Below are 144,179 nucleotides of genomic sequence, written 5' to 3'. Positions count from 1 at the left end.
ACATTTCAGAACAAGCAAGGTGGAGATTAATTCAACCCATTAAAGGAAAATGTGTGGCAACTTAATTTATTGCTTCAAAATTACCATGAGTCCATCAGTACCATAATAATAAAACAACCAAAGGAATACATTTTTAAAAATACAGTGTACTGTAGCAGCCCGCCCATGGAGATGCGGACTGGCCCACAAAATGGCCTACCAATGCGGCAACCTCTTGGACCTGGGGAGGTGACACTAGCCGTTGTCCCAGGTGACCTCCCGAAAGGTGGGAAGATGGGGATCCCTGACAGGAATGCCGGCCAATCCCAGGCTGGTGCTCCAATGATGCAGGGCCCTGATGTGAGCACCTGTGGCCCAATCATGTGCGACAGCCAGAGCAATAAACCAGTCTCGTTTCCAAGGCTCTGGTGTGCATGTCGTTTGTCTCCACACTCACATAGCAAGAACGCGACAGTGCATTAACAACACTGAATAAGCCAGAAACTTAGAGGTAGGGCAGGGCAAACACCTAAAAGTCATTTGTATTGCAAATTAAATTTAACACAGAAAACAGGATATGGATAAAAGGGTTTAGGAAAACAAACTACACACAAAAACAACTCTCAATAAAAGTAGGTTAAATTCCCCAGAGAAAAAAATGTACAAGAGGTTAGCTGTGTATAAATTATGTGCAGGGAATATTTACAGTGATAAATTCACTGGTGTTGAGTGAAAATAGAATGATTCTTCTTCACTCATTCATCTCCACTCTGGATGGAAATTGCATTGACATTATACTCGCACCATGAATAAAACCAGAAATGCAAAAAATACTCCAATGAGAGGTCAATGCAAAGGAACATTTAACTATGTTCCCCTTTCCACAGATGCTGCCTGACCTGCCATGCGTTCCCATCTATTCATCCATTTATTTCACATTGCGAGCATCCGATGACTGAAGCCATTTTTATTTTGAATTTTCATGTTGGGGGAAAAGACAAACACAATGTTAAAGGGACACATAAACATAGATAGAGATCTGACAGAGATAAGGGCTTTGTATTGTAGATAAACTACTGCCTTCATGTGAATCAAGGTGAGGCAAATCATGATTGATCAGGAAGAAAAGTTTCATTTCAGTGCCTATTTAAGATTCATTTTTGTTAAGGCTTTCTTTGGAAAATGGATGAGATTTAGTGCTAATTTTCAGTTAAGTAATGAAACAAAATAAAAAAATCAAGTATTGAAGGGAAATTGATTTGTGCAAGTGGGATTTCTCTATGATTCAGGTTAAAGAACCGAAGAACATAAAATCATTAAAAAGGGTGTGTTGTGTAGTAAATTCAGAAAGACAGTGCCAATCTGAGTACAGGAATTTGTGGTACAAGTATGAACAGAAAGCATGATCTTGTTTGCACATGCAGTCAGGCATAAAAAAATGTAACACATTTTTAATATACAGTAAGGCACAGGGAGCAATTAATATCACGTGACTAAAATGAGATGCGCAGGATACAAATCCCAAATGTGTCCGAAAGGTAAGGAAATACATCTCTTACAAAAGCAGATAAGGCTGAAATCCACAGAAAACCATTATTCGTGCCTCATTTCTCAAGAATGGTTGATAATCTTTTAGGGAAGAGCTGGATGATGGATTAAAACAAGGTGAAGCATAAAATTCCATCTAATTTATTGGGGTGGCACATTAGAATTATCGGATGAACAAGAATCCATTATGTCACTCTGGGTAAAAGCACCCCACAACCAAGACGAACTTGTTTGTTGAATCATGATAAATAATCTCTGTTTTGAACAGCAGTAATTTGGAATTTATGCAAAATCTTTGGGTGGTAAAATGTTCCATGGCACGTCACAGATGCAGCCATGACATTTCACTCTTAAATATAATTTGACTTAGTCAAATAGATGCTTGGGCAAAGGATGAAAAACAACTTCAAAGAGGGCAACTTCATAGAGCACATTAAGAAAGAGCATGAGATCTCGGGAGGAAAATTCAGAATTAAGTATAATGGATAACTCGATGTCAGTGCGAGAATGACAGATCAGAAAGCATTCCTTTAATGCAAATACATGTTTCTTGCATGAAGGAAAATCAAAACTCTACACAATGTTCAAGATGTATTCACAGAAAGGCTTGCTTTTTTTTCCAATTGAATGTTAACTGCATTTTCTTTAAAAAATCTTGCACCAAGATACAGTAAAAAACTTGGTTTTGCATGCTATCCAGACAAGTCAACCACTTTCTAGTACAACACGTAATGCAGAGTAAAAGCAAAAGAGTGGAGGATAGTGTTATAATAAAACAAAAGCACAATGAAAGTATTAAAAGAGATCATTTATATGGAGCGAGGTTGCTTTACTCCTAAGATCAATTCCCTTTATTAAAAAAATGCACTTTCCTAATTGCTTGATGAACCTGCTTATTATATTTCTGTGATTCACTACCAAGAACAGCTGAACACTCAGTCCCTCTACCTTTAGCAAATGTTGATATTTCCCTCCCCCCACCCCCCACCCCAGACTGAACTGAATCATTTTAGATTTTGCCACATTGTGTTACACCTGCTATGTTATTGACCACAAAATTATCCTGTCCTTTACATCTTTCTTGCATCCTCTTTAAGCCTTGTTTTCCATTTAGCTTCACATCATCATCAAATTTGGAAATGTGCACTTCCTTACTTAGTCCGGACCAAGTGCTGATCCATGTGACACCCTACTTGCTCCTGGCTGCCAGCTTGTAAACAATATGTTTATTCCTCCTGAATTCTATTGTGACAGAGTATTTAGAGGTGGTTTGGGAGAAATTGTTAGAGCAGCTTCCACACACACATTTTAAAATCAGAATATTTGCAGGACTTTTGCAGAATGCTTTTTGCAGGAGGCAACAAAATATCAACAGCAGCTTGCCTGGGAGAGCATGTGATCTTTGCAGGCAGAGGAGAAGAGTTTTGCTCTCAGAGAAGGAGGGTGTGAAACAGAGAGGAGAGAGACAGAAATCAGTTCAAGAAGGACAAGCTGGCAAACTTTGGAAGGATGCCTGGTCAAAGGAGAAGACTGGTGGTGTGAAAAGTGACCTGAAAGAAAGAGGATCATCTGGAGAACCCTGAAGGGGGAAAGTTTCGTCGACCAGACTGATTGAGAAGGAATCAGTTGCGGATGTCCTGGAAAAGGAATCTCTCTCTGAAAACCAGCAAGAACCCTCCTTAGTGGTAACCATTTGCCTGTTAAGCACCAAAGACTGGAGAACTTTGTTAATGCTAACTTCTGTTCACAGAACAAGAATTGCCTGCAACCAGTGAGATTGGACTGTGATCCAAAGAACTTTTCTAATCTTGAATATACATTACACACACCTGTGCTTAGTATTAGAGGGGGGATTAAGTAGTTAGGTAGGTTAAGTAAAAAGTTAAAGTTAAATTCTTTTTTCTTGTACAAATATAATTAAAAACTACTTTTGTTTAAGTAATCCTGTGTGTAGTGCATATCTATTGTTGCTGGTTTTTGGGGTCCTCTGGACCTTGTAACACTATCCATAAGCCAATGTTCAGTCCATATTAATACATTAACACCAACCAACCCATGCTTCGGTGCCACCTTATCAAATGTCTTTTTAATTTAAATCAATTGGATCCAATTGAACATTTATAATATTCAGCTGGTGAGAAACTAAATACAAATGATATGTTAAGTAACATTTCCTTTTCACAGATCCATGTCAACGGTATCCAATTTTATTCTGATTCTTTTAACTGTGTATGTCCTAACAAGATAAACTTTCCTTCCAGTATATTTATTTTATATTATATCTTTATGCATATATGCGATTATTACGTGCTGTGTGTATGTGTGTACACGGTGGTCTGGAGAAACACTGATTTGCCTAGTTGTACAATACACAGTACAACTCAGATTATCCGAAATCCTCATTTATCCAAAAATTTTGGATAAAGGAGGACATCTGCAACAAATCAGAAATCCTCTTATCGGGGGCGTGGCAAGATGGCGAAAGGAATAGACATGCCTTCCAGTCCTCTCCCGACTCTTTGGTGTTGTTTTGTCTTTAAATGCCTGTTAAAATCTTTTCAAGGTTAGATATAGTTAGAACTGTTAAACTAGTTTCCAATGGTACAATTGTTGAAAAAAAGCAAGAAAAAATGGCAACAGATTGTCAAGAAATTACATTTTCCGAAGATATCAGAGCCTACCTGTTTACAAGAAGCCAGGACTCAGCATGGAATGGATCCAGGAGGAGAAGCACAGAAATCAGCAGCGGAGCTCCATTCTCTGCCGGTAGGGCTCTTTAAAAATGGCACCCGGCAGCCCTTAGAACAAAGGGCTAGCCAGGTGCGTGCATTTCAGTCAATGCCCGCTATGAGCGCTGTCACAGAGCCTTTGACAGCTGAAACAGCCGGGAAGCTGCCAGCTGAAGGCTTGCAGTTAAAGGGACGTCCACTGACTGATGTAGCGGTGGCGCTGAGAAGTGCACCACCTGAAATGAAGATTCCTATAGACCTCGATGCGTCAGAGATGCTTGACAGAATATGGCTTGGGGATAACCCTCGCCATCAACCTCCAAATATTACTGGGGAGGTTATGGCAGGGGTTTCTACACAAAGTCACACTGCAAGAAAAGCAGTTAAATTAAGGGAGGGAATATAAGACCTTTTGGCTATTCAGAAACAATTGGACCCTACTGTGTCTGAATCTACTTCAGTGGATAAGTTTCTTAAGAGTTTTGAATCTAAGTTAACTGCTATATTGAAAGAATTTGTCAAAGCTTTAGATCAACGATACTAAACTTAATACCTTGGTGGATATTAATACTCAACAGATGGCTGATTATGGAGCTTTTAAGCTTATAATGAGTGAAAGACTTGATTTTTGTGACCAAGGTTTAGTTGAGGTACAAGATCAATTACAAGGTGTCAATAAAACAATTGAAATTTTACAAATTCAGAATAAAAAATTTAATGAAAAAGGTTGATTATTTGGAGAATCAATCCAGATGGAATAACATAAAAATTATTGGTTTACCAGAAGATATGGAAGGATCAGATCCAAGAAAATTCTTTACTGAGTGGATTCCACAATTATAAGGACAAGATAAGTTCCCAGAAGGCTTAATACGGGAACGTGCACATAGAGCTTTGAGAAGAAAGCCTTCTTTTGGACAAAAGCCATGACCTGTTTTGGTTCGTTGTTTAAATTATTATGATAGAGAGACAATTTTGCGTGTGGCCATAAGAAGTGCACAACAAAGAAGATCTTCTTTGATTGTTCAGAATAATCGTGTTTTTTTTTTAAATCCGGATTTGAGTCAAGAAGTTGTGTCTCAACGACGTGAATTTAATTCTGTGAAAGAAGTGTTGTGGAAAAAAGGTTATAAAGCAACATTTAGATATCCTGCGGTACTGAAGATTTTTCAAGATGGTCACCAATCAAAATTTTTTGATGATCCTAAGGAAGCTATGGATTTTGCTCAATCATTACCAATTATACAATTTCAGGAAAGACGTAGTCCTCCACGGTCTCCAAAGAGAGTGGAGATACAAGATGGGAATCGAATTCCAAGGAGAAATGGAAATAATGGTGGTCGAAATGATAAAGTTGATTAAAAAATACTAAAAAGAAATTTTTTTTTCTCTTTTTGAGAAAATTTTAAATAATGATGATAGTTTATGTGAAACGTGAGTTGGGAGAGGGTGCTGGGTGGGCACTATTTTCCAGAAGTCATCAGCTACGTGTGAGTTATCTCACACCGGATATTGTGTGGGAGTTACCACAATGAGCGGTTGACCCAGGAGGAGGTAGCAGTTGCCTCCTGCCTGGTATTTTTTTCTTATTAATTTTTGGATTGAGGAGTGAAGGTTTTTTTTTATTATTTTTAGAATTTTTTAATATATTTTTTTTGTAGTTTTAGGAGGGGATAAGGGGAGGGGGTGTTTTTTTTCTTTCTCTCTTTTTTTTCCCTTTTTTTCTCCTTTTTTTGTGTGTTCTTTTAAGTAATGTTTAAATTTAAATTTGTTTTTTTTAAATACTTACGGTTTTAATAATTTTATTAAGTATAAGAAAGTATTTTCTTGTTTAAAAAATTAAAAGTTGAGGTGGGTTTTTTTGTAAAGTTTATTTAGTAGATAAGATATGAAATTTAAATCCAAATGGGATGGATAAGCTTTTTATTTTTTATTTAACTTCAAGGTGAAAGGAGTGGTAATTCTGGTGTAAATTATTTTATTATCTTAGTTACAGAACTAAGGGAATAATGGTGAAAGTTATAAATTGAATTGTACAATTCTTAATAAGGCTTGAACTTTGTTTGTTGTTCATGCTCCATTTGTTGAAGATATAGTTTTTGTTGTAGATGTGTTTTTATTATTTGGATATGTGAATTTTAAAGTAATGATTGGGGATATTTAAATGTGGTATTGGGGCTTTTATTGGATAAGTATTCAAGACCAAAAGGGAAAAATGGTGGAAGAGTACTAAAATTGAATTGTACTATGCTTAATGAGGTTTGGATTTTGTTTTCAGATGGTGGTTTATGTGACTAATATGATGATAGATGTGAAGTTAGTTGATATTTGGTGAAGGTTTATTTTTATAGAGAAAGTTTTTTTTTATCTTTTTTTCTCATGCTACAATTCTTTTTTAAGAATTGATTATTGTTTAATGTTTTTGGTTTTTTTGTAAGTGTTTTTTTTTCTGTTACATATATTACTAATCTTATTAATCCTTCACTCTTTATTGTGGGGGGGAGAAGGAGGGGGGTTGGATTAATTTGAGTTGGTTTATTAATGTTGTGTAATAATTATTGGGGAGTATAGTTTGTTTAGATTACTGATGTTGAATTGAAATTTCATTATTTCATTTTTAAATTTTTTTTAATGTAATCTTATATCTTATTCATGAAATAAAATCTTAAATGAAGTTTAAAAAAAAAGAAATCCTCTTATCCAAATATTTTTCAGAGCCAAACTGACCTCACAGGTTGAAAAAAAAAATTCACCTGACATGAAATTCGAATGACAATTGTCCCTGTTTCAGGTAACTCCCTCCCTTCTCTCTTTTCATTTCTTCTTTACCCTCCCCTATTGAGTTTTCTATCCAACTCTCCCCCTCAAACTGTTGCCACTGTCTCAAGGAGTCAGAAGAATCCCTTGTCCTGGTGTCATCAGGGAGAGAGGCCTCCTGGCAGGAGCGTGAACCTCGGGCTCAGTGGCATTCCCTCCCTTTCCCCACAGCAGAGCTCCCCGATGTCAACTACAAACCCTCCCCTCAGCCTACTACCGCAGCACTTACCAGACTCCCTGGTGTGCATGTGAGGCAGGCCTAGAAGGGGAGGATTCGGAGTCAGGACTCTAGCATCAGGGTCAGGAGATCCAGTGACCGGGGAGACAGAAGCCCACTGACTCGCCAGTGAGTTTTCCACAGACCGGGAAGCAGCCCAGGGATCAGCGGCTGCAGTGTGTACGTTTCGGGGATTGGCTGCGGTTGGGAGGTCACAGTGATCAGTGGCGGCCAGCATTTTTTTTTTTGAGAGAATTAATTATTTTAATGGTTAAAATGCCTTCCCTTGTTGTTTGTTATTGTTTAAATGCTGTTACAAGTGATTTGCTCTTGCTACTGGGCTGTTTTTAAAAAATGACTGGTTCTCCAAAAGATAAAAATGTTTATCCAACATAAACCCAGTCCTGACGATTTCAGATAATTGGAGTTGTACTGTATAACTATAAATAACTCTTCAGCAATGTACTTTTCCATGATAACCCATGAGGATTTTCTAGATCCATATAAAGCACAAAAAAAATCAACCATTAAATCAGTACTTGGATGTCTTAGTATCAACGCTGAGCAGCAAAAATAAATCTGGCTGATATTTTTTATAGGAATGTGCTTGAAAAGTTGAGTAATATTAACCAGAGAAATGTAACTGGATTACCAAATGTTCAATGTTCTGGGTCCCTGGTCTGTGTTCCAGTGAGTTAAGTCAGAACAAAAAGGCAATGATACATGACCTGCAGAACTTATCTTTCATTATGCTAGTATTTATTTTCACTGCATTTCCTCTCCCATTCATCCACATTATATAATATGCCCATTGAGTGGGAGCCAATGACAGTTGCTCATGAGCATGCTTGGCAGGCCATTAGGAGATGCAAGAAAGCAGCCCAGCAAAACTCCCTTTGCTCCAAAAACATTTAAAGGTTGCTTCCACTGCCCCTGAGGAAGTCTCTGACTTTCAGAGAGAGAGGGAAAAAAAGAAATAGCCTCATTTTGCCAATCTTGACCAAAAGAACAGATGAGGAAAGGTTTGGTCAGAAGATTGGCATGAAATAGCAAAGAAGGGGAAGAATAGAAATTGAGGAAGGAAGTGAGAGATCTTAGGACCTCTACATTTTTTTAAAATCACATACAACTTCTTTCAAGTCCTTTTCAGAACTACTAAATGGCTTCAGAGCCAATAAATAAGCATTGAGAGTGGATTAATTGTCATAGATGAAGGTATACTAAGTTAATTAGGAATGACACAAGATCAGAACTGTAGGAACACAAAGATCTCGAAGAGCTGCTGGCTGGGTTGGTGGTGGGGGGGTGGGGTGGGGTGTCCAGTGCTATTAGGTCATCAGTGATTTAAACACAAGAGATACATTCTGCAGGTCATGTATCATTACCATTTTCTTCTGACTTCTGAACTTAACTCACTGTAACACAGTTCAGTGGCACAGAACAGTGAACATTTGGTAGTCCAGTTACAAGTTAAAATTGTTGGGTAGTATTAGTTTGACAAGTATTGTGGGGCAAGTTCAGATCAGTGTGTAGCCTCGCCAGACCCCTCAGACCTTGACCTCCCTGTACTGCTTCTGTTCTAACTTTCCTCAGTCCTGATGAAGACTTTTGGGTCCACTTTTTTTTTGTTGCCTACTGATGCTGTTTGACCCGCTGAGTTCCTCCAGCAGATTGTGTTTGGCTTCAGATCCCACCATCGGAATCTCCTGGTCATGGGAATGTTGGATTTGCTCCATATTCAGATGGGATGAACATATTCCAGAGGATGCAAGCTGATAGTTTAACGAGTAAGTCCACTTCCCCCAATCAAATCCAGCACGTTTCATTGAGTAACCATTTGACAGTATGGTTTTAAGTCTGTGATTTCTCCATTCACTAAACCAAAGGGGTGTATGGCTTATGAAACTTGGGGTTTCTCAGATTGCAGTTGGAGAAGGCCAGAAATTCAAAGAGGCGTCTCATTAAGCAAGTTGTTCCCTACCTTCACAACCACTAGTGATTATGACAAATGGTGCGTTAGTCAAAGAGGCAACCTCGCGGAGACGAGAATAGCAATACTTCATGCAGTCAGAATTGCTACAGTATGCCTCCTGCCACTCTTTCCTTCAAACAATCAAACACAAGGGGAGGGAAGATTGAAAAACAACTACAGTTTACATTCATATAGAAATGAGAGAATCTTCATGGTATGAAATTATTTTTGCCTGATAACAAGAAAAAAATGGACAAAGGCTTAAATATAATTTTTTACAAGAGGAAAAGAGCATTGAAGACAAAAGGTGGAAAAATATAGAGCCTTACCAGAGTTTCTCCGATGGTCAGCCAATATTTCCAACATAAAACAATAGTAGAAAATACCAGAAACATTCAGTAGGTCAGGCAGCATCTGTGGATGAAAAAAATAGAGTTAACATTTGAGGGAAAGACCCAATTGGGGATTGAGTTCAAGAGTCGAAGGCGTCATGTTGCAACTCTACAAACCTCTGATGAGACCACACTTGGAATATTATGTTACGGAGAGAAGGCAGGGACTGGGTACTGAACTTTAAGATCAGCCATGATCTCATTGAATGGCGGAGCAGGCTCGAAGGGCCGAATGACCTACTCCTGCTCCTTTCTTCTATGTTTCTATGTTTCAGTTCTGGTCACCTCATTACAGAGCTGTGGAGAGGGTGCAGAGGAGATTTACCAGGATGTTGCCTACATTGGAAAATAAGTCTTAACAGAGAAAATAAGGTTAACAGAGCTGGGTCTTTTCTCTTTGGAGCATAGATGGATAGGAGGTGACTTAACAGAGATCTGCAAGATTCTGAGAGGCATAGATAAGGTGGACAGCCAGTGTCTTTTTCCCAGGTTGCAATATCAAAAATCAGAGGACATCTGTACAGTGCGATGGGAGGGAAGTTTAAGAGAGACATTAAGGGCAAATCTTTTACATAGAGAGTTGTGGATGCCCGAAATACCTTGCCAAAGGTGGTGGTGGAGGCTGAAACATTAGGGGCATTTAAGAGACTCTTAGACAGACACAAGGATGAAAGAATATTTGTGGGTGATGAAGTAGGATGTAGGATTTTTTGATTGGAATATATATAGGTTGGCACATCGAGGGCCAAAGGGCCTGTGCTGTGCTGTAAAGTTCTATGTTCTATCAGGGCAAAGGAAAACAAAAAACAAATTAGTTTTATATTGCAAAAAAGGGTTAGGAATGGACCGAGGCCAAGAGAGTAGCAATGGAGATAAGATGATGATAAAGACATCTTGTTGACAGATTAGCAGAGGTTATTAAAGAGAAATAATGTGGGAAAAAAATGGAATCTAAAAGCTGTGAAATGAGGGTAATTAAAAAGAACAGAAATCTGCAAAATATGGAATTGCAGCAATTAACCAGCAAATTAGATGACATCAATGGAGGGAGAAAGGTGAAATGCATATGGATGACCCACAGCAAAATCTGTCAGTTTTGATGCAAACAGAGAACACAAATTTTCCTAAGTTGATGAATTTGGAAAATGTTTGCTCATCTAATGGGGATTTTTCCTGGGGTGACAACAGAAATACCAGAGAACAGCTGATTATGGTGAACGGAGGAGGGGTTGTCAGAGATTTGTATTTCTTTTTAGTTTACAGAGTGCCTGATATGCATTGTCAGGAGTGGTGGTGGAGGCTGGTACAATGGGGACATTTAAAAGACTTGCAGCCAAATGGATATAAATAAAAATTGAGGATCATGGACGTGAGGTAGGAAAAGTTTAGATCAGGGGTATCCGAACTGTGGCTCACGCATCATATGTAGCTCTTTGACAAGAATATGCAGCTGTCAGAGCTATTTTGGCTATACAGGTAGTCCTTGACTTACAACCGTAATTGGGACTGAGAAATCAGTCGCATCTCGGAATAGATGCAAGTTGGAATTTTGCTCGATGCATGGAGTACTGAAGTCTTAAAGCAAACTTTTTAAAACAAATCTTTTTTTTCATCGTGGATTTCTGTTGTATTTGACAAACTATAATATGGATGGACGCAGGGCATGTAAGAGCCAAAATGTGTGTACTTATCTTGTAGTCGGCAACCTGGGGTCCATAGGCTGGGTGCAGCCATCTTGATTCCTGTCTGCATGCGCATGCATGGTGGGTTCGGGTATTGGAGTTCAGTTGGCACATGCATGAGAGTTGAGCACCCTGACGATAATTGAAATTGTGCCCTTAACTCATGCATGCGCCAGCTGAACTCAAATATTGAGCCCACTGCGCATGTGCCAACCGAAGGCTCAAGCATGCAGACAGAATCAAGATGACTGCACCCAGCCTATGGATGGCGACTAACAAGGTAAGTACACCTATTTTGGCTCTTACTTGCCCTGTATCCCTGTGATAATTTGTCAAATACAACATCAAGTACATAAATTTTATATTTTTTAAAAAATGTGGTCTTATGTGTAGATGGATGCAAGTCGAGTAGGTCGTAAGTCAGGGAGTACCTGTCTAGTGTTAGTGGGCATGGCTTGTCATCACATAATTGTGACACATGTGGCTGTGTTGCAGACAATGGGATTTGCAGAGTCCAAGTGTGATCCAGACCATTCCATTCCAGGCCTGTCCATTCGAGCTCCCAACACCCTGACCATCTGCCCTCCAGTGCTCCTAACACCCCAGCCGCCCATCCATCTGAGCTCCCGACGCCCCAGCTACCCACCCATCCAAGCTCCTGACACCCCGGCCACCCAGCCATCAAAATTCCAATGCTTCAGCCATCCGTCGGTCCATTAAAATTCACAACACCCCAGCTGCCTGCCCACTAAAGCTCCTGACATCCTGACCGCAGACTCTCGCCTGGGCCATGGCCACCCGACCACCCATCAGAGCTCCCGATGTCTCACATGTGGACTTACCCTGCTAATTGCCCATCCAAGATCCTGATGCCTCAAATGACTCAGGCACTTACAGTGGTCAAAAGTTGAATGTAATAATTGACCCCCTAAATTTTACTCTCAAAATTGTTCCACAAAATTCGACTATTACATGAGTACATGTTGTGTACATTTTGACTGTTGAAACCAATGCAAATTAGTAGTTTAAAAACTACATGAATGAATATTATTACACATATATATTCCTTAATTCTTTTTGTAACAAAATGTTAATAAGAGTAAAATGTGTAGGTAATGTTTTTTCATGTCTTGCGGGTCTCAAACATCTGAAGTTTATTGTATGTGGCTCTTACCTTAGATAGGTTTGGCCACCCCTGGTATGGATTGTGGCGGAGTACATTGGGGGCAAAGGTCCTGTACTGTGTTGTCATGCTCCATGACTCAGAGAAGGTGGAGGAGTCAAGAAAGGTGGAGCTGGGTGTCATTTCCATCATGTTGGCTCATCAACTCTAGATGGAACTGAGAAGTACTGTCTGGTGAAATAGAAAAGCAGCAAAGGTTTATTGTTGGAAGCCATAGAAAGTTTGAGAACTGTAGGGAATCAATTGCTGGTTGTTCACTTCATAAATAGAAATGGAATAAATCAAGTGCATACCACTCAAGTGAAGGATGCTGGAGGAGGAAGGTGCAGTGAAAACCTCCTGACAGATTTTTGCACCCATTCTACATTTAAAAAATTGGGGGGAAATATGTCACAGAGAGGACCAATTTTGCGGATGCAATGGGCAAGCACCAAATGAAATTTGAGATTAGTTCTAAAATTAATTTCTTAATCACCAAGGCAGTGGAAGTGTTCCACCACCACCACAGTAGACCATTGCAATTCCCCCTCAAGGGATTAACAGTGGTCTCATCAGTGAAGCGGTCAGCCCATAAATACCCCCTCTGGGCCCACTTCATCCTATACCAGTGGAGGTACAGCTCTCACTGACAGAAGGTCCCCTTTATATAGCCAGGTTCCAAAGAATATTTTTAGGCCAGAGAGACGGGGCCCAGACTGATTTCTACCACAGGAATCATTTCTGCCTTAGCCTGTTTGGTCAAGAAGTGTCATTGATGTAACATGAAGGGAAGGTCCGTAGCTAAATAAAACAGTGGCAGTAATTTATAATGATTAATACATGTTATATGCAGTTAATGAAAGCAAACTTGAAGAAAGAAATCATGGCTCATTTGCAGGAAAGCTCAAATGGTTTTCTGTTCAATTGACTTGCATTTTCATGTACTTTTGGGGCACCCAAGAAAAAGTATGTTAATTAGCTTTCCATTTTTTTCATCTCACATGGATCAGATTTATAGCTCAATGTGTGCAAAGCTTTGTTACTCACATGACAAATTACATCCAAAGGGTAAAGAGGTGAAGTTGTCTTCAACTGTTTTATCCAAGTCAAACAATAAAGTAAATCTCTGCACAACAGTTATTTCTGATTAAATAAATGGTATTGTCTTCAAGGGAATTTTGATCAATGAAATTTAGCTGCAATAAAAACATCAGTACAGAGATTTTTTAAAAATAAATCAAAAAGGTGACGTCCTTTTGGTGCTCAATTTCCCCTAATGAGAATGGATTTAACTCCCCTCTCTTCTTTTACTGCTTATTGATTAAACATTCAGCTCCCTGCTGTAACCTTTCATTGGTCCTTTTTTTCAAAAATGCATTCAGGTGGATCTTTATTTTGTTCAGTTGCATAAAGTGGGTGTTAGTGATCCAGGTTCCCATCTTCCATCTCAATGCAGAAACCCATGGAATTAAAAATCTGAAGAAATTAACTAGCTGTACCTTCAATCAGAAGAAATAGTGCAGTGACACTATGCTATTGGTTTGTGTCGCTTCTCTCTCACTTCAAGTTCATTTTGTATCATTCTATCCAGTTAGCAAATGTCTTTTCATCCCTGTACGCAAGGTGGCCTGGAAATCATTTGTACTGGGAAAGGTTTATTAAACTTATGGATCATTACTTAGGGGCCTGAATCTGTAAAATGTGAAAAATTAAAAGGCCCAGGTCATCAATGGATTATAGAAACAGGCTGAACACAAAGAGCTGGTCTCAGCCATGCTGGCCACTGCTACTCACATTTAACTGCATTAGGCCCTCATCCCTCAACTTCAATCCAATCCAGGTACCTGTCAAAACACCCATTTAAATGATGTAATCATAATTGCCTCCTCTGGCAGCTTGCTCTAAACAACAGAGTTGGTTGCACGTTTAGTGTAGCGATTAGCACACTGATATTCCAGCATCAAAGCTGTTTTTAATGAGTTTGTATGATCTCCCTGTGTCTGTGTGGGATTCCTCTAGGTGCTCCGATTTCCTCCCACCCTTCCAAAACATGCAGGGATTGTAGGATAATTGGCAAATTTAGCGGTCATGGGCCAAAAAAGCCCATAACTATGCTGTATATCTAAATTAAAATATCCACCCTTAATCTCCTACATTTCAATGAGAATAAAACCAGCTGATCCAATCTCTCCTTGTAACGATAACCTTGTATTTCAGTGAATCTCTTCCGCACTCTCTTTTCCAAATAAATCCTTCTTGTATTTTTGTGTGTTGTGTTTTACACAATTTTCTTAGTAAGATGGGCTGGGAGTCTATTCTTGAAAGAGTACAACCTGACCTTATATAGGTTTATAAAATCATGAGGGGCTACAATCAGGGGCTACAATTCAAGAACTAAAGAGCATAGACTTAAGGTGAGTGTGGAGAGATGTAAAAGAGATCAGGTGAGGAACATTTTTCACTCACAGGGTGGTCCATAACTGGAAAGAGGCATCAGCAGAAACTGTAGAAATGGGTAGAATAACAGCATTCGAAAGATATTTGGACAGATTCATGGATAGAAGGTGCTCAGAAAGCCTATAGACCAAATGCAGGCAACGACGAGATGAGCTGAAAGGCCTGAGCTGTATTTATGGATATTCATCAAATATTGGCAGGTTAATTATCTGCATTATTTCTTTTATGCCAACTTGATCAACATGGACCAGATGAGCCGAAAGGCCTGAGCTATATTTATGGATGTTCATCAAATATTGGCAGGTTAATTATCTGCATTATTTCTTTTATCCGACAGGTTGATCACACGTGACAAATGAAGACAAACTGAAATACATGGCCAAATCATTGCAGTCAACTAAAATAAAAGGATCAGTTCAATTGCAAAACATATGAAAGACTCTGCATCTTGGCTAATCTACAATGTCACAAGTCATTTGCACATCCAAGATATCGGGTCTATTTCCAAACTTCCCTTCATCCAGAAAGGAAAGCCTTCAACAAGAGAATAAATGACCTGGAAATCTGAAGAGGAAAACAAATAATATTTATTCATGCAGAGGTTGTGGGAGCACAGAATTCCTTGACAGAGGGAATAGTTGGCGCATAAAAGCTTCAAGTTGATAATTATCGTCCAGTGGCACTGATCAAGGAATTTTTGCCCTGGTCAAGGAACACATCATATTGTACCTTCTCACAACAGTGGACCAATTCCAGTTTGCCTACCATCCAAACCAGTCCACAATCCATTCCATCCTGATCCACCCTACAGAATCAGGCTTCATACAGCAGGCTGTTCAATGACTTCAGCTCAACACTCAACATGATCATACCTCAGAGGGTGGTGGATAAACTGCTCTCACTGGGACTCAACATCATTTTCTGCAACTGGATCGTCGACTTCTTGACAGAGAGATCACAGTCAGTCCAGGTTGGTAGCAAAATGTCAAGTCCCATCACACTGAGCACTGGGCACCTCAGTTCATGCCGCTTGCTCATGACAGCACTCACAGATTCAGTTCAAGCAGAATCATCGAGTTTACTATGATGAACTAGTACTTGGCCTCATCAGCAATAATGAGAATGATCTTTCAGAGAGGAGGTCAAAAGGCTCGAAAATGTTGCGAGAATAACAATCTGAGACTCAACATGGACAAGATAAAGGAGATGTTATGGGGTTTAGGAGGACAAAGGTTGACCATTCTCCTTGACACATCAACAGTTCCATTGTGGAGAGTACCAAGTCCCTTGGTGTGCATATAAAGAATGCCCTATTCTGGACCCACAACTGATTATTAATCAGGAAGGTGCAGCAGTGTCCTCACTTCCTAAGGAGGTTGAGGAGGCCAAGACTATTGGTTCCCACATTTGAGAGTGTCCTGTCTGGCTGTATCATTGCACAGTATGCTAGTTACAAAGCATCAGACCAGAAATCAATACAGAGGATCATCAAAACAGCCAAAAAGATCACAGGGGTCCCCTTTCCTCCATTGATGATATTTACTGAGAGAGTTGTTTAAATGGGGCTCAAAAAATTAGAGGGCCTTTTCCATCCACCACACAGTTTCTTTAACACACTACCATCAAGATGGAGGTACAGATACATTTAAATCAAGCTGGGAAATAACTTCTCATAGGCTGTGAGATTACAGAACTATATGCTGTAACTGAGGAAATCATCCCAAAATCTTTATATAGCTATTTTAAATGAATTCTTTATGTATAAATGTGATTATTATGTGCTGTATTGTCTGTGTGTGTGTGTGCACTACAGTCCAGAGAAATACTGTTTGCTTTTGTTGTATATGTACAATCTGATGATAATAAACTTGAACTTGAGCTTATCAGTAACTGAAACCCTTGTATGTAACTGAACCTCAGGTTCCTGTTCTCAGAGCTCCCCTCCAGGCTTCCACTCACCATAATCTTAAACTCTTCCAAAGATCTACAGCCTCTGAGCTCATCTGCTTCATGTCCCGCACATCCTTGATCCACCAGCAATCGGAGTTTTTCATGTTTAAATTGCCTCTCGTCATCTCTGCTTGCCCTCCAAAAGCTCTGCAATCATCCAACTCTGGACATTTGACAATCCTTCACTCCCCTCTTTCTCCCCCTTTATATACACACACATACATATATACCCACACAGTATATATGCCATAATCAATATATTTTCTCCATAAAGCAAAAATGATTCCAATCTATGAAATTTGAGTTAGCTATTCATTTTAAATCACTATTTGCAAGTTTTGCCCCAAATGGTAAAATTGTTTTTCAATGACACTTCAATTTCATGAAAAACTTAATTCACTGACAAAGACTTATTAACAAAGATTTGTTAATAAAGATAAAAGATTTATTAACAAAGCCTCAGATGATCGCACAATCAACCTATATGACCTGGAAGATCCAATGATATGGTACATCCATACTTCATAAATATCTGAGAATGTTTCATGAAATTAATGGAAATTTGACTTCACAATAATAAAAAATAGACTTACTCAATTGGAATCTAAAGGGTAGAACCTTGTGTGAAGTGGGCAGCGTGGGCATAAGACATTTCAAGAGAAATAGCTGCTGGAAAACTGGTAATTCTCATTTTAGTTGATGACTTGGATTCTAATACTAAATGCAAATTAGTGAGACCTGCAAATGATGCCAAGCTGAGTAGAGGAAGCATAGCAAACTCTAAGAGACCCCTGTTTGAAAGTTAGGACTCCCCCAGGTATTCAGCTCATGCTCAGTGGGACAAACAGTTCCAAAATCTCTCCAAATCACTTTGTCACTTTCAGTGTTTACTTGTATCGAATCGTCCAGAACATTTCAAAGCCATATTTTACAGGTTGGATATAAACTTTTCTTGAACAAAGAATGCTGAAGAATAAATTTTCTAACAGAGCACATAACTTTGGTACTGAAAATAAATCAGATTTATTAAAATGTAGCAAATAAACAGAATGCAAAATATTTAATTGATCTTAATTAATGTGAAAATTTTTAATTGAAGACTCTTTAGCTCCAAAAGCTAATAACCATGCAGCATTTTTCTCATTCTCTCAATCAGCTATCATAACTCAACGCTTTCATTGCAATCAAAGGTTTCCTGCAAAATCTTAAGGAGTCAGCTTCTAAAACAATGAGCCAGCAAAAATTTAACTGCAGCAGATAGGTTCTGTAGGTTACCTGCTCCCCATCTTATGGGTGAAGTTTGATCAGATTGGGGATATGAACCCCAACTGTTTTGCACTCCATTTTATATTAGTCAGTAGAAATGTTGAGGGAATGGTGAGTGAAATTGTCTGCTGTATGCTACTGCAGAAATTTACATTAAGATCAAACCACTCAAAAAGCAGTGTTCCAATGGCATTTCTTAAACTCTAGCCCAGTGGTTTTCAAATTTGTTTTCTTGCCACTCATCTACCACCTTAAGCAATCTCTTACTAATTACAGAGCACTGATAGCATAGGGATTACTTCAGGTGGTAGGTGAGTGGCAAAAAAAAGTTTGAAAACCACTGCTCGAGCCAAAGCCAGCCACAAATAAAATTTTCTCAAATTTTTCTTACTTTTATACAGACTAGTTTGAAGACAAGGCTGGCAACTTGCAATAAGTGATTTTATTTTTATTATGAAAATACATTTAGAAAAAGAGAAATGTTTGCCTCTGTGGATAAGTCTCCTAGAAAGGCAATTTCCTGGTGATGTTTGCAAATGCCAGCTGGATCTAATGTTGCAATAATCAAATTAAAAGTGACTAACTGCATCATCTATAAATCTGCATTATGTGAATTATCTTTCACATCATATCTATATCCTGTGCTTGATCCTTCTCTCCATTGACTCATGCATTTTAAGATTAAAAATATAACTTTATATATATATATATATATATATATATATATATATCTATATCTATATATAGATATAGATATAGATATAGATATATATATATAGATATATATATGTAAAAAGTTATTGCATTAGAATAGTTTTTAAGGATATAAATATTGCCTATGTAAACATTTCACCATCACAGCTTCTAGATAATATAATCAAATGCTTCAGATTGTCCCTATCTGTATCCTGGGCTCCAGTGACTGGAATCTTCTTCCATTCCTCCTGTTAAACAAGGGAGTCCCTAGAAAGACATTACTGTGCAAATATTCACTCCTTGTACCTCCTATAATGTAAGGTAACAGCACACTTTTTTTAAGATGAAGTCCTCAAAAAGTTTCCAAAATAATCGCAGCTTGAGGGTGGTAAAGGCCCAATAAAGAACCTTCTGGTTCACTTCTACCTTCATCAACAAGTAAATAGCTAAAGTTAATTTAAGTGTCACTTAATTTCCTCTGCGAGGATATGCTTAGGTGCAGTCAGATGGTTACCATGAAGAGAGGGCATTAGGTCAAGCATTATCCACCAAAATCCCATGCAGCATCCTTTTTGTGCATGAACAAACAATTTAAGTGGCTTTTTAACAATCCCCCAGGTAGCCATTCCTTGCACAAGTTGTACATAAAGATGGCATCTTAGCTGAACTCACATTTTAGCTTCGCAACCAATCTTGGCTACCCTGCAGGATCTTTGGCACCTTTTCACCACCTCTAAAATATACTGCTTCTATTACACAAAACTAAAATATAAGGCAAAAAATACATATTTACTGCTACTTTGTGATTCCTTCCAAATTAAAAGTTACCATACTTATGAACCTACTGATCAATTTGCTGCCAATCCAAGATTTCTTTTCTCTTTGCCTGATCGGAAACACATTCACATTAAAACAAATGTTTATGGCAATGTGTAAATGACCCGTTGGGACAATTTTGAAAAGAGCCCTTTAATTTATTTTTGAGCAGCATGGCTCCCATTTCTTAAATATTTGGCCTTTAAAGATGACAATGTTTGGCATTTAAAATATTATAAGTTAGGAGCCAACTAATCCTTAATTTTGCAAGCAATTGTTTTTGATTAATTGTTCATTTGTACTCATAATTAGAGATACAAAGTATATTTAAGAAGAGTTTTTTTAAGACGATCCTTAAATGTATCCATATGATATGATCAGGAAGATATTTGCATTCAGATATTCACGTTCAATGTAGCTGAAATATATTGTTGGTTCCAAGGCTTCAAGCATTGTACAGTTGTGTTTCCATGGAGCCAGTGCATATTGTTCTATTTTCTTCAGAGGTGTGCCTGTGTCAGGTTATTCAATGTGCTGCTGGTCTTTGATCTGTAGACCAGGTCAGCATCCCTTGTTTAAAAAAAAATTAGTTGTTAGTAACATTTTTAACTATGTGTGCAATACATTTAAGCTCCAAAATGTTCCAAATTCCCTTCGCAATCATTAAATCATTTTAATCTCGAAGAAGGTGAACTGTTTGCTCACCTTATGAGACCTTTAATTGCAGTTTGAAGCAAGAGCTTGGCATCTTTTACGAAAAATAAATTGTTGCAGTCAGTTAATCCTTTATAGCCTGCTGTTTCAAGTTCTTTATTGTAGACAGTTGGGCGCCCCAGTACAGTTAAGATCAGAGGTGCTGATAACCTTGGTCATGATTTACGGCAACATGGGGTTGCAATCACTTAATGAGGAAAGCTAGAGTGTCAACATGTTTATTAAATGCAGGAGCACCTCCAGGAGGTTCCATTTGAGTTTAGTTATTCAAAATGATTTTATTTTTAATAAATTCCTTTTGCGGAAATGTTTTGCATTTTAACTTCAACATCATTTGTTTCACAGGTTTGCTTTGACATTCACTCTGAATTGCTCTACAACCTCCTGATGCTGTTATGGAAAATTCAGTGTTCGAAGTCAACTCCCAAAATAAATACTTGCACCTCTTAATTCTTACTTTAAGTTAAACAAGTCAAGAATAACTCTAGAGTTCAAGTAAATTTAAAACCAACATGAGTACAACTTCCTTTCATCTACATATTCCACTGCTTACATTATGAAGATGGCAAAATCCCACTGAAGTAGTCTTTGTATCCTGTACAAACACGAGATAACCAATAATAGACAGCAACGTTAACTACCATGCACACAAATCTTGCAAAATTTCAATTTGAAGTTGCTTTGAACTTTGTTAAATCAATGTCCTTTACCTTTGCCCTCTGTTTACCATTAATTTAACATCAAGCAGTATTTTGTGAAGTGTTTCTACTGCTTTAACTCTGCAAGCTGTGAATATACGAGGAAATGATTAAGAATGATGAAGAGAAACGTTCTGGTGGATGGGAAAGTGAAATATTAAAAGCCGACAGCAAACATTCTGCAAACTTAAAAATGTGGCTCAGAAAATGGCTTTGCATCTGGTGCCGCTGACATGAAAACTCATCAGCTTGAAGCACAAACTCTCCAGCTCAGTTCACAGAAGGAAAAGCAGTCAATTTTCCTGTTCCTGTGATCCCTGTTTGAATGTGCAAGAGGAGAGTCTGGCTGTGAGAGTAGCAGGATTAGCTGTTGGCCATCCTACCTATATTTAGGTAATAGCTTCTCAGCTAAAGAGAGGGTGGGGTGTTATGCCCTAACCTGCTTTCAAAGATGCTTGAGGGGGAAGGAAATGAACAATGATGTAAAATGGATATGGAAATCAAACTGTTTATTTCTATTTGTCTAGGGGTAGACTTATAAGTAAAATATTAATTGTATATTTAAGTTGATTGAATTGTTTTTAATGTATTTAACTGTTTAATTTTTTCCAATTGTTTCTACTTAATTGTCTAATGCAATCAAAAGTTTTAATTATGTTGAATGTAAGGAAAGTTAGGAGTTTTCATTACCTTTCAATCTCAAAATCTCTTTCATAAATGTATTCCACAATGTTCTGTTTTACAGGTCTGCTACTAATTCAGAGGAAAAATTTCTCCTCATCACAGATCTACATGCTTTTCCCTTTAGACTGAATCTGTGACCCCTCTTTCTCCAACCTCCTCCTCCTCCTCCCTATCCTTCAGCCAATGGAAACATCCATCTTGCATCCAGAGTGCTGAGGCCTATTAAAATTCTATATGCTTCAAATAGATCTCCTTCCTAAATTCTGATGAATATGGAACATTTCAACCCCCCATTTCTCCTTATACAATGGTCCCATCATCCCAGAAAACCTGTGTGGCGTTCCTTCTATTGTAAGGAGGTAAAGTCACAAATTCTACAGGTGTTGTCTCACCAAGGTCCTGAATAATTGAAGTAAGACCTCCTTGGTCCTATACTCAATGCATCTTGGAATGAGGGCCTAATGCATACAATTTTCCTCCTTGCTGAACCAGGATTAAAAACAGAAAATGCAAAAAAAAACTTAATAGGTCAGGAAACCATTAATGTTTCTGCTCTAAGACCCTTAATCAGAACTGAGAAAGAAATGAGTTCATGTAGCAGGAAAGGTGAGACAAAGAGAATTTATCTGATCAGGTGAAATAAGGTGGCAGGTAACAGGCAGTTTAACTTCTTTGTCTGAATGCTTCCAGACCTGAAATGTCAAGTGTTCCTCTTACCATAGCCTGCTGCCTGACTTGCTGAGTTTTCAAGCATTTTCTATTGTTAGAAAGGACCCCAAAACCCATCAGCAATAGACATTCACCAAGACAATTGGCTTTCAAAACAAAAGTTATTTTTAATCAACTTCAAAAATGAAAATAGAATCAAACTTTAACTTAACTCTATACTTATACGATACTCTATACTAACCCAAATTACCCCCTTCTAATTCTAAGCGCACGTGTGTGTGTGTGTGTGTGTGTGTGTGTGTGTGTGTGTGTGTGTGTGTGTGTGTGTGTGTGTGTGTGTGTGTGTGTGTGTGTGTGGATTTAAGAAAAGTTCTTTGGTTCACTGTTCAATCTCACTTTTCCTTCTTCCAAGTTCTCTGATTGCAGGCAATCACCATACTGTGCACAAAATTTAACATGTATAAAGTTCACCAGGCTTGGTGCTTGAAAGGTAAATGTTTACCACTCAGGAAGGTTCCTGTAGTGTTTGCAGAGAGGGATATTTGTTGCTCCAGGATTTCCACAACTGAGGTACCACCACTAGTCACCTCGGGGTCTCGCTGATGAAACTTGCCCCATCAGGGTCTTCCAGATGGTAACCTCTTTCTTCAAGCTACCACAGAGTTCCATTCCTTCCTCTATTTCAAGAGAAACATCAGACAGATAGCACTTCCAGCCATCAACTGCTCTGAAACTTGCTTTCATCAGTTTCAAACAGTTTTTCCTGGATTGCACTTTTCAGTTACTTGTCAGTATCCCACACAGTGACTGACTGACTGAGCTGTTAACTCAACTCCCTCTCTCTCTTTTCCAACTGAAACTCCAAAGAGAGCATGTGACTCATGTCTTGCAAAACCCCCACCTTCTCCAGCAAACAACAGGAGTTCTTCCTTCTTCTCAAGTTGTTATCTTAGGTAAACAATCCAGGAGTGACCTTTCTGTGCACCCTTGAAAAGAGCTTCCACTAGCCATTGTGTCTCCAGTTCCAAACACTGGTCGTTCATTTTATGACGTTAGTTCAATGAACACTTACTTGTGAAAGGTGCTTACATTCTCCAGAGATCTTCAGTATTTCTTCAGTCTTTCAAATAAGATCTGTTTTAAAATGTGTGAATGTAAATGACAAAAATCTTATAAATTCTCCCCAAATATTAATATTGTTACACTATTGATTTTTAAATTCTCCAGCATCTGCAGACTTTTTTTTAAAACTTTAATTATGGACGAGGATAGGTCTTGTTCTTCACTTGAGATTCTTAATTGAAGAAAGGGCAATTTTGAGGGAATGAGAAAGGATTTAAAAAGCATGGATTGGACAAGGTTATTTTCTGTCCTGGATGTGCTCAGTAAGTGGAAGGCCTTTAAAGGTGAAATGTTGAGAATACAGAGTTTGTATGTTTCTGTAAGGTTAAAGACAAAGTTGAAAGGCATTAGGAACCTTGGTTTTTGAGGGTTATTGGGGATCTGGAAGAAGAGAGAAGCGTATAGCAGGTATAGGCACAAGGTCCAAATTAGACACTTAAGGAGTATTAAAAATGCAGGACAACATCAAAAGGGCTAAAAGAAGACATGAGGTTGCTTTGACAGACAAGGTGAAGTAAAGTCCTCAGGACCTTTCCAGGTATATTAAGAGCAAAAGGATAATAAGGGACAAAACTGGTCCTCTTGAAAATCAGAAGTTGTCAGCTATGTCTGGAACCAGAAGAGATGGGGGAAATCTTAATTTTTTTTTTGCAACTGTATTTACTCTTGAAACTGACTCAGAATCTAGGGAAATGAGGCAAACAAGCAGAGAGGTCATGGAATATATATAGATTAAAGAGGAAGAGGTGCTTGCTGTCTTAAAGAAAATAAAGGTTGATAAATCCCCAGGACCTGACAAGGTATTCCTTTGGACTTGGTGGGGGGGGGGGGGGGGGTTAGTGTGGCGATTGCCAGACCCCTGGCAGATATATTTAAAATGTCCTTAGACACAGGTGAGGTGCCTAAGGATTGGAAGGAAGCTGTAATGTTCTGTTGTTTAAAAACGCTGCAGTATTTGGCAACATCCTGGTAAATCTTCTCGGCACTCTTTCTTCATATCTTTCCTGTAATTAGGTGACCAAAATTGCACACAATAATCCATACTTAGCCACACTAATGTCTTACACGTACAACTTTACCATAACATCCCAACTCCTATATTCAGTACTTGGATTTCAATGTGCGAAAACTCTCTTTATGATCCTATCCACCTGTGGCATCACTTGTCAGATTTTGGATAATCTGTGACTGATTAGGAATAGACAGCATGGCTTTGTGTGTGGTAGGTCATGCTGAACAAATCTTAGAGTATTTCGAGAAAATTATCAGGAAATTTGACGAAGGAAAGACTGTGCATGTGTTGACATGGATTTTCAGTAAGACCTTTGACAAGGTCCTACATGAAAGGTTAAACATGGAGGTTCAATTGCTCGCTATTCACGTTGAGGTAGGAAACTGGATCTTACATTGGCTTTATGGGAGAAGCCAGAGAGTGGTAGAGGATGAGTGCCTCTCTGACTAGAGGCCTGAAACTAGTGGTGTGCCTTACGTACTGGTGCTGGATCCATTGTTAATTGTCATCTATATTAATGATCTTGATGATTGCACGGTAATTTGGATCACCAAGTTTGCTGATGACACAAAGACTGGAGTGTAGTAGAGTGCAAGGAAGGCTTTCACGACTTGGAGAGAAATGGACCAGCTAGAAAAATGGGCTACAAAATGGCAGATGGAATTTAATTCAGACAAATGTGAAGTGTTGCATTTCAGAAGAACAAAGCAAAATACGACACACACAGTAAAATGGTAGGACACCGAGGAGTGCAGTAGAACAGAAGGATCTGGGTATTCAGATAGATGATTCTCTGAAAGTGGCTTCACAGGTGGATAGGGTCATAAAGAGCTTTTCACACATAAATCAGAGTATTGAATATAGGAGTTGGGATGTTATGGTAAAGTTGTACGTGTAAGACATTGGTGTAGCTAAATATGAATTCTTGTGTGCAGTTTTGGTCACCTAATTATAGGAAAGATATGAAGAAAGAGTGCCGAGAAGATTTACCAGGATGTTGCCAAGACTTGAGGAACTGAGTTATAGGGAAAGGTTAAACAGGCCCTCATTTTATTCCCTGGAGCATAGAAGAATGAGAGGAGATTTGATGAAGGTATATAAAATTATGAAGGGTATAGATAGAATAAATGCAATGGGCTTTTTCTACCGAGATGCAACTCGAGCTCATGGGTAAGAGTGAAAAAGGAGCAATTTAGCGTGAACACAGAGTGAGTAGTGGGAGTGTGGAGTGAAGTGCCAACTGAGGGGGTGCATGCAGTGTTAATTGTAACATATAAGAAAAATTTGGATAGGTCCATGCTTGGGAGGGGTATTGAGGGATATGCAGCTCAGTGCAGACAAGAAGTGCCGAAGGACTTGTCTCCCATGCTGTAATGATCTATGGTTCTATTGTTCCATGGTTGATTTGCTTCACTTGTATATTTACTCTGGTAACAAATCAAAATGTCCCAATCCATCACCATTTAAATTATAATCTGCCTTTCTGTTATTCCTACAAAAGTGGATAGCACCACATTCATCCATGTTCCTATCATATTTTACCCACTCGTCAAGTGTGTCCAACTCACTTGGCAGCCTCTTTGCATGTTCCTTACAATCTCACCCAGTTTTGTCATTGGCAAACATGGAAATATTTCACCAAAATCATTCATAAGTATTGATAATTATGGGCCCTTAGCACTGACGCCAGCAGATTCCTACCAGCCACTGCTTGCCACTCCAAATAAATCCCATTTTAGTCCTGTTCACTCCATCTACCTGGCAACCAATTTCTAATCCATACAACCATAGAACATCACAGCACAGAAAAAGACCCTTCAGTTCTTCTAATCTATGTTGACTATTATTCAGCCCTAATCCCAATGACCAACACCTTCCATGCCCCTTTTATCCATGTACCAGTCCAATTTTTTCTTAAATCAGAAAACCGAGTCCATATTCACTATTTCAGCTGGCAACTCTTTTCACATTCCCACTACTCTGTGTGAAGAAGCTTTCCCCAACATTCCCTTTAAACTTTTTCCCTTTCACCTAACTTCCATAGAAAGAGCCTCTATTCCAGCCAGTCACCCCCAAATTTTGCATTTTTAACCTTCCCGTTCAAGAGGTTTGTGTACATTTTATCAAAAGCCTTCTTTAAAACTTAAATACATAGCTGCTAGAGATGACAACTGTCTGACTATGGAGCAACAACTGAGCATCTGGAGGGTTAGGCAGCTCAAAAGGGATGGTCAACATGTCAGGTCAGGACGTCGCATTGGGGCAGAGTAACGGGGAGAGGGAGACAGTGAAAGTAGTGGAGGTGGAGAGAGGAAGCAGAATCTTGCAAACAATAGATGATGGATCGACAGAAACAGATGAGGAACAGAAGGAGGAAGGTAGCCAGAGGTCAGAGGTGGGGTGGGTTTGGGTTTGGTGGGAATGTGGAAAACACAAAGGCCCTTATCCATTTTATCAAATGCATCCATAAACAATAACTCAATTGTTCTGTCAAATATAATTGTCCTTTCATTAAGCCTATGTTGATCTTGTTTAATCTGTGATATTTCCTGAGTATCCTGTTATTAAATCAGCTATCTGATTATATGTCCCATACTTGTGATGTTAGGTTAATCACTCCGTAGTTTCTTGATTTTGGTCTCCCTCCTTTCTAAATATAATTGACTTACATTTGACCTTTAACTGCCTATATCCTGCTCTGATCTCTTACCTGTTAGCTGGTATTCGTCCCCCTGCCCTGACCTCCCTCCTCTCCCAACCTTTTTATTCATTTGCCTGCATGCTTTTGGCTCATAATTTGATGAAAGGCTCAGGCCCAAAATACTAGTTACCCTTTACTCCCTGTAGACGCTACGTGATCTGTTGTGCCTGAATAAAAACCTGGCCTGCTTTTTGCTCACACCTTTAAAGAAGGCGTCAGGCCGGAAACATTGGTTATATGTCTTTACCTCCGATAAGCGCTTTGAAACCTGCTGAGTTTCTCCGGCATTTGTGTGCATTGCACTGCAATCATAGTGTCTGCAGACTTCCCTGTTTAACAAAATTGCTGGACTCTCAAAGGATTGATCATTGCAAACATTTTTGCCTTTCTCTTTCGAGGCGAGGCCCTGATGCAGTTGAATACGTTTGCAAGTGACCTGTTGTTCCAGTAGAAGATCTACAGAAGAAGGAGGCCACAACTGAGCAGGGGGAGAAAGCAATTTAACGGAAGACGGGGAAACGAGGTTTAATATCCAAAGGATCCGAGTGTACTGTCGTTTAAAAAATAACATTGGTTCTTGCTCAGGGCCAAATCCAGGAATCTATCAAATAAAACTGAACCATTAAAATAACATGTTACCAAAGTAAGTAGGAGGGCACAATTTTGAACAACATTTGGATGTTAAGGTGCCAAGAGAATGGTGTCACAGATCAGGAATGTGGTAATTATTGTATATCCTGCCACAAGCACTGGACATGAATCATGTCTCGTTTAGTTAGAAAATTGAGGAATTTAAGGCACTAATGAATTAGTCTGGAAAAACAGACATAGCTGAAAGTGCAAAGGAGAATAGTGGTAACACTGTAAGTGTCATTTTGAGGAGGGTCACAGGAGACTTATTTCTTGATGGGCATAATTCAGACTGTGACAAGCAAGCAAACATCTTGAATCCTAAGCCGTTGGATCAGCTACATGCAGTAACCGTGTATTAATTTCCATAGCCCTTTGAGTGCCCACACGTAAAAGTAGGATCCTTGCCATGCTGGGAGCTCTTAATGTGGCAGCTCTTCATGGGAAATCCTCAAGGAGGAGACCAGAATGTGAGGCAGATTGGAGGTGGCTATCATGCTCTGAGAAGTGGCGAGGATCTCCCCACTTTGGCCATCTCAAGGAAAGAAGGCTTATCTCTAACATCTCATGCAAAAGCAATGGGACCGTTGCGGAAGATTCCATGGTCTTCAGCTGCAAATTCCTCAGTCAGGAGCTTAGGTGAGATTGGGCATTTCTATTGATATTCAAAGTGTCTATCAGATCACCTTCACCTGTCCACTGCAAAAACAGGGACCTCACAGCGGCAAGCCATTTCAATTCTACACTCCATTCCCACACTGACATGGTTCATCCATGGCCTCATGCACTGCCAAACTAAGGCTATCTGTAAATTGGAGGAGCAACACCTAATATTCTGTCTGGGCACTCCCCAACCAGATGGCATTAGCATCAATCAGTTTCTGTTTGGACCCTCCCCTGTCTCTTTTCCCCCAGCTCCCCCCTCTTCACTCTCCATTCAGAAAGTTAACCCTTCCCTTTTCACTTGTCTCTCTGCCCTCCCACCCACATTCACCCATGACCTCCAGTCTGTTGGCCTGTGCACCTCTTCCCTCCACTCCTCCCCACACCTTTTGATGCAGGTGCCTGTCTGCTTTTCTCCCCCCTCATACCTTGACAAAAGGCACAGGCCAAAAACATTGGTTATATCCCTTTACTTCCTACAGATGCTGCATAACCTGCTGAGTTTCTCCAGTGGTTTTGTGCATTGCATTACAACCACAGTGTCTGCAAATGTTCCTTTTTAACTGTCCATCATTATCTTGTTGAAGCTGATTCGCCTTCATGTGTTTCAGACATGTGTTTGCGGCAGTGTCATCAAACATGATAGTAATCAGATGCACAGTGTGCCCGAACACAGGGAACCACATATCGCCTCTCATTGTGCATGTGGGCTGGTTCAAAAATGCTGAATGGATTTTCTAATCCACATTTTACATTCAATTAATTATTTTATAAGTAAATAAATCTTCCATTCAATGTGCAATGGAATCTTTAAACTTTGTCAATATATGCTATTTTTATTACCTATAGATTTGCTGTTGTCATCTCAATGGCAATGGGATAAGAAAGGGGTATGACTAAGAACACAGCCTGATAAGGTAGAAGACCATGAGTATTTGTCTATCATCATGTTTTTCTCTTACATTCTAATGCATGTGAATCATTTTACAATCTGATACTGAGATTCACTACCCATTCTCTTAATGTGAGAATAAATTGTAAATCCATGTCCCATTCACTCCTACCAATGGGAAGAATGAAGTGTCCCCATGGCAGAGGTGCATGGCAAGGGTGCCATCCAAGATGGGAGCTACTCCCTGAAGTGTACAATGGCAAGGGTGTCATCTGAGATGGGAACTACTTCCACGAAGAGTCCCATGGCAGGCATGCAGGGCAAGGGTGTTGTCTGAGATGGGAGCTATGCCCATAAAGTGTCCCATGGCAGGGATGCGGGTCAAAGTGCCGTTCAATGTGACAGCTACTCCCATGGTGTTCCATGGCAGAGATGCAGGACAAGGTAGCATCCAAGATGGTAGCTCCTCCTGTTTGGTGAAATGCTTAAGAAAATCGATTAAATGGGTGTATGATTTAAAGTAAGATAGCTATGAAAATAACAGCCTAATTCCATCTCCTAAAATTCCAACAGCCCACCCAAGCAGAAAGCAAATCTCAATTTTTTTTCCTATCTGCCGAAACAAAAAAAGGAATTTTCAAATAAACCTTAATGTTACAACACCAGCATAAACTTTACATTAGTCAAGAGCAATATCACCAGGCAAAAGCAGAGAAGGCCATTGAATGAAAATTCCAAATAGAAAGAGCTAAAAAGAGTAAATTTTAATATTCTCGAACACAACATATTTTATGAATTGAAAGCAGCTTCAAATAAAATGTAAACAAAATGTCCGAATAATGAAGGAAAACAAGATCCAGCAGAGGTTGTGCATCTGTTGATGTATGCTTTTTAAATAGACACCTTACAAATAGGTTGATTGAAGAAATGTTCCTTTGATTGCATCTGTTTGAGTCAAAATATATAACAATTTGCAACAACCTTGTTTCATTTTTCAAAGAATCCTTTGCAGTCTCCATTACAAAGGGTCACAAAAGGTTTGCCCAGCAGGACTCGAGTGCCTGCAGGTCTTACTATCTGCTCTAGCAATGACGAGATCCAAACAAGCCTGTCTCTGGCACTCTCCCATTCTTCCTTTGCTACTTATGTCAAAGATTCTTTAAATGCCCGACTGGAAATGGAAAGAAGTGAATCACTGCCACTGAATGACGTGAAAATAATCCTTTCTATCATGTTGCCAATAAGATCCTTCCTACCACATCATTCAATGTGCTGAGTTCAGCCACAGCACAGTGATGCGTGCCATGGTTAGCATGAGCATAAACCAGCTTTTGCCAAATATAGTTCAGCCAGGAAATTGCAAAGTACAGGAAAAGATCAATGGCAATCGGCAGAAGTTCATAGGGCCAGTCCACTAAATCGTCCACTGTTAACATTGAAGTGAATATTCGACAAATGGAGAAATTCAAACTTGCCAATTTTCTGCTTTTTTTTTAATCACCTTGAGGAAAAAACAATGACTGGTCTTTCATAAATTAATGCAGCATTTTCATATCCAAATGTATTATGCATCTTATCTCACTATCTTGAACAAAGTTAACGACAATCAATTTATCACTTCAAGGTACCTCTGTATAATTATATCTTTCAGCCCAGTAATGTCAAATATAAGCTGATTTACAATGGTCACTGAACTACATAAATTGTATTTTAATTTTTAAAAAACACACACACACACACATCACTCTTGTGGAATGCAGCTCTTTTAAATAGGTGGATCTCATTTTTCTTTTCTGAATGATTGTTTCCAAATTCACCAAAAAAATAAATTGATCTGATTGTTGACTTATAGGACTAGATGCTACAATCCCTGATACTTCAGTACAATATTGGTTAGATTGATCCACCCTCATCGAGTTAGTATGGTCGGTTGCCTCAATTACAATAATGGAGGATGACCACTAGGGAATATTATCTAGGATCAGACACATCTTAAATTGCATTCCCTGGTATCATTGGGTGTTTTAGCCTTTTAAACACAAGACCTCTCTTCCAAGGCAGGCCCACTACAAGCTGATCAGACCTGGGTGTGTGTCCCATACCTTAGTGGTCATTTAGAGCCTTTAAGGCCAGAGCCAGTGACTGCTTGTTTCACCTGAGTCAGAGAGAAATTTAAATGCCATTCTGAGGGCCTGCCATGTGATTCCCACTTCCGTCAGAAGCTTGGTCATGGACTTGGCAACAAATTCTCTAAAACGGACTTCACCCTCACTTTCCAGCCTCACTCTTCCGTGGCAAGATTAGTACAATGTAGTGTCTCCTGTTCTTGCGGCTCATCCATGGTACCCTCCCAAGAAACCCTCAGCTCAATAATGAAGACAATCTGCTGAGAGTTGGACCTGAATACCCGATCTGGTCTCAGATTGCTGTTGGCAATATCCAGTGGAAAGATGCGTCGCTGGCCGAGGTTTACCAGCAATTTCCAGTTTCTGCCTATGTTTAGTCGGCCTATGTCTCGGAGTGAAGAAGAGTGGGTCCTGTGACTTTTTCCCTCCTGACTCAAAGGTATTAGGCATGGTGTCTGGGGTCTGGGTGTATGACGGCAGGGCATTTGAAGTTCTTTTTTCTTCAAGTTTGACTGATGGACATGATTGTGTCACCAGGTATATTGGTTTTGGGTGACGGTGACATTGCACCCAACCAAAATTTGCTTGATGGTACAGTAGCAGGAACTATGCAGAGGGGACATGCAGGGTCATTTCCCAACCATGGAGTTAAGTTTGCAGGAGAGGGCAGGACATCATATGTGGCTCCAATGATAAAGCCTGTTCTATTTGCCACTTTATTCCACAGGTCTATCCAGATGACCAGTGCTCTCCCATCTTATCCATGGTTCTTGTTTTGATTGAGCTACAGCTTTGGCAAACCTAGTTGCTCCTTGTCAGTGCACTTCCTCCCCTGCCAGTTGCTGACCTTCAGATGGACTAGCTTTCTTTGTTTCTAAGCCCCCTCTACCTTGTGCACATAGCCCATTGTATCCCGATGTCAGAGGGCCGAAATTGCTTCAGGCGGCATCTATTTTCTGCTTGTTGATAAGGCTGGGGCATCACCTCTTGTGCACAGATCCCACAGCCTCACCTGTATTCCTCCACAAGGCTAGATAATGGCAACGGCAGGATTGCATCCCCATAAAGGCCTAATCTGGTAATACATCTGGGCAGTCCGAGTCACTTCCTCATTTGTGAGCTTATCATTCTCTCCATTTTTTTCAATGTTTGATAGAGATCCTTCATATATTGTTAATAGCCACATAAGTCGTGGTAGCAGGCCGAACTGGACACACCACACCTTTAGTTTCCCTGGGAGAGCAGTGTTGTTAATTTGCTCAAGGCAGTCAAGTATATCCTACCTGTCTTGTTCAACCTACGCAATGTCCTATGGTTTGCATTATACCAACATCCGAGATTTTTGATTGGTTTCTCCAAGATGGTTGGTATTGGTTCTTCATCAATACAAAACCTTTCATCTGCAAGCCTGCCCTTGACAATGGAAATACTGTGAGATTTGCTTGGTTTGATTTCCATTCATGCCCATTTCATGCCACTATGAAGCTTATTGAGGAGATGCTTAGTACAGCCTTTGTTGTTGTAAATGTCGCATGTCGTCCATGCTCTAATTGGTGATCCCCTCCTACTACCCAGCATGATGAGCTCCATTGTCATGGTGAAAGCAAGGGGAAAGATAGTCCAACCTGCCATTATGCTTATTTCCAGGTGCTGCCAAAGAGTGATGAATTCCTATGTTGTAATGGAGAACTGGATATCCTGAAAATACACTGGGATGAGTTGCATGATGGTCTCTGGAGCCTTGAAGAAGTTGATGGCTGTCCAGAGCATCTTATGAGGCACTGATCCAAAGGCATTGGCTAGATCTAAAAATACTACATGCAAGTCTTTGTTTTCCCTCTTGACTGTTTGTATCGGCTGCCAGATGATGACTGTGTGTTCTAAGCATCCCCAAGATCCCCATTCTCCTGCCTTCTACACAAATGTATCACAAACTTGTTGTTCACCAGGTGCGTAGTGAGTCATTGAGCCACAACACTGAAGACAGTCTTTCTTTCCACATTCAGACCACTGATCTATTGGAAATGACTGATGGCTGAGGAGTTCTTTTCTTTAGGAATTGATATCCCTTCTGCTCTCTGCCATGCCTTTGGTATGATTCCTTTCTCCCATGCCACTCTCATCAGGTTCCAAAGGAACTTCAGGACACCAGAAGTGTTCTTATAGAGCAGGGCCAGGCAACATTTTTTCCCCCATGCCATAAGTGCTCTGTGATTGGTGAGGGATTGCTTAAGGTGGGATGTGAGTGGGAAAGGAAGGTTGAGAACCACTGCTCTAGAGCCAATAGTTACTGAAATACTTTGCTTGAGAAAAATTGTCATTGGCCCATTTCCTTTGGAGTTATGAAACTGTGCACATAACAAGTCAATTAGATACGATTAAAACAGTGGTTTTCAAACTTTTTTTCTTTCCACTCACATACCACTTGACGCAATCCCTTATTAATCACAGAGTTCTTATGGCATAGGGATAACTTAAGGTGGAATGGGAGTTTAAAAAAAGGTTGCCCACTCCTGTTAAAGAGTATAGACCCTCTATGAAATTCCATTAGGCCCTAGGGCTGATGCTGTTCTCACCCACTGAACTGAGCTCTTTACCTCTTTCCACGCAAGAGCTTACATATTTTATTTAGAAACTAATACTTCATTATTTTTCTTTCTTGATTAATACAAATCTTTATGTAATCAAAAACATAAATACACACAAATGCCACTACCTGTAGAAAGAAAGAAAAATGAAAGGTGAAAACCATTAGTTTATATTTGCTATTATAGGGACAATATTTTCATGAACTAGAACTTAATCAACACCTACAAATACATTCCTAGAGAAAGTAAACATGAGAAATCTATAATTTAATTTGCAAAGAGACACCGGGCTTTGCACCAACGTTACATTCTCAAGATTACTGACTCATTTATAGACTTCATTTATGGAGTTACAGTCATCCAAATCTGATTTGATTTAAAATTTTCACTTACGAAATCATTAAGCCCATCGGCTTTCTTTGAGACAATTGGACTAAGCTTCAGAAGGAAGAAAATGGGTGGTTGCCACAGCAAATTTCCTCCAAACATGTTGACGTGCCAGGAATATTAGGACTGCGAGAAGCAGATGATATTAAAATAATAAAATGCAACAAAAAAATGGAAAGGGAAAAAATTAGAAATAAATAATTACAAGATAGTAAATATAAAGGTGTGAGGAAGTTTAACTCTTCCAACAACCTAAATATTTGAAATTATGCTTTTCATAAATAACAGTGTGACACATATGTCCTAATATATGATGGCAAGATGGTATCCAAGCAACTTAAATACACCTCATCAGAAGTCCTATAGGAAGCAACTTTCACCTCAGCAGAATTTTGCCAAGTGTGTTTTTATAAGATGTACATCAATCAGATGCAGTTGGATGTGTATCAAGACTCAAATCTTAAACTATCCCCTAAAAGCATCAACAGATTTTAGCTGTGATATTGAGCTATGGAAAACTCTATGGATCTATGCTAAATATTCATTGCCAATATGCAGTCAGAAATAGCACTGTGGAAAAAAAAATGTTCTCTGAACATTTTGTTCAGTCACAGAGCATGCTTACATATCATTTGACCCATGATGTACTCGCTGACTAATGAGGGCCCTTTTGTAATTAATTCCATCTTCCAGCACAGCCCATAGCCTTCAGCACCTTGGCAATTCTAAAGCTTGTCTGAATGCCTCTTCAATGCTGTCAGTGACTCTACTTTCGCCACTCACTCAGACAATGTGTTCCAGCTACTCACCAATCTCTGATCCCTCAAAATCTCTTACCACTTCCCCTAAATCAATGACCCTTATAGCTTTATCAAGTTCTGACCAACCGGGGGGTGGAGGGAATGGGGGGTGGGGGGGGGAAAGAAATGGGCAAGGCAAGTGAGTGAGTACATTGCATAATGTCAGCATGGTTACAAAGGAGGGAATACCCACATCAGTGCTGTTATGATGCCTGATGCATTGGATAAGACAACTAAGGTTTATTTCCTCTTCCATTTATAGATAGCCTAGCCTAGCCAAGCAGAGGAGATTAACCCTAGACACAACCTCCCATTATCTCAATCATCTGCCCCTCTACCTTCACCAGTCTCTCCCCTTAAACAAAATGCTCCAGTCCAGATGAATCTCCTCTGCACCCTCTCCAGCACTATTGCATCTTTCCTCTTGTGTTTTCAGTGAAACATTTAAAAGAACTTTGGAAAGTTTCATGGATAGGAAAGGTTTAGTGGAAGAAGGGCCAATGGAACAAGCTCAGGAAGGTACCATGATTGGCAAGGCAGTTGGGTCAAAATTCTTGATTCAGTGCAATATAACTATGAGTTTGTAAGTGTGGTTTCCAGAATTGCAAGCTCTAGTCAGCTGAGGCCTGACCAAAGTTTTATAAAGTTGGAACATCATCTCCTTTCTCTTGTATTCAATGCCCAAACTCATGAAGATCAGCATTCCATATCATTTCTTCAATATATTATCTGCTTGCTCGAAGATCTGGACTTGTACACCTCGATCTCCCTATTTCTCATTGCTCCCTTTTACCTTACCATTTACAGTATGTATGCTGGAGACATTGGTACTCCCATTAATAAACTCATTAATTATCCATGAAGAGAATGAAGATGGGCAAAAGTGGTTGTTTAACTGAGCAATTAGAGGCAAAGAGCCAAATGATAAACCCTCCTGAGATTTATCCAGATAGCCTGGCATATAATGAATATTTTCAACTACTTATCAGCCCAGGCCTAAATATTGCCCAGCTCAGGTTTCCCAAAGGTCCACTTCTTGTTTTTCATTCTTGCTTGGACTGAGTGCCAAAGTTCACTGTATTTTCCCATTGCCTGCAATGAGGCATGGAAACGAGAGTTATCCATGTATACTAGAGTATACATCCCTTTGGAAAATTGAGATATTAGGTATCCTTGTAATGGTATTGACCATGTTTGAAGGGTACTGATGGGTCTGCCTTTTCTAGATGGGAATACCCTGCACCATTTGTATCATGGGAAATGGAGATACTTGGCGGGGGCAGTGGGCAGGGTATATTGGGTTGCTAATCACTAGGCCAAGGACAGAAATAGACAAGGAAATGCTGACAAATCCAGAACCAGATGTTTCTTCATGTACGCATCAGCTGAAGATCTCATGCGCATTGCCAACAGTGAGCACTGATGGTTAGCAGCTCAACATGCTCTTTGCAGGAACATAGAATTAAAACATTGTATTTCGTACAACAATGTACTTATTGAGTGACAGAACTTGTCGTATCTTTTGAAATCAAATAAAACAAATTCTTCCGCTTCCTATCTCTGCTCAAATCCAAAGGTCATGCCATGAATTAAAACAAAATGACATCTTAAAACAGATCAACCTACTCACACTAAATAAGAACAATATCACTCACTGGTACTTGGTGACACAGGTGGGTTGAGTATCACGAGTTTCCAAATTCTGTAAACGTACTTGCGTGAAAATTATATCCATCAACACCTGGCATAACACCTGCTGAAACCTGACATTTAAAGTTCCACTTGAATCTCAGTAATGCCAACCACCTCCATCTCTCATATCCATGTATTTTCCTGAAACTTAATCATTAAGGAAGCCCCACTCTGAACAGCTCATTGCTTTTCTATTCTGATGTACGCGCGTTTTGAAAAGGGAAGCTTTTTCCCCTGATGCAACTTCATCTGTATCCTATTGTTGATCAGAAGATTAAAGTTCACACTCATTTTAAAGTTAGTCCAGTTTGCCCATTGTCTCCTCTCATCAGTTACTGCTATTTCCACCCAAAGTCTCCATTTTATGACATTCGGGCAAGAATTACAACTCCCTCCAGTTGTGCAATAAGTGACAACTTCAATAGAGACCATTGCAGAAACTCATTGGGTTGACCAAACAGTCGTTCTTCATGAATTTCTATTCATTCTTTCAGTTCATCTAATTAGTTGCTGTTTTTATTTTCATGAGCTTTGGAAAGGGTCAGAAATATCTGTAAATGCACATGATGCTCAATATTTCATAGGTTGCCCATACTGTTTTTTTCTGTATATTCCTCCCTTCCTGCATTTAAAACCACTCACTAGCATCCTTGGGGAGTGTATGGTCACTATTGACCAAAAGCTCAGCAAGACTAGCTACATAATACCCAGCAGGTCAGAGGATGGGTGTATTAAGGAAAATGTTTCAATACTTGACATCCCAAACACTTGTGTTAGTCAGGAGCCTGATGCCTGGATGAGTGCAACTCTGAGCAACACACAAGGGGCTCAACACCATCCAGGACAAAGTAGCCGACTTGACTCCATCCACCAGACAAAAGATTCATCATCTTCTGATTTTAAGGACCAAAGAGCAACAAAATTTGGCAGGATACTTGTTTGAATTTGCTAGTCCACTGAAAATAAATGAGGGAACAACTTAGAAGCTGATTTGGCAGCTCAGAGAGTTAGTCGAATTTTAAGATCATTGTCCAAATTAAATAATTGGACAAGGTTTTGTTTTTCATGTGATAAAATAATTATGACTTAGGATCTACTAAGTCAGCAATAATTTTAGCTTCAGTAATATTCACTCGTCAGACATATCTCCAACATTAATTTGTTCCCCAACCTTGCTCCAAATTCTTTTCACTGCACAGGTTTTCAGTAAATATGGAATTCAGATGGAGTTCTGGATTTTTCTCATATTTAATTACATAGCCAATACCCATCCCCACCTAATTACATAGCCAATACCCATCCCTAACTAATTACATAGCCAATACCCATCCCCACCTAATTACATAGCCAATACCCATCCCCACCTAATTACATAGCCAATACCCATCCCCACCTAATTACATAGCCAATACCCATCCCCACCTAATTACATAAGCAATACCCATCCCCACCTAATTACATAGCCAATACCCTTCCCTAACTAATTACATAGCCAATACCCATCCCCACCTAATTACATAGGCAATACCCATCCCCACCTAATTACATAGGCAATACCCATCCCCACCTAATTACATAGGCAATACCCATCCTCAACTAATTACATAGCCAATACCCATCCTCAACTAATTACATAGCCAATACCCATCCCCACCTAATTACATAGCCAATACCCATCCCCACCTAATTACATAGCCAATATCCATCCCCACCTAATTACATAGCCAATACCCATCCCCACCTAATTACATAGCCAATATACATCCCCACCTAATTACATAGCCAATACCCATCCCCACCTAATTACATATCCAATACCCATCCCCACCTAATTACATAGGCAATACCCATCCCCACCTAATTACATAGACAATACCCATCCCTAACTAATTATTTTGTTCATATTGCTACAAACCCTTCAACAAAGCTCGACAGCAAGGACCAAGATCATCAAGTGCTTTGTGTATATACAGTATATTGGAGAATATATGCAAATATAATATTGAACTTAAACTTTCACCGTCATTCCATGTGACTTGTGGGAAAGAAGTCATGTTCAGAAGTAAATATCTGAACTGGAGTAAACACAAAAAACCTGCAGACACCATAAAGAAGCAAAAGCTCTAAGCTGGGAAAACCCAGCAGGTACATGACCAACGTTTCGTGCTTGAGCCCTTCATTGAGCTACATATCTTGAAGGGCTCAAGCCCAAAATGTTGGTTCTATATCTATCTTTGCTATATAAAGTACACTGTTTGACATGCTGAGTTTTTGCAGCACTGTGTTTTTTCTGTAAATATCTGAAATGACAGGTACAGATGAAGCAATATGCTAACAAAATAAAAAGGCAAGGATAATTGTTCAGAGTTCGTGTGCTTATGCCACAGAGGTAGCGAATTATATTGTTATTATTTAACAAACTGGTAGTCCAAGATTTGTAGACAGTCACTGTTTGTTTACAGTAGCAATCACATTTTATTTTCTCTGACAAATCCTTGCAATATATTCTAATAGCAACCATTGTCAATAGCAACAAAAAAACAAAACAGTGACCTCTGTTGTTGGGAAATTATGATACTGATACTGTATCACATCAAGCATTGTTTATTGGCAATGCTAACAAGGCCACAGGTTATACACTGCCCACAAAAATATGAAGCTTTTCCGAGAAAAGCTCGCATTACAATGGAGCAAAATTATTCCTGTGGAATTGCAAAAGAGCAAGTCAGCATGGATAAAAAAGGAGGGGAAACTGGATGCCAGATTTTCCAGAGTGAAAGTATTTTGCACAAAATATTCCAGATGAAGGCTTGAACTCACACCAAAGCTGAGAATTCGAGTATTGCTTTGGGCAATGTAAGAGTTTCATCCTTCTGTCCAGACTTTAGAATAGCTCCTGTTCAGATGACAATTACAGGACCCTATTTAAAAGAAATGAGTTGGTTCTAGTGTTATGGATGACTGATATTATTAGAAATACACCATATAACCCCTTACAGCACAGAACAGGCCAGTTCGGCCCTACTAGTCCATGCCGTAACAAATCCCCACCCTCCTAGTCCCACTGACCAGCACCCGGTCCATACCCCTCCAGTCCTCTCTTCTCCATGTAACGGTCCAGTCTATCCTTAAATGTAACCAATGATCCCGCCTCGACCACGTCTACCGGAAGCTCATTCCACATCCCCACCACCCTTTGTGTAAAGAAATTTTCCCTCATGTTCCCCTTATAATTTTCCCCCTTCAATCTTAAACCATGTCCTCTAGTTTGAATCTCCCCCACTCTTAATTGAAAAAGCCTATCCACATTTACTCTGTCTGTCCCTTTTAAAATCTTAAACACCTCTATCAAGTCCCCCCTCAATCTTCTACGCTCCAGAGAAAAAAGCACTAGTCTGCACAACCTTTCCCTGTAACTCAAACCTTGAAATCCTGTCAACATTCTTGTGAAGCTTCTTTGTACTCTCTCTATTTTGTTTATATCTTTCCTATAATTTGGTGACCAAAACGGTACACAGTACTCCAAATTTGGCCTCACCAATGCCTTGTACAATTTCATCATAACCTCCCTACTCTTGAATTCAATACTCCGATTTATGAAGGCCAACATTCCAAATGCCTTCTTCACCACACCATCTACCTGAGTATCAGCCTTGAGGGTACTATTTACCATCACTCCTAAATCCCTTTGTTGCTCTGCACATCTCAATAGCCTACCATTTAGTGCATATGACCTATTTAGATTTGCAATTTGATAAATAACTATTTGATAAATAACCTAACAGCACTGGGGAGAAATGCAACTAAGCCAAAATGTCTTCTGTACCTCCCACATAGAGCAATCATTGGATCTTTGAGGCATTTGTGAGCACCATGTTGATGTACCACACAAATGTTACTAGCTCCATTTTAGTTACTCATCAACATTGCTTTTAACAATAAAATGGTAGTCATGTGCTTTCATGGAACTTTCATTTGGTTGACAGATCTTTTGGAAACTGGCCAACTCAATGAGTCAATAGAGTCAATGGCAGTCGAGAACAATGTTATGTGTAGGGACAATATAATGACCATTTTTTCATGATTTATCGCAGGCTGTCTTTTATGTCATTGCAAAAATCTTTTAGCATGAAGTAAATTGCACAAAACAAACATGCTTATGTACACCAAACTAAATTCTACAGGGTCATTGGTTTCTAATTTTTGAATGCTCATTTTCAAACCTGTGAGGTAAGTTTTGAACTGCTGAGTGCTGGAAACTCTGGGACACATGAAAATCAACTGAAGGGACTGACATCAAACATCATCCTCAGTTAGCTGCCCTGCATTATTAACCTCCAAAGACTGAAAGAGAAACTTCACAGAAGAGGGACAAAACTGGGCATTAAAACAGGCAAAACGGTTCAAGTTGCAGTTAGCACAACTAGGTTCGAATCCAGTGCTGTCCATTAAGAGTTTGTATGTACTCGTGTTCTCATGGATTTCCTCTGGGTGCTCCAGTTTTCACTCATATTGAAAAAGACATATGGGGTCAGTAGGTTAATTGCTCACATGGATGCATTCTGGCAACATGGGTGCATGGGGCAGAAGGGCCTGTTACTGTGCTTGATCTCTGAGTTAAAATGAGAAAAAAAAGGGAAGCACTGGAAATGGTGAACATTGAGAGAGAAGACATATTCGGTTCTCTTGCATTGTCCAAAGTAGATATGTTGCCAGAACTGGGGGTGGAGTGAGGGGGAATATATCCCAGTCAACAGAAGAAATACCACAGGTCCAAATATCGTTTTAAATATACTTTGCCTATTAGATGTTGTGTTGAAGGACTAGGGGGTGGCTAATGTGATCCATTTGTTTAATAAAGAAGAATAAGGGAAAAACTAAGTAAATGAAGCCTGGAGAGCATAAACACTTGTGATGGATAAATAGTTGGAGGAAAATTCTGAGGATTGACAATTAGAGAGACAGTGGGTGTAAGTTTGTTAAGGCGTGGTCATGCCTGGCTAACTTCATTGACATTTTTGAGGACATAGCAGGAAGGATTGAAATAGTGGCACCTAAGATTTGGTTTTTATACATTGATTTTGGCAAAAGGTCCAGGCAAATTGACCTAAAAAGTGAAAGCCCATGGAATCAAAGGGAAAATGACAAATTTAATCTAAAATTGACTACATCAAGTGCCATAGTTGAATGCTATGCCTTGCTTTTGAGGTGTACAAATGATGTAGTGGCCACAATTAAGAAGTTTTCCGAAGATACCAATACTTCAGTGTTGCTAATAGTAGGCTGCAGGAAGACATTAATGGTCTTGGCCCACGACCAGGAAGATGACCAACAGAAATCGATTTGGAGAAGATGCATTTGGGTAAGGGAGAAAAGCAATTACACATAAATGGTAGAACACCAGTAAGTGTCAATAGAGTGAGATGTTCACGGCTCCTTAAGAAAGCAAGGGTGATGTGTGTGAAGGCTGATGAAATACTTAAGTTTATTGGCCAGGGTTTAAAACACAACAGCATGGAAATTATGTTTGAATGGAATTAAAATACAAGTTAATCTTCCTATCCTACACCATAGAGCAGCATCCTACAGGAACGACAAAACAGCACAAAAGAGAGTGGAAGGATGTTGCCTGGCCTGGAAAATTATAGTTTTATTTTATTTTATATTGTTTAACCTTATGAAATAGGAGGCTGTTCAGACTGTTAAGTCTATGCAAGCTCTCAGATCGTTATTATCTTATTTTACTGCAAACTATTCTCTCACAGATGCCCATCAACCACTCTCAGATTCTCAGCCACACATCAATTCTTAGGGTCATTTATAGTAGCAAATTAACCTGCCAACAAATCTTTTTTTTTGTTTGGAGAAATATGGTGCAAGCTTTCGAGGGATTTGAAAGCAATGAGTATTTTATATCATATTACGAGAAGCTATTAAGGCAAATTTCTTGCCATTGTTTTAACAATGCATTTAAAACATTGTTTTGAGAGTGAGTAGGGAAATTTTTAAAAAAACCTCACAGAACAATGGTAGTTACAAAACTCTCACATATTTAGACTTTAATTTGTATGATTAAAAGTAATCGACAATCTACAGCTTAGTTGATGACAGTGAAGCAGCAAATGAATTATCCAAACAATCCTGGTTTGCTTCCATAAATCTATAATTGGCCTCATCAGTCTCTTCATAGGCAGACTTTCAATTCAAACTTTGTGCATCTAAATGATCAGACTTTTGAGAAAGCATTTCAGATTTATTTGGGCACAATGCAAAGGAAATGTGCAACTGTAGACTTTTTGTACGTTCAAAAAAAAAAACAGATGGTCAATTAATCCTCAAATGTTAGGGAAAAGGAAATTAAGAATTGTAATGCCCTCCACTTACTAATACCCCACCCTCCCAATATTTCTGGTCATATTTTGCACCAGTGCCAAAAATATTTGTTAAATTACATTAAAGATAGGCTGTAATGACCAAGACCACATAATTCCTTCGTGGAGTAGTCCCTTCTCAGCCAGCATTCATGCCTACTTATGCTACAGAGGGCCTCTGGAAAATATCTTTGCACTGCTATTTCTTTAATGTTCCCAGGCTGTTGAACCAGTGGCATCCTCCAAATTCTGTACTTAATGAGCAGAAGCAGGGTTAGATGAAAGGACACCTGCTCACATTGCTGCATGGTGTCGACTGGACAAGGGTGACAAGAATGTGGAGCAAAGAACAGGACAGGAATGACAAATCTTTCCACCAAGTGCATTTATGCCAAGATCTTACACATCCAGAAGGTTGATTCTGCCAGCCAGTTGATGCCACACTTCATTCATTCAAAGACTTTTCCCTTGCCATTCTTGTGTCCTGTAAAGTTGATTCTATCTCCTTAGCCCATTATGAGGCAAAGAATTTTCATGTCATCTGTCATCAGTCTTAGTTTCAAACAGGCATCAATCATACTGGTGCCCAAGAAGAGTGTGGTAACCTGCCTTAATGACTACCGACCAGCAGCACTTACATCAACATCTACCTGGCCAAACACCAAGCCCTGGAACATCTGGACAGCAAATATGCATTCATCAGGCTGCTCTTTATTAACTACATTTCGACGTTTAACACCATCATCCCCTCAAAATTGATCAGCAAACTCCAAGACCTGGGAGTAAACACCCCACTGTGTAATTGGTTCATGGATTTCCTCACCTCCAGACCACAAGAACAATCTCTATCAGTTCCAGAGCACCACAGGGATGTGTTCTTAGACCCCTGCTCTACTCACTTTACACCTACGACTGTGTGGCTCGGTATGACAATAACACCATCAACAAATTTGCTGACGATACCACGACAATGGGTTGTATAAAGGAAGGGGATGAGTCTGCATAGAGGATGGAGATTGAAAACTTGGCTGAATGGTTCACCAACAACAACATTGTATTCAGTGTCACCAAAACTAAGGAGCTGATTGTTGACTTCAGGAAAGGAAAGCCAGAGGTGTACAATCGAGTGATTATTTGGGGATCAGAGGTGGAGAGGGTGAGCACATTTATGTTCTTGGGAGTCATCATCTCAGAGGATCTTTCCTGGACCCAACACACCAATGGCATCATGAAGAAAGCACGTCACCACCTCTACTTCCTCAGGACTTTGCGGAGGTTTGGTATGACACCAGAAACTTTGGCAAATTTCTACAGAGGTGTGGTGGAAAGTGTGCTGACCGGCTGTATCATGGACTGCTATGGGGACACCAACACCCCTGAGGGTAAAGCCCTCCAAAAGGTAGTGAACACAGCCCAGAACATTACAGGCAAAACCCTCCCCACTATTGAGTACATCTACAGGGAACACTGCCATCAGAAAGCAGCAGCAATCATCAAATACCCACACCACCCAGCAAACTCTCTGTTCTTGCTGCCATCATCAGGAAAGAGGAATAGGTACCACAAGACGCAGACAACCAGGTTCAGGAACAGCTACAACACCCCCCCCCCCACCCCCACCACCCCCCACTCCCCAACCATCAGACTCTTCAATGACAAACTCAATCAGAGACTAATTTAAGGACTCTTATTGTCCAGTTTTTTTATTTGTATACATGTAAACACTGTTTACTGTTATTTTTGGCACTACGAATTAGTGGTAATTCTGCCATGCCAGAAGGAAAAAGGAAAGTCAGGGTTGTATGTGATGTCATGTAGATACTCTAACAATAAATCTGAATCTGAACTGATTGGCTCCCTGCCTCCCAGCATGAGGGTCACTTCCAGCCATTTCTATAATGTCCCCCAACAACCGTGCATTGGATGAAGCAGAATAAAAGAACCATAGAATACTACAGCACAGAAAACAGGCCATTTGGCCCTTCTTGTCTGTGTCAAAACATTATTAAGCTAGTCCAATTGACCTGTTCCCAGTCTATAACCTCCAGACATCTCCCATCATGTATCTATCCAATTTATTCTTAAGAGTGAGTCCACATTTACATCAAATGGCAGCTCGTTCCACATTCCCACCAGTCTGAGTGAAGTATTTCCCCCTAATGTTCCCCCTAAACCTTTCCCCTTTCACCCTAAAGCCATTTCCACTCGTATTTATCTAAGTATAAAGTGCCTATTCACATTTACTCTGTCTATACCCCTCATAATGTTATAAACACACCAATGGCATCATGAAGAAAGCACGTCAGCACCTCTACTTCCCCTTCATTCTTCTACGCTCTGAGCAATAAAGTCCTAACTTGTTTAATCTTACTCTGTACCTCAATTCCTGAAGACCTGGCAACATCCTAGTAAATCTTCTCTGCATTCTTTCAATCTTACTGATATCCTTCCTGTAGTTAGGCAACCAGAACTACACACAATACTCTAAATTTGGCCTCACCAATGTTTTATACAACCTCACCATAACATCCCAACTCCTGTACTCAATACTTTGATTTATGAAGGCCAAGATGCCAAAAGCTTTCTTTACAAACCTATCTACCTGTGTCACCACTTTCAGGGAATTATGCATCTGTATTCCCAGATCCCCTTGTTCCTCCACATTCCTCAGTGCCCTACCATTTACTGTGTATGTCCTACCGTGGTTTGTCCTTCCAAATTGCAACACCTCACATTTGTCTACATTAAATTCCATCCACTATTTACTGGCCCATTTTTCCATCAAGTCCAGATCGCTCTGCAAGCTTTGAAATCCTTCCTCGCTTTCCACAACACGTCCAATCTTAGTGTCATCAGCAAACTTACTGATACAATTTATTACATTATCATCCAGATCATTGATGATAGACAACAAACAACAATGGTCCCAACACCGACCCCTGAGGGACACCACAAGTCACAAGCCTCCAGTCTGAGAAGCAATCATCTACTACCTCTCCCTGTCTTCTCCCATTCAGCCAATTTAGAATCAGGTTTACAACCTCTCCGAGGATACCTAATGCCTGAACCTTCCTGACTAATCTTCCATGTGGGGTCTTGTCAAAGGCCTTACTAAAGTCCATGTTTACAACATCCACAGTCTTTCCTTCATCTATTTTTTTGGTAACTTCCTCAAAAAACTAAGATTAGTTAAACACGACCTACCACTCACAAACTAATGCGAACTATTTTTAATCAGTCCTTGGCTGTCCAAATACTTGTATATCTGATCTCTCAGAACACCCTCCAATAATTTACCTACTACTGATGTTAGGCTCACTGGCCTGTAATTTCCTGGTTTACTTTTGGAGCTTTTTTTAAACAACAGAACAACATGAGCTACCCTCCAATCCTCCAGCATCTCACCCGTGGCTAAGGACATTTTAAGCATTTCTGCCATGGCCCCATGTAATTTCTACACTCGTCTCCCTCAAGGTCAGAGGGAATATCATGTCAGGCCCAGGGGATTTATCCACCTTTATTCACTGTAAGGCAGCAAGCACATCCTCCTTTTTAATCTCTATGTTCCATGCCACTACTGCTTGTTTTCCTTCCTTCCTTCCTTGTATACTATGCCAGTTTCCTGAGTAATTACTGATGCAAAAAAAAAACTGTTTTAGCTCTTCCCCCATCTCATTAGGCTCCACACATAGACGACCATTCTAATCTTCCGGGGGACCGATTTTGTCCGTTACTATCCTTTTACTCTTAACATACTTGTAGAAACCCTTTGGGTTACCTTCGCTTTATCTGTCAAAGCCACCTCATGTCTTCTTTTTGCCTTCCTGATTTCTGTCTTAAGTATTTCCATAAATTTTCTATACTCTTCTAGTTCTTCATTTGCTCCCTGTTGCCTATACCTGCTAAACACCTCTTTTCTTCTTAATCAGATCGCTGATATCCCTTGAAAACCAAGGGTCCCTCTGCTTGTTAACTCTGAGCTCTCAAAATTTCACCTTTGATGGCCTACCACTCACTGAACACATCCTTGCCAGAAAACAACTTATCCCAATCCATTCTTCCCAGATCCTATCTCATTACCACAAAATTGCCCTTACTCCAATTTATAATCTAAACTCGAGGACTAGACTTATCTTTATCCATAATTAACTTGAAACTAATCTCATTATGGTCACTGGACCCAAAATGGTTGGGACCATACCTATGTCGGATAAATGGTGTTTTGGAGAACCGTTCATTTTTTTTTAAACAGTCCAGTAGCAACAGCAAATCACATTTAACAGTGCTTAAACAACAACAAGCAACAAGGAAAGGCTTTTTAACCATTTAACTAATGTTTAATTTTCACCAAAACAATGCCGGCCGCTGCCAATCCCCGACACCTCTCCACTGAGGCCCCAACTCCTGCCTGGGAGCCTGAAGCCCCCGCTCTTGCCATGGACTCCAAGGTCCCTGCTGCCACCAGGAGTCCAATGTCCCCGCTGCTGCCTAAGGTCTGCACCGCCGCCGGGAGCCCGAAGTCCACAGTAAGTTCGGCTCCAAAAAAATTTCAGATAAATGAGGATTTCTGATATGTTTCAGATATCCTCATTCATCCAAAATTTTTAAAACATTCCGGATAATTGAGGAGTTCAGAGAATCTGATTTCGGACAATCAGAGTTGTACCGCATTTCTGTCACCTGACCTAATACTAAATAGTAGATGAAGTTATTTCATTCTCTCTCATTGATACCTCGATATATTGATTCAATAATCTTTCCTGAACACATTTGACAAATTCCAAGCCAAACAGCCCTTTTAAAGTGTTGGAGTCCCAGTCAGCATGCGGAAAGTTTAAATTTCCCACTATCAGAACTTTCTGCTTCTTACATGGGTCTGTTGTCTCTCTACAGATTTGCTCCTCCAATTCTCTCGGACAGTTTATAATACCACCCTATCAGAGTGAATGATTTTCAACATTTTGTTTCTAACTGTGGCCCAATGACTTTTCAGTGGTAGAAACATTCATAAAAGATAGTGTTCAGGCAAAGCTTGGGAACCATGGGATAATTTCAATGCCAGACACCACTGTAAATCAGACAGCTGTGCAATTAAAATCTTGCCTTGAGTGACAATGACTGATCGTTACAATTTTAATTTACTCACTGAAAATATGGAAACTTCTGCAAACAGATCATCAGCCTAAAGAGCTAAATTCTCTTTCCACAGAAATCCTGGGAGGCGCTAATTATTTCCAGGATTATCAGCAGATAAATCACAGCACTTTATAACACCAAGGTGAGATTAGTCAATTAGCTCCCCTACTATTTTGTGCAGGGGTTGACGTGCTATTTTTTTTTTTAACTCCTGAAGACACAAGAGTGAGTGCTGATGGTGGCATCTGAAGAGTTAAAAAAACTTGGTGGTTTTCTTCCCCAGATACCAGCATCTGCAGTCTCCAGGTTCGACCACACTCTGACCAAGATTCCTTCAAGAGCCAGGTTTCCTTCCTCCGTACAAGCCTTGACAAAGGGATCTAACCTGAAACATCGACCTCTCTTTTTCTCCCCCTGATGCTGCTCGGCCCACTAAGCTCCTCTATCAGATTGCTTATTGCTGGTGCATTACGAAGGTTTAATCTGATTAACTTTCCCATTTCTCCCTCCCTCCCAAATCAGTTATTATAATCCCGTTCACAGGAGCAAATAGTAGCTCAGACAAAATTCGAGTCAACTCACCACTCATACCTCACTTCTCCCATCTACCTAAATATTCAACTCTTCACAGAGCGAAATGCAAGTTCCAAAGGCTGCACATTTCTCCCTGTTGTTCGAATTTTATACTTTTTGAACGGTGGAAGGAAACCACAAGCACATGGGGAGAACGTACAAACTCCTTATAGACAAAGTGGGATTCAAACCCTGGTCTCGATTGCTTGCACCGTAATCAGTGCCGGATTAAGGTTTTGCAGAGAGTTCAGCATTTATTTTAAAGGGGCCCCAAATAGTGCCGGCTGGCATCTGCGCGGTCCTAAATCGTGTCAGCAGCGGGCACAGATGTGGTGAGCAGAAATGTGACAGCAGCACAAGTTAGATGGGGAGGGGCCACTATCAGTGTGGTATCTTATAGCCGCTGCACAATTGTGCAACCTGCAGCAGCTGAGATATAACCCCCCATAATCTGTGTTAATAACCCTGACTAAAGGTGATAATTGGCTGAAATGTCTCTCTTTAAATTTAAGGTTAGCAATTTTAGCCGATTATCACCTTTGCAGGGTTATTAACACAGACTATCAGTGTGATGTCTCCTAGCTGCTGTACAAAGATGAAAGCAAAAATGTTTTTCATAATTCATGGTACATAAACACGGGGGCCCTTGAAAATCCGGGACCCACAGCATGTACGACTTTCACCACTAACTTAATCCGGCCCTGGCTGTAAAGGTGTTGCGCTAACCACAATGCCAACTGTGCCGTCACTAAAAGGCGCGGCAGTGCAACCCAAATGGGACCTACACTATTTTTTTTACTCAGTGTTTGAAATGTAAACTCCATTAATTTCATTTAATGAATAAAGCTCGAATGACACAGTCTGCTTCAATCTAAAACAGCAGAATGCAAGACCTCAACATATCTTGCTTTGCATCGCAGCCTGGGTGATTCAGTGGTGCCAGGGTGTAGACGAAGCCATATATCCACTTACTGCTGTTTCTAGATGTTTTACACTGTGGAGGTGGGAGATTTTGTTCTGCAACCAATTTGCAGCAAGCAAATTGTAGTACTTACATACTGCAGTTAATTCAGTACCTTTGCTAATTCAATTCAAACCTGACTTTGTTACCATGTAAATGGAGTAATTGGCCTTCCTGTCATTTCTGCAGTGGTGATAAAATCACAGAGGAATTCAGATAGTTGACTAGCCGATGGGTACAGCATGGAGGCAGGAACCCAATCGGGAATATGGTATAACAGTTACAAAAAACATGGTCTGCGTTACAACTTTGAGATTTCAGCAATGAAGAGCTCTGTTCGGCTGTTCCTTAATTTCAATGGGGGAAAAAAGCTAATTATGTTCCATATTGCAGGGCCATTCTTTAAAATGTGAAATTATATTTCGAACTAACAAGAAAAATAAATGAAGCTGACTTTTAACTTTGCTGTGAGCAGATGTTTGGCTCCAATGCTGGTGTAAATTGATGTCAGGCTTTATGACGAAGGTTTGCTCGGTGGAACTGCCAACAGTTGGCACATAGGTCATGGCCAGTGTTTGGACCCACTCTGGATACTCGGCCAATATCATGGACAGTTTGCTCCAGAACTTTCATCTCCTTTCATTTGTGCCTCAATTTATCAACTTGGTGCCATAAGGAGGATTTAAAATTAGTGGCCATATCTCGAAAAGAAAGGAGACTTTATAAAAAATAAATAAAAATATATTTATAAAAAAATAAATAAAGAGTGACGAAGGAGGTCATCTAGTCAACACTTCCTGACTGTTAATAAATCGTGGAAGAAATGAAACCCTGTTGAAGAGAACTGGGCAATGAGATAGTGGAAATAATGGAGAAAAATGAGTAATGTTAGCTGCAGTAATTTATAGCCTCTAATAACCTCCACTCTGCAAGGAATGGCTTCAAATGGAGGAAATGAATGGTGGCTTAAAAGCGAGATTAGCAACAAAAGGCCTTTTTATGGAGTGAAGCTGCATTGCAGCTGGGTGAATGATGAAGAAAAGGTGGACTTGCTTTTATGGAGAAGGCCTATAAGGCTGCTTCAGTGTTGCTTTTATGGAGAGCAGCATTGGGAGCCGACCTCCAGAGCTGAGGGAGGCAGGGCAAATGGTGCCAGTAGCACCACCCGTCGCCATGAGGATAAAAATACGTGCCCAGCAATGGCCGCCTTTGGTACCCATAATCCCTCTGCATTTCCCAGAGCGGTTCCAACTGCGTGGGGGATTATGGGTAACAAAGATGCCCATTGATCCTGCGTTGAAACCAAAAGAGGCTCACCCTGCTGGGCTCCGTCATGTCCTTGTCTGCCTCCCTCTGGCCTGTCTCAGTGAAGGATCGAGGGGCGGATGGCGAGTGGGAAGATGACATTTCCGGGTGGCAGGAGAGAGCCCTAACCCCATCACCAATCTCTGTGGAAGCCCCTGGTGGTGGCTCCTGACTGTGGGCTGACAACGTCATCAGTCTAGCCCTAAGCTGCCGTCTTCAGCGGCTTTGCCTTTATGGAATGAAGCAAAGTGACTCACTCCATCTCTGAGACTAACCACTGGAAGGATCAGAATCCACATCCAACATCAGCCATCAGTGTTTTCATAAAGGTAGGGGCAGCGATGTGAAAGCGGTGAATATACACCTTTACATTCACTTTTTCTAACCACTATAAAAAGGTCTTTAGGAACAAGGGAGAGGTAAGTTTAAATGGTGCAAATTCAAGGAATCCCTAGAGTAAAGAGGATATGTGAAAGGCAACAAAATAAAGGAAATGGGAGTTCAAAGATAATGTATTAATAGACAAGAAAGCAAAGAGTAAAACCAATTATGAGTGGTGATGGGCCAGCTAGAAAGAGAGTTGTCGAGGGCTAAATTGTCTCCAAACTCCGATGGATGATTCCAGCTGCAGACACTACTGGTAAGACATGTTTCCATCATTGTGGACTTTGTCTACTGGCAGAGATGAAACTAAATCTTAACCTACGAATACGTTTCAAAAAGGTGGCAAGAAAAAGGAGATTGGAAACAGTGTGGAATGAAAGAGAACACACGAGTTGCCATAATCTAGAATGCACTGTCAAAAATCTGGGAGAAGAAGCGGATTTTCTTTTTATAGCTTAGACGATTCGCATGGTAACAGACCCCTCCAGCCCATGAGCCCATGCTGCCCCATTACACACATTCAATTTACAACCCCGTATGTATTGAAGGGTAGGAGGAAACTGAAGCACCCAGAGGAAACCCTTTCAGACACAGGGAGAATGTACAAACTCCTTATGGACAATGCCAGATTTGAATCTGCCTTACTAGCGCTGGAATAGCTTTGCACAAATGCTACGCTAACCATGAATTCCATTTTATCAGTGACTTTAATAAAAGGTGATGAGATGCTGTCTTGGGTAAACTTGTACCTCTCACTTTGTTCGTTTTACATTGGTCACAGTGTTCAAGCTACCAAAAGAAAATAGACACACACACCGAGAGCAGTTCAGTTTATACAAGTCTTTATTACTAAGTCTGAAGCTGAATTCACACTACAATATGCAAGCCCTTCCCAATTATACTTATCAATGCCTGGACTGGTCCCAACTGCCAAAGCGAGGCGATGACTGCGCACTTATAGTAGGTTGTCTGGGCGCTGGTAGCAGCTTCTCCACCTCCCCGGACCAGGAGGTCAGTTTGGAATCTTGAAGTTCTTCTTCTTGCTGAGAGATGTTGCCACCTCTTGGAGAGTCTCAAACTTCAGCAGTGGGACCATGGCTTATATTACCCAAAAGTTGTTTACTTCAGATCTTTTCTCTTTGAACAAATGATTTAATTATCTTCAAGGTCTCCTGACAGTCTGCGACCAACAAAAGACAACCGCATCTCTTGACCTCATGGTGGAAGTTGGATAATGTCTACTGATTCATATCCATCCCTGGGCCCCATAGTGTAAATTTAGATAATGTCTTCCTATTCAACTGCATCCTGGGCCCCATGGTGGAATTTATGTGTATCTACTAAATATGCACATCCTGGGCCTCATAGTGGAATTGAGATTATGTCTTCTCATGCAACTGCATCCCTTCTTGCATCAGCTGGTCTAAATCCTCCATTACAGATGCACATTAAAAAAGGAAACATTTATAGGACTGGGCGAGAAGATAAATGGGTCTTCAGACATCACTGCCAAAGACTGGCACTGGTACTCTTTGCCAAGTGGTCTGTGTCTATCATGTAGTATGCCAAGTGGAGAAAACAAGATTTTTTAAAATCCCCAGAGTACCAACATGCGCAATTGAGAGACATAGGAGAAGAAATGTTCCTCAACTTCCCATGCCATGAAAGATCCACTAACTTGAGATGTGGGCAGGGAATGGAGCAAATTTCAATGTGAGCTGTGAATGCCCTGGGAATTGTTCACATTGAATCCAAGTTCATGAAGTCTTGTGCCAAGAAGATAAACACATCCGATTCCCATTTGCTGTTATCGCTTGTCCAATGGAATAGATTTTCCTTGTTGAAGTTAGGAGGATGAAACCACACAGAGATGAGAAACTTCAATATTAGTTCTAATTAAGCGGAAGGATCACAGAATATTCTGATGAAAAGTTGTCCACGTAAAGCTTGTTCTCACTCTTAAAAACACCAATTAACCTGATGAGTATTTCTAGCTTTAACAAAATCCCAGTCTCACCAGTAACAACTATATTATGAGGTAGAATTTTAAAAATATGTACATTGCAAGTTCTTTAGAACTGCCATACACTTGGCAACGATCATGTAGATGTTGGAGAAATGATCAGTAAGTTTGCAGAAGATTAATGGAATGATTAATAAAGTGGAAGTCAGTCTTTGGCCACCACCTTTCGAGGTTAGTAGTGGTGAAATAGAGTTTAATTCATATAAATGTAATTTGGTGCATTTAGGGGACCAGCAACAAGGCTGGATATACACTATAAATCACACGGAATAATGAGGAACAGAAGCACTGAATGTACAAGTACGAAGATGCTTAAAGATGGCAGTACAGTTAGATAAGGTGGCTTAGAAGGTACTGTTTATGGGATGCTGGCCTTCATCAATTTGGGCAATTAAATCTTGAGCAAAGAGGTTATGTTCCAACTTCATAAAACATTAGTCAGACGTCAGCTGGAGTCCTGTATGCAGTGCTAGCCACCACTCTGTAGAAACGATGGGATGGCTCTGGAGAGAGTGCAGAGAAGACACACTAAGATGTTGCCTGGGATAAAGCACTCCAGTTAGGAGTCAAGACTGTTCTGATTGGATCCAAAGAAGTTAAGAGGGGACATAATTGAGGTATGTAACAATTATGAATGATATAAACTGCAGGAAACTATTCCCCATATAAAAGAGAGATTAAACAAGAGGGCATACATTTAAGACAAGGGGTAAGAGATTTAGAGGGGATCTAGGGTGGACCTTTTTCACTCAGAGTGTGTCAAGTATATGGAATATACTACCTGTGAGAGTGGTGGACAGCATTTGAGAAATGAGTAATTGAGCACTTAAAAGGCCGAGGAACAGAAGGCCACAAGTCGAATGCTGAAAGAAGGGATTAATATAGATGGGGGCACACTAGACAGCATGGTTGAAATGACCCATTTTCTTTCAGTTTGACTTAATGACTTGTAGTGCACGTCAACAGAATCAAAGGCTTGTTGATCCAAACCAAGTCTTTTATTAAACAAAAGATTGGAGTATATCACATGTAGGTCGACCAGTCCAGAATGATCTGGGTCTGGCTAGGAGCAACCCTTTAAGACCTGCCAGTAGGCGTGGCTACACTCTCAGCCAATCACAGCATCCTATACTACAAAGTACACATATATACACATCGGTTATAGAATCCATACTATCACATGACTCTAAAAGGCAATGAAATTAAAAGCAAATGATAGGAGGTCGGTTCAATATCTTCCATGTGCCGCTATCAGCCAAAATTCATTGCACTTCCACTGAAGGCTATTCAGAGAATGTGCATTGTCGATTCCTGGGTTGAAGGCATTGTTCCATGAGGAAAGGTTATAACTAAACTAACTGGAGATTAGAAAAAATATATTTCATTTATGCTACAATATTCTGAGGCAGTTTGTCTTGGTCAGCGTTGTGAGGATGTTTCCCCACTAAGCGAGAATCATTCAATAAAACAGGGGGTTGTAATTTCATACACAAATGAACGGGAGTGTTGGGAATTATACTTGTGGAGACTCAGGACTTGATTATGTTCAAGGCTAGAGTAGATTTTTGTGTCTACAGTGCAGTTTTGCAGAAAAAAGAGGAGAGCATAGTTGAGGCCAAGATCAAGTCAGCCATGATCAAGTCAGCCATGATCTTATTCAATGGCAGAACAAGCTTGAAGGACCAGCTGGTTCTCCTTCCTCCTATATTTTATGGTTGTCTGCACCCAGTTAATATTGTTAGGCTTTATTATTTTAAAAAAAATCACAAGGACAAGAACCAAAGTTGTAAATGTATAAATTGATATTATTTTGCATTTCTTCCACTGTTACTTCAAACCAATTATTATCTGGTGATTTTTCCATTACATTTCTCAAAATAACTGGCATTATTATCATTGCTTCACCACAGATATTTCTAATGAGTTCCCTGGGCAAACATGATTGTTTTGTTTCCCAAACATGTGATAACTCACTGCAGAGAAGTTAATATGAACTAATGGGAGCCACGGAAAGAGTTTCAAGGCTGTAATTTAATCCAGAAAGTAACATGAACATCAGCAGAAACCTGAAATTCAATTACTGGATTTAGTTCCCTTCACAACATTGTTTATATTTTTAAATATCTAATACATAGAGCTTTTTTTTAATTTTATGGAACTGAAGAGAAATGATTAATGACAGCTGCAAACAACCTTGCAATAACATTTACCAAATGCTACAAAAATAAATGATGTTGATCACTGCTTCTACCCGGTTAGGAATGGAACAATATGAATAAACTATTCAGTCCTCCACCATGTTCTGCCAGGCACTTAAACCAGCCATTCTCAACCATTTTTTTTTTTGATATGGCCCCCTAAGGAAAATTTATGGGTCCACCTTCCCTGTGAGGCAGTTGGTTTAGGTTTCTTCCGTATTTCTCTCCTACCGACTGCATAAAAACATTAAAAAATATTAATGATCTATGAGGTGAAAAGAAAGCAAGGCTTTTACTTAAATGTACTGTGGCCACTCCCACCCCCACCATTGAGAATGGCTAAGGTAGATGATGGCTAATGAGATCCCAACTTGTCTTACCCACCTTTGATACATGTGCATTGATATCCTTCCCAACAATCCTAATCTTGTTATTCAAATTTTATTTTATTAGCACATGTAACAAAATTACGTACAGAACTATAACATTTTACATATCAAAATCAATACATGCTTTTTTCCAATCATTTTCTTCCCCCCTCCGCATCCAGAAAATCCCCAAAGAAGAAACAAAGAAAAGTGAATTCTAATCTCGAAAATTTAATTTGCTGTAGCATTCCCAGCCTTTGGATCACATTACAATGGCTACTTTCAATATATATCAATTGACGTAGTTGATGTTGGATGTTGACCTATTATTTCTGCACCTGGAGATCCTTTGACATAAATGGATAAATGGAAATGTATCTGATTCTGCCACAAGATAAAAATTCCAGAACTCCCAAGCCATCAGGGTTGAGAGAGTTCCCTCACCACACCCACCTCAGCTGGTCAAGACTTTTAGCTCTCCACCACTTTCTCCAGTGTAATTGGGGCAGATCATAAATGATGGCAGTCTCAGGGAAGGCAACATTACATAAATGAATAAGGTATCCAAGCAAAATGATCGGAGAGGATCATTACATTCAATACCCAATGGGTAGACTTTAGATTTCTGTTGATATCACCCACGAGAAGAGGGGTTTGTAATTGCCATTAATGTCACTGGATAAGAAAATATAATCTAGAATTTCTGTTGATGTCAGGCACATAATGGAAGGAAAAATGTTTAGACTACATAGTCCCTGATGGATCAAGAGAGCATATCTATATTGCGTTGTCTCAGGGATTCAGAGAACTTTGACCATTTACTCTGCCCCTTCTAATCAAATTGACTTATCAAAGTCTTGCTGCAAATTGTGTGGCTGGATGCAGCAAATCCATCCAATTAGGGGAGAAGGCAAAAATAAAATACAACATTATGGATCTGAGGCATATTGTTATCTGATTTTATTTAGATACATGTTGCGACATTAACCTAATGAAAGATATTATTTCTTAAGATTTTTGAACATTCTTTGAAATAATCAACAAGCTGTTTTCCTTTCAAACCTCATGCACTGTCTAACTTGGTGAAATTGTTCATAGTTAGCCATCTAACTGTATTCAAGAGTAGAAACATAGAACATTCCATACAGAAAAAGGCCCCTTCAGCCCTTCTAGTCTGTGCCAAACCATTTTTCTGCTGAATCCCACTGACCTGCACTCAGCTCTTCACCCTCCATTCCTCTCTCACCCATGTCAAAATCCCTCTTAAATATTAAAATTGAGCCTGCATTCACCCTTCATCTGGCAGCTCATTCCACACTCCCAGCACTCTCTGTGAGATGAAGTTGCCCCTCATGTTCCCACTAAACTTTTCCCCTTTCACCCTTAACCCACGTTCTCGGATTTATACTGTTGCGGTCGCGTACTGACCTGCGTTGGAAGCAATGCCATGTATTCGGAGCTACACACGACAGTGCAAACGTGCAGGTTGGAACGGGGGACGGGAGGGTGCTGTCTACGTGATGGATCACAGACGCAGGACGAGGGATTAAAACTGTGGTTCTCAAACTTTTTCTTTCCATTCACATACCACTTTAAGTAATCCCTATGACATGAGTGCTCTGTGATTAGTAAAGGATTGCTTAAGGTGGAATGTAAATGGGAAGGGAAGGTTGAAAATTGTTATTGAAATATTTTGCTTGAGAAAACTTGTCATTGACCCATTTCCTTTGGAGTTATGAAACCGTGCACATAACAAGTCAGGGGTCGGTGTTGGGACCATTGTTGTTTGTTGTCTATCATCAATGATCTGGATGATAATGTAATAAATTATATCAGCAAGTTTGCTGATAACACTAAGATTGGACGTGTTGTGGAGAGCGAGGAAGGATTTAAAGCTTGCAGAGCGATCTGGACCAGATGGAAAAATGAGCCAATGAATAGTGGATGGAATTTAGTGCAGACATGTGTGAGATGTTGTAATTTGGAAGGATAAACCAAGAAAGGACATACACGGTAAATGGTAGGGCACTGAGGAGTGTGGAGGAACAAAGGGATCTGGGAATACAGGGAAAAATTAAACAGGTCAGAAGGGTGAGGGAAAATTTGATAGAGGTTTGCAGAATTATGAGAGGTATAGACAAGTAAACGTGAATAGGCTCTTTTCACTTAGATAAGGAGAGATGAATACAAGAGGACATGGCTTTAGGGTGAAAGGGGAAAGGTTTAAGGGGAACATAAGGGGAAACTGGTGGGAGTGTGGAACAAGCTGCCATCTCATGTGGTAAATGCGGGCTCATTTTAAAATAAAATTGATGGATACATGAATAGGAGAGGTCTGGAGGGTAATGGAATGGGTGCAGGTCTGAGGGATGAGCAGAATGATGTTTCATCACAGACTAGAAGGGCTCAATGGCCTGTTTTCGGTGCTGTGGTGTTCTATCATTCTATATAGATGACAAACAACAATGGTCCCAGCACTGATCCCTGAAGCACATCGCTAATCACAGACCTCCGGCCTGAGAAACAATCATCCACCATGACACTCGGGCTTTTCCCATCCTGCCAATGTCAAATCCAGTTTACTACATCACCATGAATGCTGAGCACCTGAACCTTCCTGACCAACCTCCCATGTGGTACCTTGTCAAAGGCCTTACTATAGTCCATGTAGAGATCCTTTCCTTCGTCAACTTTCCTGGTAACCTCCCTGAAAAAAGATTGCTTAGACATGACCTATCTTCCCCAAAGCTATGATGCCTCTCTCTAATCAGTCCCTGGCTATCCAAATACTTGTATATGTGTACACACATACATACATTCTGTCTGAGAATAATTTACTTACTAATGATGTCAGGCTCACGGGTCTATAATTTCCAGGGTTACTTTTGGAGCCTTTTTTTAAACATTGGAACAACGTGAGCTCCCCTCCAATCCTCCAGCACCTCACCAGTGGATAAAGATATTTTAAATATTTCTGCCAGTACCCCTGCAATTACTACACGAGCTTCCCTCAAGGACTATACATTGTCAAGCCTTGGGGTCAATAGGAATGACAAATAAGAGCTGCTCAACCATCCTGCAGGCTTCTCTTCTATCTTCTCCGTTTGTTTCCTTCAGTCTGGTCACAGGTGGATTCGATTCCACGTCAACAGAGATAGAACCTAAATGCACCACTTTAGCCCCTGCCTTGATTCTTCCAGTGATTCCATTTTGACTGCATTGTTGTCAAACATCAGTCGTTTTGTAAGCAATAAATTTTGTCCAATTAAATACTGGTAAAAAGCAAAGAATTCTATTCCAAAGCAAATCTGCACATTTAAACTCCAAAGAAAGGATTGCTGGACAGAAACACTAATGTCTGAAGATAAAGTGATTGTGGTAAATACACAATGCTGGAGAAACTCAACTGGTCACATAGCAAAGATAAAGATACATAACCAACTTTTTGGGCCTAAGCCGTTCATCCAGATATGAGCAAAATGTAGACAGGAGCCGAAAAGTATGGTGGGGGAGGAGGGGCAGAGGGAAGAGCACAGGCCCACAGGATTCACTGGCAGAGTGTTGTGCTGATGGCTGGCTCCACCCCCATCTGCTCACATATAACCCTGATTTCCCGTCTAAACCCAAAACCCTTCTGAAGACTACTGAGAGACCCTACCCTCAGTTATAAGCTAATAAAAGCATGCTTTCTCCCTCCAGTCGTGAAAGCTTTTATTCGTGATACAGTGGATAAGGGAGGGAGGACAAAAGAGAAAACAGGAAGGGGGTCAATAGCTCTGTGAATTGTATGTCATTTTTGTAAGAAATCTGGTCATTTGATTGCGAATTGTCTAGTCTTGAAAAAGATAAGAGAAAAAGAGGTTTTACCAGAACACGTATACAAACATTGGAATTTAAGGAAAGCAGAGGTGCCAATCCTGGTAAGGGGGTCATGGATGTTTTCAAGCCTTTCGTGTCAGAGGACTTTGTCTCAATAAAGGAGGGAGAATCACAGGTTCCAGTTAAAATTTTTAGAGATACTGGGGCTGCTCAGTCATTGGTGTTGGAAAGTGTTTTAACTGTGAATCAAAGGACTGACACAGGGGAGACAACTTTGATTAAAGGTGTTGGAGGTGAGGCTGAGTTAATATCACTTCACAAGGTTGTCCTGAGTTCAGAATTAGTCAAAGGACCTGTTGTAGTAGGAGTAATTCCAAAGTTAACCATGCAGGCTGTCTCATTTTTGTTGGGGAATGATTTGGCAGAGGATAAAGTTGGGTCAGTTTTAAGAATGAAATATCTGCCTAGAAAGGATGTGGTTAGAGCGGATGGTGAGATATATCCTGCGTGTGCGGTAACCAGGTCTGCGACAAGGAAAAATGATGACAGCTGAAGAAAATCCAGTGGATAAAGATTTTCCCAGTACTTCTGAAGTACTTTTGAAAGAGCAGGGTCATTGTGAGAGTAAGGATTTCTCTTAGTCAAGGAAAGAGTTAATTGAGCAACAGAAAATAGATGCAGATCTTGTTAGCTTAAGGGAGAAAGCAGTAACTGAACAGGAGATTAAAGAAATGGCTTGTAGATATGACTCAGAAGGAGAATTATTAATGAAACCTTATCCTCATAATAAGGGTAGTGGAGAACAATCTGTATCAGAGGTGTTGGCTGTTGATGGAGTGGAGGAAGTGGTGGATCATAAGATTATGGAAACAGAATCTTGTGATGGTAACCTTAAAGAAACCATGGTTCCTGTGCACCTGTCTAACTAAACAATTTTGGAAAATTTGGAAGAAATGTTAGGCCATCTTAAGTTATAAGAGCAGATGCAGTTGAAAGAATTACTTTTGAAATACACAAATTTGTTCCCTGATGTTCCAAAAAAGACATCAGTGATTTACCATGATGTAGATCTAAGAGAGGCAAATCCCATAAAACAGCACCATACAGAAGAGTAAAATCATGGATCAGGAGGTGGAATATATGTTGAGGAATGGCATTATTAGACCTTCGAACTCAGATTGGAGTTCTCCTTGTATTCTGGTACCTAAACCAGATGGAACAGTAAGGTTCTGTACAGGTTATGGGAAGGTTAATTCAGTAACTAAAACAGATGCTTATCCTATTCTGAGAATAGATGACTGCACTGATAAAATTGGCAAAGCTAAATTTCTTACTAAGTTGGATTTGTTGAAGGGTTACTGGTGCATGCCTTTAACTTAGAGAGGAAAGAATATTTCAGCTTTTGTAGCTCCATCCGGTTTATACGAGTATAATATGTTACCTTTTGGCATGAAAAATGCCCTTGCAACATTCCAGAGGATGATTAATTCGGTTATCTAAAGGTTAACTCATACAGATGCTTATATTGATGACTTGGTCACAAAAAGTGATACATGGGAAGAACATCTAAGGGAATTGGACAAATTGTTTGCATAATTATCTAAAGCCAACTTAACTGTTAATTTAGAAAAGAGTCAATTTGCAAATCCCACAGTAACATACTTGGGTCATGTAGTTGGCCATGGCAAAGTTGCACCTATTCAAGCTAAGGTGAATGCAATTTCTAAGTTTCCTATTCCCAATGGCAAGAAAGCAGTGAGAAGGTTTTTAGAAATGGCAGGATATTACAGGAAATTTTGCAGAAATTTTGCTGAGGTTGCTCTTCCTTTAACCAACCTTTTGAAGAAAGGGGAAAAATTTGCGTGGACTAAAGATTGTCAGGCAGCTTTAGAAAATTTAAAGGAGATGCTAATGCCATTGCCCTGTTAAAATCTCCTGATTTTGACAGACCATTTTCTGTAGCAGAGGACGCCAGTGAGGGAGCAGTAGGTGCAGTTTTATTGCAAAAACATTATGAAATTGATCATCCAGTTGCCTACTTTTCAAAAAAATTCCATGTTCATTAAAAGAACTATTCAACTATTAAAAAAGAACTGTTGGCTATTGTATTTGCTCTGTAGAATTTTGATGCATATCTTGGTACCTCTCATGAACCAATTGTTATATTCACTGACCACAATCCTCTGGTGTTTTTGAACATAATGAAGAATAAAAACAGAAGAGTTTAATATTACAAGAATATGATCTGCAAATTAACCATATCAGAGGTGTAAATAATGTGATTGCCGATTGTTTGTCCAGATGTTAAAACTGATCATGTATAAAAATATCTTCAAAATTGAATTACTGTATAATAATATGTTATATATTGTGTAATGTTATCTCTTTAGTCATTTTAAGACAGTTTAGTTATAACTGAATTTTAACTCAAGTTAAAATTACCTTTAAAGGGGGAAGGAGTTACAGAGTATTTTGAGGTGGTTTGGGAGGAATTGCTAGAGCAGTTTGCACACACACATTTCAAAGCACAGAATTTTTGCAGGACTTTTGCAGAGTGCTTTTTGCAGAAAGAGCAACGAAGTTGCAGAATACAGCTGGCCTGGGAGAGCATGTGATCTTTGCAGGCAGGGGCAGAACAGTTTTGCTCTCAGAGAGGGAGGGTGTGAAACAGAGAGGAGAGACACAGAAATCATTTCCTGAAGGACAAAGCTGGCTAATATTTGGAAGGCTGTCTGGTCAAAGGAAAAGACTAGCTGTCTGAGGTAACCTGAAAGAAAGAGGATCATCTGGAGAACCACAGAAGGGGGAAAGTTTCGTCAGCAAGACTGATTGGAAAGGAATCAGGTGTGGATGTCCTGGAACAAAAGGAAGACCAGCAAGAACCCTCCTGAGATTGGCATTTGTCTGTTAAGCACCAAAGACTGGTGAACTTTGTTAATGCCAACTTCTGTGTACAGAACAAGAATTGCCTGCAACCAGTGAGATTGGACTGTGATCCAAAGAACTTTTCAAATCTTAAATATACATTACACACACCTGTGCTTAGTATTAGAGGGGGGGATTAAGTAGGTTAATTAAGTATGTTAAGTAATAAGTTAAAGTTTAATTCTGTTTTCTTGTTCAATTACACACACCTGTGCTTAGTATTAGAGGGGGGGATTAAGTAGGTTAAGTAAGTATGTTAAGTAATAAGTTAAAGTTTAATTCTGTTTTCTTGTTCAATTACACACACCTGTGCTTAGTATTAGAGGGGGGATTAAGTAGGTTAAGTAAGTATGTTAAGTAATAAGTTAAAGTTTAATTCTGTTTTCTTGTTCAATTATAATTAAAAACTACTTTTGTTTAAGTAACCCTTTGTTGTGGTGTATATCTATTGCTCCTGGTTTTTGAGGTCCTCTGGACTCCGTAACATTGGCCATTGGGAGATCCCTGTCAGAGATGTGTACAGAGTTCAGCGAAGCAATCTCCCAGCCTGAATCCAACCTCTCCAATATAGAGAAGGCCACAACAGGAGCTCAGGATGCAGTAGATAATTCCCACAGATTCACAAGTGAAGTGTTGCTTCACTTACATTGACTTTCTGGGGCCTCAAATAACAGTGAAGGAGGAGGTGTGGCTGCAAATGTGGCACATCCTGCAGTCACAGGGGAAGGGACCAAGGGGGTGATTAGTGGGAAGGGATGAGTGGATGAAGGTGTCGTGGAAGGATTGATCATTATGGAAGGCAGTGAGGGGAGGAGAGGGGAAGATATGTCTGGTGGTAGGATCATGTTGTAGGTGATGAAAATTGCAGAGGGTAATATCATGTTGTAGGATTTCCAAAAACTTGATTTAAATGTGCTGTACTTATTATGTGCAGCACTGGGGACAAATGTCTACACTGAAGGTACCAAAATTTTGTAAACCAAAATTCAAGCAACTGGCAAAAAAACTGCAGAAAATAAATAGGTAACAAATATGTAAGTTTAACATTGGCTTCACCATGAGTTCACCAGTTATGCAACACGCAATCTCAAGCAACCAGAAAATTCACTTATTTGGCATCTACCAATTCCATAGGTTTCAGATACCAGCGGTTTTACTGTACCATAAAACTCCATATCCTGCAGTGTTTATTCTATGAATTGAAAAACTTAAGAGAAGACAAATTTGGCAAATATGAAACTGTTCTGCAAAAAAAAAAGCACCCAACACTTCCCTGAAAACAGTGTGACTTGATCATATCACACCTACTGCTTATACAGAGTGAAACACAATAAGATGCAGACACTGATTGTAGTAAACACTCCAAAATGCTGGAGGAACTCAGCCAATCTTTTCAGCCTCTATAGGAGGCAGATATATTGCCGACATTTCGGGCCTGAGCCCTTCTTCAAGGAAAAATTAGAAAAGGTAGAAGCCGGATATATCAGAAAGTCTCAAAATTCGCACAAATGGGGGAGGAATCCAGACCAACAAAAGGTGTTCATTGGATGTGATGAGATGAGGTGAGAATTTATCATGTTTGTGCAAAAGGAGACTGGGGAAAGAGAGGGGGTGAGGAGAAAGGTGGGTGGGGGGAGGGCTAACGAAAGCCAGAGAAGTCGATATTAATGCCATCCGGTTGGAGGGTGCCCAATCAAAGATGAGGTGTTGTACCTCCAATTTTACAGGTGCTCTGCTCCGGCATTTCAGTACACTTACTGCAGCTACTTAATGTCTTATCATGTACCTCGTTAAACATCTGAAGTAAAATCTGAACTGAACTTACAAACTTCTGATTAAAAAGCAGGGGTGCTACTCTTGCAAAAGATTAGAATGGAGCAATCTTAGCATGAAACTATTCTGGAAGTTTGAGAAAATAATGTTCAGCTGATTTTTGAAACCATTAGTAACAAAGTCATTGATTCCAAGGATCATCTATCTGTTCTGTTATCAGCATTGATATAATGGTAATTTTTTTTAGATACACAGCACCTGAAAGGAACAGCACAAGACACGGTATGCAAACTATTTGCAATACATCTGATATTATCTCCTCACTACAGTGAAAACTAATAATAATGGGTGTGCAATGAACTTTGATTTTCTGCAGTAAATTGACACAAAATACATCACAGATGCAAAATTTTGAACCTGAGTATATTAATATGAGGAGATCGGCATTGTGAAGTGTCAAACGCACTTTCATAATGCGTTCATTGCACTCTCAGTTATGTGAAAAATTATACAATTTCAATAATGGGAGCTCTCATCTTCAACTACATTTTAAATTAAGGAAATATCACTTTCTTTACATCAAATAAAAACAATTAGTGAATCCAGTAATTAAAAATTATATAACCCTGCATCAAATCAAGATAATTAATCATTAATAATTCACTCCTTCTAACAGTCTTATCTTCCCACTTAATTTACTCCTGTTTTGCTCATCCCGTCCCCTCCCCATAGCCCACTGTACTGCTTGTTTTCACCTTTGAAGTATCTTTGTCAAAAGAAAAGCTCAAGAGTCTGGTTTTGCAAACAAGAAATGTGAGCTTATAATTGCAGCTTATGTCAAAACCTTTGCTTGGAGACAGCTCCTCAACCTCAGCTAGTGTTTCTGATTTAAAATCAAAACACCCAAAGGATACGATACATTTTGATGGATCTTTCATGTGCTTTCCCTAGTCAATGAATATTGCCGAGAGATTTCCAGTGTTGGCCAGGCCTTCAAGCGTGAAAACAGTGTCGGAGAAGAGGTAATAACGAGGAAATAAAAATGGTAATGAACAATCTCAGCAGAAAAATGTTTGTGCCACTTTCCTATGAAGCAGAGAGAGAATTACTTTGCACTGATTAAATGATGATAAATGATGTTGGCATCTCATGAACATAGTTGGGAAGAAAATGCTGCATATTCAACCTGTCCAAGTCTATAATACACAATGTCTTAACCATGTTATTATAGTGTTCAAAAATGCAATCGCCAATATCACTGTCAGGCATACAGACAACAGTAGAAGGATTGGTAAACCAATCTTGTCTGGTTCACATGACGTTCTTTCACAGTTAAACCTGTGCCTGAGCAATGCAAATGTAGCTGGTCTTTGACTTAATTGGGTCTGTCTTAACGGAGCGATTCTTCATTGTCAGTAGCTCAGCTGAGAAAATGTAATAATCCAGTCCTTTAGATGGCAGATGCCTTCCCACTGGCTCTAAACAAAATTCTGGAACACCGGAACAGCAAAGACACATATATCAAGATGCTCTTTATTGACTAGAGTTCAGCACCAATACCAGCATCCTATAGAACTATAGAACATTACAGCACAGAAACAGGCCCCTTCAGCCCTTCTAGTCTGTGCTGAACCATTTTATTTTTCTAGTCCCCCTGACCTGCAGCCAGTCCATTGGCCTCCATACCCCTCCCATCCATGTAATGTCCAAATTCTTGTGAAATGTTAAAATTGAGCCTGCATTCATCACTTCAGCTGGCAGCTCGTTCCACACTCCCACCAGTCTCTGTATGAAGATGTTCCCCCTAAACTTTTCCCTTTTCACTCTTTACCCATGTCCTCTGGTTTGTATCTCACCTATCTTCAGAGGAAAAAGCCTTTCTACATTTACTCTGTCTTATACCCATTCATAATTTTAAATACCTCTATCAAATCTCCCCACCACCACCCCCCCTCCCCCCCATTCTCCTACAGTCTAGGGAATGAAGTCCTAACCTGTTTAACCTTTCCTCATAACTCAGTTCCTAAAGTCCAGGCAATATCCTAGTAAATCTTCTCTGCACTCTTTCTATCATATTGATATCTTTCCTGTAGTTAGGTAATCAAAACTGCACACATTTCTTCAAATTTGGCCTCACTAATGTCTTGTACAACTTTACCATAACATCCCAACTCCTATACTCAATACTTTGATTTAATGTAGCCCAATATGCCAAAGGCTCTTTTTACAACCCCATCAACCTGTGATGCCACTTTCAGGGAATTATGTATCTGTATTCCCAGATCCCTCTGTTCTGCCACACTCAGTGCCCTACCATTTTGCATGTATGCCCTTTCTCGGTTTGTCCTTCCAAAATGCAACATCTCACACTTGTCTGCATTAAATTCCATCTGCCATTTTACAGCCAATTTTTACAGCTGGTCCAGATCCCTCTGCAAACTTTGAAAATCTTCCTCCCTTTCCACAACCTCCAATCTTTTTTCCTCAAATTTCATTTTCCATTTGTATCAAAACATATTCAGTATTTATCCATAACATAAAAATGATAAAAATTACAACAACAACAAAATAATAGTTTTTATATATTTTCTCTCCCCCTCCCTCCCCAAAAAAGTAGGAAAGAAAAACTCTGGCTATTGTGGCAGCGCACTCTCTCATGGTGAACCGGCGCCGCGTGTAACGCTACGTGGTGGGGCAGCCATGAGAAGATGGTGCTGTCAGGGTTTCTCCCTGCCTCAAGTCTTGCCCTGCGCGTGCCTGGGGCAGTGATTACGATGTCACAATGCACTACACTATTCATTTAATGAATTAATTGCAGTTTACATAACAATCTTAAACCATAAGTAATTAGGGCAGGTTGGATGGGGGTGTGGTGGAACCTGCAGGCAAAATTGTAGCAATAAAATACATGTTGGGTTTCCAAAACATCAAATTTTTCTGGTTGATTTTGTAAATTATACATTATTCTCTCTAATGGTATACAATTTAATAATTCCGTTCGCCATCTATTCAACCCTACAATATCACCAGATATCCATGCTACAGCTATAGTTTTCTTTGCTATTGCTACATTTAAAAACTTCTTTTGATAAATATATAACTTCAATTGGGAAATATCTCCCAATGAAAATACTCTGGGATGCTTCAAAATATATGTCTTCAAAGTTCGTCCCAATAAAATACTTATATCCTTCCAAAACTTATCTACCTTTTCACATTGCCAGACTGCATGCAGGAAAGATCCTACTTCTTCATTACATCTAAAACACTGATCAGAACAATTCAAATGAAGTGCATGCAATTTGTCTGGAGTATAATATAATTGACGTAAAAAATTAAATTGTACCAATTGATATCTAAAATTAATTGTATTAGTTACACTTTCATAGCATAATTTTGACCATACTTCGTCTTGAATCTGTATATTTAAATCTTTTTCCCATCTAGATTTGGATTTGAATAAAATCTTTTTCTGAATAGTCTCTTGTAATTTGATATACATATTAATAATAAATCTTTCAATAAATATATATCTTATTAGATATTCAAATGGACTTTGTTCTGGCAATTTAAAATTCCTCCCTAATCTCTTTTTAAATATGATTTAAGTTGATAATAAGAAAAAACAGTGTTTTTATATGGTATTTCATACTCATCTTTCAATTGGTCAAAAGTTAAAAAAAATCCCCCAAAAAACTACTTTATTTTTTAAAATTCCACAATTATACCAAACATTAGATTAATGATTATTTACTGTAAAAGGAATTAAAGGATTTTGATTTAATATCGTTTTATCCAACTGATAATTCTTCATTCCTCTTTCTACTCGATTCTATACTTTGAGTATAAAAATTGGTGTCTCTGATTTTCCTTTTATTAACCCCTCATATCATTTATATAAAATGCGTTCAGAATTACTTTCTCCTATTTTACTCATATCAATTTGCACTCATGCAATCTTTTCATCGTTCTGATAACAAGACGACAACAATCTGAGTTGAGCTGCTTTATAATATTTTGTTTTAATTAGGCAATCGAAGTCCCCCTTCAAATTTCCATGTTAATTTTTCCATTGCCATCGAGGCGTTTTATCCCTCCAAATAATTCTTCTTACGTTTTTATTTAAATCCTGAAAAAACATTATTCGTAAAATTGGTAAAAGTTGAAAAAGGTATTGTATTCTAGGAAAGATATTCATTTTCATGCATTAATCCTTCCTATCAAAGAAATTGTCAAATCCTTCCACTTTAATAAATCTTTAATTTTTATCAATAAAGGTATGTAGTTTAATTTAAATAAATATGTTTTTAATCGCCTCTCAACTCCAGACAAGAGATTGAGACAGACTAGAAAAGGACAAAATTTAAATGGCAGACTGGTGCATTAAATATTGAGGAATTAATGTTGATAAGAATTTAAATAATTTATTTAAAGTAAACCACAACCTCCAATCTTAGCGTCATCTACAAACTTGCTGATCCAATTAACCACAATATCATCCAGATCATTGATATGGATGACAAACAACAATGGTCTCAGCACCAATCCGTGGGGCACACCACTAGTCACAGCCCTCCAGTCTGAAAAGCAATCATCCACCGCTACACTCTGGCTTCTCCCGTCCAGCCATTGTTGAATCCAGTACAGTACTTCACCATGAATACCTTGCATTTGAACCTTCCTAACTAACCTCCCATGTGGGAACTTGTTGAAAGCCTTATTAAAGTCCATGGAGACAACATTCACAGCCTTTCCTTCATCAACTTTCCTGGGTAACCTCCTCAAAAACACAACTCATCACGCACAAAGCCATGTTGACTCTCCCTAATCAGGTTTTGGCTATCCAAATAATTGTATATCCAATCTCTTTGAACATCTTCTAATAATTTACCTACTACTAACATCAGGTTCACCAGCCCATACATACCAGGGTTACTTTTGGAGCCATTTTTAAACAACGGAACAACTTGAGCTACCCTCCAATCCTCCGGCACCATACCTGTTGCTAAGGACATTTTAAATATTTCTGCCAGAACTCCTGCAATTTCTACACTAGCCTCCCTCAATGTCTGAGGGAATATTTTGTCAAGCCCTGAGGATTTATCCACCCTTATTTGCTTTAAGACAGTAAGCACCTCCTCCTCTTTATTCTGAATAGGTTCTATGACCTCACTGCTCGATTTCCTTAATTCCCACAACTCTGTGCCCATATGCTAAGTGAATACTGATTTAAAAAATCATTTAAGATCTCCCCCATCTCTTTGGCTGAATACAAAGCTGACCTCTCTGATCTTCAAGGGGAACAATTTTAAGATCTCCCCCATCTCTTTGGCTCCATACAAAGCTGACCTCTCTGATCTTCAAGAGGAACAATTTTATCCCTTCATATCCTTTTGCTCTTACTATACCTGTAGAAACCCTAAGGATTTTCATTCACATTGTCTGCCAAATCCCTTCAAAACTAATCAGGAAATTCCAAGGCCTGGGCCTCAATACCCCACTCTGTAATTGGATCCTCGATTTCCTCCCCTCTAGACTCCAATTAGTGTGGATTGGCGAGAACATCTCCTCCATGATCTCCATCAGCACTGGAGCACCACAGAGAGCAATGTACTTGGCCACCTGATCTACTCATTTATCATCTATGAATGTGTTGCTCGTTACAGCAATACCATTTACAAATTTGCTGCTGGTACCACAGTAGGGGTGAGGGACACAGAAACTAGAATACAATCATATTGCTGCCAACAATATTTTGGCAAAGTTGTTAACTTCATTCCAATGAATAGATTAAGAACCTGAAGATAACAGGAACCTGAAGTAAATGGACCAGAGTGTTAAAATAATATTAAGAAATCTAAACTTTTAGCTTGGGTTGAACAATGGCTTTGACAGAGAACATGGTTGCAGAGAAGAGGCTGTTCGCTATGCCAAAATAACACAAATGCGCACAGCCTATGTGCCACAAGGACAGAGCAATGATTAGAGACTGTGTAAAAGATCTTGCCCAAGGTGAATTGTGAATTCCATCCAGTAAAGTTTATGCTCAATCATTCCTTCAGGCTCAATGTAAATTTAAAATCTACACCTTTATTTTCCCCCTTGTCGGCTTGAGATTGGGACTGTATTTTATATGCAGGCATGTTGAAGCTTCTTTTGCAGTATATTAAAATGGCTTCAAGGAAATCTTCAATATGATTTTTTTCCACATTTGTTATTTTACAGAGAGAATTGTTTTGTATGCACTACAAAATCTCGTTTTGTCCAATGTACCCTAGAGCAAATCAGGAGAGAGGAAACAAAGGAGTTTGCACAATGATTTACATAGGGATTGAGTACAAGTTAAAAGAATCCACAGATCCTTGCAATGAGGAAGTGGTAGGTTATTTTGAGTTGCTTTTGTCAAGGGGGAGGAGATCATCAATGATTGTCACCAGCTAAAGGGGCCATTGGTATTTTAAGTGTTTAGACATTGCAATAGAATGAAAAGGAAGCCACTAGGCTAGATTGCACTCTTTCCTTTTCAGTCAGCAGCTCCACAGAGAGCGTTTGCTGCCAATACCTACATGGATAGGTCGGCCACAGAGGCCATGGTCCGGGTACAGGTCATTGATACTAGGCAAAATAATGATTTGACACAAACTAGATGGGCCAAAGTTTCTGTGCTGTGGTGTGGTATAGTTCTGTGGTGCTGTGGTTCAGAACCTGACCTATGGATGGTAGCATGCCTATCCATGCACACCCCTGCTAAATGACCGACGCACAACTCAGGCATTGGTGGAAAGCATAGAAAGGATAATGTATCCAATTAACAGGGTGTAAGAAGGGGAAGGTGCAACTATTTCAAAGTCCCAAAGATCAGTCAGAAAAGCTGAGAACACATTTATTATTTTTAAAGAGCTCTCACTTAAGTCAATCGACAAGCAGTCATTTCGAGGACTGATCTGTATGGTGTGAAAGTAAATATTTAAGTACAGTATGCTGTTCTTTCAACACTCTTGCTTAAAGGAATATCTGCAGCCAGAGCAGCTGTCAAGGATCATTTTGAGGTTGATGCCTTTCTGACAGATCACCTGTGAAATACTCAGGGAGAGACGACTCTGTGAAAGTTTAGCCGTTTTCTTCAACTTTTTCACATTCTCTTGGAATTTCAGTTTTCCCACACCAAGTATCATGGACCTGCCAATATGCAATAAAAAACCCCAAATTTTCGGAGAAACTTAGCTGGTCAAACAGTGTCCTTCATGTAGCAAAAATACATAATCAACATTTCAGGCGTGAGCCCTTCATCAAGGAGCTAGGAGATAAATTAAGGAGTAGCACCTCAAAAGTAATAATCTCAGGATTATTACCAGTGCCACGAGCTCGCCAGTGTAGAAATAGCAGGATAATTAGAATGAATACATGGCTTGAACTTGGTGCAGGAGGGAAGGTTTCAGTTTCTTGAGGAATTGGAACTAGTTCTTGGGCAGATGGGACCAGATGGGCTACATCTGGGCAGGGGCAACATCCAAGGGTTTTTTTTTCGCTAGTGCTGTGCAGAAGGTTTAAACTCATGGGGCGGGGGGCGGGGGGTGGGAACATACAAAGAAAAAATGAAGAAGGTGGTACAGAGACCAAAGCTAGCTTTAGGAAAGAGAAAAAGAAAAATAGAGGGCAGAAAAGGCAAAAGTAAAGGATGCAGAGGTCACTAGATTCTAAAAGGACAATGAGCATAAGGGGACTTTATCTGAAGGATAGAAACAAGGATTAGAAACAAGGTTAGTGAACTTGAGTTGCAAATTATTGCCAAGGCATATGATTTAGTGGCCAGCACAGAAACATGGTTTCATGGTAGGCATGAGTGGGAATTAAATATTCAAGGGTATCAGGTAATACAAAAAGATAGACAGGAAGGTAAAGGAGCTGGACTGGTGCTCTTAATCAAGAATGAGATCAGGGCAATAGTGAGAGATAATACAAGATCCAAGGAGCAGAATGTTGAGTCCATCTGGGTAAAGGAAAAAAAAAATCACTGGTGGGAGTTGTCTATCACCCATCAAATAACAATAGCAGCGGCAGAGGCAATTAACCAAGAGATAGCTGAGGCATGTAGAACGGAATGACAGTGGGGGACCTTAACTTCCACGTAAATTGGGAAAATCAAGTTGGTCAAGCTAGTCTGGAGGATGACCTCATAGAATGCATCCGCGATAGCTTTCTTGAGTAGCATGTTAAGGAATCAACAAGGGAGAATGCTATTTTATATCTAGTATTGTGCAATGAGAAAGGTAAAATTAACGATCTAATAGTTAGGGACCCTGTTGGAAAAAGTGATCATAGTACCATTGAATTTCTCATACAGATAGAGGGTGCAATAGTTAGATCTAAAACTAGTGTATTATCCTTGAACAGGGGAGACTACAACTAGATGAGGGAGGAATTGGTCAGCATGGACTAGGAGCACAGGCTAGTTGATAGAACAATTGAGGAACAGTGGAAGACTTTCAAAGAGATTTTTCACAGTACTCAAAATATATTCTCATTACTCAGGAAATAAAGGAAAGCATAAAATTAAAAGCTCATGTGTACAAAGTAGCCAAGAGTAGTGGGAAACTAAAGGATTGGGAAAGCTTTAAAAGGCAACAAGGACAATTAAACGAGAAATAAGGAAAGGGAAGAGGATTTTATTTACAGAAGGCAAGTGTGGGAAATGGTAACTGATACAGCACACATGCACACGTACAGTTTACAGCAGCTGTGGAAAAGAAATAGCGGACAAGTAATAACGAACATGGAGAAAATAGCGTGGAGGCAAAATACACACACACACACACACACACACACACACACACACACACACACACACACACACACACACACACACACACACACACACACACACACACACACACACACACACACACACACACACACACACACACAGACAGAACTGGTACATACAATGATCAAGGAAAAATCACTCAGAGCAGGCACAGCTCTATTCTACAAGGGACACTAATTAAACACTCCCAACGCTTTTAACAGTGTACATCTTACCAACAGTTTCTTCAGCACCCTTCCACATTTCTAGGCCTGGAGTGAAGCAGAGTCATCCCAAGCTGACAAAGAGGGAGAACAAAGAACATATGGCACTTTTATATTGCTGGAAGTTCAAGCCTAGGTCATTAGCAGGGTCCAATGGCTCAGAACCAGGAGGGTTAATCTAATTACTACAGCCAATGGCCCAAGGCCAAGTTCAGGTAGGATGGAAAGTCCAGTCCAGGTCATTTACATGGATCCAACAGCAAGGTGTACACTAATGGGTGGGGCGGAACTAAACCTTGATTGGCAGCTGGTGTGTCCTCTGATGAGGTAGGGGGCAGTGCTGTCACATGACAGCCACATCCATTCCCAATACAGGTGGCTAGAGTCAACATAGGTACCTAAGAAGATGATAAAGGGAAATTGATACTGAATAATGAGGAAATGGTCGAGGTATTGAAAGGATATTTTGTGTCAGTCTTCAAGGAGGAAGACATGTCCAGCATGCCAAAAAGTGGCATCAGGGATGCAAAGGGAGGTGAGGGTCTCAATAAAATAATTGTTACAAAAGAGATAGTGATGAGCAAACTAATGGAACTGAAAGCGGACAAATCCCCTTGTCCTAATAAAATGTATCCCAAGGTACTGAGGGAAATGGTGGGAGTTATAGTCAATGTGCTGATAGTCATTTACCAAAATCCTCTGGATTCTGGGCAGGTCCCGGCAGATTGGAAGGCAACCACCTTTTAGAAAGGGATGTAAGCAGAAGACCAGTTAGCTTAACATCTGTAGTTGGGAAAAATGCTTGAAGCTGTCATTAAGAATGAAATAGAGAGACATTTAGAATGAAAGCGTTCCATCAGGCAGATGCTGCATGGACTCAGAAAGGGCAGGTCTTGTTTGACAGACTTGCTGGAGTTCTTTGAGGATATAATGGGTCAAGTAGATGCAGGGGAACAGGTTGATTTTGTATATTTGGATTTCCAGAAAGCGTTTTATAAGGTGCTGCACAAGAGATTTATCAATAAGATACAGATGAATGGAGTCGGGGGGAGTTTATTGGCATGGATTGATTAACTGACAGAAGGGCAGAGAGTCAGGATAAATGGGTGTTTTTCTGATTGGCAGATAGCAGTAAAATGGGGTGCTTCAGGGGTTGGTGCAGGACCCGCAACTATTCACTATTTACATTGATGATGTGGAAGAGGGGACAGAGTGTGGTGTGGCCAAGTTTGTGGATGATACTAAATTGAGTGGAAAAGCCAATTGTACAGAGGATGTGGAGAGGCTGCAGAAGGATATAGTTAAATTGGGTGAGTGGGTAAAGTTTTGGCAGATGGAGTACAATGTTAGTAGTTGTAAGGTCAACCACTTGGGTAGGAAAAATAGAAGAGCAGATTATTATTTAAATGATGAAAGACTGCAGCATGCTGTCATCCAGAAGAACTTGGGAGGGCTTGTGCATGAATTGCAAAAAGTTGGGTTGCAGGTACAACAGGTTATTAAGAAGGTAAATGGAATGTTGGCCTTCATTGCTAGAGGAATTGAATTCAAGAGTAGGGAGGTCATGCTGCAACTGTACAAGATACTGGTGAGGCTACACCTGGAGTACTGTGTAAAGTTCTGGTCTCCATACTTGAAGAAGGATATACTGGTCTTAGAGGCAGTCCAGAGGAGCTTCACCAGGTTGATTCTGGAGATGAGGGGGTTGACCTACGAGGGGAGACTAAATTGCCTGGGATTATACTCACTCAAATTCAGAAGAATGAGAGGAGATCTTATAAAAACATGTAAAATTATGAAAAGTATAGATAAGATAGAGGCAGAAAGATTGTTTTCACTGGAAGGTGAAACCAGAACTAAGGGACACAGCCTCAAGATTTGGAGGAGTAGATTTAAGACGGAGATGAGGAAAAAGCTGTTTTTCCCAGAGAGTAGTGAACCTGTGGAATTCTCTGCCCAGGGAAGCAGTTGAAGCTACTTCATTAAACATATTTAAGGTTCATTTAGATAGGTTTTTACATAAAAAGGAATTTAAGGGATATGGGGAAACAGCAGGTAGGAGTTGAGTCAATGATCAGATCAGCCATGATCTTATTGAATGGCGGAGCAGACTCTACGGACCGGATGGCTCCTATTTCTTATGTTCTGATGTTCTAAAGTAAGAATTGAGACCAATATCACTATTCACACCTCATTCCCAAATATATCCTATCTACAGTATTCCTTGTCAATATTTCAATATTAATAATCAGTTTATTTTCCAATATAAGTTGTATCGCTCTTTGTTAACACAGTGCATTATTTCCCGTGATTACATTTGCACCGTTCAGTGCAGCTGATGACGATATTGTATGTTGTTTCAAATTATCACTCATAATAGGGCACACGATGAAGGCATATTTTGATTGGCTGTACTTCATTACATTTTCTTAGTGATGGTCACTGTGGGGGAAAGAAACATGAGAGCACTGTTGATTTTAGAAACGAAAGCTGAAGTTCAGTTGAACTTCAAATTCATTGTCAGTCTATTTTCTGTACGTGACATCACATATAACCCTGAGATTCTTTTCTTCCTTCAGGCAGGCAGTTATTGGTAGTGTAACCTGTACTAAAAATATATATATACAAAAGAGAGAAATGTTAACAAGGACTGACATGTAAACAAACTGACAAACAAACAAACACAGACAAAAAAATATTCAGTAATAAATAATGTGAAATATAAGTCTTTAAAAGAGTCTCTGATAATTTGTTGTTTAGGAATTTGATGGTGAAGGGGTAGCAACTGTTCTTGAATCTGGTAATATGAGTTTTGCAGCCCCTATACGTCTTTCCTGACATTAACAGTGAGAACAGAGGATGTCCTGGGTGGTGTGGATCCTTGATAATCCCTGCTGCTCTCAGATGGCAGCATTCCACATAAATTTTCTCAATGATGGGGAGAGTTTTGCCTGTTGTGTAGTGAGCTGTCTCTACTACCTTTTGGAGGGCTTTCCGCCCAGAGACATTGGTGCCCCCATACCAAGCCATAATAGAACCGGTCGGCACACTTTCCACAACACATCTGCAGAAATTTGCTGGGGTTTCTAATGTCATACCAAATCTCAGCAAACTCCTGAGGATGTCAAGGCACTGAAGTGCTTTCTTCATGATGACATTAGTGTGTCAGGTCCAGGAAAGTTCCTCAAGGATAGTGACTTCCAGGAATTTAAATTTGCTCACCCCCTCTACCTCTGATCCCCCAGTGATCACTGGATTGTACACCTCTGGTTTTCCCTTCTCTTCATTGATTTTGGTGAATATTGAGTTTGAAGTCATTGTTAATCCACCATTCAGCCAAGTTTTTCAATCTCCCTTCTGTTTGCTGACTCATCTCGGTTTCTGCACGTGTTTCCTCTGGGTGCTCTGGTTTCCTCCCATCTTTCAAAATGTACAGTGTTGTAAGTTCATTGGGATACTTGGGTGTCACAGGCTCATGGACCAGAAGGGCCTATTACCATGCTGTACGTCAAAATTTAACATTTAAATTTATAATTACAATTTTTTTAAATTTTAAATTTACATTTAATATTTTACTACATAAAATTGTATTGCACATGGGAACAAGTAGTCAAAATCAATGGGATAAGAAGTTTAAAAATATAGAAATAAAACATTATGGTGACTTTTATAATGCAAGTAAAAAACCCGATTATTTTCTATAAGTGAAACAAGTCAGTGCGAACAAAGTATAATAAATATGTTAATTTCCAATGGTCTTCCCCACTCCCATAATGCCTAGCTCAATTTTATATATTCAGTGACACATAATTCTGCTCTGTCCACTCTATAAATTAGCATTTATTATTCCTAAGGCACAACTAAGTGAAAAATTGGCACAAACCTACAATACTAGTAGGTTCAGTCATAACTGGCTCCAATATCAGCCAATTTACTTCTATAAATACAATGCATGCCAGGATACCATACTGTGGCCAAAGTTTGGGATCATGCACAACCACTTAAAGCCCATGTAAGAGCTTTTCGACTTAGTACACAGCAGGTGTGGGATTCAGTGGTGCAGGGAGTGAAAACGGTGCAACCCATCTGATGTATCAATAGAGCAATTGATGGAAAGAGTGGGGCATTAAATGATTTTAATGCATATATCACAACAATAACTTTAACGAATTTGGTTCGTAATAACTTGGCTGTGTTGGAATGTTTGATGAAAAAGACTCCCAGCAAGGTTATTTCAGGAAGTGATGAGGTAATCCGATAAAAAGGAATATAATATTAAAATCAGAGTCAATCCAAACTTCTTGACTCACACAGGAATAGATATCTGGAATTCAATCCTCCAAATAATTCAAATGTTGAATAAAGTGAATTATTTATAACTATGGTCTTTGGGATTGGCAGGTAACTGGAATTGAGATAAGCTAAACAAGAAAAAGTTTTCAGAAGTCACATTGGGTCCGAAATGAACTGGAAAGCTCTTCAGTTTAGGATAGAGAATGAATAAGATAGATCTGAGTTGACGATTAATGCTCCTCAAATTAAGTTTTAGATTAGATTTTGACACGTAACAAATAAAGTCCCTAAAGACGAGATTAGCCTGAAAATTTCAGACATTCTGAAATTTCAGGAACAAATAAATGAACTTGAAAATAGGTCAATTATCAGTTAAATGTGGCCCATGCAGCAAAAAAGCTTTAAGAAAGATTTCAAAATGAACAACAGTTTCACCCTCTGGGCCAATGGCTTTCTCTCCCCAGGCCACTGGTTAATATAACAGCTGATGCTCAATATAATCTAGGCCCTGGGCTGCATTATTTTAAAAAAAGAATCAGCTAAGATTAGGTAATTTTCCAGGATACAAGTATTTTTGGCAATGCTGGCTGTCAGGTATCCAATGTTGAAATTGTCCCCTGCAAGTCCATCCCTCTCTCCCTCAAAAACTGATCCTCCAGTCCAGTCCAACCACTTTGTGAATGTATTAATGGAGCAGGTTCATAAGTTCTGTATCAATGATCATGATTGCTTGGTGGGCTGTTAGGTCAGGGAGCAGGAGGAGAGAGCCTGATGACAAGCTACCAGGAGAAGCAGTAGGAAGAGGGAAAGAAAGGCTCCAGACAGGAGCTCCAGACTATGCAATCCCACCAGGAGCAGAGATCCATCCATTTTCTAACTCCCCAAAGGCCATTCCCTATGCAATCTGATGTTCTACAAGGAGTGACGACATGTAGCAACAGTCTTGTGGCTAAGACCGTCTGCTAGGATAGTTAAGACTATAGTGGCCCATAACTCAGTTTCTATTACAAAATGGGAAGAATCCACTGACTGCTTGAATAGTCCAGTAACTTGTGTCATTATGGAATAGTACAGCAAATTATCCAATCGATGGCGCTCTTGCTTGATGATGACATGATCCTGAGCTCAGGTGCTACCTCTATTGAGTTTGGAAGTTATTGCTGTCACCACCAATGTCAGCCTCTGAGGCTCTCTTCCTTAACAGGAGCTGGACCAGTAACTACTAGCTTCTTTTGACTGATGGCCATCATTTGTTCCAGTGAATCAGCACTCATGCTGCAAGCAATGGGTTGGTACTGGCTGGGCGTTACAATCAAGATAATGTGATAGGAGCACAACTTAACTTAGATTCCAATGAGCCTGGATGAATTGTGCTTTGCAATCCCTACATATGCCTTCCGGCATATGTATCTGTGCATTTCCATCTGTGAAATAACACAACTGGTGGCTGAAAGGCTTGTTGTTGCTCCAAAGGAGCACAGGATAATAGATCCAAAGATGAAAGCTTTGCAGTTTGAGTTGACAGGGCCACTTAAGAAGCAGTTAATATGATGAAAGCATAAACCAGAGGGCCATCCTTGCTGGAAGGTTTTGCCAGAATGACAGATAAAACTGCTAGATTATAGAGGAATGGCAGGGTGCTACATAATTTTCCTTCATGCAGACTGTAAAAACAGCAGCTGTCAGAATGAGGCCCCAATCTCAATGAAGAACAAGAATGGGAACTTTAATAGAAACAGAATCCTCTCAACTGTTCCAAAAATATCAAAGTGACAGACATTTATGTATTGACATTCTCTCTCTTTCATAGAGCATTGCACCATAGTACAGAAACTTTTCCCTACAATGTGGTGCCGGCCTTTATAAACTGTTACAGAGTTCTGTGTTGTGTATTGGCCTATGTGTTGTGTGGTTTTGTGTTGGAAGGTGACAGTTTGCCTTTGAGAGCCAAGGTGAAGGTGGACTGCAGAGAGAGTGGGAGACAGACTGGGCATGTGCAGAAGATGATCTCAAAATTTCTGGACTTGGAAGACAAACCACCACTAGGTGTGGCTGTAGAGAGGAAAGAGGCCCCAGCAGAGTCATTGTCTGGGAGGTAGTTTGGAATGTTGGGCATTTTAAAAGGGAGGAATATTCCGAAGGCAGCCAGAAGATCTGGACTAAACCTTTGTTCCTCTCTCGGCAAGCAACACAATAAGACCACTTTTAATTTTGTTCTCTCTCTCTCTCTCTCTCTCTCTCTCTCTCTCTCTCTCTCTCTCTCTCTCTCTCTCTCTCTCTCTCTCTCTAAAAGATCTTTTGCCTCGAGTTTTCCAAACAAACTAAATTTTGTTTATGATCTTTACTTCGATAATAATTGAAGTTTTGTGAGTCTTATGTGTTTTGTGTTTGTTTTGTGTCTAAGTTTTTTTTTCTGTGGGCTGGTTGGAAATATAACTTAGACTTTGATTACATATGTTATATTTAGGCTCGGAATTTATTAGTTGTGCATTGTTATAGAAATTTGTATATTAACCAGTGGGCATTGTTATAAAGCGGGGGAATTTGAATTAAAGTTTGAAGATGAAATTTTGTTAATAAAGTAATTGTTCATCTTTACCCCTGTGTGATTTGCCTTCTTTGTGGTTGCTGGTTTGATCTTGTAACAAAACCAATTCCATGACAATCTAATCCAACTCTTCCTCACACCTATAACCCTCTATTTTCCTTTTATCCATGTGTCTGTTGAAGAGTCTTTTGAATTATCCTATTGTACCAGCCCTCACCACCACCTCCAGCCATACATTCCAGGCACCCACCACTCTCTGACATCTCCTCTAAACATTTCTCCGCTCACCTTAATCAGTTGTCTTCTGGCATTTGCTGCTTTTGCCCCAGGAAAAAGTTAACTATATTTTGCTGTCAGTATTAAATGAACAGACGTTTTCCAAATACATCAATTTCAGATAACTTGCTTTCTCTGTTTGTATCAAAACTGACAGATTTTGTTATGGATCCATCTAAAAGCATCTCTGCTTTCTCCCTCCTAATGTCAACTAATTTGCTGGTTAAAAAAAACTTACCTCTCTCATCTCCCCTAAACATTCCTCCACTCACCTTAAACAGGTCTCCTCTGCTATTTGCTATTGTCACCCCAGGATAACAGCGCTGCTGCCCACCCTCACTGTACCCCTCATCATCTTTTAAGTCACCTCTCATCCTTTGTCATTCCAAAGAGAAAACCCTATTACAGCACCAGGGACCCATGTTCAAACCTTTCTTTGGTCAAAGTCCAAAATTCCCTTTCTTCACCAAGTTCTGCTGAGAATAATGAACTTGTAGACACTGAACACGTGAAGGGGGATGTGGTGGGCAGGGTGGATGGGGGGGGGGGGGGCGGATTATCTGGAAAGTGGGGATCTCTTTTCACTGTTCTCACTGGTCTTCAGTGATTTCCCAGAGAAGGGACTCCAGGTTCTCAGAGCAATTGGAGGCTCTATTCTTGGATTTTACTCAAGGACCAGCTATTCCCATGAGATGAGGGTATTATAGTCTTTTGATGGCATCTTTAGGAACATCATCAAAAGATATCCCATACGCTGATGGTAATCTCTTGCGGTTACAGAGATTGGAATTATTACACAAATTAAGATCCTGAGTCATTAAGCTTGCTTCAGGAAAGTTTATTTCAAACTTTCTTTCATGGATTTCCACACAGCACAAGCAGAAGGATCCTACCACAATCACAGTGTTAAGATTGAGCTATCATTTCTGGGTACCATTTTTAATCCACTGCATTGTTCGACTAAATAAAGGCCATTAGCCAGAAGATGAAGTGCTAGGGGAGGAGGAAGGGGGGTTGGTTACCCAACCTTGGAGCTGAACATTAGTGGGCTCCCACCAACTGTCCACACAAAATGCTCTCAGATGCAACCTGAGCCAGGATGAGAAGCCAGCTCTGCTGTCAACATGGCGATACAATGAAGGAATTTTTTTTAAATTTGAAGAGACAGCACAGAACCAGGCTCTTCCAGCCCATGAGCTCACATCATCCAATTGCACCCATGTGACTAATCTTCGGAGCATGGGAGGGAACTGAAGGACCAGGAGGAAGCGTATCCAGTCACAAGGAGAGCATACAAACAGATTTGAACACGGGTCACTGGTGTTGTAATAGTATTACGCTGACTGCTATGCTAATAAATCTGGCCCTAACAATGAAAATAGAATTAATTCTAACAACAGCAATAATATTAGAGATTATGAAGTTTATAGTTTTGAAAGCAGAGAGCACATGTTTACTGAAATAAATACGTTGCATGGAAACCATTTCATCCACTGCTTCATAATTCTTTACCTCCCAAGTGAAATGTATAAATCAACAGTGAAACTGTCCTAACCGAAGAACTTAATGCAAGCACAGTATTTCACAAGAACCCTGCTATGCCAGGAGCAGGGTAACAGTGAGTTCCTCAGTAATTGTCTCCCTGCATCTGTATATAGTTTACAAGATATAACTGCATGGATTCACTTTTGTTCCTCAAACTTGATTCAATTGACTGAAAGCACTTTTAAAAATAAAATTACCATTAAAATGTTTGAAAGTGGCCATTCAGGGGCATAGATTTGCGTGTTGTGCTTCCAACTATTCCCAAGCACGTTTGGGCAGTCATCATTACAGTCTGTGTGTGGTATTTTGCTATCGAAATCTCCCTTCTTGTCCCAAGGATATAATTCTGACAAAAGCCAAACTGCCTCCACCATCACTTGTCTTTCTTTTCAACACTGGGACATTTTCTAATAAATTGCATAAAAAAGTGCTGATTTGCAGCCACACTTAGGCCTCACCTGCCGACACAATTAATTGGCAGATTGTGGATATATGTTGCTCTGTACACATGTTCTGAATGCCATAATGATTACTAAGTGGTGAGATCTTCTCAAAGTAACTAAGTTGTATCAGTTACTTGTTCAATAGGGCAAAGGGACAGCAGCTTTATGTAGTAAATTACACAAAGGCCTCATTGGGAGACAAATCATACGAACAACTATTGGGCTCATTATTGCTTTGCTGGATAGAAATGCATCCTTGATATCCATTGCAAAATGTGCCAAATAGCCTCATTAGCAAGTTGCACTCAATGTTTCAAATTTATTGCATTGTAATCAATTGAATGAGTAGAGTATAAAATGCTGACACAACCACACAGAGCATTTAGCATGACCGTACAGGGATTAATTTCCAGGCAAGAATGTGCTCATCACAGTTCTACCCTAGAGACAGAAACTGTGAACAGAATATGGATTGATATCTAATTGGTACTGAGGGAGTGCTGCACTGTCAAAGGTTCCATTGTCAGATGACATGTTAAACCTTGGCCTGCCTGCCTTCTCTGTAGCCACAGAGGATCCTGTGGAATTATTCCAAGAGAAACAGGGACATTGTTAAAACAGATTATTTTTTCAATATATCGTGATATTTGTTAGATATGCTGTCAGCCATATTTCCTACGTTGCAAAGAGTGAATTTACTTCAAAAGTATTAATTGATGTTTACAAAAGCAGAAAATCCTGGAAATACTCAACAGGCCGGGCAGCTGCCGCTGAGAGTGAAGTAAAGTTAACATTTCAAGTTGAAGGCCTCACATCTAAAAATACTTTTGTAGTGTTTTGTAGAGGACCTAATGGTCATGCATTCTTGCCGATTTTCCACCAAAGCTGTCCATCTGCATTTATTTTTTTCTGACTGTGCGGGAATTAAATTAGTTTGTTCCCTGTAAACAAGACGCACCCCGTAAGGCACAGCAGGTTCCAAGTTATGGCTCATCTTCAGGCGGAGCATCCTCAGGCCTCAGGCCCAGATACATTTTCTGCCTTTTGCAGTTTGCTGCCTTCTAACTTTTGAAAATGCATCCAATATTTAGAGACATTTAAAAAGTTCCAAATATAGTTAAATAATTAAACTTTTTTAAAAATCTATTAAATCTAATATTTATTCAAAATACTGTAAAAATCAAAACAACATTAAGAAATTAAGCAAAAGAAAGTTCAGTTCTGGTCACCTCATTACAGGAAGGATATGGAGAGGGTACAGAGGAGATTTACCAGGATGTTGCCTGGATTGGAAAACAAGTCTTATGAGACAAGGTTAGCAGAGAGAGGGCTTCTATCTTTGGAAGATGAGAGGTGACTTAATAGAGGTCTACAAGGTTACGAGAGATGTAGATAAGGTAGACAGCCAGCACCTTTTTCCCAGGGTGGGAGTAGCAAACACCAGAAGACATCTGTACAAACTGATGGTAAGAAGGTTTATGGGAGACATGAAGGATAAGGTTTTGGGTTTTTTTCGTTGTTTTTTTTTTAAACACAGAAAGTTGTGGGTGCCTGGAATGTATTACCAGTGGTGGTGGTGGAGGGTGTAAAAATAGGGGCATTTTAAGAGACTCTCAGACAGGGATATGGATGAAAGAAAAATAGAGGGTTATTAGGTAGGGAAGGTTTCATTATTTTTAGGTATTTATAGGTCAGCACAACATTGTGGGCTGAAGGGCCTGTGCTCTGCTGTAATATTCTATGATCTGTAGAAAGTAATTCAAATGTTTTTTTTTTAAATTTTCATTAGGTTGACAACCTCATTGAATCTGATGAGGGGACTGATGTTAAGTTGAGGTTAAATCAGTGCTCTGTTGGTGGACTGCAAAGCCATGTGTACCGGCACCTAACCTCCAAGTCATTTCAGACATCCATATTTGGCTAGTCCAAATCAAAGGGAGTTGTAAGCAGCTGATGGGCACCTCTGGAAACTCACAGCTGTCAGCCAGCTTGGAGCAGCCCATTATCCTGCATCTAATGTCCAACCTGAGCTCCACTCAGCTCGGAGTGCACTCAAAGGTGGGAAAAAAAAATTGCCCCTGCAGATGAACTCAGAGCTCACAGAAAAACCTAAAAGGAACATGCTTATATTATCAGTATATATTTTTTTTATGTCTTCACAGATCTATAATCCAACAGTGTGGGAGTTCAGCAGTGGGAGAGTTTAGTTTTTCAGTTTATCTAATAGCCCACCAAGGAAATAGCATTTTTTTTTGCTTTTTAACAATTATCCACTTTCAGATGAAGTTAAACTGATAGTTAACCTCTGTGGAGCACACGATTTTAAAGATAATAGACTGGAAGTGTACATTACACAAAGCAGAAACAATATTTATGACATTATAAATCAATAGGACAAAGATTTTCATTTTCAAAAAAGCAACAGATCTACAGAGTGAAAAGGCAAGGGGGAGGGGAGTTGGCTAGAGGTTGGTGGGAGGAAACTGGACCACCAAGATACTGAAAGAAAGGCGTCTGAAATTTTTTAAAAATGGACATATCTATGCTGGGTCACTCTTAGATAAATATTTATACTGCGTAAAGACTGTCTGTCTGTCATTATGACCTTGTGACTGGCATAAATAGAGAAAATACAAACTTCTAAAGCATGCCGAAGACATTTCTGTCTTCATAAATCAGACAGGCTTATTCTCTCATTATAACTTTGTCCATATTATATCAATTCAGTATATTAACCTGAAAATTGAACCCTGTTGATTTTTAAACTAATCGATCAGAGGTGCAAAATATTACAAATTATGGAAATGCAATACTACAAATCAGTAGACTAGCATTTCAAACGAAAGACTGATCTCAGGTTTGATCCATGAGAACTTTGAGGACAATTTTAAGTTCAAGAGGAGAGCTACTGGTGATTCTATACCCACAATACTCTTGCAACTCGCTGCTATGATTCTCTGCTTTCAGTAACTGAACTCCCACATCAAGTGCACAGATCTGAACCTGAATCAGCCTAAGGTAACTACGGCGAAAAATAAATCCAATTAACATATTCTATGCACTTTTACTTTTAATAAAGAGGGCTTTGAAGTGATGATCAATGAAAAATGCATTACAATTTTTAAAATTCATATAGACACATTTGGTGTAATGGTTAGCGCAATGCCTCTTCAGCACCAGTGATCAGAACCGGGGTTCGAATCCCTTGCTGTGTGCAAGGAGTTTGTACATTTTCCCCATGTCTGCATGGGTTTTCTCCAGGGGCTTCAGTTTCCTCTCATCCTTCAAAATGTACCAGGGTGTAGGTTAATGGGGTGTAAATTGGGAGGCACTGACACGTGGGCTGGAATGCCCTGTTACTGCGCTGTATTTCTAAATTTAAAAAAAATTAAAATTGAATGACGTTTCACTCTTGCAAGATGAAACCGGATGCAATTTGTAGGTTTTACATCAGCAATACAAAAAAAAAATTTTTTAAATCCTTTCTCATCGGTTTTTTTTCTCAGTGAAAAGCATTCCACATTCACTACCCTGTCCCTTGTTATAAGGATTCATGTATCTGCTACTTAAGAATTTAGTTCAAGATTCTCATGTAATAAAACAGAAAATGTGATATTAAATAAAAATTTTCTTTAGTCTACCGTATGACAAACAAAGATTCACTATCAGCCCCCTTACTACCAGTGGAAAAGAAGCAAACAATACCCCTCCCGAGTCATTCAATATCCATGGCTTCGCCTCCAGCGTTCCTGCAGCCTCCATGACAACAGCTTGCATGATCAGTGATCCAAGCTCCAGATGCCTGTCACAATCAGGAAGCCTCCAGCGCCCTTTTGCACCTCGGTTGGGATGCCAGGTATCTCTTCATCCGCCAGTCTCAAGCAAACTGCAGCTTGGCACGCTTCCCTTGACTGCAGTTCACCAGCAGATGCAGCCTGTGGGAGTTCCTCATCTCGAGCAGCCCGCATCCTGTGTGTTCTTCAGCCACTAGTCAGCCGCCCGGTCATCATCCCAAGGGTCGTTTCCTCTGCTTCTCCATCTCAAGCAGGGGTGGCCTCTCCATCTTCTGGTGCCCTACGTCAGCCCTCCACTCTGCCAGAATCTGCAACCCCCCTGTGACTGCTGCCAATCATTGGTGCCACCATTTTGGGCCAGACCCCATGGTCACAGAATTTTTAAATAAACCACCATCGACTCCTTTAATAGGCTGATTATAGCCTGTACAGAGCTGACAGCGGTCGGACTGGTTGGTTGGACCTCGCGGGAATTGCTGAGACTTTGCTCCCCAGTCTCCGTGGGTCTGCACCAGTGACACCATCTGCCATTAGAGCAGCTTTGGCTGCGCCACTGTTTTTCCCCTTGACTATGCATATTTTACAATATTTGTGAATTAGGGAGACCATAACATGACATGGTACTTCACCTGCTCCATATAACTGTAGCATAATCTCACTGCTTTCTTATTCCGTTGCAATAAACAACAACTTTGTTCACTTTCTAAAATACTTGCTGCACCTAAAGAACATAAGATTCCTCTGCAACTCAAAAACTTAACAATAGACAAACTAGAATTCTTCTCTTGATGACGTTGTTCCACATACCTTCATCAACCTTGTTTCTGGGTGGGACTGTGGCGTACTTCCTTTAAATGCAACATCAGAAACCCTGGAAAACTTCTGCAGATCTGTGGGGTAAAGTGTCACAGTCTGGTATGGGGACACCAATATCCCTGAGCATAAAGCCCTGCAAAGGGTAGTGGACACAGTCCGGGGCATCACAGGCAAAATCCTACCCATCATCGAGAACATATATGGGGAGTGCTGTCAGAGAGCAGCAGCAATCGTCAAGGATCCACGTCATCCAGGACATGCTCTGTTCTCATTGCTACCATCAGGAAAGAGGTAGAGGTGCCACAAGACTCGAACCACCAGGTTCAGGAATAGTTACTACCCCTTCACCATTAGAGTCCTTTAACAACAAACTCAATCAGGGACTCATTGAAGAACTCTTACTTTTGAACTTTATTGATATTTTTCTTCTCTGTGTAGCACAATCAGTCTGTTTACAGATGTACAGTTTTTTGTTGCACTACCAATAAGTGGTAATTCTGCCTCACCCACAGGAAAAAGAGACTCAGGGTTGTATGTGATAACGTGCATGTACTCTGACAATAAATCTGAAACCTGAAACCACCCACAGAAATTTCTCACCATTTTGCATTTGCTTCATGATGAAATGCAGGCCTTGAATCTAACCCATGACTCCACAACAGTGCCAGTCTCAATGCAGGGTGACATCAAACAAGGCTGTAACATCTCCCTGCAATTTTTTCAACCCTTCTGGAGCATTGCTGCACCTCACCTCCAACAACCTTCCCACAGGAGTGGAGATAATCTTCAAAACTAATGGGGAATACAGGAATACAGCCCAATCTCAGTGATCAAAATGCAGATGGTAGACCTTGCTTGCATTTGAGAGAAAGATATCCACCTACAGCCATACCAGTTTGAAAATGCCTAATCTCGTCTGATCTCGGTAGCTAAGCAGTTTCAGGCCTGGTCAGTACTTGGATGGGAGACTGCCTGGGATACCAGGTGCCATGGGCTTAATAAAAAAAGAGAAAGATATCCAAGCAGTTAACTAATTCGCCAAAACATATACATGGAAGATCTTAAATTCTACAACACTGCCCTATATGGACCACTTTGCAGATCTCAAGACCAATCTCACAGCAAAGGTAGATGTTGATAATGAAGCTCACAAACCCATGGGAGTATCTGGCCTACAACTATTCAAAGCAGGAGGAGGAGGTTCAGAGATAGTATTGAGAACTTCAGGCTTGTGCATTAGGAACAGACAAAGGCCAAGCCTAAATGGCAGAGAAATGCACCACCTTGCCTTCCTCTCCTCTGATCAGGCATCACCTACCCCAAATGTAGAGGAGCTGGAATGGAAGCTTTTCATTCCGATGGAGTACCTAAGAAGAAAGAAGCTTGCAGTCTGGCCATCTGTGAAACAATTTATGGTTGTGAAGCAAGCCATATGAATATAGGTTAAAAGCACAAAATGCTGGAGAAACTCAGTCAGATCAAACAGCGTCTTTTATGTAGCAACGGCAGAGATATATAACTGATGTTTCGGGCTTGATCCCTTCATCAATGTATGAGAAAATGCCGGTGAGTGTCAGAATAAAAGAGCGGGAGGGGCAAGGGGGGTGGCAGGGCAGGAGATGATAGGTGGAGAATGGAGGGAGGGGAGAGCAGCCCTGAGGGATAGGGCTGTGTAGGTCAAAGAACTGGAAAGGCAGGAAATGAGGGAGGGGAAAGATTTAATGGAAAGCAGTGAAGTCAATGTTCATGCCATCTGGCGAGAGGGTGTCCAGACGGAAAATAATAATATCAATATCGGCCTTTGTATTAAAATGAGTTGCTTTTGAAAAGTAGATCTTCATCAGGTCAATATCCTTTCGCTCTTCTTAGGTGCTGTTGAAATATTGGCTGTCAGAGTTTTGTCAAAATAGCACTAATTACACTTCCAGAAAACATAATTAGCCATGAGTTAATGTCCAAGGCAAGGAGTCCCAAGGAGCACTTTATGAATGCAAGATCCCTACTTCTCAACAAATATTCAAGCAGCCAGTGAACCAGTTCATCCTGATCTACTCAAAGATTGAAACAGTTTCAGAATGCAAATCTTTGGCTTGGCTTCGCGGACGAAGATTTATGGAGGGGGTAAAAAGTCCACGTCAGCTGCAGGCTCGTTTGTGGCTGACAAGTCCGATGTGGGACAGGCAGTCACGATTGCAGCGGTTGCAGGGGAAAATTGGTTGGTTGGGGTTGGGTGTTGGGTTTTTCCTCCTTTGCCTTTTGTCAGTGAGGTAGGCTCTGCGGTCTTCTTCAAAGGAGGTTGCTGCCCGCCAAACTGTGAGGCGCCAAGATGCACGGTTTGAGGCGATATCAGCCCACTGGCGGTGGTCAATGTGGCAGGCACCAAGAGATTTCTTTAGGCAGTCCTTGTACCTTTTCTTTGGTGAACCTCTGTTACGGTGGCCAGTGGAGAGCTCGCCATATAACACGATCTTGGGAAGGCGATGGTCCTCCATTCTGGAGACGTGACCCATCCAGCGCAGCTGGATCTTCAGCAGCGTGGACTCGATGCTGTCGACCTCTGCCATCTCGAGTACTTCGACGTTAGGGATGTAAGCGCTCCAATGGATGTTGAGGATGGAGCGGAGACAACGCTGGTGGAAGCGTTCTAGGAGCCGTAGGTGGTGCCGGTAGAGGACCCATGATTCGGAGCCGAACAGGAGTGTGGGTATGACAACGGCTCTGTATACGCTTATCTTTGTGAGGTTTTTCAGTTGGTTGTTTTTCCAGACTCTTTTGTGTAGTCTTCCAAAGGCGCTATTTGCCTTGGCGAGTCTGTTGTCTATCTCATTGTCGATCCTTGCATCTGATGAAATGGTGCAGCCGAGATAGGTAAACTGGTTGACCGTTTTGAGTTTTGTGTGCCCGATGGAGATGTGGGGGGGCTGGTAATCATGGTGGGGAGCTGGCTGATGGAGGACCTCAGTTTTCTTCAGGCTGACTTCCAGGCCAAACATTTTGGCAGTTTCCGCAAAGCAGGACGTCAAGCGCTGAAGAGCTGGCTCTGAATGGGCAACTAAAGCGGCATCGTCTGCAAAGAGTAGTTCACGGACAAGTTTCTCTTGTGTCTTGGTGTGAGCTTGCAGGCGCCTCAGATTGAAGAGACTGCCATCCGTGCGGTACCGGATGTAAACAGCGTCTTCATTGTTGGGGTCTTTCATGGCTTGGTTCAGCATCATGCTGAAGAAGATTGAAAAGAGGGTTGGTGCCAGAACACAGCCTTGCTTCACGACATTGTTAATGGAGAAGGGTTCAGAGAGCTCATTGCTGTATCTGACCCGACCTTGTTGGTTTTCGTGCAGTTGGATAATCATGTTGAGGAACTTTGGGGGACATCTGATGCGCTCTAGTATTTGCCAAAGCCCTTTCCTGCTCACGGTGTCGAAGGCTTTGGTGAGGTCAACAAAGGTGATGTAGAGTCCTTTGTTTTGTTCTCTGCATTTTTCTTGGAGCTGTCTGAGGGCAAAGACCATGTCAGTAGTTCCTCTGTTTGCGCGAAAGCCGCACTGTGATTCTGGGAATTCTCGGCGACACTAGGTATTATTCTATTTAGTAGAATCCTAGCGAAGATTTTGCCTGCAATGGAGAGCAACGTGATTCCCCTGTAGTTTGAGCAGTCTGATTTCTCGCCTTTGTAGGAGAATGCAAATATGCAATTATCAAATAGCAAAAAAGTATCAATTTTGAAACCAAACTGTTTGAAAATAGATAAAACTGGTAATCAGTTTTGTTGGAACATATTCCAAAATCAACCAAGCATCAATTATTTTATTTTTTATTTTGAAAAAAGAATGTGTCAAAATGACTTTAGAGTGATCCAAAGGTAGAAAATAAAGATTTAATAACGCATTTATTGAAAGGATACATGTGCATGTTTACACAATCTCAGATCCTTCACAAGGATGCGTGTATTATGGGGCAGGCAAACTTGCATTGTTTATAGAGGGTGTTTACTTATGTTACAATTTTTAATGATACAATTTCCTACATGGTTTTAACTGAGGAAGTTTGTGTCACTGACATCAACTGTTTAATTTTGGCTACTAATGTTGAAAGTACCCGCTATTTTCTTTGGAGTTGAATGAGAAAAAAATGTATGACATGAGTGAATTCTCCATTTTTAAAACTTGCGCATTTAGCTGGACTTGAGGGATGATAGTGTCTTAATTTCAATTTCAGATAGCATGCCCATTCCAGCAATACTTTCCCTTTAATTACATTAAAGGTTATTTGAGGGTCAATTCCATCTAATGAGTTGGAAATTGCCTCATCTTGCTGTCAAACTTATGAAGCCAGCTGACGCAATGGCAGCTTAGTCAATGCAACATTTTAAACACAATTTGTCGATGCCCTAAAAAGATTAACATTGCCAAATCAGTTAAACTATTGCAACAGCTTACACTAAAAAAAATTACTCAATAAATTAACCATTGGAAAGAAAGGATCACTGCAAAATCTACCTTCTTTCATGATCTTACTTAGTTTCTTCTGAACTCAATTTTGACCAGAAACACGATGCATGCACAACTTGATTCCATCAGTCAAAATATCTTCACTTTGTCAATAACTGCAATTCACTCATCCAAAGAAGTGGTACCTGAACTAGTAACTGTGTCTACAAGTTCACAGTGCAGCAGTTTGAATGAATCTGGCAGCAACACACTGATGGTAATGAGAAACTAGAATCAGTGTACCTTGGTGTTTGCAGCATTTCAATGCCCAATTTACATGAATATAAATACAGGTACTCCCCAATTTGTGACCTATGCATCGTACCTCCATCCGCACAAATAACCACATTTTTAAGATAGAAGAATAAAAAAATTATGCAGTTTATATTGTATTTCTGCTGTGTAGTGTGTTGTGCTGGTGGCTGGCCCCGCCACCTGGCTCCGTATCCATCTGCTTACTTATGACCCTAGTTTCCCACCTAAATCCAGAACCCTTCTGAAGCGTTTGTTCTTCCTACAGTCGTGAGAGCTTGAATTTGCACAACAATTTTACTAGCTTATTCCCTCGAAGATGGAAGCGCTGCTCAATCCAGGGATGTTGCTGATAGACCCTCTGTCCCCCGACTTGGCTGAGGAGCTCACGTACTGACTAGACTGCTTCCAGGCCTACCTGAAAATGACCAGAGATGTCTTCCACACCGATGAACTCAGGAGGTCTGCACTCGTTTTCAGGGTAGGAACGAAAGGGTATGCAGTCATCAGGGACTGCACTACATATGACGCTGCCGTCGAGGCATTGAAGTCTCAGTACCTAAAGTCACAAAATGAGTTCCTAGTGAGGCACCAACTCATTCTACATCACCAGCAGCCAGGAGAGACCATCGATGACTGCCTGCTGGATCTGTGGACATTTGCCAAGAAGTCCAAGTACAAAGTGGCTATGGGCCACGTTCGTGAGGAAGAACAGATCCAGGACACTCTAGTCACGGGGGTCCGCTCGAGGTACATGAGGCAGCGACTGCTCAAGTCAGGCAAGAAGGGCCTGGCTAGTCACGTTGAGTTGGCCAAATCGTTGGAACAGGCCAAGCTTGAGAACGACAACCTTGAAGCCAGTGAGCTCGCTCACCCAGGTGAGCCATTCCGAGGACCGGTTGCTCCTGCTACCCCTGCCATAATGGCTGCCACATCCCATGCCAAGGAGTGCTTTTTCTGTGGCAAGAGCCAGCTTCACGGATCTCATTGCACAGCTAAAGACTTAGTGTGTTCCAGCTGTGGCAAAACGGGCATTGGGCAATGGTTTGCTGTGTAAGGGGAAGCCTGGGGAAGTCCATGGCCTGCACCGCTCCCAGATCCAATTCCAGCACCAAGCCGTCTGCCCCAAATTCACCCGAACTGACTTGCTGTGCTACATGCTGACAGATGGTGGCAGTGGCCATGAGGAAATGGCCCAAAAAAGTTTGGCGACCATCTTGCTGTGACCCAAATTCTAACTTGGTACCATCAACATCAGAGGAGGAAAGAGGGTGGCCATTTTGCCATGCCACAAGGTTGACACCATCTTATTCAAGCAGGGCAACCCAGGATGGTGGGGGCCACTTGAATGGCCACTCCGGGGTCCTAGCATCAATGGTCCTAAATCAGGACAGACCTCACCAGCTCAGTAATTCCATAGTGATTGTGAAGGTAAATGAACATTCCACTAAATACCTAATCGACATGGGCTCTACTGAAAGCTTCATAGACTCACAGACTGTTCAAAAATACAACCTAAAGATGTGTCCTTCTAATTACCACATAATCCTCATGTCTCATTTGCATTCTATGTGCATTCAACAACAATGTACAGTGCATCTGTCATTTAAATGGGGGGGGGGGCAGAATTCTGTAAATTTTGCCTGTATATACTTGATGAATTGTATGCTCCAGTGTTGTTGGGTCTGGACTTCCTGTTCCTGGTTCACCTTAAAAGTATGACCTTGTTGTATTCTGGTCCTCTCCCCCCCGTAACTGTTCAGAACAGAGGACCCCTAAAATCAGAACCCATATGCAGCCTCTCCACACTGAATATCGACCCCCACCCCCCTTCCCATATCTGTCCCCAGACTGCAAACCTATTACTACCAAGAGCAGGAGGTACAGCACAGCAGACTGAGATTTTATAAAGTCTGAGACACAACATCCGCTCAACAATGGTATCATTGAACCCAGCACCAACCTGTGGAGAGCGCAAGTGGTAGTGGTAAAAGGGGAAAATTAGTCCAGGTTAGTAATTGACCATAGCCAAACTATCCCCTCCATCGAAATTCAGACATGGTGAATGATATTGCATAGTATTAGGTCTATTCCAACATTGACCTGAAAGCTGCCTATCACCAGCTGCCAATCCATTCCAAGGACCGTCCTTTTGAGGCTAACAGTCATCTCTATCAATTCCAGAGGGTCCCTTTCGGTATTACTAATGGGGTTTCTATCTTCCAGAGGCAGATGGACAGAAAGGTGGATGAGTATGGGTTGAAGTCCACCTTCCTCTACCTCAATAACATGACCATCTACAGCCACTCCTTGGAAGACCATGACGCCAACCTCCAGAGTTTTCTCCACACAGAAATCACCCTGAACCTCACTTATAACTCTGACAAGTGCGTGTTCAGGACTACATGTCTGGCTATCCTTGGATACGTGGTGGAGAATCATATCATTGGTCCCGATCCCAATAGGATGCGCCCCCTGTTAGAGCTCCCCATCCCCAGGACCACAAAGGCTTTGAGGAGCTGCCTGGGGTTTTCCTCATATTACGCCCAGTGGATCCCACAATATGCTGATAAGGTTCACTCTCTCTTAAAAGCCACTAATTTCCCCCTCTCGGTTGAAGCCCTGTGATGCACCATCGAGCAGGAAGCAGACACAAAACATAAACAACAGGCTTTATTCTACATAAACTTCCACATAGAATGCTGTGCAAGCTCTGAGACTGACCTCGAGGATTCGGATCTAGCTTATTTCTCGGAGGGTGATTGGCAGCCGACCGGGTGGGGATTGGTCCATTCAGGTCAGCTGATTGACAGCCAACCAGGTGTTGCCTTGTCCTCCAGTGTTCTTCTGCAGGTAAACAGGTTTCCCCCTGCAGAAAGCTAGTGGTGTATCACCACAAGCTCAAATGGCTTTTAACTACTTCCAGAACCACATTGCAAAAGCCGCCATGCATGCGGTAGATGAGAATGTACTTTTCCAAGTGGAAAGTGACACTTCGGACATAGCCCTGGCCACTACCCTCAACCAGGCAGGCAGGCCAGTTGCAATTTTTTCGCTGGCCTTGCAAGGCCACGAGCTCTGGATCCTATTGGTGGAAAAGGAGGCTCAAGCCATTATAGAAGCCATAAGGCACTGGAGACACTACCTGGCTGGTAGAAGATTTACGCTCCTCACTGACCAGCACTCGGTCACATTCATGTTCAATAATGTCAAAAGGGGAAAAATCAAAAATGACAAGATTGCTAGGTGGAAGATCAAGCTCTCCACCTACAATTATGACATTGCCTATTGGCCAGGAGTCCTTAATGACCCTCCAGATGCCTTGTCCAGAAGAAGCTGTGCCTCTGCACACACCGGACAACTACGGTCGAAGCATAATGAGCTCTGCCATCCAAGGGTTACCTGCATGGCTCATTTTGTGAAGGCGCACAATCTGTCCTGTTCCATGAAAGACATCAGGGAAATGATAAGGTCTTGCCAGGTCTGCACCGAGTGCAAGCCACACTTCTATTGCCCCGCAATGGCACACCTGATCAAATCATCCAGGCCCTTCGAATAGCTCAGTGTCAATTTTAAGGGACCTCTCCCCCTCCACGAATGGGAACACCTTCTTCCTCTATCCCCGTTCGCTATTCCATGTCCAGACATGTCCACTGTGTCAGTCATAAAGGCTCCAGATTCCATTTTCATGCTGTTTGGAGCTATATTCATACCGACCGGGGCTTATCCTTTATGAGTGATGAGCTACTTCAGTACCTGCTGGTGAGGGGCTTCGCACTCAGCAGGACTATTGGTTACAACCCCCGGGGAAACAGGAAGATTGAAAAGGAGAACACTATGGTCTGGAAGGCTGTCAAACTGGCCCTGAATTCAAAAGGCCTTCCAGACTCATGCTGACAGGAAGTCCTCCCTACGGCACTCCATTCCATCCGGTTGCTACTATGTACTGTGACCAACACTACTCCTCACAAACTCCTATTCACTTTTGAAAGAAGGTTGGCATCAGGAACTACACTCACAATCTGGCTCACTACTCCTAGTCCAGTCCTTCTCAGAAAGCACGTGAGGAGAAGGAAGACTGACACACCCCCCACCCCCGGGAAAGGGTGGAACTGCTGTATGCCAATCCCATGTATGACTACATGGAGTACCCGGATGGCAGGGAGGACACCGTCTCCATCAGGGATCTGGCATCCACTGAAAAAGAGGGTCTGTTGCCTCAAGTGCCCTGCGAGCCACGGAGCTCATTCTCATCACCCCCAGTCAGGGCCTCGGGTGATCTGGTTCAAGGGGAAAATGCATCCCCCTCCACCATTGAGCTGGAGACCCAGACCACCTCTCCTCCCTCACAAGGAGACTAGGAGACCCAAGAAGTTCAAGGCCCCCCGGTGCTAAGGCACTCCACCAGGATCTCCAGAGCCCCAGGCCCTCCCTCCAGTCGTGAGAGCTTTTATTCACGCTACAATTTGACAAACTTGTCAAATTGTCAAACCAGATCCCCCGAGGCCCTGATTGGTGGTGGTGAGAATGTGCTCCATGGCTCGCAGGGCACATGAGGCAACAGACCCGCTGTTTCAGTGGATGCCAGATCCCTGATGGAGACAGTGTCCTCCCTGCCATCCGGGTACTCCCTGTAGCCATATGTGAGATTGGCATACAGCAGTTCCACCCTTTCCTGGGGTGGGGGGGGGGTGGGGTCAGTCTTGCTTCTCCTCGTGTGCTTTCTGTGAAGGACTGGACCAGGAGTAGTGAGCCAGATTGTGAGTGTAGTTCCTGATGACAAACAGGGATACAGAGCATGTAAGAGCCAAAATGTGCATTCTTACTTTGTTAAATTGGGTTCCATAGGCTGGGCGGAGCCATCTTAATTCTTGTGCGCATGCGTGAATGTTAGTTTTGTGCATGCAAAGTGGGTTTACGTATTGGAGTTTGGTTGGTGCATGTGTGAGTGCTAATGGCATGAATTAAATATCGACACGGTGCTTCCCTCTCTGTACCTGTACACATAGCTGGCATGACTTTGTCATCACAAAAAGACAAGATCAATTAGCTACATACGATCAGTAAAATTTCCACCTCTGCACAGTAGATTTTTTTTTGAGAGATTTTGCAGAACTTTGGGGAGACGACAAAGAAATTTTGAGTGCTTGCGTTGTATTATCAGTGTGTTTGGATCACCCGCCTTCTTCCAACTGCTCACCTTTTATTGGGGAGATTGGTGCGTCATTTATTATTCAATGAGAGGAAGTCAGAATATCCTCACACTAATATAAAGACATTATGAATGGACTCTTGTGTTCCATATAAATAAAACATATAATGTTTTTCATTGACCCATTCAACTTGGTGATGGATTTAAGTGATACGGTCCAAAGCAAAGCCCACTCAGCGTGACACGATCAACTAGGAAAGTCAATATCATGTTAAATTTGCAGCACCTACTCCAGCTTCATGCTATCGCTGATGTGGCATTAGTGATGCTCCTTCCGTTTAGCTGTGCACTTTTTATAAATCGAACATGTTCCTATGCTTGGTAACAATTTTCTGCAAAATTATGTTTGTCTTTTTTTTTAAATGAGTCAATTCTATATTTTGATTTTAGAAAAAAGTAAATAACATTTATCAGGGCTATGCTGGAAGAGATAACAAAAATTGGATGAAGTACAGCACAGTTAAGGGAACCCTCCTGGGAAAAACTCATAAAGATATTATTTCTGAGTCATTCCTCACATACTGACAGCTATTAATATTTTATATTTAATGTTAACTTACATTTGTTAAAGCCATTTCATTCCTTAATAGTTCAAGAACATTGAATGAATCAAGACAACCACAAACATTGCCTGGTTATCAGAAGGACACAATGTATCATAGCACAGCACAGCATAATGTGGCTTTATAACAGATTAGTCTTCACTGACGTGATGGAACCTTTCAGCAATAACTCACACCACATCTGATTCCAGCACGGCTTCTTATTCCTTTTTTTACACTGAGGAATTTAGAAGTGATGGCTACGAGGAGGACTTGCCATTTATTTTATTTCAGTTCTTTGAAGTGCAAAGAGATTGGGAACAGTCTCCAGCTGTGGTAATTGGTGAAAACCCTTTGGGACATTAAAGTAAAAACATGCCTTTTGAAAACTGCACCTTTCACGGGTTAAAAAAAAGGTGATTTTTTTATATACAACGCCTTCAAGTTTTCCTTGGGAAGTTCTTTTTAATCGGCAAGATAAATTGTTTGCTGCAGTTTAGATGGCACCTTATCACGTTGAGAAGGTTTAAACTTCACCAAGTCACGCAAACTTGAGAAGCTGAACTGACAAAATGTCGTGTTGTGCAACACAACCATTAGACAGACAAACTCGGAACAGATGCAACAACTTCAAATGGGGTATCCACAAAATGCTGTAAACCACCAGCAGTGGTAAGATTCCATTCCTGCACTCTTTATAATCTTATACAGTAAAACCCCTGGTATTCGGCACCAAGAGGGATTGGTAAATGCTGGATAAGTCCATTTTACAGTTGCTTGAGATTGCGTGTTGTGTAGATTGGCGAACTAATGGCGTACATTTTGTCAATATATTTTCCACAATATTTTTTTTGCAGTTGCTGGAGGCTGCCAGTTGCTTGAATTCTGGATAATAGGGGCTTTACTGTACCTGATATGTCCCTCACTCTATTATCACCGCCAAGCCAAGAAGCCAATTCTGGTTTCAAAGAGGGGGCGAAGAAAGCAGATTGGAAGCCACAGCAAACATACAGCCCACCTTGTAAAAGAACATTACAGATCATAAAAGCAAAGACGATCACCAAGAAGCAGGTAGCGTAGCGTGTAGCGCAGCGCTGTTATAGCATCAGTGACCTGGGTTAAAATCCAGAGCTACCAGTAGAGTTCGTATGCTCTCTCCGTGTCTGCGTGGGTTTCCTCCAGATGCTCCAGTTTTCTCCCACCCTTCAGAACCTATGGAGTGGGGGTGGGTGGGTGGGTTAATGATGCATAATTGGGAAGCACAGGCTCGTGGGGCCGAAGTATTTGTTAATGCATGTCTATATTTCAAAAAGAATTAAAAGAAAAAAAGTGAGTCTAATCGACACCCCCAAATATTAATATTGTTGAATCTCCCACCATTAACTTTCTGGGGAGCATGGGATAAGATCTAGGGGTGGAGATGGTGGGATGAATGTCATCATCAATCATGAATTTCAGTGATCAAGACACAGGAAAACTGGAGCTACTATACCAGCACAGAGCTGGGTATTTTGCAATGAATCATTTACTTTTTACCTCCCCCAGTGTTTATCAACACTAACATTGATCAGAGAGATGACGAATCTTGCTCCACTTCCCTCTGCCCGTTAAAATATTGCTACCTTAAGAAAATGAACCATGTGGTTTGAGGTGATGAATACATCAGCATGCTTTGAAGATAAATGCAATTGGTCTTTATAGATTGAGCTTACTTTTTTGGGGAGGAGTGTGTTGAAGGGCATAACCAGATGCAACAAGTACTGACAGAGCACCTGAGGAAAGAATATTCCTTTTACTGTTGATGGATGGTAGTAGCAGCACAAATCATTCATGCCCAAATCAAAGTTGTTACATGATTTAATGGTGTTTCCCACAATAAACATTGCAGGAGAAAGTCAAAAGAATTGTCAAAGTCGCCCCACCTCAAATACACCTACTCTAAATTAATTTCCCGAAAGCTTCATGTGAATTTGTATGACCTCATAGATTCAGCATGCAAGCCAGACAGAGAGCATACTATCCATTTGGTAAATGTACATCCATGCTCTTGTTCCTAAAAAGCAGCTTTAATTGGCAGCACGGAAGATGTTTTGAACATCAAATATAAATCTTGCAAGTTGCAGTCCCAATGCAAATTGTCAACAAAACCACTTGTACGTTGCATTTCATGAATTTATTCCCAGTAAGTGCAGGTGGAACACCACAGGGTGGAACTAACTCAACATTTCAATGTGTGCATTTTATATCTGGCAAAACAAATAGAAATTACAAGACCCTGGAGATAAAAGGTAAACTGGCCTCGAACTCAATCAAGGAAATCTGACTGCTTAGCATAGGATCTGTTGCCATAGAAGGAAAAACTATTCAAGTTCATAGTTAATATCATGGTTTCCTAAAGAAACACAGATGCAGATAAACAGCAGAAAGACGTACAGCGATGTTTAATAAAAATATTTCACTCATTGTTGTGCATCATTTGAGAGTGTGCTAAGATAATTCCTTCGCCCAGAAATGTCAGTCATTGCTCACGCCATCTGGTAGTGCATGACCACCTTGGGGGATTCCTCAAGTCACAATAACGATGGAGCACCAGGTGACAAAGAAGGAGCAATTCTATTGGCAGCACAAGAAAAGGAACTGATCAGTTTGAACGACAGCTCAAGGCCTTCCTTGATCCAGCATGGACGTGTTGAGCCAATGGGGCTGTTTCCATGCTGAATAACTCCATGTTCAACAAGGCCAAGTGCCAGTTCCTTAAAGAGCCTGTATACAAAATGTCAAACAAGTAACATTTCATGTATACATTTGTACTGTGTATCATAACCAAAGGTCAGTGACTGGTAGGGATAGGTCCAGAATGTATAGGTGGGTACAGTAGCACATACTACTCAATTATCAAATGACTAACAGATTTATGAAGTTTGGCATATTCCTGGCCACTATAGGCTAGGGTGATGCAGGGGGAACATAATGAAGATCAAACCAGGAGATATGGAAGAACATCATCATCTCAAGTCAGACTGAAGACAGCCACATCCAGACCAGAGGAATAAACTGGAAAAATAGTGAAGGAGAGACCAGGATGACACAGATAGAGTATGGTGGAACACAGACTGAGGGGGAGAGAGGATTGGGGTCACAGAGAGAACACAGTGATGCCTACCTGCAGGTAGATACAAGAGGAAAACAGAGGATCAGCCAAGGGGTACAGAGTGGGAAGAGAGTGAGGATAAGACCCAGGTGGACACAAAGGGTGAGATCACAACTGTAAACACAGTGGGAACACAGAAAGTCTCAGACTGGGGATACAAAACACAGACAATACTGCAAGTGCGGTCTAAGCAATATAATGAAAAGTTTTGACATAGGAAGGCAAGCATGCCACAAGCCTTCTTCACACTTACCTACTAAAATGCATCATACTGTACTTGTGTGGATTAAATTCCATCTCCAGTTGACCAACTGATCAATATCATGCAACATCCACAACACCACCAACTTCTGTGTTATCTTCAAACTCACTAATCACAGCTCCTACTAACACATAAAGTGCCCTCCATAATGTTTAGGACAAAGAAACCTTTTTTTTTAATTTATTGCCTGTGTCCCACAGTTTTAAATTTGTAAACAAACAATTCACATGTAATTAATGTGCACATTCCAGATTTTATTCAGGAAAGGAAATACAGAAACTACACTGCAAGATGCAAATCACTAATTAGCCACAGAAAGGATGGGCAGATTACAGTTTGTCAAGAAGTACTTAAAAGAGCAAGCAGAGTTATGGAAGAAGGTCTTGTGGACAGATGAGATCAAGATTAACCTGTATCAGAATGGTGGCAAGGTGTAAAGGAACTGCCCAAGATCCAAAGTATATCACCTTTGCTATTGTTTGCATTTTGCAGTGTAGTATTTGCATTTCTGTTCATGAAGTCTTCTGCGGACAGTGGTCATTGATGTATTCATGCCTGCCTCCTGAAGAGTGCTTCTGACCTATTGGATATATGTTTGGAGACTTTTTTCATTCTGATGAGAATTCTTCTGTCATCAGCAATGGTGGTCTTCCTTGGAAGATCTGCTCCTCTGTGACTACTGAGCTTACCAGTGCACTCTTTCTTCTCAATGATGTTCCAAACTGTTGATTGTGGTAATCCAAAGATTTTGCCAATGTTTCTTACTGTTTTATTCTTGTTTTGCAGCCTCATAATGGCTTCTTTGACTTTCATTGGCGCAACTCTGGTCCTCATGTTGAAAAATTACATCTACAGACTCCAAAGGTGATCAACAGCTTAGAAGCGAGCCTAGCTCTCTTCTACCTGCACCAATGAAACATACCTGAGTACTCACAAACACCTGTGAAGCCATATCCATATGTCTTAAATATTACAGTGTCCTGAAATGAGATGACTACGTATTTAAAAAAATGCTGTAATTTCAACATGATTAAAGCAAAGTGTATACAAATAACCTTGAATAAAATCTGGAATGGGCACTTTAATTACATGTGAATTGTTTGATTACAAATTTAAAACTGTGGAGCACAGGGGCAAATAAAGGAAAAAAAGGGTCTTTGTCCCAAACATTATGGACGGCACTGCAAATAAACATGCAAAGGTCTCAGCACTAAAATCTGCAAAACACAAGAACTCACTGATTTCCAATTAGAGAAACATCCTGCCATCACAATCTCTGTGTCCTACCACTGAGCTGATTTTGGATCCATTTTGCCAGCTCACTCCAGATCCCATGCGAATTAAACCTTCTGGACCAGCCTACAAAGTGTGACCTCATTAAACACCTTTCAAAAGTCCATCAAAAAAAAATCAAATTAGTAAGATAGGATTTCCCACACTGACAACCCCTGATCAGCCTCTACCAATCTCTTAGGATATCGGCGATAATTTCTTGACTGCTGTTACAGAAAGGGAGAAAGATCAGCTTGTTGAACAGTTGTAACAACAACAATCTTGTGCTCAATGTCAGCAAAACCAAGGAGATGATTGTGGACTTCAGGAGGAAGTCAGGGAAACACAACCCAGTCCTCATCGAGGACTCAGTAGTGGAGAGAGTCAAGAACATCAAATTCCTGGGTGTTAACATCTCCGAGAAGGATCTGTCCTGGAGCCTCTGCGTTGATACTATCACAAAGGCTCGCCAGCTGCTATATTCTGTGAGGTGTCTGAAGTGGTTCGGTATGTCATCGAAGACTCTCGTAAGCATCTACAGGTGTATTGTGGTAAGCATTCTGGCTGGTGCTTCACTGCCTGGTATGGAGGCGGTAACTCTCAGGACAAAAATAAACTCCAGAGGGTTGTTAACTCAGCCTGCGACATCACAGGCACCAGACTTCACTCCATCAAGGACATCTACGAGTTGGTATCTTAAAAAAGGAGCCTCTATCCTCAAAGACCCCCAGCACCCAGGCCATGCCCTCTCCACTCTGCTACCATCAGGGAAAAGGTACAGGAGCCTAAAGACGAGCACTCAGGGCACAAGGACGGCTTCTTCCCCGCTGCCATTAGATCCCTGAATAATCAATGAACCAAAGACACGGCCTTACTTTTCGTACATGATTACTGTTATTATTACTTTATTTTATTTTTTATAGTAATGTTGTAAGATGGTTATAATATGATGTTTGCTCTATGACGCTGTCGCAAAACACCAAATTTCATGACTTGTTCATGCCAATAAATTCTGATTCTGACTTGTTAACTGGTTTATCTTCGCTGTCCTTCTCAAATAAAGGAACAACATTTGCTATCCTCCAGTCTTCTGGTTCCTCACCTGGAGCTAACAGATATGTAAAAATCTCCACTTGTCTACCAACTATCTCCTCCTTCCCATAGCAACCTAGGATAGACCACAACTGTCCTGTGGATTTGTCAACATTATGCTTCCCATTACATCCAACTCATAAGAACACAAGAAATAGGAGCAGGAGGAGGCCACCTGGCCCATCGAGCCTGCTCCGCCATTCAATAAGATTATGACTGATCTGATCATTGACTCGACTCCACCTACCTGCATTTACCCCATATCCCCGAATTCCTTTCTTATGTAAAAATCTATCTAACTGAACCTTAAATATGTTTAATGAAGTCACCTCAACTGCTTCCCTGGGCAGAGAATTCCACAGGTTCACTACTCTCTGGGAAAAACAGTTTTTCCTCATCTCCGTCTTAAATCTACTTCCCTGAATCTTGAGGCTGTGTCCCCTAGTTCTGGTCTCACCTACCTCCTCCTTAGCAGTGATTGATCCAAATAATCCACAATATACTCCCTGAACACACCATCTTCCATCGCTTTCTCCTTTGTAGAGATTCATTTATGTTCATTTATCACCTTGCCCATAAAGCCTGGCTCCACACATAGATTATAGTTTAGGTTCGCTCTTTCCCTGGCTGCCTTCTTGCCCTTGATATACCAAGAGAATATCTGATGTTCCCCTTAATTTCATTTGTCAAGGCTCGTTCATGGCCTCTTTTTCTCTCCCATTTTCTTTCTTCTCTCGCACGCTTTTCATTCCTCAAGAAAATCTGTCATTCCCTGTTGTCTGTACCTGCCAAATATCTCCTTTTTTCCCCTGATCAAATCATTAATATCCTTGTCATCTGATGCATCTTGCGATTTTGCCTGTCACCCCCTACTGCAGCAAACTCGTGCTAACTTTCTTTTAAATAACTCCGGCTTGTCAGCTGCAATTTCTCCAATGAGCATTTGCTGATGGTCTGTGACCTCTCTTGTAGTATCAAAATCTCTCTTACCCCAATTTGAGATTTTAATTTGAGGACTAATATTATTTCTTTCCTTGACTGGAACACAGAATGATGGTCAATTGTTCCCAAAGTGTTCTCCCATTGTCACTTCCACCCCCTGCCCACTTCATTTCCTGAGGTAAAGTCAAATACTGCACAGCCTCTTGTCGAACTCTTCACATAGCATCACAAAAGACTTCCTTGGATGCATTTTTTTTTAAATTACCCCATCTATGGGCCTGGTGGTAAGACAATCCCATTCAGTATTTGGAAAATTTAAAATTCCCACTACCATAACACAAGCACTGTCGTCCCTTTCTGTGGTTTATTTACCAATCTGTCCTAATTGCCACTGACTATTGGGAGAGCTATAGCATAACACTAACAAAGTGATTGCCCCTCTCGTATTCCTAAATTCTACTCATACATCCTCATTGAACAATTCCTCCAAGGTATTCTCTTGAAATATTGCCCTTGTGTTCTCTCTAATGAGCTTGCCCACCCTTCCCCTGCTCATCTATTGCATTTCTTTGTCACATCTGAAACCTCCATGTGCCCGGACATTAAGCAGTCAGAACTCCCCTTCCCTCCAAAACATTTCTGTGAATGCAATAATAAAAATTCAAGTATTAATCCATGCTCTAAGCTCACCTACCTTGGCTTTATATGAAAGTAAATGTCACGGAGACTTCCAGGTCTTGCTCTGCTCACTGAACTTTCTTGATTTATCCTCTACTTTCTTCTCCCCACCTGGTGCACTGCTACCCCCAACCCCCACCCCGTACTGCTAAATTAGTTTAACCCTACTCCAAAAGTTGTCCAAACCTCCTTGCAAGGATTCCTTGATTACCACTTAGCCCGAAATGGTTATGTATCTTTAACTTTGTCACATAAAGTGTACTGTTTGACCTGCTGTGTTTCCCCAGCTTTGTGTCTTTTACTTCAATCACGGTGTCTGCAGCCATTTGAGTTTTACTCCATGCCCCTTCCAGTTCAGATGCAACCTGCCCTTTTTGTATGGCTCCCATCTACCTCAAGTGCAATCCCAATTAATTTTGTAGCTGAGAACCACCCATATTAACTATGCCTTCATCTGTCCTACCCTGTTTTAATGCTCACCAGCACACAGCACCAATCCTGAGACCTTGAAGTCCTGGTTTTTATTCAATCCCTCACTTCCAGAAATCACTTTGCAGAACCTCATCCCTCCTTCCATCCATTTCATTAGTACCAATGGGTATTGTGACTTTCACTCACTTCAGATCCAGATCTAAGACATCACTGACCCTGGCATAAAGGAATCAACATCATTTTGGAGTCTGGCGCTCACCATCAGAAGTGGTCAGTTCTCCTCGTGAATGAAGCCTCCACCTGTGCTGCTCACCTGGACTTTTCCCTCCCCCTGGTCAACCATGGGACCACAAACTCAGCTACTGCTGCTTTCTTCCGAGGTGCTATACCCTTCAATGGTGTCCAAGTACTGCACATGATTGAGAAGGATGTGACCACAGGCACCTCTTGCACAACCTGTCTGCTATCACTGCCCTTCCAGTTTCTCCTTTCTCTCTGTACCTGCAGTGGCCATAGGCACCTCAGAACACAGAACATTACAACAGACTACAGGCCCTCAGCCCTTGATATTGTGCTAACCTATCTATTTCTACCAAATAGTACTAAACCCTTCCTACCTCATAACCAACATCCATGTGCCTGTCTAAGAGTCTCTTAAATTCCCCTAATGTTTCGGCTTCCAACACCACCCATGGCAAAGATTTCCAGGCACCCACAACTTTCTGTGTAAAAAAAAAGTACCCCTGATGTCTCCCCTAAACTTACCTCCCTTCACTTTGTGCAGATGTCCTCTGGCATTGCCTATTCCTGCCCTGTGAAAAAAGGCACTGGTTCTCCACTTCTCAGAATCTCTAGACCTCTATTAAGTCTCCTCTCATCCTTCTTCACTTCAGAGAGAAAATTCCAACCTCCGCTAACCTTGCCTTACATTAATTTATTTTCCAATCCAGGCAACATCTTGGTGAATCGCATCTGCACCCTCTCCATTGCTTCAACGACAAACTACAATTAGGTGACCAGAACTGAACACAATACTCAGCCTTTCTGCCATCTCTGCCCTTCCAGCTGGTCCCCCACCTCCTTTCTCTTGGTACCTGCAGAGTGACTAACCAAATACAGATTCTCCATTGCAACTACAACTGCAGCTCCAACTGCTCCGTGTAGTCTGGCAGGAGCTGCAGCTGGATGCACGTTACATCGCTATCCCTGAAATCCCATGTCCTGCAGGAGTGTACCATGGTCCAAACTTCTGCATCCTTTGCTGCAAGTCCCTTCCACAGAGAAAAAGTAAAATAAATCCTCACTGAAGCCAAACACTCACCAAAGCTGGCACTTTGACCTCAACAGCAGTATTTTGACCTTGAAGCCCCTGCAAAATAGTTGCTCCCAAGGACTTCTATTGGTTGAGATGGGAAGCCATAAAGAATAGCACCAGCTACTGTTGGAAAGAGGAGCAGTTGGATGAAAGAGACTCCTTTAGTTGCCAGACAACTCCCTCTCCAGATGAGGGAACTGCAATCCCTTCTCTAACAACCTCCCCAGGGTTCCCAGTGTTACCTGCTGTGCTGCTTGCAAGCCATTCTGAACCCTGACGTTGCTGACCAGTAAGCTTACACATTGAAGCGTGAGTGAAGCCTACCTTTCACTCCTCCATGAAAATTGTAACTCATCAATGCTTGAGTGTCAAACCTCCTTGTGTCTGCATAAGCCCAACATGGTAGGTTCAAATTATGGTAATCAGTAAATTGAACAAAAATTGTGGTTAAACCCAGACTGCTTGCAGGCCTGTCTTATTAGCACAGGACCCATTTAAACTCTGCTTTCAGCAAAATAACCCCTGTTCATTCTAATTCACTTCAGGAAACACATTTAAAATGTGCAAGTAAAGAGGAAGTAAATCTGTCTGCCCCATAAGTCTGGTTAGGGAAAATTACCTGATAGTTGACAGAGAAAATCACATCATTTATCCTTGTATCCATGTTATATACAGCTGAGTTTTACTAGTGTTGTGTTGTAATCAAATAAAATTCCTGCTGCTGGATACCAATATATCATCTGACCCATCATGCATCATGGGATATGTACAAGAATGGGATGTATACCGAGTTGAGACAGAAGTATTCCTTGGAGAAATTTTGCTGGCAAAGCGTTAAATTAAATATTTAAGTCCCAGGAAAATCGTAATGAACAAGACTTTTTATCTTGCCTTTGCTATTGCTGCCTCCCCTAAATAATTGAGACCACATGCATTTGAGATGGTTTCCGGTGCTATGAGTTGGAACTCCCATACTTTGCAACTTTGGTCAAGAAAAATATAAACTTGATAAACTAAAGTAAGGTTTCTATATTTTTTCTGCTCTTTTCCAAAGAATGGCTGGAAAACAGTTGTGAAAGTCATGAAATACTCGTTTCTCCACTGATTTTGTTGTTGCATTTTATCAGACTAATTTCACTTTACTTCACCCTGTTTTTAAGATCTATTAAAATATACTTTACCCATTCACTCAATTTACATATGTTAATAGATTTAGTTAGAGAAGTGGCCAGCAATTATTAGTAGAAATTTTCTCTATGTAGTCTAAATACTAGTGCCCCATGCGATGCAATATTTAAAAGGTTAAGCATCATATTTTATGACTTCCTGCTTTACTCTACAATTCATATTATGGCCTAACCTGATATTTCATTTTTATTTTTACTGCTTGAATAACTAATGGACTGAATCGTGTCAATCTTTACTACTGATTCCAGCTAGCATCCGGCTACCTCCAAGATAAATCTCAACACAGGTGAGCACACTGCAAGCCAACAAGCTCCTTATCAACAGATGCCCACCCGAGGTCATGCTATCTACTTTTCCATGAATTTTGTTGCTTGCATTCCAAGTATTTTTGGCCTTGCATTGCGAAGAAATTCTGATAAGTGCAGAGTAGCCGATGGATTACGCTGGGAAACAGCCATTTGCATTTACGTAGCAACTTTAACGTGGTAAAAGAATGAGCATTGTTAACAGAGGAAATGCAGTGTCAACAAGGGCCTGGTGCAGGATCCAACGTACCTTTTGTGTGAATGGCCGGAAATTATCACGGTGGCCCATAACTTATTTAGTTTATTTGTTAATTAACCTTCATGTTTTTTTAAATTATTTGCTGCATTCTAAAAAGTACCCCATTTTAGCAACATTTAGTCATGTCAAAAGCCTCACAACTTGGATAGGTGGTAGAACTCCACACATCAACAATGATCAGAAAACATTACCAGGTTTCGGTTTCAACCAGTATCATTGGGTCTGAAGCTAAGTAATCCATCTGCTGGAATTCAAAGTCGAATGCTTCCATCAGTATCCCAAAAGCAATGCATTCTCTCAGTACTATATTGGCACAATGTTGAGGTAAACATTCAACTTTGCCCCCTGGCATTAAACTTGCAATATAGCAATAGCTGAAATTGTCCCTCAGAAGCAGGATGTAATGCACAGTTCGAATAATTAATGCAAGTGACCAAAGGCAAATCATTTGGTGTCAAGAAAGAGGTTGAACAAATCCACTATCTGCTCTCTACTGAAGGATGTGCATGGTCTTTCCTAAGAATGAACAAGGTCTTTCCTAGTTTAATGGCCAATACCAAAAAGCAATTGTTGCTTCTGGGACTTTGCTGTTCACAAATTATCTATTGTATTACCTTATCATTGGGGCTATATCCTGACATACTTCATCAGTGAAGCAGTGCTTTGGGATGTCTTCAGGTTAAGAGAGGCCTGAATTTGTACTCTTTCCTTCAATTGCATAGAGTAACATTTAGCTAAGACTCTTGTTTATAGATTTTTCTGCAGTGAACCATGCTCTAAAATATATCACCTATGTTCTTCACTCTTGACCAGTTGCATCTCCTAACCAGAAGCAGTACTTAAGGAAGAAAGGAAACCATCTTGATCCCTTTGTCCCCTGCATTTGCTGGCTTATTAATGGATCATTTGTATCTAATCTGAAGAAATAGAGTAAGGCTGCCTTGAACAACCCTGCAAATTCTGGGGAATCAATAGAGTTATAGCATTTTTAAAGACAGGTTTCTTTAAATAAATCTTACACATGAAAAACTCTCCCTCTTTGGGGTGGAGACCACTGGCCATTTGGATTGCGATATCCATCAAGTCAAAGACCACATTATAGTGGATGGACTTCTGCCCTGAGATTGGGTGACTTTACCTTGACAGTTCCCCTCATCCAAATGTCTTCTGTGGTATTTTTGTGATTCCATTTCTTGTCACTAACGTTCCTCACTCTGTATTGGTGAAGGACTTCTCAAAAGGGTCACAAATGATTAATGATAGGCTGCAGAAGGCAATGTCATTTTGAATCTCTGAACACGTTAAAAAAAATGACCTCAAAGTTTTCAAAAAATCTTACCATTTTTGCCTCATGTGAAATCCGGATCTGTTCATTAAATAATTCCGTGAAACATCAATTTTGTTTTGCTGAATTTAATAGATTAAAGAAGATTATAACCTTTTGTTTTTTTTTGTGAACTTAAAGCTTTTCTCAAGCTGAGTATCGTTTATTTGGCAGGATGTGGTTCAAGCATTCCAAATTTCCCAAACAAAAATATTTACCTGATTGATGTAAACTGCTCAGACTAATTACTCATCACCATCATCAGTAATATTAGAGAATCCAGTAATATCTCCTCCCAGTCAATGAAATCTTTCATCATGTGTCACCTTAAAGCACTGATTCCAGAAGAATCAGTATCTATTTTTCACAAGATAACTTGTTTTAAAATTTCAAAGTACACTACAACAAGTCTAGCTCTGAAACACAAGTAATTAGCTAGGCTCTCTTCAAAACATAAATTAGAACTGTTCTTTCGGTGAGCCTCAAGCCTTGATTTGATAATATTCACTGAGGATGTTCAATTTACAGCTCACCTAAATGATGAAATGCTTCAGATTGCATCCATCTTCGCAATCCATTTTCAGGTCAGGTTCCATTAGTCCAAACTCTACTTGGGTTCTGCTGAAACTCACTCAATAAGAATAGTTGTTGCTTTCTTGTAAATATGAACTCAGCATCCATTCTAAGTCAATTGGAACAGTTATTTGAAGCTTCAATAATAAATTTATTCAACTTTATCATTCTTGCTCTTTCCTCATTTTGTCTTTCAAAATACTCTCAATATTTTGAATATCTAACCAACGTCAAGAAAATAAAACACCAAAAGTAACTTTGAAACCCTTGAAGGGGTCATCTATTGGGTAGTAATTTACTTTATTATTTGATAACGCACTAAATTTTGTGAATAGGTCTCAACTTTATTCCTTGGAAATTCATCTTTTCGAATGTTATTCAAAATGGCAGCTCATCCATAGTATTAAGTTTGCAAACAAGAATTCTGCTAATTAGAATGAATGTCTGGAGTTGTTAATCATTGCTAGTTTCAGATTCAGATTTATTGTCAGAGCACATACAACCCTGGTGCAAAAACAACTGTACTCAAAAAGACACATATACATGCAAACCAATTAAAAAGTAAACAAATTGACTGGGCTATATAAATATGAAAAAAATCATTAAAGTACAAAAATAGAACCTGGTGGTGTGAGTCTCGATGCTCCGCTACCTCTTTCCTGATGGCAGCAGCGAGAATAGAACATGTGCAAGGTGATGACTGCTCTCCAACGGCAGCATTACAGGTTGATGCTCTTAATGGTGGGGAGGGTTTAGCCTGTGATGCCCTGGACTGTGTCCACTACCTCTTTGATGGCTTTACACTCAGGGCTATTGGTGTCCCCATGCCAGACAGCCAACCAAAACACTTCCCACCACATATCTGTAGAAATTTGCCAGGGTTACCACTGTCATATCCAATACCCGCAAACTCCTGAAGAAGTAGGAGTTCTGACGTGCTTTCTTCACAATGCCATTGCTGCGTTGGGTCCAGGAAAGATCATCTGAGATCTTGACTCCCAAGAACTTAAATTTGCTCACCTTCTCCATCTCTAATAACTATCGACCTGTGACACTCACATCAACAGTGATGAAGTGTTTCGAAACACTATTGTTGAAGCATATCAGCTCCTGTCCTAGCAGTAACATGGATCCATTCCAATTCACATCTTGTAGCAACAGGTCTAGGACAGCAAAGATGCAGACATCAGGATGCTCTTTTTGACTACAGTTCGGCATTTAACACCATCATCCCCTCAAAATTGATCAGAAAACTCCAAATCCTGGGATTCAACACCTCACTGTGTAACTGGATCCTAGATTTACTTACCTCTAGCCCACAATCAGTGAAGATTGATAAGAACCTCTCCTCCACAATCTCCATCAATACTGAAGCCACACAGGGCTTCTCTACTAGGTATACTCCTATGACTGTGTAGCTCACTACGACAACAACACCATCTGCAAATTCGCTGACCATACCACGGTAGTGGTTGTATACAGATGATGTGTCAGCATTCAGGTAGGATATTGAAAACTTGGCTGAATGGTGCACTGACAATAACCTTGCATTCAATGTCACCAAAACCAAAGAGCTGACTGTTGACTTCTGGAAGGGAAAACCAGATGTGTACGATCCAGTGATTATTGGGGGAATCAGAGGTGGAAAGAATGAGCAAATTAAGTTCTTAGGAATCACAATCTCGGTGGATCTTTCCTGGACCCAACATGTAAATGGCATCGTGAAGAAAGCACATCAGCATCTCTAGTTTCTCTGAGTTTGCAAAGTTTTGGCATGACATTGGATGCCCTGGAAATTTTCTACAGATATGTGGTGGAAAGTGTGCTGACTGGCTGTGTCAGGGTCTGGTATGGGGAATATTAGGACACCAATGCCCCTGCGCATAAAGCCCTGCAAAAGAAAGGACAGCCCAGGACATCATGGGTAAAACACTCCCCACTATCAAGAACATCCATTGGAATGCTACCATCAGAGAGCAGCAGCAATCATCAAGAATCCACTCCACGCAGTGCACGCTCTGTTCTCGCTGCTACCATCAGGAAAGAGGTCTAGGTGCCACAAGACTCACACAGCCAGGTTCAGGAACAACTGTTACCCTTCCACCATCGACTCCTCAACAACAAACTCAATCAGGGACTCATTTAAGGACGCTTACTTGTGCACTTTATTGATTTTTTCTCTCTCTCTATTGCACAGTCAGTTTGTTAATATTTATTTATTTGTTTATGTGTTCATTGAGTCCGTTTTTTTTTGCACCACCAATAAATGGTCATTCTGCCTCACCTGCAGGAAAACCAATCTCAAGACTGTATGTGATATCAAGTATGAATGCTGACAAGAAATCGGAAATCTGAATCTGATCCCCCAGCTATCCTTGGATCGTACACCTCTGATTTTCCCTTCCTGAAGTCAATAATCAGCTCTTTGGTGATATTGAGTGCAAGGTTGTTGGTGCACCATTCAGCCACGTTCCCAATCTCCCCCCATATACTGACTCATCGCACTTTTACATCCAACCCGTAGAATTGTCAGCAAATTTGTCATTGGTATTGCGATGGTGCCAAGTCACACAGTCATAGGTGTATCGTGAGTAGACCAGCGGGCTAAAAATGCTTTAATGTATTCATTCGTGAATTCCTTCAAATATTGCCAATCTCAAAAGACAAAAAGAATGTGACCTTTTTGTTGTTGTAGCATGAAAATGGATGGGTGTTCCCAAAGTTATGCCATTTGTAGGCATTCCTGTCATGGAATCTGAACAGGAAGTGGCAGCACAGTTAGCGCCGTGGTTAGCGTAACACTGTTACAGTGCCAGTGACCTGGGTTCAAATCTGTTGCTGTCTATAAGGAATTTGCACATTCTCCCCGTGTCTGTGTGCATTTCCTCCAGGTGCCCCGGTTTCCTCCCACTCTTCAAAACATAAGGGGGTTGTAGGTTAATTGAGTGGCACGGAGTCACGGGCTGGAAGGGCCTGTTCCCGTGCTGCATGTCTAAAAAAAAATGTCTTGAGGTGATTACCATTTCCCCCCCCCCCCCCCCCCCACCAGTTACTTAACTGGTGAAGGAAAGAACAATTGTTTTGCAAGAACAGTGTCACCAAGAATGGAGATTTCCTGGAAAATAAGGTCACGCTTCGGTTTTCATCTACCACATTGTGAGGTCAAAATGGGTATGTATCGCGATATACAATATAAATTCAGAGGTATTCAGTGGCTTGTTCCCAGATGTAAAACACAAAAGTGTGCAGATACTGTGATTGAAGTAAAAACACAATGCTGGAGAAACTCAGCAAGCCAAACAACCTTAATGAACGACTCAGGCCCGAAACGTTGGTGATGTATCTTTATCTTTACACTATAAAATATCCTGTTTGACCTGCTAAGTTTCTTCAGTATTGTGGTATTTTCACATGTTCCCACGTGATGTTTTAAAAAAAAGTGTACGATTTTTGTTACATATCAACTGTAGCAGTTTCCTGTTAATTAATTTTGCAATCCAATTCTGACAGGCCACCAGAAATGAACCATTTATAAAAATGCAGCTCACTAAAAAAATAATGGATCATTATAAATTAAATATAATCTTTGTAAAAGCTTGCAGGATACATCTTTTATATCTGTTGTACAGGCACCATTACATCATAGGCACTTAGATCAGGATGGGTGTCCCGTATCATACCAATCACAATGGTTAATCAGTCACAGAAAATTTTGCAATAGCATTAATTTAAAATTAAGTTATTAATAAAATAATAGCTGGCTTGTATGATGACTTGAAACCAATGCTCACGTGTCAGTATTGTGGTACCCCCAAATCAAAATGAATCAAATGTTTACTGCCAAAGGTAGTGGACACAGCCCCGAACATCACAGGCAAAACCCTCCCCACTATCGAGAACATCTACCGGGAACACTAAAAATCATCAAAGACCCTCACCACTCAGCATACACTCGGTTCTCGCTGCTGCCATCAGGAAAGAGTGCCAGAAGACTCGCACCGCCAGATTCAGGAACAGCTGCTACCCCTCCACCATCAGAGTCCTCAACGACAAACTCAATCGGGGACTCATTTAAGGACTCTTGTTTCTGCAATTTATTGGGGGTTTTCTGTCTCTGAATTGCACAGTCAGTTTGTTAACAGTTCTTTATTTGTCTACGTGTGTACAGTTTTTTTTTGCCCTACCATTAAGTGGTAATTCTCCCTCACCTGCAGGAAAAAAGAATGTCAGGGTTGTATCAAATGTCATGTATATACTCTGGTAATTAATATGAAATCTGAAATACGGGGCTGTGCTGCAGACTTTATAGCATTGTACTTTATAAACCTCAGCAGCTGATAGAGCTTAATTTTCCATAGGTCAATAATTTATTTTAGAAGAGAAGTCAGATTCAGTGTACACTGTACTTCGCTTCACCATAATTTTATTATAAAACTACTAAAAAAAACTCCTGGAGAAATTACATTTCCCATCCAGATGGATACTGTTTGAAATATAACAGCTCTTTTTTTAAATTTATTCTCTTCCATTCCTCATAATAAAAAATATAAAAAGCTGAATTTTTCAGCTCAAAATATGGTAAAATTTTAACCCTTCGACAGTACCATGAACTGATTTCCTGTTGACTAAGAAAAAGGACATTGAATTTATTTACGCATTAATCCAGGTGGCATTTAGCCTGGAGACAATATTTATGTATCTCTTATAATGCTTTCAAAATGGTCATGTTTTAAGTATCCCAGTGACCTAGGAGACCTTGCTGACAGATGACCCCTCCCAGTTTCTATATTTCAAGCGTGACATTCATTCAGGTTTCTACACACTGATGCCATCAATAGCCTCAAGTCCACTAACAGTGTTCTGCACATGAAAGCATATCCAGTGAACAAACTAATTCAAATATCAGAATACGCTATGACAGAAAAAAAACAAAGATAAAAAGAAAATAGGTTCAAGGACATGCAGCAAATCAACACTCATTCAATTTGAAGATTTTTTTTTACCTGGTCCGACATATTGATTCCTCCTTGCAATCACTTGATGTTTTATATCGGAGTTCACCGATCCTCATGCTTTCAATCTAAAAACTGGGGAAAACATCTGCAAACGAAGGTGATAACTTGCAGCTAAAAGGCCTTCATCGCAGGGAAACCAGCTGCTTCTAAGATCTGCATGGAAAAGCAGAAATCGAGAAGTTAGTCACCGATGCCCTTTCACTCCACTGGGTGCACGATTTCAATTTCTAAGGTGAAATCAACACTGAAAGCAATTTCACATGAACATTTTACACCCTGCTTCTGTTGTTGAATCCATGAAAATGATGTTGTTGAATTAAATGTATTGGAGTGTTTCACTCCACAATATAAGCATAGTATAAGGAAAGTAACCAGTTCCTGGGGTTTTTTTTGTAACAATTTTTATTTTTATGTCCGTCATTAGACTCAAGAACTATTTTATGAAATCCTGTCTCCCTCTGCCCATTCAGTATTAAAGAGGCCTTTTAAACTGATAATTTTCTCCATTATTTCTGCTTCTGTTGCAGTCGTATGTGCCTCAATCTTCGTGCTCAGTGATGTGATTTAAATAGTTTATACTCATGATTTGCTCTGAAAATTACACTACAAAAGGAAGAACATTCTTAAACCACCGGAATATTTATGGGAAATCAGTAATTTCCCCCCAAATTCAGAAATATTAAGAATTCTCATACAGCATCGTTTTAAATGGGGGTGGGAGAGAGAGAGAGACCCCATGAGAGTCGAGCACGTTGATACAATTTTAGAAGCAGCGAGCAAAGAAAGTGACAGCCGATTTAACTAAACAGGGGCGGGGTAAAGTGGAAAATTCTTGCTCGCCGAGTGCAGGGTTTTTTTTAATTATTGAGGCTGAATCGGGAACTGGCTTTCATGGCCCCACCCACAAAGTTTAGCTCCAAGCAAAGATAATGATATCGACCTTCCTCTTGTCGCAGTTCCGCAGATCAGGCGGCGTCTCTCTCTTTCAATCCCAATCCAATCCTTCCCTTCAACCTTTTAGTTGCGTTGAAATCATCCCCGCCGTTCGCATGTGCTCGACCTCTCAGCTAAAGTCATTTCATATTTGACCTCTGGCAGTGGGTGAATAAATATCAAGCCACTGCTCCCCGAAGTCTGTCTGCAGACCCCGACGTCAACTTATTGCAGAAAGCTACTAATATATGCGTAGTAAAGTATAACATGCTCATTGTTCACCATGCTTTTCGTCCTTTTTTTAAGAAAAAAGTGTCGGGGCCTTTTGTTTTAATCCTCGGGACCTTTCCCCTCCTACCCCCGGAGAACGCGATGAATGATGACCCCCTGATCAGACAGCCCCGCGCCGCAGGCTGAGCTTTCTGTCCCTTTAAGTCGGTAAACATTTGCCATGTATCCCCGAGCAGTGCCGAGCAAAGTACAACATTCCCAAACCCACCCACCCCCCTGTTTCGGCGTCATCCACACTCATGGGATGGGGTAGGGGGGAGAGAGAGCGTCTCGGTGCTCTCTCTCCGTCTCGCTGTAATCGAGGGTTTGATGCATCTCTGCAAAGTGCCGCCCGCGGTTCCTCCGTGACCCCGGCGGCCCCTCCGCTGACAAGGGCGGGTGTTGGTGCAGTCGCCGAATAGCACAAACACGAGCAACCTGGAACGGTCACCAGGCCACTGACATGCCTTGTTACGGGAATCGTGTTCCAGATGAGCCGAGTCGATTTGGGCCGCGCACGTTCATCACAGCATTTTTGCAGCCACGAAATCAATATTTCTGGGTATTTCCCTGCTCGGAACGTGAATTATTCATTCTTTCAGATGTGCCAGATCTCTTTTGAAAAATGCTGATCGGCGGGTCCGGCTGCAACACTGGGGTTTTGCAACTTTGTCAATTGTTTATGACATGCATTTGAAAGTCTGGGCAGTATCACTGGAGGTTCTCCCCACCCCCCCCCCCCCCCCCCCACCCCACACACACACACAATGTGTTTGTAGAGAAATCTGATCAAAATAAACACTCGAGCTCGCACGGGATCACTTTGAGATCTATTAGATTCAGAAACTGGCCAAAGGAACTTCAAATAAGCAAACATGCAGGATTAATGTTTAATAGGGCGACGTGTGCTGCTGTGGCATTTTGTTGAAAGTAAAATACTCCACTCTGGGTAAATAAATATTTGCTGGGGAGGGAGAAATTCCTGCTACTGGGGGCGGCAAATCAGTATATTTCCCGGACGCAAGAGTCAGATTTAAAGGAGCCGCTGTGTAAATCTCCCAGAATCAAGTGGCCGCAAATGTTACGTTTATCTCCTCTTCGGCCACTGTTTCCCCGAAGTTCATTAAGTTTTACTGCAAGTCGGACACACGCGACCGTGAGCTTTTAAAAAATAAAAGAGTGTGACAAAAGTTGATAGTCCATTAATTATATATAAAAAAACAGTCGTGTTTTCCAGACTTTATTTCGAAGAGGGAAGGTTTTTTATAAGTACCAACTCCAAGCTAAAATAATATAAAGGTTAGTCGAAAGTTATTCATCACACCACACCTCAATCACACATTTCTGAACCATTTCTACTGGTAACCGTTCGCCGATAGTTTGCTTTACATTTCTGGTCACGTTAAGATTTTTTAAAAATTTTCCTTTCCTGCGTGTTCTTCCGTTTCTGCCAGTAACTCGGTATCATTTCTTTTTTTTCTGTCTCTTGGATGAAATTGTTCTTCCTAAAATAAGGAAGGAGGTAAACGTACAACTCCTTCAAATTCACCAACGAGGACCGTTCTTTATGATTAATTAGCCCTGAAGCCCACGGATGTTTAATATTTTGTTGAAACCCATGCACATTGTTTTTCCCTTTTAAAATCGGTCTTGTCTGGAGGAGGAGCTCGTCGGTCCCTGGCGAGGATCGCACGCACACAGAGGCGAGAGCTTTCACCTCCAGTATATTTTAAATCGGCTCTCTTTATTTTATTTTTGCGTTCTCTTCCAAAGTTTCGCTGTGCCCGAAAATCGAGTATCTCGTGTCAGTGCAGGCGAAACAATATACACAATATTGCAACACAACTTCTTAATGGGTCGGGGGGTGGACAAACTCGGCGCGGTCCTTGTAAGACGCAGCCAGGAATTAATGAACGATCATCAAACCAGTATATAGACAATGCTGAACAAGAAACCCATCCAGGGTTCTGATCGTCACAGTTTGCCCATTAATCTGGGTACACTTGCTACAAGTTTAATATCATCAATATTAAAGTCCCATTCATTGCAAGGAACTGAACACGAACAATGCGCTTCAATAGGGTCTTCTTGCTGCTTGAAAATTAAAACATTGGTGTCGCAGCTCCTTGGAATGGTATGAGCGCCAGCATATTCCATAACTCCCCAGTCCAGTATAGGTTATTGATTTCCATTAAACAAATTCCATATAAAATAACAGTATCTACTCAGCTAAATTATGTATGTAAACAGGGCATCGCATCGATTTTCTTGCTACTTGCACGAGAAAGGGCGTCTGTTCCTAACCAGACAAGTGACGCGAAATCTGTAACTTGAGAAAGTCTCAGTATAGTTATTTATTAATAATTGCAGTGGAAGGAGAATTTTTGAGCCTGCCGGTAAAATGGTCAGTCCCGTGTAATTACTGTCCTTTAAAATAGATTGGGGTTTTTTTTATTGTCAAGATGGGAGGTGACATGATTTTTACACCAGCAACTTTGCAGAAACAACAAGCAGTGTTTAATGTGTATGCAGTTCACAACGAAACCATTCAAAATAAACGCGACTTCCACATTTCCGAGATTATTTTCTCTGGATTTCGAAGTTGCATTGATAAGGGCCATTTCATTCTTATCCCGTTTTAACTCTCCCTTCCTGGTGCGTTGACAGAACAACGAGTTAATTGAAGACTAGTTTATTTTCATGAACGACTGGCGCTTTCTGCTCGATTCCAGGGTGTCCTGACCACCTTTCTGGTAATAACTTCAAATAATAATTTTAAACGGGCTGCTGCTCCTTGGCAGGCAGTCTGAGATTTGTTTGGAGAAAGACAGATTTGGGTCTCCACCGCTGATGTGAGATGAATATTGATTGCAAAATCGGTGCACAATCCTTGAAACGCAGCCTGCGCTAATCCTCTGGAGAGCGAAAGAAACGTTAAGCCTTTTTTTAAAATTTCTGGTCTGTTTACTGAAAACTTTCTGTGCAATGAGAATTTTTTTTATATAACAAGGAAGATCGGAGAACTGAAAATTGTTAATGACTCTCCCCCATCATCCTAAATGCCCTGATAAGTGGTTCAAATAGTGGGCGTACGCTGGACACAATGAGAGGACATCGGCCGTTTTGTGGGCTTGTTCCCCTCCAGAGCGAAGCCTACTCCCCGAGCCTGTGCTGACAGCGCCCTCTAAGGGCTCATGGTCCATAAGGCCAGCTGGTAACCACCCCACCCCCTCTTCGGCCACCCCTGCTCAGCCCATGGACCAACATCCCTGAGCTCTGCTCAGATAAAGAGGAAAAGAAATATTAAAGCAATCAGGGGGCCTTTAAATGCTTCGCGCCGTGCCGGCGGAGGAAAACTGCAAGAATAACTTCCGACCGATTAACTTACTTGAGTAAACTGGAAACTTTTCGCCGAACTCAATCGCAGTCCATGCAAATGCAATAACGAAAGCGTGAGAGGGCTGGTTCATCTGCAGCTTTCTGCGCTGAACCTGAATGAAAATATTTATCGAGTACTGAATATAAAACTAGCTCGGTCTGGGGGATTAATGCCATCTATGCTCCATGTCTGCTATTTATTTTGTCATCTGATATAAGCTTAGCCAGTCGGTACTCTTGAAAATTTAATGGTGCATTTGTTCCTACTTTTAGCGTGCTGTAAACTTAGTATGAATTCATTTTTTTAAGGCGACGCTTCGTTCACTTCCAACGACGGCTTCAAGCTGCGAGGTCTCCCCTTCACGCACAAAGCGGTGCAAGTCGTCGTGGAGACTCAGTCTTGGGCTCTGCTGTTACTCGCACCACATCGGGGGGGGGGGGGGAGATCGTTTTATTTTTAAAACGATTTTACTGATCGAACCGAAATTATATTTTGCAATTCGATCAGACAGAATTCATGTGGAATTTAGTTACAATATGCAAACATCTTGAAGCGGGTGGACAGTGGGGATATCTCCAATTGTATCGGTGACGCTGTCACCCCCAGCAGTCGTAAGCACAACTGGAAATGGCCCCACGACCTGTCCATCTCCAACAAGCTGGTTGCCAGAAATTGATTTCAAGCTGAATTTTGTTTCCTTCACTTTGAACACACAAGGGAAGGGGAATTAAAGTTATTTGTTTTAATTCCATGAAAACTTTAACCTTATCTCCCCGCCGCCGTTCACAGGTGATTAATGCCACTCGGGGAAAACCAAGGCATTTCCTGACTGCGTTAAGATTCTCGTCGTTGCGTGGAGCCACATGAAGGGGCAATTTCCAGCCCAGGACAAGTTGCGGAACTGTTATTGGCGAAAGCAGCTCGGAGTTGAAACGATCATTTCGTACCTTGACCCAAACGTGCGGAGAAAATGGGAAGAATTTAACCGGGCAGCGGGAATTAAGACAAAATTACAAGCATCCTTTTGAATGAGCTTTCGTTTATTAATTTAGCCTCAGCGGCACCGTTTTGCTCGGAGGAAATTGGCAGTGTTGAAGACTGTTTTAATGTGTTTATTGAGTTTAACAAGCACTTGAAGTGAGTACAATCCCTGAACCCACACTTCGTTACTTATTAACTCAACAACACGGGCTCAAAGATAACCATTCTCTTAATTCAGAATATCAACGAAAAATATTGAATGGTAAGGAAATACGCTTGCGTTGAAACAATCCATCTTTAAATCCGTTTAATTGTACAGACCCGTGCGGTTTCTTTACAACCGCCTGCATTTTTTTGTTTTTAACCGGTGGATGTCAATTTATTAATATGATCAGCACTGGGGGTGCTTGGAAAGCTGTTTCACTTAAACAGAAACAAAGGGCGGGCTTTTATGTAGCTGATAATATCCACTTTTTGTTCTGTCCCGCACCGCTGAAGATCACGGTTCTGTCATCTAAAAGAAGCACAATTGTTGCAGGATATTTGCAGAGTTATTAGACAAGGCACCTATTGTTGAGATGGCATTTCCAAGATGAATTTTTAGCACCTGCTCCATTGGATTAGCTCACTGGAATTCACCAGAGAGAGAGCCATTGAACATTGCGGATTTTGATTTGATGGTGTTCTTGCAACCACTGGCATTGAATCCCAACACGATCATTATCCTAATATCATTTGAAGTCTCCCGAAATCTGTTCTGCCCTGCACGTGAGGACAAGTGCACGAATAGCCGACCTGAAAATTGGAGGATCAAAATCTAATATTGTGCCCGGGCACTTTCCAACCAATCGACCTCCAGTTCATATGAACCCCCCTTTTCTATCCCTCCAGCTCTGCACCCCCTCCCTCGCCAATCAGAGTTATTCCCTCCCCCGTCACCTCTTCAATTCTGCCCTCCCACCCATATTCACCATTTGCCTGTTGGCCTGTGCACCTCCCCCTGCCCCTCTTACCTCCCCCCCCCTACCCCAACCACCTGAACAACAAAGGGCTCAAGCTATATCTTTTCACTTTCTATGGATGCTGTGTGGCCTGCTGAGTTTCTTCTGCATTTTTGGGCATTGCACTAGGATCACAGCATTTCAGACTTGGTTATATGTCCCTGTGTGGGGATAATTAAAGGTGGACAAGAAATAACACCTTCACCTACTTAACAAATAAAAACCAAATACATGCTATTCTCTGAGCCTTATGTTTTCTGGCTCATTGTCCATGACAGTTCCTTGAACACTGAATTTTCCTACTGCCCCTGTATTCCTTTCCCAGTCTCACCTGCTTGCTCAGGTTCTCGCTCCTTTTGTTCGCCTTTTCCATTCTCCACCCCCCCCCCCACCCCCATCATTGCCAAGACTTGATTCACAATTTCAAGAGGCACTTTTACATAGCTGCAGAGAAGCAAAATAAATCTGGAAATTTATTTGATAACTTCCACCTGTAATTTCTCCACCAAAAACCCTACACATTTTTACAGAGCGGCTCCAGTCTAAATAGACTGTAGGCGCTCTGTAAGAAATGAGGGTAATGAATACAACATCCACCTATGTTCACCCTCCATCAAACTCCGTGACACAGGAAGGCTTCCTGTGTAAATGACCATTCCGGCGGTAAATATGCAAATCTTTTATGAGATTTCTCCTTTATTTCGGTGTAGAAATCATAAAAGAGAAATCTCAACAAGCACCGGCAGTTTCACCATCATTGCATTTACAATCTCACCCATTACCTGATCCTCAGGACACATGAAAATCTCAATGGTTGACCTCATTGTGTTCAATGTTTCAAAGGATGCTCATTAGGACGTTATTGCTTACATGGTCATTTCATTTACAACAAAACCCATGAATTTATTATGATCATGTGAACTGGAAATATAAGTCTGATCAAATATTTACACTTTTTTCAGTAATTCAAACTTTCAAAGCACATGATGTGTTTTGATTTCCTTTCATCTCTTCATTTCTTCATGATTTAGTTGATCCTAGTTCTTTCCATTTGCCTGTGATGTCTTCAATTTTCAGTTCTGCTTAAAAAAAGCGGGAAATTTGCCATAACCAGTGGTCACAAGAAAATTCTTCAATTTAAAGTATTTTAGGTGAGAGTGGAGAGAATAAACTACCAGAGGAAGCTAGAGAAGTGGACACAATTTTAGAATTCCAAGAATATTTGGACAGGTATGTGGATAGGAAGGGCTGAGAAGGATATAGACCTCTTGCCGCAATGGTGGGACTAGCCCAGAGTGCCAACTTGGTGGATATGGACAAGTTGGACCGGAGGGCCTAATCCGATCTGTATAACTCTGTAATTCAAGAGATGGGAGCATCTACAGGATTTCTCCCAATATTCAAGACTTGTGCTGCCTTCTTTTATGCCATGATAACCATCATGTAGACAGAGCTGAGAAAAACACCATAGCAATAACCTGTGTTTGATCAGTGACATCTATTGAGCGAGGTAACAGTGTGACCTCCTCCCCTGACACCACAAATTGAGATTTCAAAAATATAGATAAAAGGCAACTCTTCTATCTTTGTAACATTGATTCTAGAAGCAGACAACAGTGTGCATCTGATTAGAATAAATATTCAAATGTCCTTATATCTTTCTGCTCAGATGTCATTAAGTAGTCTTTGAGGGCTGCCTTCGTTTTAAAGTCACATGCATATATCTCAGACAAACCAAACTAAATCAAGTTATTTTTATCATGTTCCGATTATTAATGTGGATTCAATATACACCCCATTTGTGCAGATATAATTAATTCAGTGGAGAGCAATGACTGTTTCAATTGAGTTGCACAAGAGATTGCCAGTTCAGAAATCTTGCATGATAATTTGCATTTGAATAGCACATTTATTCCAGCAAAATATCCTTGGAGTGATCACACAAAGTTTGGCAAAGGCCAAAAGCTAGTTAAGTGTTGGGCTGCCTGACTGAAGACATGGTCAATAGAAGTTTCCAGAGGTATGGAATGAAAAGCAATCAGGGAGGGAATTCCAAAATTGAGGGTCACTGCAGATGGAGGCGCAATTTCCAATGATGCAGAGAATGGAGCTCAAATTGGAAGGCAGCAGGAATCTCCGAAACCTGTAACCTACAGAGATAAGAACCATGGAGCCATTGGAACAAGATGTTCAAGGGCTTAGGGAATTTGGGAATGATCAATAAATGTAAATTGGTTTGAGTCAGGAGAGTGGAAATATGGTTTTGAATGTGCACAAATTCAGGGGGAGTGAAAACTGGGAAAAGGCCAGAAGAACATTGGAATTGTCTTGATGGACTAAAACATGGAAAAGGGTTTCCTCAGCAGCTGGACTGAGACCTCGGTGGAGTCTAGAGAGACGATGGGGATGGAAACATGCGGTCATTGTGATGGAAAGGACATGATGTTGGAAGCAAAGCTCAACATTAAATTGAATATCAAGACTATCAATGTCTGACATCAAACCCATGAAGACAGTGCCAGGAATGGACAAACTACTTTTATTATGTGAGAGGAATAAAATGAAATTAAAAAAAAACAGAAGTCCTGATGACTATGGTGGCCATGAGCAGGGATTTTCTGAGGGAGATTTGATTGATCAACAAATGTCAATGTTACACACCTGCTCTGACTTATATTCTGTTCAATGAAGCATTGGAACACTTGGCGATTATTGTTATTTGCGAGGCTTTGTTGGCTGGCATAGGACTTTGTTCCAATTAAATGTAATGGCTGTAAAGTATGATGCAATATCCTGGCATCATGAAAGGTGGATTATAAATGTGAACTCATTCTTGCATGGTTATTTCATTTGACCCATGTGACAAGCCTTGTTTTGTCAACTTGTCTAATTGCATCACTATGTGGTCATGAATCACGTTTCAAAATCTCTTTGAGTCCTCACGAAATACGGTGCAAGCCCTTGGAATGTATAATTCATTTTCTACATATAAGGGCTGAAAATTACAACTTCGGGCAGTTGTTCAAGTGGAAAAAGCTGTATCAATAGAAATGGGCTTTTGATGTGTCGTAAATAAGAAGGCTTTGATTATAATTAACGATTAGGCAACCTTAGAAGCTGTTATGAAGTGATGCTTCAATTAGGGGTTTGCTCATTTGTTGTGTGCTATTTTACGGGTGTATTTACATTGCATCAAGTCTAAATTGGCAGAGCAAGTTCACGTTCTGAGTCCAACCTTCATCCTGACCAATGAAGAGGATAGCTGTTATCTTTTTTGCACTAACACTGAAAGACAAATCTCAGTTGTTTGCTGCACCGAGACCTGGCTAACAGAGAACACACTGGACACCACTATCTGACCAGATGGTTTCACCATTCATCGACTGGACTTAAAATGGAGAGGAGGAGGTGTGTACTTTTTTTTTTGTTAATACTGGGTGGTGCACAGGCATTAGAGTAATGTTGACCTCCTGCTCTCCTGCCTTGAAACAAATCTCGATTTAATGCAGACCCTTCCATCTACCCTGAGAGTTTTCATCAGTGATTCTCATCAGAGTTTATATCCCTCCAGATGTTGATTACAAACAGGAACCTGCAGAGCTGCATGATGTGGTCAGTAAACAAGACAGAGACAGCCAGCTCGACACTATAAATCTTAGATCCCAGGACCCTCGATCACTGCTACACCAAGATAAGGGAGGCCTACCGTTCTTTCCCGTGACTACACTTTGTGAAGTCGGATCACCTGGCTGTGCTCTTTCTGACTTCATAAAGACAGAGCCTAAAAAGGAATGCTCCGGAAGTCAAGACAACAAGAAGGGGGTCACAAGAGGCTGAAGAATGGTTACAGGACTTCCTCGAGTTAGCGGATGGGGTGGTACACAAGGACTCTACTGAGAATCTGAATGATTACACCAGGGCTGTCACAAAACTTATCAAAACAGCTGTGGATGAGTGTGTCCCCATCAAATCATTCAGGGTTTTCCCTAATCTGAAGCCCTGGATGAACAACGAAATCTGAAACCATCTGAGACCCAGAACACAGACATTTGTCTGGAGATCCACAACAGTACAGAAGGAGCAGGTATGGCCTACAGAATACTATCTCTCAGACCAAGTGGACATGCTGGATGAAAATTGAAACAATAAGGGACACGCGGGAGCTGCAGCAGGCCCTAAATGCCATAACCTGACACTAAACTAAATCTGGTGAAGTAGCAGACAGAAAAACTTCACTCCTAGAGGAACTCGATCCCCTGACAAACCCATCCTGTCCGTATCTGAGGATGACGTGCGTGCTGCCTTCAGGACAGTGAATCCAAGGAAAGCATCTGGCCCGGATGGCCAAGTATTAAAAATCTGTGCTGACCAACTTACCAATGTCTTTATGGATATCTTTAAAATCTCACTCCAGTAGGTGTTGTATCCCTCTGTTTCAAACAGGCTTTAATGACTATCGACCAGTACCACTTACATCACAGTAAAGAAGTTCTATGAAAGTATATCAGCTCCTGTCTGAGCAGTGGCATGGATACATTCCAGTTCGCCTAGTGTAGCAACAGGTCTGTGGCAGATGCCATCTCACTTGCTCTACACGAAACCCTGGAACACCCTGGGCAGCAAAGATGTATATCTGTACATCAGGATGCTCTGTATCATCCACAGTTCAGCATTTAACACCATTATCTCCTCAAAACTGATAAGCAAACACCAAGACTTAGAAGTCAACACCCCTCTGCATAATTGGATCATGGATCCTCACCTCCAGACCCACAACCAGAACATCTCCTCCACAATCTCCATCAGTACTGGAGCACCACAGAGGTGTGTTCTCAGCCCCCTGCTCTATTCACTTTACACCTACGACTGCGTGGCTCGGTGCGACAATAACACCATCTACAAATTTGCCAACGATACCATGTTAGTGGGTTGTATAAAGTAAAGGATGAGTCAGCCTACAGGATGGAGATTGAAAATTTGGCTGAATGGTGCACCAACAACAACCTTGCATTTAATGTCGCCAAAACGAAGGAGCTGATTGTTGACTTCTGGAAAGGAAAGCCAGAAATAGACAATCCAGAGATCATTGGGAGATCAGAGGGGGAAGAGGATGAAAATATTTAAGTTCTATAGGTCACTATCTCGGAGGATCTTTCCTGGACCCAACACATCAATGGCATCATGAAGAAAGCACGTCAGTACCTCTACTTCCTCAGGAGTTTGCTGAGGTTTGGCATGACACCAGAAACCCTGGCAAATTTCTACAGAGTTGTGGTGGAATGTGTGCTGACCAGCTGCATCATGGGTCTGGTCTGGGGACACCAATACCTCAAGCACAAAGCCCTGCAAAAGGTAAAGGATGCAGCCAAGGACATCACAGGCAAAAGCCTCTCCACCATCAAGAATATCAACAGGGAACACTGCTGTCAAAGAGCAGCAGTAATCATCTAGGATCCACCTCATCCAGCTCACATTTTGTTTTCACTGCTGCTACCACCAGGAAAGAGGTCTAGGTGCCACAAGACTCACACCACCAGGTTCAGGAACAGCTGCTACCCCTCCACCATCAGACTCCTTAACGACAAACTCAATCAGAGACTCATTTAAGGACTCCTACTTGTGCAATTTATTGATTTTCTTTTTTTTATTTTCTCTTTATGCAATCAGTTTGTTTATATTCATTATCGGTTCACAGTTCTTTATTTGTTTACATGAATACACTGTGTACAGTTTTTTTTGCACTACCAATAAGTGGTAATTCTGCCATGCCCACAGAGAAAAGAATTTCAGGGTTATATGTGATGTAATGTATGTCCTCGGACACTAAATCTGAACATTCCCTGCTGCACACAATGCAAATTGCGCACAGCAGGGAGAACCACAAAGACTGTAGATGCAGGAGTCGTAAATGAACCAAAAGGAGCTATTTCTATCACATTGGTAGAGGAGATATCAAGTATAATACAGGGGGAAAAAATAGGGGAGGAGGGTTGGGGAGGAACCAGGTGGTAATAGGGCACTGGACCAAAGAAAGTGGGAGAGGTGAAGAGAGAGGTAGAGGAAGAAACCACAGGGAGAGGGCAGCTGTGGGGGTGGGAATGCATTAGAGAGAAAATTAAGAACTGGAGTGGTGAAGAAGAAATGGAAACTGTTGAACAGGATAGAAGAGAGGGTCACCCAAAGTCAGAAAAATATCAATGTTTATGACATTTGGTTTTATGCTGTCCAAGAGAAATGTGGTGCGATGATCTCCGGGAATGGAAGAGGCAGAGAAGAACTGGAAGTTCTAGTTTGCACCTCCTAGCAGAGCACCAGTGTTTGGTGAAGCACTCACCCCATCTACATTTGGTCTCCCTCATGTGGACACGTGCACCGAATTAGGTTCGACGAGGTACATGTAAAACTCTGCTACACCTGGAAGGCCCGTTCATGGCTTTGGAAGGAGGAGATGTACAGAGGAGTATTGCACCTTCTACAATTCCAACTGGAACTGCTACAGCTGGTAGAAGGGTAGGTAGGGAGGGAAAAGTGGACCAGGGAGTCAGAGAGACTTATCCCAGCGAGGGGAAGATGTTGCAAAGTGCACCAGCCTTTGAAATAGTTTGAGAAGAGGCAATTCCCATTCGCATTCCAAATATACTTGTACTGCCTTTCGAGACAGCACCTCAGAGGTGCATACACCAGTGTCCTTATAGCATGACCCAAACAATGTGAAAAACTTTTGACTACCTGAAACCAAAAGTGGCCTTTCAAGTCTCAGAGTAATTCTGTACCTCTTGTGTAAACGAAGAGTGAATGAGTGAGTCAACGGAGACAAGTGGCAGATAATTCAACATCATTTCTAATGAAATTAGTTAGAAGGGCAACTTGAATGAGGCACCAAGAGGATGTCAGGGAAGCAGGAGGGTGATACTTGATCAATGTTTCCAATGAAGAGACATCAAAGTCTGGTCTTGTAACTCTATTCAGTATGGCATTTCCAATATCAATAGTAATGAAAGCATTGTCCAGCACCATCTGTAGAAAGACCAAGCGTTAACCTTTCAGGTCTGGGGCCCTTCATCTGACCTGAATTTTTCCAGTTTTGCTTTTATTTCACATCACCTTCATCTAGTTTTTCAATTTTTGCAAGTTATAGTGGTCCGATATTGAAAGTGATTTCTTGTATGTACAATTCAGTAATCAATTGAGGTGGCCTGTCAAATTTTTGATAGTTGCTAATGCAGCGAGCATGGAATTTGGATCATAGGAAGCAGGTTAAATGTACAAAATGTTCAACATAATAAACACTAATTACACAAAGGAAGCTTCAAGTTCAGTTAAAATATTAATCAATTGGTAAATAGCAAACTCAGAGCAACAGGTTCATGACAAAGGACATCTAAAATGTGGTAAAATATTAATTTATAAAAGAGGAAGCAAAACACACGACATAAAGTGCTCGTATCATTTCAATATAACCCCCTTTCACTTAAAAATGTTCCTTTTCCTTGATACCTGAACCACATATTCTCAACAGCCACGTGAAATCGGATATTTCGCTGAGTGCATGTTCACTCTTCCACTTGGCTATCTTGCACGCTGCAGAGTGAAAGTGAAAAGAAAATGAACATGCTCAGCAGGTTAGAAACAGTGTTAATGTTTCAGGAGACAAAAGAGATTGCGGATGCTGTAGGAACTCAACGGGTCGAGGAGCTCACTGTGGATTTTAAGGTGAGGCGGAGGGACTGTTGATGGGACCGAGGTGGAAAGAGTAGCTTCAAGTTCATGGGAATACACATCTCAGAGGACTTCTTCTGGAGCCAGCACCTCATGCCAGCTTTGAAGAAGGCACATCAACATCTGTCTAAGATGTCTGAGCAGATTTGGTATATTGTTGACCTTTATCGAACTTCTACAGGTGCATTGTAACTGGTTGCATCACGGCCTGGTTTGGTAATTTGAGTGTCCAGGAAGCCAAAATGCTGCAGAAAGTAGCAAGCATTCCCAAGTCCATCATGGGCTCTGGCCTACCATCCATTGAGGATATCTGTGAGGTGCTGCTTCAAGAAGACAGCTGAGATCATAAAAGAACCTCCATCATCCTGGTCACAATCTCTTCTCACTGCTATCTCTGGGAGGTAGATACAGAAGCTCTCTCTGCCTTTCCCTCTTCCTCCTTTCCTCTAGCTCTGCATTCACAGAGCTACACCCCTTCCCCAATCAATTCTCGACATTCCTCTCCTCCTATCCATGTGAAATTATGGCTTTTTGCCTGTTGGCCTGTCCTCCACCCTCCCCCCCCGCCCTTTCTTTCCTCCTCCCCAACCTTCTTATTCAGGCACCTGCCAGCTTTTTGCCTATACCTTGAAGAAGGGCTCAGGCCAGAACAGATAGTTATATACCTTTATCTCCTCAGGACGCTGCATGAGCTGCTGAGTTCCTCTAGCATGGTGGCTCTCAACCTTTTTCTTTCCACTCACGTACTACTTTAAGTCATCCCTATGGCATCAGTGCTCTGTAATCAGTAAGGGGTTGCTTAAGGTGGTATGTGGGTGGAAAGGAAAAGTTTGAAAATTACTGTTTTAATCGTACCTAATTGACTCGTTATGTGCATGGTTTCATAACTCCACTGAAAATGGGCTAATGACCATTTTTCTCAAGCAAAATATTTCAGTAACAATTGGGTCTAGAGCAGTGATTCTCAACCTTCCCTTCCCACTCACAGACCACTTTAACCAATCCCTTACAAGGCGATTTAAGGCGGATCCCACCTCTGCAATGATGTGGGAGGTGAAGCATCACGTAAACTATCGGTGGTCAGTCTCCACCGTCCCTCCCATCAGCTGTCAATTACCCTTTCCACCACCAATCATGCTCCCCCCCCACCCCGCGGCAGCTATCTGCTTTGTCCCCATGGCAACTAACCCCTTTGCCCTGCGACAGCCGAACCATCCTCGCCGATCACGGTATTCCACCCCCCTGCGGCAGTGACCCCCAATTGTGGCCCCCCTCCATTGGCAGCAACCCTTCTCTCCCCATCGATCTCGGCAGACATTTCATCAGGTTTTTCCATGAGATGCTAGTGTGCAAGCACTGACATCACAGGAGTTACCGGGTCAGCCATTTTTGTTTACAGGCTGCTGGTGGACAAGACCTAGGTAAATTTAACTGGGTTCCCTGACTACTCCTGAGGTATGGCAAGGATCCGGTTGAATTTGGAGTCCACTGACCAGGTCAGATCCTTTCAAGCTGCCTTGTGAGTGTGGCCCTATCCGGACAAATTGCCTAGTTAACCCCATTTTACAAGGCATCTTGAAAGCACCCACTGATTTAGCAGACAGACTCCCACCATCACCCCCCACCCCAAATCTCAGAATGGGAAAAGCCATTTAGCTCTGCAAGAAGTCAAGAGATGGATTCATTTGGGATATCTCTGGCCATCAACTTGTGGTGAACTGCTGAACTGTATTGTATTCCTGATTTCCAGATTACATGCCTCCGCCCTGAACTGTGACTGTACCTACAGTCCCTCCCTATTTTGACCTTGTATAAAGCCTCCATTACTCTGACCTTTCCACAGAAAGCCCAGGTCACGACACAGGATAAGGTCCTTATCCATTGTGAATAAAAGCCTGTAGATCAGTGACTCACCGTCAATCTCTTGAGTTATTTACTGTGCGTCAATTTTAGTCACAATTTTTTTTGTTTTTAATTGCTAATAATGGACCAACTCCTGAAACCTGACAAGCTGGAGATCGACCCATAGTCTCAGACAGCTTTGAACTCTGGCTACGCTGTTTCGTTGTCTTCCTCTAAAACTCAGCCAGCATCGTAGCCACTGACGCAAACATACTGCATCTTCTCTTTTCCTGGGTCAGACCCCGCATGTTCTCAATGATCAGGGACACCACCACATACATGGAAGCAATGGATATGCTCAAGAGGCAATACAGGGAGAAAGTTAATGAGGTATACGCCAGACATATGCTGGCCACCCGCATACAGGAACTGGGCGAATCGGGCGATGAGTTCCTCCGGGACCTGCAAGGACTCACATGGGTGTGCAACTTCTCGGTAGCATCGGCCACCCAAAATACAGAGGACATGATCCGGGATGTCTATGTTGCAGGAATCAGGTCTGATTTTATGTGCCAGCAGATAGTCGAGCAGAGTAAGTTAGACTTAAAAGGGGAGATCAATCTTATACAGTTGCTGGAGATCACCCTCTGCAATGTGAAAACGTGAACAGGCCCACACGGGGTCACCATCCTGGGATGCGGGTCTACAGGTCGCAGGTTTGCTACCATGCCTGATTAATGAGCCCACAATAGCCACTGTCTCCCAGGAGCACCAAAAGTACTACTTCTGGACCAGGCAAAACACCCCTGAACACGTTTTCCAGTGATAAATGCAACGTGCTCCAAGTGGAGGAAGAAGGGCCACTATGCAAGAGCATGCCAATCATAGCCCTCCAGCCCCAGTGCCGCCGCGTGTGTAATCTGGCAATCCGCCATCTTGTACGGAAGTGTCTTCCAGAAATGACCACGCCATGGCATGGAGGCCACCATCTTGGACCCCGCCAACTCCCGGGGAGACATATGCTGCTGGGCCAGAACAGCCCTCATCAATGCATCTGCTCCATGATGGACATCTCCATCAATGATAACACCAAGAGCTTTATCCATCCAGACATGGTCCAATGTTACTCCCTTGAGGCTAAATCAGTCACCTACAAAGCTGCCCTTGCCTCAAAGTCGAACATGCAGAAATCCATTGCTACACTACAGTGAAGCTGATTACATGGGGCATGACATACAGAGACTTTAAGCTCCTCATTGTTATATAGAGAATTTAGGTTAAAATGACTTAAGTTAAAATGTGATGATTAATCATAAAAAGGGAAGCCAGAACGGACAGGGAGCTTACTAGCAGCCAAGGACAGAAGGTTCAGCTGGATATGTTTTTTTAAAAACATATCTTTTCATGGTCATAGTGAGAGACATGCAGGAGACAAAAGATTGATAAGAAGGGTGAGAAACAGAATTTAGTGTATGTAGAGTTCACAGCGTACGTAACGAACGTGATAATTAAAAATGCAGTTATACTTAGAATGCTTTTGCAATACTAACCAATTAAAACAGTATTAATAAGAAGGGGAAGGGCAAACAATAAGGGTATAAAAATCAATGCACTGTATGTATCGGGGCTTAACTGGTGAGAAGCCAGTTGAGTCCAACTCTGCAGACTTGTAAATAAAGCTTGTCGTGTCATCAGTTTTAAAGAGACTCATGTGTGAGAAGTTTTATTTCTGACAAATGGGGGCTCGTCCGGGATCTACACTCCGGCCGTGAGGGGAGGCGAGAAGAGGGACATCGGAGGTGGTGCACCCCGCTGAGTTCAGCGGCTCCTAGTCCCTTGCTCGTCGCTTCGGGCGGCTTGAGCGAGTGGTATCCGGACAAGGTGACACGACAAGACGGAGAGGAGAAGGGTGACGGTTCAATCCCCGGGAAGACACCGGTAAGTGACGACTTACGATTGTGGTGTGGGGATTGGGTAACAGGTGTAACGGGATACACCTGTTTGGATAAAAAACCTAATGTAATAGATCAGGTATAGAGCTTTTGTCGTGGCGTGAGGACCCTGTCGTGGGACTCTAGGATAGACCCCAGGGAAACTCGGCGGTAACCGAAGGAGGGACAGCACCTCCGACGAAGTGCCGAGAAGAGAGGGGTCAACCCCAGGGAAACCTCAGCGGTAACCGAAGGAGGGACAGTACCTACGACGAGGCGTCTGAGAAGAAGGGAGTAGGGTCCAGAACGAGAGGGTCCTCAGCAACGATAAACAGATCTAGGTGGGAAAATGGGAGGATCAAAATCTAAGGGCTCGTCTGAAAATTCAGGACAATTCCTGGGAGTTCCCCTTGACAGCCCTTTGGGGAGAATGTTTGAAAATTGGGATAGTAAAAGATATCGAGACAAAAACAAGAAAAAGATGGTCCAATATTGTCTCCTTTGGTCGAAACAACCTATTAAAGGTTCCTCGGTCTGGTGGCCGAAATTTGGATCTGATGAGGATTGGGTTAGACAAGCATTAAACATATATGTAAATTCGAGACCAAAGGTGAATCAAGAAGAGTCAGCATATGCATTTTGTTGGGTTCCCTGGCCAGGATCCTTAACAAAATGTTTTAAATTGAGGGTAGCGGGAGAAAAGAAGTGGGAACCTCTGGACAACCTTCCCCCTCCTTATATTCCCCTGGTGCCTACTGCGCCCGAGGAAAGCTCATTACCGGAGGGGAAAGGTGATGAATCTGATTGCCCCGAAAGGGGCCGGGGAAAAAAGGATGAATTAAGGGAGTCGGACCCTAAACTTCCACCGGTAAACCGACCCTGGACAAGATCCCAGACTGGTCCAGGACCATCAAAGTTTTCAATAAGCCTAAATCCCCTGAGGGAAGTTCCTATGGGAGGACCGGGAGGGGGAACGGGATATGTGAATGTTCCCCTAACTAGTACAGAGGTGCGGGGATTTAAGAAAGAAATGAAAAAGTTATTGGAAGATCCTATAGGACTGGCTGAACAGCTCGACCAATTCCTGGGACCAAACACATACACGTGGGAAGAGATGCAGGCAATAATGGGAACATTATTCTCACCCCAGGAGAGGCAGATGATTCGACGGGCTGCCCTCCTCATGTGGGAATATGAACAACCTGGGGACCCCAGACCCCATGAACAAAAATATCCCTTAAATGAACCCAGGTGGGACAAACGAACACCCGAGGGATTGGCAAGTATGAGACAATATAGAGAGTGGACAATTAAAGGGATACGGGAGGCTGTGCCAACGGGTCACAATTTCACCAAGGCATTTGGGAACCACCAGGGGAAAGATGAGTCCCCTACTGATTTTTTGGAGAGGGTGAGAAAGAATGTTCAACAGTATGCTGGCGTGGACCCTAGTACACCAATGGGTGAACAGCTTATTCGAATTGAATTTGTTTCCAAATCATGGCAGGACATTAGAAAGAAACTAGAAAAGGAGGAGGACTGGAGCGAAAAACCCCTAAGCGACCTGTTAAAAAAGGCGCAAAAAGTATATGTGCAGAGAGAAGAAGAAGATCAAAAGAGGGCGACAAAGGTTATGGTACAGACTATCCGACAGATGAATGCCGAATCCAGAGGGGAAAGAAAACAAAACCTTCCTCTAAACAATCCAAGATATCCAAGAGAGGGAAGACCCCGGAGGTTCGTTAAGTGCTATTACTGCAATGAGGAAGGACACTTTAAGAGGGAATGCCCCCGATACAAGAGGGAATTGCGTGCCCTCGAACTTATGGAAGAAGATTAGGGGGGTCAGGGGTTCCAAATGTTAGGGACCAAGTATAAGAGGGAACCCCTGGTAAAACTAAAAATTGGTCCCAAGGGAGAAGAGGTGGTGTTTATGGTGGACACAGGAGCGGAACGAAGTAGTGTAATAAATGTGCCAGTCGGAACTGAGCCTGTAAAAAGTAATTTGACAATTTCTGGGATAGAAGGGGCTCCCAGAATGGTATCAATAATTCCCCAAGTAACAGTGAAACTGGAAGAAAGAGAAGGGGTACAAGACCTCTTGTTGTTACCGTCGGCTGGATTTAACCTCCTAGGAAGGGACTTACAGGCTCTCCTAGGTTTGGGTGCTCTCCCTGTGGACGGAGAAGTGCGAGTCCACCTCTGTGCTCTAAAGGAAGAGGATGAACGGCAGATTGACGAGAGAGTCTGGTATAAGGAGGGAAATCGAGGAGGTCTGGACATCCCACCTTTACATGTCACATTAATACCAGGTCATCAGCCGGTAAGGAAACGTCAGTATCCTATTTCTTTGGAAGGGAGAAAAGGGCTACAGCCGGTAATTGAGACTCTAATACGAGACGGACTATTAGAAGAATGCATGTCACCTTATAACACCCCTATACTCCCAGTGAAAAAGTCAGATGGATCCTATCGCCTAGTTCAGGATCTAAGAAGTTTGAATGCTATTGTTCAGACCCGCCACCCAGTGGTGCCTAATCCCTATACTATTATGAGTCGGATTCCCCCAGACCATGAGTGGTTTAGTGTTATCGACTTGAAGGATGCCTTCTGGACGTGTCCATTAGAAGAGGAAAGTAGAGATATGTTTGCGTTTGAATGGGAAAATCCATGGACAGGCAGACGGAGACAGCTTCGGTGGACTGTATTGCCCCAAGGGTTCACTGAATCTCCGAACCTGTTTGGACAAATGCTAGAACAAATCCTGGTGGACTATCCACAATCTGATGATTCCCAACTAATGCAGTATGTGGACGATTTACTATTATCAGGACCCAAGGAACAAGAAATGAGGGGAGATACAATTAGACTCTTGAATTATCTGGGGAAAAAGGGTCTACGGGTGTCCAGGAACAAGTTACAGTTCGTTGAGAGAACTGTGGTATATCTGGGACACCAGATAAGTAAAGGATAGAAACGGATTACCCCTGAACGGATTGCGGGAATCACTAGAATGCCGTTACCCCGTAATAAGAAGGAAATAAGACAATTCCTGGGACTCTTAGGTTACTGTAGGTTATGGATAGAGGACTACTCAGCTTTGGTGAAGTTTATGTATGAAAAGCTGACAAATTAAAATGAATATCCATTGAAATGGACCCAGGAGGAGGAAGGATGGTTTGAGGACTTGAAGCATCGCCTGACACGAGCCCCAGTACTCACTCTGCCCTCTTTAAAACAGCCCTTCCAGCTATTTGTCACTCATAACCAAGGAACAGCTGTGGGAATTTTAACACAGGAAAAAGGCGGTCAGCGACACCCAGTGGCTTTCCTTTCCAAAATGATGGACCCAGTGTCTCGCGGATGGCCGATGTGTATCCAGGGAGTAGCGGCTGCTGCTCTGTTGGTAGAGGAAGCACGTAAACTTACTTTTGGAGGAAAGATGACTGTGTACACCTCCCATTCTGTGAGTGTTTTATTAACACAAACTGCCCATCGATGGCTGACTGATTCTCGCATATTAAAGTATGAAACCATTTTAATAGTCGGAGAAGATCTACAGTTTGCAAAGATTAATAGCTGCAACCCAGCTCACTTTTTATACGGCAGTGAAACAGAGAGAGAGGTGGAGCACGACTGTGTCGAGTTGACAGATCTTCAGACCAAGACCCGAGAAGACCTTTGCAATACTCTGCTGGGAGAAGGATATGAATTCTACATTGACGACTCCGCCAGATGTGTTGACGGAATGAGAAGAAGTGGGTATGCTATAATAGAAGGAAATACTTGGAAAGTAGTAGAATCCACGAGACTACCCGGAAGCTGGTCAGCACAATCCTGTGAACTATATGCCTTGCAGAGAGCCCTCAGAATACTGGCAAAGAAAATTGGAACGATTTACACTGATTCCAAATACCCATACGGGGTAGTGCATACCTTTGGTAAGATCTGGAAGGAGCGTGGTCTAATTACATCAAGAGGAAAGGAATTGGCACACGAACAGATGATTACTCTGACTTTAGAAGCCTTGACATTACCCCAGGAAATAGCAGTGGTCTACATACCAAGCCATCAGAGGGGAGATACCCTCTGATGGAAACAGACTGGCTGATGAAGAAGCCAAAAGGGCAGCCATGCAACAAGAAGTCCGTTTGCTGACCTTAATCCCAATAAGACAAGGCATAAAGAAGGCTCCCATTTTCACTGCTAAGGAAGAAAAGGACATGGCTCAGCTGGGCGCAAGCCAGCTGCCTGATGGAACATGGAAGACACCAGATGGAAGAATGGTTCTAAATAAAGAAATATCTCGCAATATTTTAAAACACCTGCATCATCAGAGCCACTGGGGCACCCAAGCCTTATGTGACACAGTGCTTCGAGAATATGTGTGTAAGGGAATCTACACCTTGGCCCAACAGGAGGTGCAGAATTGTCACCTATGCACAAAAATTAATAACAAGGTAATGAGGACAGGGACCATGGGAGGTCAACCATTAGCCATACGCCCTTTTCAACGTATCCAGATCGACTTCACAGAGTTACCTCAAGTCCAAAGATGGAAGTATCTGTTGGTGATAATAGATCACTTTACTTGATGGGTGGAAGCCTTCCCAACAGTAAATGCTACAGCCTCTACAGTAGCTCGCCTCCTCCTAGAGCAGATAATCCCCAGATATGGTATAATGGATTCTATAGACTCAGACAGGGGTCCACATTTTTCTTCAAAAATCCAGCAATTGATTTGTAATGCATTACAGGTCTCTTGGAAATTGCATACCCCTTGGCATCCACAAAGCTCAGGGAGGGTTGAACGTATGAATGGAACCCTAAAAATGCAATTGACAAAATTAATGGTGGAAACTAAAATGCCTTGGATAAAGTGTCTGCCCCTGGCTTTATTGAGAATTCGTACTGCCCCACGAAAAGATGTAGGATTGTCCCCTTATGAAATGATGTTTGGGCTTCCCTTCTGGAGTACAGTTGAGGGGTGTCCCACCTTGGGGGAAGGGGATATATTTGTTAGGAACTATTTACAGGCACTGTCACGCTCTCTTACAGATTTACGAAAGAGAGGACTATTGGCACAAACACCGCCTTTAGACTTTTCTTTACACAAAGTGGAACCAGGAGACTGGATTCTCATCAAGACCTGGAAAACTGAAAAACTCCAGCCCCAGTGGGAAGGTCCATACCAAGTTCTCTTAACTACAGAGGCTGCAGCACGAACAAGAGAGAAGGGGTGGACGCACGCATCCAGATTTAAGGGACCTGTAGAGGCGCCTCAGGACCCTGATACAAACTCAGATTGGACTTGTGTTCCTGGAGAAAAACCTCTTACCTTGCGATTTCGCAGAAAGACTTGATTCACAATGTTATTGTTATGTTCTTTGATTTTTCTTAGTTTGCCTATGTCTTTATCAGGTGTGAAATGTAAGAAATGCAGAGACACAGTGGTCCTGTTTCAGGACCACATTTGGGGAAGAAAGGAGGGTAATTTTATTTCCCATACCTCAGTTCCTGAGAAATGCTGGGCAGAAAATACCACCCAACATCCATATACCCCTTGTGTGGAAAAAGAAGGAAATAATATGGGTCATTATATACAGATTCCTAATACCACTCCTTTCCCTCTTAACCGTTGGAAGGGTGACTCAGGCCCACCATGCCCTGATGGACTCTGGTTTTGCATACACCAGCGTACTGTTCCAATGAAAAGTTCCACTCCACACTCGAAAGTGCCTGCCCCTTTAAGACAGCCGGACTTAGTTCGAGTCCATCCAAATAACCATGAAAGTTTCGGTAATACAGTTGGGGGAGATAACCTTTTTGTAGATCTTGCAACTAAAATTGCAGGAACTTTTAATGTAACCAATTGTTGGGTCTGCGGGGGTCCACGGATGAATTCATATCTATATATATTACACACATTTTAAAGAGAGAAAGGGGTGGATTGTTATATAGAGAATTTAGGTTAAAATGACTTAAGTTAAAATGTGATGATTAATCATAAAAAGGGAAGCCAGAACGGACAGGGAGCTTACTAGCAGCCAAGGACAGAAGGTTCAGCTGGATATGTTTTTTTAAAAACATATCTTTTCATGGTCATAGTGAGAGACATGCAGGAGACAAAAGATTGATAAGAAGGGTGAGAAACAGAATTTAGTGTATGTAGAGTTCACAGCGTACGTAACGAACGTGATAATTAAAAATGCAGTTATACTTAGAATGCTTTTGCAATACTAACCAATTAAAACAGTATTAATAAGAAGGGGAAGGGCAAACAATAAGGGTATAAAAATCAATGCACTGTATGTATCGGGGCTTAACTGGTGAGAAGCCAGTTGAGTCCAACTCTGCAGACTTGTAAATAAAGCTTGTCGTGTCATCAGTTTTAAAGAGACTCATGTGTGAGAAGTTTTATTTCTGACATCAGGGACTGCAGGATACGAGTGGAGTACAAGCCTCATTTTTACCAACCAGAGAGAGCGCACTTGATAAAAGCCACATGCCCCTTTGAGCACCTGAGCATGGACTTCAAGGGCACCCCTCCCTTCACCAACCACAATACATACTTCCTCATGGTTATTGATGAGTATTGATGGCTCCCCTTTGCCATCCCCTGCGCAGACATTAACCACTATCACAGTCATTGGGGCCTGCACAACCTGTTCAGGTGCCCATCGTACATCCACAGCGACTCGGGATCACACAAGCTGAGCCAATTCCTATTGGCCAGGGGTACCACTACCACCAGGACCAAGAGTTACAACCCCCAGGGTACGTGTGGAGTACAAGCCTCATTTTTACCAGCCAGAGAGAGCGCACTTGATAAAAGCCAGGGGATCGTTCCAGGTAGAGACAAAGAGAATGCCACCATGTGGAAGGCCATCCTCCTTGCCCTAAAGTCCAGGGACTGTCTCTCTCTCTCACTGGCAGGAGGTCCTCCATAGCGAGTCATGCCACTTGTTCTCTGCTATGTACTGCCACTAATGCTACCCATCATGAAAAAAATTTCTCCTTCACAAGGAAGTCCGCATCGCAGACCACCCTACCCTCTTGGCTGACGTCTCTGGGGCCAATCCTGCTTCATCAGGGGCAGGATATGGCCCCTTCATGAGGGGCCATAAAACTGACCCCCTGGTCAAAAGGGTCAGTTCCTCCATGTGAACCCCCATTATGCGTATATAGCCTATCCAGATGGGCATGAGGAAAAGTCTCCATCCAGGACCTCAAGCACGTGGGGTACCCCCTGAGGAGTACACCCACCAGGCAGTACCCCCTCCTTCCGTTGCAACCTACCCCCACCCCAGTCAATCCGGCTGAGCCGTCGTGCCCCCTGCAGGTCAACACAGCGCTGGAGGTCTGGGAGGAGACAGCAGCGCCGACTACAACTGGCTCTCTGCCAGTCAGTATGGGAGATCAAGCCACTGGACCAGCTTAACCTGTAAGATTTTGTGCCCCACGTCACCCTGCTGGATAATTAAAATAAAACCAAAGGGTGAAAAGGGTGAACTGCTGTACTTCTGATTTCCTGGCTCCGCCCCATTCTGTGACTGTACATGTGGCTCTTCCCTCTTTTGACCTTGTATAAAGTCCTCATCACCCTGACCCTTCCCCAGAAACCCCGGGTCACGGCACGGGATGAGGTCCTTGTCCATTGTGAATAAAAGCCTGTAGATCAGTGACTCAGTCTCAGGCTTTCGAGTTATTTACTGTACCCAATGTGAAGATTTGCATCTTGACCTGCCAATTGCAAAGCTGGAGCTGCCACAATTTCTGGAGAATATTCATGCTGTTGATAACATAGCAGTGGTTTGAGTGCCAAGGGCAATGATATGTGACAGAATTCTGGGCGGTCGATGTAACTAGGGGAAACAGCGAAAACCTGAGATTTATTTATCTTGACTAGAGATCAACTGATTGAACATAGAGGAGCATGGACTCTTCATCCGAAATCCCACAGTGATTATACTTGCAACAACCTACAAAATTAATGTTGATTAAGACATGAGTTTGGCAAACCCTCGGACTGGTATAATCACCTTGGAGAGATTAGTGGGGAGCCTTTGACAGATTTCTTATATTGTCTCTCCTGAGATATAGTTGGGGGCTGGTAGGGTAGGGAAGGAAGAAAATTCAATGCCTTAAGCAAGAGGTAGGCCGTGCATATATGCATCCAATGATCTATTTTACCCTAACAAGAAAAACCTCATGATTTAACCAAGGCTTCAGCTCAGGGTTCAAAACGTTAAGCAGGGCTTGATGGATTGATCATTCTTACTGGATCTCTTGCTCCCTCTAACTCATTCTGTGCTCAAACACACACTCTCTCTCTCTCACTCCCTGCCTCACATGTATCCTGAGATATAAACAATAAAGATGAACAATTCCAATGCAAGCTGATGTGGTTCTTGCTTTTCATAGAACTCAGAATAATTTTTCAGAAAGCAGAGAGAAGTAGACAGTTTTCCAATGTGCTCGTGGGTGTATTCAGGGTTGTGGAAGGGTAGGGGAAGGTGGGGAGACACATGACTACATGTGTTTTAGTGCATGGTGTGGAGTACATGAAGTGCTATAGGTGTGGGGATGTTGTAGTGAGTGAGCTGGCAAAGGGATAGATGCATAGATCATAAAAGTACCAGAATTTTAAAAGTGCTTAATATTCTAGTTTTTGAAAAGTTGGTGCACATTTCTGTAATACTATATTCAGATTCACATAAATATTAATTAATAAAGCAATATTCATAATCAATCATCAATGAAGATGATCGGTCAAAAATAATGAAGAAACCAGCAATGATAGAATGCTGGAAGCGCTATTAATGTAAAGTATTTGCTTCCCATGTGACCTTTGTGCAGTTTCTTTAAAAACAGACTTGAGCACATGATTTTTTTTTTGCGAGGTCTTCTCCATGGAGTGTGTAGAATGACATTTCCTATGTGGATGCACTCTGTTAACTTCCCAAGAGAGAATCCTCGTCAATCACATCCACCAGATGCCATTACTTATAGCATAGTTTATATGATTAGAGACCAACCCAGGAACCAGATCTTCTTAAAGTGGTCCCTTCTGAGTTTTGCTTATGGGTAAGTGAGAGCACAAAAGGATTATTCTGAACAAAGATACATGCAAGAGGGAACACAGAAGAAAAGTACTGTAAGTACTTCAGGTGTAAAGTATTCCTCCACCATTTGACATTCTGGGCTCTCTACAGGAATAATTGGGTCACAGTAAATCCTTACGTTGCTCAATCAGATCTGAATTACATGATTTAATTGGGTCTAGGTTTGGTCGTGACCAAACAGGGTTTTTTTTTGGCCAGGAATTTCCTGTACTTACAAAATGAGACAGACACCAGTGGTTCAAGAATAAAAATATACTAAATTGAATGTGAGCGATTTTATTCTGTCAGCTGCATCCGGGGTGGCTGCTTTGAGAGGTGCAAGAGGTAAAACACATGCCATTTCCCGCCAACACTGACTCCAACAGCTTCTAAACTGTTCTTAGTGAAAAACACAAATGTGCTGGGGAAACACGGCATTGATAGGATGTAAAGGGTGACCAACGTTTCGGGCTTGAGCCCTTTGTCAGGAAAAAGGGGGAAAAAAATAGGCAGATGCCTGAATAAAAAGGTGAGGGGAGTGATACACCATCGATCAGTCGGGAGACTATTGTGGAGAAATCAATAGGCTTTAATTCACTTGAGAACATAGCATATCCCTATTGTTCAGTTGTTCTGCACTAAGTTGCAGGGGGTGCTGGGGAACAGCCACATTTATACAAGAGCCAGTGGGGCGGGACCACAGGTACAACCAGCCTATAGGCATGCTTAACCAGATAATTATACATTACCATGGTTTACTACAGGGAGGGGGGAGAGGGAGAGGGGGTGAGGAAAGGGAAGGGGGAGGAGTACAGGGAAAGAGATCATAGGTGGATACAAGTGGGAGGGCAGAAGAGGGGAAAAAAGCTGAAAATTGGTAGGGAGAAGGCAGAGAGCAAAACCTAGGGTAGCTCTGATCAAAGGAAGGGGATGAGGAGGTGGAGGAAAGGAGATGGGAATAACGGAGGAAAGAAGACAGGGGAATAAGGAAAGAGAGAGCCATGGGGAGGGGTTTAATGCAAATCGGAAAAGTCAACATTCATGTCATCTGGTTGGAGATATCAAGAGGAAATACAAGG

At 41.2% G+C, this 144,179-nt stretch overlaps 2 long non-coding RNA genes across 2 annotated transcripts; both read left to right on the top strand.

The window, feature by feature from the left end:
* The first annotated feature begins 98,310 nt into the window (after nt 1–98,310).
* LOC138759992 (uncharacterized) lies at nt 98,311–103,790 on the top strand. The gene is made up of 3 exons (XR_011355305.1): nt 98,311–98,804; nt 98,990–99,203; nt 102,332–103,790. It is a non-coding gene; the product is annotated as an uncharacterized lncRNA (long non-coding RNA).
* Nucleotides 103,791–120,391: 16,601 nt separating this feature from the next.
* On the top strand, nt 120,392–140,392 carry LOC138761283 (uncharacterized). Its single transcript, XR_011356239.1, has 3 exons — nt 120,392–120,655; nt 121,312–121,659; nt 139,055–140,392. It is a non-coding gene; the product is annotated as an uncharacterized lncRNA (long non-coding RNA).
* Nucleotides 140,393–144,179: the final 3,787 nt, after the last annotated feature.

Source organism: Narcine bancroftii, chromosome 4 (assembly GCF_036971445.1).
Source record: "Narcine bancroftii isolate sNarBan1 chromosome 4, sNarBan1.hap1, whole genome shotgun sequence".
NCBI lineage: Eukaryota > Metazoa > Chordata > Chondrichthyes > Torpediniformes > Narcinidae > Narcine > Narcine bancroftii.
The sequence above is the reverse complement of the archived record's forward strand: the minus strand, read 5'-3'. Positions and strand labels throughout refer to the sequence as shown.